The 144,179-nt window shown below is 43.7% G+C and overlaps 1 protein-coding gene across 6 annotated transcripts; it reads left to right on the forward strand.

Annotated features, from left to right (window-relative positions):
- Positions 1-19,949: 19,949 nt before the first annotated feature.
- LOC147448671 (uncharacterized) lies at positions 19,950-84,598 on the forward strand. 6 transcript variants are annotated; one of them, XM_086521213.1, is made up of 10 exons: positions 20,204-20,276; positions 80,914-80,979; positions 81,313-81,408; positions 81,492-82,311; positions 82,404-82,470; positions 82,564-82,664; positions 82,761-82,805; positions 82,909-83,409; positions 83,499-83,601; positions 84,104-84,598. In XM_086521213.1, exons 4-10 carry the CDS (start codon positions 82,240-82,242, stop codon positions 84,184-84,186), a joined length of 972 nt encoding a protein of 323 aa, XP_086377339.1. In that variant the 5' UTR covers positions 20,204-20,276; positions 80,914-80,979; positions 81,313-81,408; positions 81,492-82,239; the 3' UTR covers positions 84,187-84,598. The 6 variants fall into 6 exon arrangements, with proteins under 6 accessions (XP_086377336.1, XP_086377338.1, XP_086377337.1 ...); XM_086521212.1 differs by having other exon boundaries at positions 20,194-20,276; positions 80,914-81,408; XM_086521214.1 differs by having other exon boundaries at positions 81,313-82,311.
- The last annotated feature ends 59,581 nt before the right edge of the window (positions 84,599-144,179 follow it).

A 144,179-nucleotide genomic window follows, 5' to 3' on the forward strand; every position in this document is an offset into this window, starting at 1 on the left:
CCTAGTGATGCTTTTAGGATTCATTAGAACTCTTATTGAGTTGTGCTACACTTTGTACCATGCGCATGAGATGCCTAACTCAAGGCTATAAAACTCCCATCTCTCTTGTTATGTTTACTTATGCTACCTTAATCCCCAAATCTACTTTCTTGACTCCTTTCATGGCTTAACACTCAATAAAACAAAACAAAATTAAATTAAAAGAATGTGTGATATGTGTCAAAAAACAAGTGAAAATTAGTAGTTAGGACATGTGGCTTGTATGGTGTCATAGGATCAATTTGCATTGGTGCTAGGGTGGCATCCGAGTTGTCTCATTCACTAACGTCATTTTTTGTTTACATATTACAAAAATCTACAAAGTGCACATGATGGCCTTGATGTTGATACCTTCCCAATTTCCTCGTGTTCCTACAATCTTGAAACTTTATGATTTGATACGAATAAAAAATTGATCGCTTTAAACCTTGCAAGATGGAGAGATGAATTGATTATGAGACGATGAGAGTCATCTAGTGTTATAATATTGTCTATCCTCCATATTTGAATGTTGTATGTAGCTAGCATTAGCATGTGTATGGGATAGCATGGGCTTTGTAATGGTTTATTACTCTGTTGTTGTCTTGTTTTATAAATGGCTAACTAATTGTGAGATTGATGTTTGTGTAGATTGGAATCTTGGAAGTTGATAAATTGGTTGTAGAGTCAAGATTCTCAATTCAATAATTATAATTTTATATTTGGTCAGCAAAGCAAACAATGTCTCATTTTTGTATGGTCACAATTTGGAAACAATTCCCCCATAAGGTGGAACCCAAACCCTTATGGTTTCATGCAAAATTTGTAAAAAGAGAGGCCTCGATTCTTGGAACAAGTATTATTTGTCAATAAATATTAAATACCCAAGATGCAAAATGTGCCATGCAGTCAAAGGTCCACTAATAAGAACCCCCCTTTTACCATACATACTGAGGACCCTCGAGGCATTTTTTCCCTCACTAGGAGATTTTTTTCCTTGTGAATGGTATATACTCCCATCACTTTATCTTTACATTGCACACTAAGTAATAATACTCTTTGTTGTGTGTCTTCAACTTCTACCCTATTTCCAACAATGGGTATCAGAGTAGGTTGTGTCCTCCCAGGCATAGTCGTCAACATTGCTAGCACATGCCTGCTCACTTTCTACTTTGGGTGAGCTTTGGTGAGTGTTAGTAGGTCAAAAAATACTTTGGGTCAGTTGTAGAGCTAAGTCTGCTCAGATTTTTCATTCGAGCTCATTTCGACCTCCGTTTCCACTACAAAAAGTACTACACATGCAATTTTATCCTTTTGTGCAAAATTTTTATGAGTGCCATTTTTTTCATAGTAGGTCCCTTACAATCTTCTTTGGATTGTGCTCTTTTCGGGCAGTTTTCACATCAGGGTGCAGGCACTCGCCATGGCTGACAACATCACGTATTTGTTTAAGATGTTTGTTGTTGAGGATCAATTGGATGGGGAAAATTACCCAATGTTGGCTTACATGATGCAACATATTCTTTTGTTAAAGGGCATTTGGAATGTTGTGCAAGGAATTGATGTACGTCCTGGTTCTGTGGATACAGGCGATGTTGAGGATGTTGCAGGTTTTGGTGGTATGGTTGCTATTGCCAGATCTATTTTGCCTATTGCTGAGTAGTCTTGTTGGGATGTAAGACATGCACAAGCTCATGCATTGATTGTGTTATCTATAAATCTCACTATTACCTCTCACATTCGTTCAACTAAATCTACAAAACTGGTTTGGGATCCTCTGGCTGCTCTTTATGCAAGCTACAATGAGGCTAAAATTGCATTGTTGCTTAAAGAACAGGAGTCAAAGATTATGCATGAGGAAGATGACATGGACACTTTCCTTGTTGGTATCAAGGATGTTAATGAGCAATTTATTTTTGAAGGCAAAGTCATTTCTGACAGTTCCCTTGTGTAGACTATTCTTGATGCTTTGCCAAATTTTTACCAGACTTTTGCTAGTACTTGGAGACTTATGACCCAAGGAAATCTTGATGCTATCAAGTTTGATGCATTATGCACATTGTTGTTGCAAGAGTCACTTTCAAGAAATAACAGGGGAAACAATGTGCAATTGAGCAGGCTTTTGTTGTTGCTCAAAGGAAAACGTGTTAACGGTAGTGTGGCCACTTCTCATGGTTCTTGTAACATTTAATGGCCTAATAAGTTATGTGTAGCGGAAATTAGCATGAACATAGTGGGCATTTCATTAGAGTAGATTCCTAATGAGAATTACAAGAGTGCTTGGGTGGAGAGAGCAACAAAAAGCATAACACCTAGTTAGATAGCATCGACAATACTTTCAAAAGAGAGAGAAATTGAGCTATTGACAACAGTTGAGGACCGGATTTTCATGGAGCCGGTCCCCCCTCCAAAAGGCTTTGTATTACGATTTCTCCCATCAAGAGAGACATTGTACAATACAATTCTTTGTGTTCCTTCAAGACTAGCTAGTGCAATGAGGATGGAAACTTCATGCACTAAGCAAAACACTTAACAAACACAACTTGAATTATCCCCGTTCTCAGACCCAAGACCTCGCACACCTTCGAAGATGGTGAGAGCTAGCAGGGTATGAGAGTAGATTGAGAGGAAGAAGGAGTATCTTACGAGAAAGATGTACATCTCCTCACATAATCACTCATATGTAGCATAGCTTAGCTTAGTAATTAGCTTGGTAGAGGAGATGAGCATGCATTGAAGCTTGGCTCTTGGTTGGATTTGCATCCACATGCCAAGAGAGTGTTGGTGTAGGCTTCTATCTCACAAGCTTGGAGTAGGTGATGAGTTCTCCATTAAAGCTTGGGAAGAGATAGTCTTCTCTTTCTTCACACATGAGCTTGTGTGAGTGTGTGTGTGATAATGCCTTGCAAAAATCAGCCCCCTCTCTCTCTTGGGCGAGCCCTCTTGCTAAATGCTCTTCCTGAAGCCTCATTGGCCCTCCCCAAGTCAAGCCAATTACAATTAAGCAGCATAATTGATAGCATTCTGACATGTGTCCCCCTTTCCCCTTTTGTGAGAGCTTTAGGTAATTAAATAATTAAACTAAACTCTCATTGGACCCCTTTGCCTCCTGGCCAATAGGAATCAGGCAAGCCATGGGGCTCCTGAATGCTCATTGGACCCCTTGGGAGACTGCCCAATAGTCTTCTAGGAGACTTAATTCTCATTGGTTTCTTTTATTAAATGTTTTTAAATTAATTAAACTAGATTTACTCTAGCTTAATTTTCATTGGTCCACTTCAAGGGTCATCCAATAGAAATTGGGCACACCTTGTGGGCATCTGGCCTAGGGAGCTGACATGTGTCCCTCATTCCCTTTGTGTAAAGGGAGCCTGTGTGTGTGTGTGTGGCTTTCTCTCTCATCCCCTACCTTTAGGGCTCACCCCCTCCCATGTAGGGATGTGCAAAGACCTTTAGGGCACACACAAAGCATCCAATTTTCCCTAGGGTTGACCTTTGGACACAACCTTTGAATTTTGGAACCTTAGCATTTTGGAAGTCTTAATGGGCTGAACCTTAGGGTCTTTTTAGCCCATTGTTGCACATGGCTCTTTTGCAGATGGCCCCCCCTTTGGATCCCTATTTTCCCTCCTTTGGATCCCTACTGTGGCCGGTCTGCTAGTTTAACCAATATTCTAGCTTTTTCTCCCCTGGCCTTCCCCACATTAAATGATCAGTTTAATATGAGAAAATCATTTAGGAGAATTAGATATTGATTATTATGACATTACCTCTCTCTTGAAATCATAGTCGTCCTCGACTATGGTGTAGAGAAGATAAAGCATGTTCATGAGTCCTTTTCTTAGCGGGTAGAGGATCCCTATGTTACCCTACGACATCATTCCACAATGGATGACTAGTCCATTTGGCGCTTGAGAGCCTGAGGGTGCCGCAAGCATGTCTGCACATTAGTCCTATCAATCTTCCATAGTAGAGTGACAAGCTCTACTTGGTGTTTGGGAGACGTTGTCTCCGCAAACTTGATCTAAGCATGCATACAACTTCATTTTTGTGCACAAATAAAGAAAAAGAGAGTCTTATAAGACAAAAATTTTGTTCATTTTTAACATTTTGTACATTTGCTTACTCTTGGGAAGCATTGTAAGCATTGACAAGGTTTAGGTTATCCTTTAATTGTATGCCTTGCATCCATCTAGCATCTTCAAAAGGATAATTCTTAAACTTAATAAGATATTGTCGGATAGTCTTACTGCCTCTTAGTACCTTGTCTTCATGTCGGAGAATGGACTCTGGCTGCAGCACCTCTTCTTGGTCCTCGATCTCCAGTGGGTCTTTAATAGTTGGTTCTTGAGGTGGCTCTCCTTTGTAAGGCTTTAATAGTCTCACATGAAAAGCATTGTGTATGAGCCAATGATTGGGCAACTTGAGTTGATAGGCCATCTCATAGATTGGCCTAAGAATCTGAAAGGGACCATAGTACCTTTTTGCTAGTTTAGCATAGTACTTTTGGTGACCCGTAGGATTCTAGCCCGTTGTGTGCCTTAATCGAGCCTTGGGAAACTTTAACAAGACCCAATCGTTTTCTTTAAAGGCTTGGGATCTTTTGTGCTTGTCAGCAGCAGCCTTTTGCCTTTGCTGTGAGATAGAGATAGCATCCTTAATCTTTTGGAAAGATTCTTGTAGGTCTCGGCTATACTCATCTGCAGCGGAGATCTTCCCATGTACCTTAAGTAGCAAGGGACTTTTTGATCTTCCCTCAATTACCTCGAAAGGTGCTTTTCCTGTGGAAGTATGTACAGAGTTATTGTAAGCATACTCCATTAAGGGTAAGTACTTCTCCCGTTGGGATCTTTGATCTACTTCCGTTACATAGGCTTTTAGTAGATCGAGAATGGTTAGGTTGGATATTTCACTTTGGCCATCAGTTTGTGGATGATAGGCCGAAGAGAAGTTTAGCCTTGTTCCTAAATTCTCAAAGAGACCCTTCCAAAAATTAATGGTCATTCTAGGATCTCTATCCGACACTATGGACATGGGCAAGCCATGGTACTTGAAAATTTGTGAAATAAAGAGGGTTGCCATTTGATGGGCTTTGATAGTCTTTTTGACAGGTATAAAATGAGCTTGTTTACTAAACCTGTCTACTATCGTCCATATTCCCGTATTCCCATGGATAGACTTAGGCAATCCAAAGATAAAATCCATGGATATGCTCTCCCATGGTGAATTAGGGATTGGCAAGGGTTGAAGCAATCCAAGTTGCTTCCCTCTATCAAATTTTGTCTTTTGGCATACCACACATTTGGAAACATACTCTTGTATGCTCACTTTCATGGTAGGCCAATAGAAATATGTTTCAATTCCCTTTAAGGTAGACTGAATCCCTCTATGCCCCGCATAAGGTGGAGCATGAGATTCATACATTACTTTCTCACGTAGTGAGTTAGTAACGCATAGTCTATTGCCATAGAGAAGATAACCATCTTGTAAAGTAAATGGTTCTCATTTCTTCCCTAATGCAAGGGCTGAAATCACATCTCTAAAATCGGGATCAATAGCATACTCATCTATCATTGAAGATAGATCATTGTGAGTTGCTATGGAAACCGCATTCACTCTCAGCCGTCTTGAGAGTGCATCAGCTACTTGATTATGCTTGCCAGCAATGTGAGCAATATGAAAATGAAATTGCGAAAGGAAATTTGCCCACCTCATTTGTTTGTCGGAGAGCTTGGTCTGTGTCATGAAGTACTTAAGACTTTGGTGATCCGTTCGCAGAATGAAAGGAGTCCCCAATAAATAGTGCTTCCATGAGTCTAAGGCATGTAGAACTGCAAGGAGTTCTTTTTTGTATATGCCTAGAGCTTGCTCAACAGGGTCGAACCTTCGACTCTCATGGCCTATGGCGTGCCCTTCTTGGAGCAAAACAGCTCCAAGGCAATCACCACAAGCATCGCATTGGACCTCAAATGGTTTTGAGAGATCCGGTAGTGTAAGCGCAGGTTGAGAGATAAGATTTTTGAAAGCATTGTTCTCCTTAGCGGACCATGTATACCTAACGCTTTTCTTTGTTAGGTCATGTAATGGTCCCGCAATTTGTGAGAACTTTTCTATGAAGCCTCTATAGTATGAACACATACCTATGAAGCTTCTTAGTTCATGCAGATTCCTTGGTTTAGGCCATCCTTTTATTACCTCTAACTTGGATGGATCCATTTGGATGCCATCTTGAGAGATAATGTGACCTAAATACTGAATCTCTTGCAAGAAAAATTCACTTTTCTTTCGATTAACATAAAGTTTATTCTCTCTTAAAACTTGAAATATTACCTGGAGGTGTTGCTTGTGTTCCTCCAATGAATTAGAGTAGATGATAATATCATCAAAGAACACTCCAGTGAACGTTCGATGAGGCCTGGACAGCTTCTCCATCAAGCGGTTGAATGTGGCTGGTGCATTGGTCAAGCCAAAAGGCATGACAATGTATTCGTAAAGACCAAATGTAGTACGAAATGCGGTCTTTACAATGTCTTGATCAACTATCCTTATTTGATGATAGCCACTTTTTAGGTCAACCCTACTGAAGTAGGTCGATCCTTGTAGCTTATCAAATAGGTCTTCTACCCGTGGAACGAGAAACCTATTCTTGATAGTGATCCTATTTAGTGCTCTATAGTCGACACACATACGATATGTGCCGTCTTTCTTTTGCACTAATAGCACAGGTGAGCAAAATGCAGATGAGCTTGGCCTAACCATACCCTTCTCAACTAACTCATGCACTTGCCGCATAATCTCCTCTTGTTGAGCTTGAGAAACTCTATAAGGAGGTTTATTAGGCGGTGAACTTCCTGGAAGAAGTTCAATTGCATGGTCATCATTACCTCGTTTAGGAGGTAGCTCACAAGGGATGTCGTCAATAAAAACATCTTGAAACCCCTTGAGAAAATTGGATAACTCTAATTCCTTTTGGTTGCTTTTATTTTCTTTTGCTAAAGCATTAGGTTCATTTTGAGAGTCTTTAACAAAAATCATGTACACGGAAATAGAGCTCTTTATTGACTTGTTGAAATCTGGTGTATGTACAATGGGGATGGTGTTACCCATTTCCTTAGCATCTATATACATGTCTTTTTCCCTGAACTTAAAGGAGATTCTCCTTTCAGGAAATTTAACATCGGCAGCCAGGCGGTCAAACCATGGTGCCCCTAGGATTATATCCTCATGCTTGAGAGGAGAGATAAAGAAGTCCTCTTTGTCCACATAGACTTGGACATGAAGCCTCAATTTCCCAATTAAGGGAGTGACTGAAGCTTCTTGCCCCTTCAAGGCACTGTCTGAAATCTCCCATCTCGTAGGATTGTATTCCTTGCTTGGTGGCCAACTCTATAGATATAAAATTGTGAGTAGAACCAGGGTCAAAGAGAATAAAAGCATCATGTTCTCTTACCTTTCCCCAAGCATGGCATAGAGGAGATCCTTTGTGGTGAGTTTGGTGAGTCTCCTCTTGTTGGATTTCAACCAAGGAAGCTCTAGGAGGATCTTGGCGGTTGTTCTTTTGGGGACAAGCGTGGTACGCATCCCCTTGTTCGCCACACTTGAAACACCGGTTATCCTTACGATAACTCTCAAGCTCTTCAGGAGAGAGTTTATTCTTACCTTTGTAAACTCCCTTCTCTTTAGCTTTGTTGGAGTTGCCCTTAGGAGACTTTTGGACATTGTCCTTCCCCTTAGGCTCATTGGAACCCTTATTTCCCGGGGGCTTATTATTTCTTTTTGCCCCCGTTTGGAAATTGATTCGAGAGGCGACCATAGTGTGGTGTATTACCGCCGATATGGTACGTGGTCTTTGGGAGTTGACATACTCCGCCATTTCTTCGGTTAAGCCCGCACAAAATTGTTGCTTTTGCTCTCCAAAATCCAACTTTTTGAAGACAATGGCTTTGAGTTGTAGGTCCCAAAACTTGTCTACATATTTGTGGATAGATTCATTGGGAGAGAGCTTTAAGCTTCGCCATTCGGTGAGTACTTTGTCTTTGGCATCGGTGGCCAAAAACTGCTTCATAATGGAAGCTCTTAAAGCTTTCCATGTTCGTGGAGCTTCACCGTCGGCTCGTAGGCTAGACCACCATTGTCTGGCGGACTTTTGAAAGTGCATAGCTACATGGCGTAGCTTAGAGGACTCCGTGAAGCCCTCATCTCCAAACGCCACATTGAATTGTTGGATAAAGGCCAAGACTTTGTCCGTAGCACCAAAGGTACCATCATAGGTAAGGAAAGAGATGCTCTTCCCTCCCTCTTTGAATTTCTTCAACTTGGTCGACCTCTTCCATGCGGCATAGGATTTCCTATGACCTCTTCTTTTTGATGGTTCAAAGGTTGCACCATCACTTTCTTCAGAAGGTGAAAAATTTGAAGAAGGTGGAGAAGAGGGTGACCTCTTTCTCGCCTTTTTCTTGTCTTGATCTTTGTCGTCTTCACCATAGCTTTCATAAGAGGAAGAGGATGAAGAAGATGGAGAAGAGGGTGTCCTCTTTCTCGCCTTTTTCTTCTCTTGCTTTTTATCATCCCTCTTTGAATTATGGCGTGGAGAAGAGTGTGATGGTCTTCTCCGCTTTGGTGGTGATGGAGAGCGTTTAGCCCGCCGTCTTCGTGGAGCCATCTCCGCCGAGGTGGCGGGAGACTCGCTTCTTTCTCGTCCCTTCGGTGGAGGCTCTTGAGTTCTCCTTTGGGAAGGAGATGCATCATCAAGAAGTAAATTCGTGAGCCCTTCATATGGATTCTCTTCTTCTTCCGGAATCGGAGAGAGACCTCTTTTGGTAGTCTCACAAGGAGGCTTCCTAGGTGTTCTCTCGTCATGGTGATGAGCTTGGAGAATCTCGTGAGCACGGAGCTGCCGTTGCACTTCACTTTGGAGAGATGGATTGCCCATGACTTGTTGAAGCCTAGAAACAAGATAGTTAACAAGCATTGAAGCATCATTAGTAGCTTGCTCATGAGCAAAATCAAAGTTATCAACATTAATTTCACTCTCTTTACTATTGTCAGCCATTCTAACAACTTTTAGGTGTAAAGTTTTTAGGTGTACTTTGGCACTTCAAGCCCTAGTTGCTACTCTTCTTTACCCCTTTAGAAAAAGCACTCAAGCTACTATACCCGCTGCTCGAATACCATTAATTGCAAGGAATAGAAGAGAGGGTCTTTTGACACCAAAACAACACCGGCTCTTGTCAAGCTTCTAATAGCTCAATAGTGGCTAAGCCGTAGGCAAGCCCCGTAGGACTCCACTATTAAGACCATAGCTCTCGACGGTGATGCCCCGTTAACTGCACGAAGGCAGGCGCACTGCAAGGCTGAAAAATCCCTATTCTACTTACTCACAGGCAATTAATAATACCAACCATTTGTAGCTAGCTTGAGGACTTCCCTTCTTGAGCAAGAAAAGAGAAACCTTGAGCTCTGATACCAATGTAACATTTAATGGCCTAATAACTTATGTGTAGCGGAAATTAGCATGAACATAGTGGGCATTTCATTAGAGTAGATTCCTAATGAGAATTACAAGAGTGCTTGGGTGGAGAGAGCAACAAAAAGCATAACACCTAGTTAGATAGCATCGACAATACTTTCAAAAGAGAGAGAGCAATTAAGCTATTGACAACAGTTGAGGACCAGATTTTCATGGAGCCGGTCCCCCCTCCCAAAAGGCTTTGTATTATGATTTCTCCCATCAAGAGAGACATTGTACAATACAATTCTTTGTGTTCCTTCAAGACTAGCTAGTGCAATGAAGATGGAAACTTCATGCACTAAGCAAAACACTTAACAAACACAACTTGAATTATCCCCGTTCTCAGACCCAAGACCTCACACACCTTCGAAGATGGTGAGAGCTAGCAGGGTATGAGAGTAGATTGAGAGGAAGAAGGAGTATCTTACGAGAAAGATGTACATCTCCTCACATAATCACTCATATGTAGCATAGCTTAGCTTAGTAATTAGCTTGGTAGAGGAGATGAGCATGCATTGAAGCTTGGCTCTTGGTTGGATTTGCATCCACATGCCAAGAGAGTGTTGATGTAGGCTTCTATCTCACAAGCTTGGAGTAGGTGATGAGTTCTCCATTAAAGCTTGGGAAGAGATAGTCTTCTCTTTCTTCACACATGAGCTTGTGTGAGTGTGTGTGTGATAATGCCTTGCAAAAATCAGCCCCCTCTCTCTCTTGGGCGAGCCCTCTTGCTAAATGCTCTTCCTGAAGCCTCATTGGCCCTCCCCAAGTCAAGCCAATTACAATTAAGCAACATAAGTGATAGCCTTCTGACATGTGTCCCCCTTTCCCCTTTTGTGAGAGCTTTAGGTAATTAAATAATTAAACTAAACTCTCGTTGGACCCCTTTGCCTCCTGGCCAATAGGAATCAGGCAAGCCATGGGGCTCCTGAATGCTCATTGGACCCCTTGGGAGACTGCCCAATAGTCTTCTAGGAGACTTAATTCTCATTGGTTTCTTTTATTAAATGTTTTTAAATTAATTAAACTAGATTTACTCTAGCTTAATTTTCATTGGTCCACTTCAAGGGTCATCCAATAGAAATTGGGCACACCTTGTGGGCATCTGGCCTAGGGAGCTGACATGTGTCCCTCATTCCCTTTGTGTAAAGGGAGCCTGTGTGTGTGTGTGTGGCTTTCTCTCTCATCCCCTACCTTTAGGGCTCACCCCCTCCCATGTAGGGATGTGCAAAGACCTTTAGGGCACACACAAAGCATCCAATTTTCCCTAGGGTTGACCTTTGGACACAACCTTTGAATTTTGGAACCTTAGCCTTTTGGAAGTCTTAATGGGCTGAACCTTAGGGTCTTTTTAGCCCATTGTTGCACATGGCTCTTTTGCAGATGGCCCCCCCTTTGGATCCCTATTTTCCCTCCTTTGGATCCCTACTGTGGCCGGTCTGCTAGTTTAACCAATATTCTAGCTTTTTCTCCCCTGGCCTTCCCCACATTAAATGATCAGTTTAATATGAGAAAATCATTTAGGAGAATTAGATATTGATTATTATGACAGTTCTTCTGCGAGTGGAAAATCACATGTTTCCGACGCTTCTGCTAGCAACACCTCATCTGGGAATTTTGGCAAAAATGGCAAAAAGAAGATGTGTTGCCATTATTATAAGGCTAATGATCACTTGATCAATTAGTGTCCTAAATTGAAGGCAAAAGAGGCCAAGAAGAAAGAGGCTAGTTCCACTACAACTGTAGCTATTGTAGAGTCTTCTGTGAAAGGAGACTGTGATGTTGATGTTGATGTAGATGTAGAATGGACTTTTAGTGCAGAGTACACTTATGATCCTTTTGTCCATGACACATGTATGTCAATTGCTATAGATTCTTGAGTGTGGTACTTTGATAGTGGTTCCAGAAAGCACATTACCTATCATCGTGACTTGTTTACCTCTCTCGAGGCTGTCCTCATGGGAGTACAGTCACTTGTGCCAACAATGCCTCTTATTCGGTCAAAAGAGTTGGAAAGCTTGTGTTGACTGTTTCAAATGGTAGTTCTTTCACAGTTGTTGATGCACTTTATGTACTTGGGATAAAAAAGAACCTTTTGTCTATATCTACACTTGCTAGACTTTGTCTTGTTGTCTGTGGATAACAGATGTACATTTCATGATCTCAGTTTTAGTGATGAAATTGTTGCATACGGTATTTTGTGTCGTGGGCTGTATAAGCTCACTTTGTATGACAAGTGTGGGCAAAATTTTGCAAATGCAGTTGTGGATTCGAAGGCTCTTTTAGATGCAAAACTTTGGCGTGCACGTTTTGGGCATCTGAATTTTTGTCAGTTTGCTACGTTTGCAAAAATTTGATATGTCTTCTTCTTTGTCGCCTCTTGAAGCACGTGTGAAGCATGTTTATGAATGCTATATTTTGGGCAAAATGCAACGTTTGAAGTTTCCAAAGGATGATTCAGTAAGGGCTACATGTAGATTGCAACTTGTGTATAATGATGTTTGTGGGCCAATGCAAACTCCGTCCTTAGGCAATTACCTTTACTTTGTGACTTTCATTGATGATTAGTCCAGAAATGCATGGGTATATCCGCTTAAAGCTAAGTCCAAAGTGTTTATGTGCTTCAAGTAATTTCTGGTTATGGCTGAAAATGTCTCTAAATGTATCATGGGCACCCTCCGTTCCGATCGAGGGGGGGAATATATGTCTCATGAATGTAATGCATTTCTAGCTAGTCGTGGGATAAAACACCAATGTACTGTGCTAGAAGAAAAAACAAGACATTTACAAAGATGTCACGATGTATGGTCAAGAGTCAAGCTTTGCCACATTCATTTTGGCTTGAGGCCATCATGTGTGCTACTTATGTACTTATTAGCTGTCCTACAAAAGCTTTCCAGTCTATGACTGCTTATGAAGCATGGAATAATAAGAAGACATCTATTGATCACATGCGTGTTTTTTGTTGTTTGGCTTATGCTTTGGCTCCACCAATGCAATGCAAAAAATTGGATGATAAGGCTATCAAATGCATTTTTGTTGGTTACAGTACTGAAAGCAAAGGTTACAGGTTATATCATTTGCAAAAAAAACGTATCTTGGTTTCATAAGATATTATGTTTGTGGACGATTGTGTACATCCCTTGTTGTCATGTACTAGAGACACTAATGTAAGCTTACATGACATTTATGATAGTTTGTTGCCTCTTTTCAATGGTGGAAATTTGAATGTAAATTCAAATAAGGAAAATGTACCATGGGAGTTTCAAAAAATGCTACAGATCAACCTATTACTGATGCATATGTACATGATGTACTTGATGTGGAAAGGGCTCATAATGAGCAAGCTAGAAGTATGCCAAAATGACTGGTGCATACTTTGCATGACAGTAAATTGGATGCACCTTTGTCTAGTCGTACTCGTTCAAGTTCTTGCGATGCATCTTAGATTGTTATGCTTTGGGTGTTTGTAGCTTATGTGATGTTGAAGGACCTCTGTCTTTTGATGAAGCACAAAATTCTAAAAATTGGATGGCTGCCATGCAATCAAAATATGATGCACTTATAGAAAATGACACATGGACTTTATGTGATTTGCCTCATGGCAAAAAAGCCATTGGTATATATGAAGTGGGTTTACAAGTTGAAGCGTAAGGCGGTGGTGAGATTGATCGCTATAAGGCTCGACTTGTTGCAAAAGGCTACGCATAGCAGAAAGGCATAGATTATGAAGAGACTTTTTCTCCCACTTGTAGTACGACTACTGTGCATTTTCTATGTGCATTAGTAGCTCATTTAGATGGATGAACATCAATAAGATATTGTTACTGCTTTCTTGAATGGTGACATATTTGAGGAAGTCTATGTAATGCAGCCTTGCAATTTTGTCATTAAAAAGGGCAATAAGATAAAGTGTGCAAATGTAAGAAAGATTTGTATGGTTTGAAGCGATCTCCTCGTGCTTGGTATGAGAAAGCTGACACTCATTTGGTTAAATGAGGCTTTCGTAACAGTCCAATCAAAAGTACTCTGTATGTAAAGTGTTGGAGAGGAGGCAAGGGGAACACACCCTGAACACACACAACTGCCTGACTATAGCCCAGGGTATACACAACGCCCCAATCCGCTAGAGTTCACATCAAAACTCACACGACTCACAAGCAATCCACTGTTTGCACATGACCATATGCACACATACATTGCAACACACCAAACAAGCCCAATCACCCCGCTTTGCACAATTCGCAGCCTTCCACACACATACAACCTCCCTCGATCTCTCTTTTCACAAAGACCTTGGTGGGTGGGGGGTGGGGGGAGGGGGGGCACCTAACAACAAATGCCCAGAAACACATGCACACTAGTAGAGAAAAGAAGGGGGAAGGGGGAGGCGACACCAAGAAAGCGGTAATGATGGCTTCACCATAAACAAATCAATCATGTACAACTTTAAGCTTCATCGACACAACTTCGACGGCCTTGGTTTGCCAAAAGACCCTCGTTGGTCGGGCAAAAGACCCTAAAAATGGACGAAAAATGTTCTTTTATAGAGCCCGATAGGCTATTTTTAGCAAGTCGTGCACAATTGGACACTTGTTTGTTCTCTTTTGGAAAGTTTTCAAGCGAACCAACACTCCTCTTTCTCTCTCTCACTTGCCTCTGCATTGCCGTGGGGAGACCCCCTTTGTTGGCATCTCTCTCTCTCTCTCTCTCTCTCTCTCTCTCTCTCTCTCTCTCTCTCTCTCTCTCTCTCTCTCTCTCTCTCTCTCTCTCTCTACATCAGAACTGCGTGGGAGGGACCCCCTCATTTGACCTTGAACTCTCCCCTGGCTTCTCTTCATATGATCGCTCCCTCCCTCAACCACTAGCGCTATCCCTTATGGTGGGGGGGACTTTTGCCTATGCCTCTTCAAAAATTTGGGGTGGCCCATGTGATCAACCCGCAGGATGGTGCAACCCTAGCCTCAATCTTTGCATGTAGGTTTTTCTCCTGCCATGTGGCACTGTCATGGCTCACAACCTTCAAGAACCCCCCCCCCCCCAAAACCCTACACTGACAGTCAGAGTGCATTGGCAATTGCGAGGAACCTAGTTTTGCATGCTCGCACAAAGCACATCGAGTTGCATTAGCACTATGTCAGGGAGAGACTCTGGGCAGGAGAGGTAAGCTTGGCTTACGTGCCAACATAGGACAACCTTGTAGATCTGTTCACAAAGGCATTTTCTCGTGAGAAGTTTGAAGCTTTCCGCAAATCTTTGGGCTTACTCCCCTTTGTGATTGATCATGCACATAGGGCATGGAACTTCCCTATACACTATGTGCCAGATGTTGTCACTAATCACTCCCAGGGGGGATTTGTTACCATACATATGTGGTAGTGATGTGTGTGAACACACTTAAGACTGTCAGGGCATTTTTTCCCTCACTAGGTTTTTTCCCTCGTGCATTATATATATGCTCATCACTCTAGGGCTAACTTATCTTTCCACTGCAGACTAGGTAATACTACTCTCTGTTGTGTGCCTTGAGCTTCTTTGTCTTCTCCAAGCTGTGTGTATTTCCCTCTTCTAAAATGTTGACATGAATAGATTGACCTCTCTTTTTTGAAGAATTAATGAATTTTTCTCCAAAATGGATTAAAAAACCCGTAATTCAAGACTTAGCTATGTGAGTGTGTTCCTTGCCTTGGGGACTTACTCTAGTGCAAATATAGGCTCTTCAAACCCAATGTAGCTAAGGGTTGGGGAGAAAATTTTCTCCCTCCCTATGTGGAAAAATGCCAATTTCCACTTTTGACCCTATGAGTGTGATTCACACCTTGAGACAAACCCTTAGTATCAATCTTAGCCAAAAACTCTATTTCTAGCAAAAGTTGAGGAGAAAATTGCAATTTTCTCCTTTCCTTGACTCCGGCTTTTGGTCACTTTTTCTAGTTTTGGTCAATTCCCAAGTGTTCCACCCTTCTTCAAGAGTACTTGTGCCAAATTTCACCCCATTTGGGCAAGTGAAGTGATCTCAAGCTCTATTTCAACACTTTTCTAGTAGAAAAGATCACGTATTGGCCTTAGACTCACTTTCTAGTGTTCAGTTTGTACCAAAGTTCACACAAGTGCTAATACACATCAATCAAAGGCATTGGTGAAGTATCATGCACATTCCTGTCCTCCAGCCTCACTTGCAAGAGAAAAGTGCGATTTTCTCTCATAAATGCTGATTGAGAGTTTTTTGAGAGTTTTGGTGATGGCTGAGCCATCACACACTATTTTTCATGCAAATCATACCCATAATCTTTCACTTTCTTGGATGCACTATCATTCCTCAAGCTTTGCTTACCTTTGGCAAAAAGATACCTTCAGTGACATGAAGAACCAATGAGATGCTGAGGAGCACTTGTCCCTTGCTTACTTACCCTACTCCTAATACAAAAGAAATCAATCGAAAATAGGTTCAAAATGCATGACCTACAACTCCCTAACTAATCTTTGATTTTTTTCCGCTTTCTTGCGTTTTTCTTGCCGAGTGAAAGCTTTACCACTCTACCTGTTGATGAAGTCTTGCTTTAAGCTCCAACCCTATCTAAAACAATGATCCTAACTTATCTAACACTTTTGTAGCGAGAAACTCACCACAACAGTCACACACGAAACAAAGACCAAGAAAACCCTAGTCTCCGTTTCTAAACTATTTGACATAAAAGTCTACTTAAGGCAACTCTGTTGGACTTGATTTTGTTCACTCTAGTCTAGGTACTCGTTCCCCATCAACGGCGCCAATGTCTGGGGTCCACAAAGGTCACACCTATCACATCTCTGAAAGAGACAGAATCAACACAAAATGTCAATCCTGGGAAGCAAGTGACTCATTTAAGGCATGGAGGCATGCCAAGATGTTGTCAATCTCTTGTCTAAATGCAACACATTCCACTATGACACTCGATGTGCACTCTATCTACCAAAATCTCTGATTCTCTGTTGTGGACCTCTCACCTAACCACATGCAAATCCTTGAGCAAATAAATTCCAACTGACTCCATACTTCATAGGCAACATACTGGGACTATAGAACATATCTAGGTCATCAGACTTGTATAACAAGTCCAAAAAAAACATGATTTTCTAATGGCAGCCTAATGCAGATTAGCTTTTCAAAATTTAGATGTACCTAATAGGTTCTCCTAAATGTCGGGAATTGCGTGCAATTGATGGAATCTCAAAACGACACTCGAATAGAGAGAAATGTCACTTGAAAGGTCGTAGATGTAGATGCTCAGTTTTCGTGCGACACTTGCAATGTAGGTATCCACATGTAGCTCTTGACAAGACAAATGCAATGGTGCCCTTGAAATTCCAATGTGACAACCGTGCGGTGTTGTGTGAGCAATTGAATTACACAGTAGAAGAGAAGACACACGATGTACGGAGGAAAACCTTATCCGTTCTTCATTCATCAAAAAAGTGATTGTCCAAAAAACCTTACAACGTACCTTTTATACCTTGGCTCTGGGTTTTATGGTACAAAGGCTAGATTTCCCATAATCGCATCAGTAATTACATTCTTGACTTCAAAACACAGTCGGTTACAGATATAGGTTGTGAGAGAGATGTCAACATCAATCGAGATTATAATTACAACTACATGTGAGATAGAATAAACGAGAATCTTTGTTGGAATCTTCGAACATGAGACCAAGCACTTGTAGAGATATCTCCAAAATTACACAAAAGTGAGAGGTAGAGATAATCATAATGTGCTCTACAAAATGTCAAAGTCGAACTCAAAGGAGACAAAGTTGATTGTCCCTTGGTATTCTTCAAATGGTTTCAGTATTTGTCTGCTTCTTGTTGTTGGTGATGGTCTTGTTCTTTGGTCGGTCTTTGTAGAAACATCTAACAAGTGGATGGCATCTATTTTTGTAACGGATGTACTTGTTGTTCTTGTAGAAATCTTTGGAAATGTGTCCTATCTTTTCTCATGTGTGGAATCATATTTCGATGTTGAGACTAGATAGAATCCTTCTCCTTTAAGATGATTATACTTCTTTTTTGTGCTTTCTTTCTTCCTCTAGTAGTAAGTTGATTACACTTTGCGAAGCAGGCAAATGTTCTTTTTCTTCAAGTATGGTGTCTACATGATCATGTTGACTGGGTAGAGATCCTTGAAGAACATCAACTTTGCCATATTCTTGCACATCACATTTCATGGAAGCAAGCTATGTAACAATGTCCCTAAGCCTATTGACAAGGCTAGCAATGTCTGAGCATTACCCTCTATGATTAATTTGCATAATTGTTTATTTATACTTACTTTGGTTTGTTTATTTTTAGCTCCAATTTTTTCCTCTAACGCATCCTAGGGTTCAGGTGCACTAGTACACTTATCCACAAAGTGAATGTAATTTGTATGCAATCTTGTGGTAATGATCCCTAAAGCCTAGTCATCCTTTGTGGCCAACTTAGTAGCAATAGAGGATGGAGATGCACAAGTTTGGGTAGGATCTAACCCGGGTTGCTTGTTTAAGAAAGCCTTCACAATTGACCAAAGGCTTTTCTTCATTAAATACCGTGTCATCTTTGCTTGCCAAATATGGAATCCTTGGTGATTGAATTTCTCAACCATGATGCCTATGGAGTGGTCTTGACAACCTTGAAAACTTTCCAAAAATTGTTAGTGTGTAAACTCCTCACCTTGGCAATATCATAACATCACACCCAAAGAGATAGCTAACGTAGACATCCATGGTTGTCTTCAACCATGCTTGGTTGCACAAAATTTATAGACAAAAGAAAGGATGAGAGTGAAAATATCCCTAACTTTACCCTTGTTGTCCTCGTTGTTGTGGGAACAAGCTCTTCGAATGAATAGCCCTCTAAAACTATGGGAACAAACCCGTATATAGAGGATAGTTTTTCGTGGGGCAGGACCCTAGGTAAACATGGCATTAAGAATGAGAGTGGGAAGCCATCCTTGTGTGGAGAGGGGACACTTGGTGCCTTGTGCTTCAAAATCGGCCACATGATCAAGGGCTTTCGTACCAAACTGCAAAGGAGGCCAAATGTATCCTCAATGAAGTCTACCCATGTGTTAAAGATGAGTACACATTGGGGACACCACTTGTCATACCCAATTTGAAATTGAGCTGCAATTTACCGCCTTCTACTCAAGAAAGGCGTCCATAAAACTCAAGAGAGCCTTTGGGCCCAAACCTTACAAGCTAAGAATAGAGTCAAACTCCCTTAGCTAAGAGCCCACATGGTCTTGATTACAAGCATGCACACACCTAAACTTAGGTGGAGGGATTATTGCTCTAATGAGCTAGGATTTCAATAATTAAGGGCTCGAGTAAAAGATGAGATCAAAAGGATTATGGTTAGTCAAACACACCCAAGTGATGATTCAATAAAAATGGAATTATTGTGCAAAGAAAATTGATGTAAAAAAAAACACGGACGAGGCAAAATCACACCTAATTTGAGAGATGATTGCCCATGAATTGATCCAATCAAGACTCATTCATTGAGCTTTAAAAGTGCTTCAAATATAAGAAAAATGGAACCGACTAATCTAGGTATTGATTAAGGGGTAGATTCTAGATACACACTAATGCTACCATAATTTTCAACTAATCAAAGCTGGATCAACTAGAACAATTTGTGGCTCGTGGGACTAGTAAGCAAGAACATTATCGCATTTGGAAATTTTAGTATTGATTAGTGAAACTAATCACTACAAGTGCTAAAAACCTCTATATGTTAGCCATGATACTCCTTCCATACGACTTGTTAGGTTATGGAGGGTTAGCAAAGTAGCATTCTGATTAGAGTAGCATACATAACAAGAGACATAAAAACTTGATTGTTGAACTAGTAGGAAGTGTGATTACAAGAGGGCTCTCTTTATAGCCTTGAGCTAGGCATCTCAAGTGGGTAGTACAACTCAAGAAGAGTCCAAATACATCCTCAAAGAACCCCTAAGAAGAGGAGATGACCCACAAGATAGGGGTTGAATTTAGAAGCTAGTACGTGCATTAAATGACCATCGAATCTCATGTAATGTGATCTATAGCATCTCATCTCACATGAATGTCATAAGGGTAGGTTCATAGGCTAAAGACCATTCTCATCATTGAGTTTCTTGGAGAGGACACACATACCCCAATTACACACACCACATGTCCTCCAAGCTTACATTGGTAGTAGTAAGGCTTGAGCCCCCAACCTTGAGCCAACCTTGAGGAGTCTTGCCAGTGGAGCTATCACCTAATGATACATATTGCACCCTTGATGGCAATGATGTGTCAAGGTGTAAGAAATTTGAACTTATTAATTTGGGTGAGAAAATCTCTGGGGCCTAACAATTTGTTGCCCTCGTTCACTGTGGCTCCTCAGCTACAAATGAAATGACATCGTTCAAAGTTTAAACGATTCGCCAGCCGGAATATTCCGAATCGTACTGTTGAACATTGAAAGGAGGCGCTTACAGATTTAGCTGAAGTTCTGGGTCAGCGAGCGGCCGCAGAAAGGAAGGAGAGAGAGAGAGAGAGAGAGAGAGAGAGAGAGAGGATCTCTTTTTCTTCACCTGCTGCAAAAGTAGCGGAGAATGAAGTCTCACTCCATTTTCGCGTGCCTACCTGGTCCGCACTGCCTGACGAGCACCAGTAGTGCTGACCAAAGCCAATTGCGGGCAGCTGGATTGGAACCTCAAGATACCTCTCCTCCACACCCACCTGCTGTTGAAGTCTTCCTTGCAGATGTAAGTGCCCACATCCTTAGCACATACTTTGTAACATTCTGTGTTCTGCTTTTTTATCAGATGGGCATTGTATTCTGGGAAATTTGATGCATGGAAAGTGTTTTCTGGATTTTCATGAACACCGTACTTAGAGCAAGTAAGCAGAGCCAATTGAACCCGGTTCTATCCAATTTTTGTCTTTTCCTGTGCTTGCCAAAACGAATGCGTGTTTTTTTCCAATGGAAATGAATATGCATTTAAACTCTTGACTTAAATAACCATGATGGTCTAAATGGTACGTAGACTTCATTATGTGTTTACCCCTATATGATGTAAATGATGGTGTGAATGGTACGTAGACTCTATTACGTGTTTACCCCTATATGCATCAGACCTTTATGACCCTTCATTATGAAGCTTTAATGGTTCTGGTTTCGCTAACTTTTACTCCAAACCGATGTAAATTGCAAATGTTGCATTTCTATATGTGCATCCAAATGACTGCTTTCAAGATATTCATTGGGAAAACCAAGAAGGCTTCAAGGATTTGCATCTACCGTAGACAAATGTTTTGGGACTTGTTCAATCTCAAATAACCATGGAGCCTTCGTAGTGCGAGAGAGAGAGAGAGAGAGAGAGAGAGAGAGAGAGAGAGAGAGAGAGAGAGAGAGAGAGAGAGAGAGAGAGAGAGAGAGAGAGGACGTAGTGGATTGATTTTCCATTGTGACAAACGGTTCCCCACCTTAAGCAACCACCGTACTTTTAACAATGGTGGTCGCTTAAGGTTTACAGAACCCCTCTCCTCTTCTGACACATTCCTGCTTCTTGAGGTGCCGCTTATCATCCATCAATATGAAGCTCGTCAGAACAACTGTCTCTACCGGGAGAAGGTTACTTGCGCGACCTCACCTCCCACACCAACCATCCTCCTCCTTGTGTTGTAGACTCCCTGACAGTTGTTCGGGCGTTTCTCCCCCCAAGCGAGCTGTGTACTAGAAAAAAGGCGTCCTTGGGTGATCTGCTGAGCAGAAAGGATCCTGCCAGAACCACTCAGTCGGGTCCCACTGCACTCGTATCAGAGGATGGCTCCCCAAGCCCTAAGCCGCCAGTGTCTAGTCTCAAGATCTGCTGGTCAGGATCTATGACACAAGTCCTCCCGGTCCCAGAGATGCCCACAAGATGGATCCTCTGAAAACAGCACTCTACAACCTGTGGCGCCTCAACTGAGACTCTGTGCAGATGACCCTCCCCTTGAACCTCAAAGAACATGTGGGGTACTGACTCCGAGCAAGCCCTAGCTGCAATGAGGACCTCCAAGCACGTGAAGGTCCCCATCCATTTGGGAGTTGCTGCCTCAAGAGGGGTATGCCACTCAGTAGGTATAGCCTATGTAATATCCTGACACATGCTCTGCGCCCCCCTCATGCCTCGTAGCTAGATGCTCTGTACCTCCTCGGGAAGGCATGAAAACTTTAGCTAGTCACTGAGAGTCTGGGCTGGACCCTCTGCCATGGGACCCCAAGACACATGAGGCCTGCTACCAACCAAGTGGCCTCTTTGTGTGCTAACCATGGGGTTCCAAACAAGAGGCTGCCTCAAGCGCTCCTCCATGCAAGTGGGCGGGTGTTGCTCCAGGCCCCTCCTCAGCTGCTTCCATGACTTGAGCAGGCTCACAGCAAATCAATCCTCCCAACTCCTGCTCAGGGGAACACGGCACATCTTTGTAAAAATCCATCTGATGGATGGGCCCCAAGGGCCATCTGCATGAGGGACACGAGCACGAATCCGATGTGGTAACAGCTCCTTCCAGGGCTCCTCCTTTGGGAGTCCTCTGACCACAAACTTTCCAAGGAGGGCTCTGCTCTGCCGTGTTGGGTCGATGATCCCCAACCTACCCTGAGAACATGGTAAGGTGATGACCTGCTAGGACACTTTGGCCTGGGCTGACTGGGTGTCGTGCCCTGACCACAAAAAATTCCTAATCAGCCTATCCAACTGGCTGATGCAGGAGCTCGAAAAGATCCAGCAAGACGTAATGTACCACATAGTAGCCAAGAGCACCTGGTTGGCCACTACAACTCTGCCAACCAGAGAGAGCCATGCTGAGCTCCAATGAAGCAGTTTCCTCTTGATGGAGAGGAGGAGGGGGGCAGTCTGCTACTCTATAGACAAATCTAAGCCAACTTGACAACCCAGATAGCGTACAGAAGTCCCTGGGGGATTCACGTGAAGCCCTCTCTCGGCGACCAATCAAGCGTAGAAAGCCACTGTCTTCCTCTAGTTAATCAGTACCCGTGTTGCACAACAAAACACCTCAAGAGCCTGCTCACACCTGTGCAGATTGGCCTCGTGGTCCTCCGAGTACAAGCTCGAGTCGTCAGCAAACTCATCATCTATCAACTCTTCTCCTCTAATAGGGAGCTCTAGACCGCGCAAACCAACCTCCTGTGAAGTTAGAAATCTGCTCATCACCTCAGCATAGAAGAGAAAGAGAAAGGGGGCAACCCTACCTGATTGAGCGTGTGAGCACGAAGCTTTCCTCTTCCCCCTTGCCAAGAGCACTTGGCTGGGTGCACACTTGTAGAGAGCTGACCCTCCTATGATCCAAATATCTGATAATCCCATCTTGCGCGAAGTGCCCTCCAAGAAGTCCCAACACCTTCTCAAAATCGAATAGTAGTATCACAAGATCCTCGCCTTGGAGACGCGCGAGGGACGAAGCCTCCCAAAAGGTAAAGATGTTGTCAAGGATATCGGTAATTGCACTCCTTGACAAATCTGTCTGGGTCTCATGAATAATGCTCTCAAGAAGCGGTTGAATCCTCAAACTCAAAGCCTTTGCTAAACTTTTGTAGGTTGAGTCGAGAATGGTGTCACAAACAGGAGCGCATAACAATATAAAATACATTTGGATAAATAGGATTTATCACTTATTACTGAAGCCAGAGGATATAGAGAGAAATAAATAGAGAGAGAGAGAGAGTGAGAAGATCGACACAGTACCGGGGACCAGAAGACGGGCTAGTCTCCCCCCGTAATAGTATCTTTATTACTGAGGAGAAGTCTATACAAGCACTTGAACCGAACGTATTACCACGTTCGTTCTAGAATAAGACTCGATGGTTCCCGGAAGCCTCAGCTTCCGATTCCTAGGGCAAAACCCTATTCCAAGGAACTTCCGTTCCTTATTCCAATTCCTCGAGAATCAAGGTTCTCGCCTATGGATCTCACCTTCCAAACTCAGGGCATGGCATCCCTGCAACTCTTTTCCAACTCTCTTTCCAGAGTCCTCTTCCCGCAGAACAACTCTGCTTTCTCAGACACGAAGTCCTTACTTGGGAATCCCAACTTCCGGATCACAACTTGAGAGACTACCTTTCTCCGATCCGTGGATCTACTTTCCAAACTCGGGTACGAAACCCTTGGGCTGATCTGGCTCTAGTTCCTCAGAGCGCTTTTCTCTTGCAGAGGCTCATACCTTCCTCTGCTCCTACTCCCTCACTAAGAGGAAGTACACCTGCAAACAAATACTCAGAGTTCATAACATGAAAATCGTTACCTTCAAAGTCTTGACGCTCGGAACGCAACTCCGTTCTCGAAAAGCAATTCCCCGGAAGAGATCTCTCCATAGAAAATCCTCTCTTCCAATCCTACACACGAAAGAGGTGTGTTCTCAGGTTCCTTCTCATAAATCAGCCCCGTCTACGACGTTTATGGGCTGAAAACAGAGAAAAACAGCAGCTTGTCGCGATGGAAACACGCTCCGTAGGCACTTCTTCGCGAGGGAACTCGCGCACTGGGTCTTGGCGACATCGGGTACACTTGGGGCAGCCATGGGCATCACCTGCAGCGTCTTCTTTACGGCTGAAATTTGCAGCAGCATCTCCTCCTTGCAAAGATTGGTCCTCCCCTTTGAGTGAGATCATGATGCTTTTATAGCTCCTAGCCACTAGCACGAATAGCTGCTCGCGTAGAGATCGCGGCCTTTTTTTTTTTTTTTTTTTTTCCAATTTTTTTTTCTGTTCTGCCCGAAAAAGAGAGAGAAAACGTTGGTTGATCTGTTGCCTTATTTATCAGATGGCTGCCCACTTATTAAATGGGCGGCCGGCGTATTTTAAAAATAGTCTGGACCTGCCCAAAAACTCAATAAAACCTTATAAGTTAAAAACAATGCTTTCACAGCACTTCCCAGGCGTCCCTGGATGCAATCACATGCACAGTTGCAATGCAAACATAGACTTCCTCGCGAGAAAGCATCTGCTTTCCCGAAAAGCAATCCCGCTTTCTCAAAAAAGCATCTGTTTTTGCTCAAAGTTTCCTCTGAACCCATCTTCATTCAAGTGCTTGCTTTTTTCCTTGTGCACAATTCTAACACAGTTCGGAATTTCCTCCCGACTATGGATATTCCCTTTCTGATGCACCCGTCACCCACCTTGTGACGCATCAGGAATACCCATCACCTAGTCCTTTCCTACCGAACTTACGGTACAATCTCCTTCACGATGCTCTATGTCACCCATCCTATGACGCATCAGAGATGTCCGTTCCCGGATGGTCGGATACTTCTTTCCGATGCTCCCTGTCACCCAACCGATGTGACGCATCAGAAGTACCCGTTCCTGGTGGCCTTACAGATATTCCTGTTCTCAGTGCTCCCGTCATTACTTTGAATGACGCACTAAGAATACTTTGTACTCGGATGTCTCCAGTGAGAAAAGCCCTCTCACTTAAAATTCCAATAATTCATGTAGAATTTTTTTTCCTTGGTGTTCCAAGCGAGAAAACCCTCTCACTTATAAATCCAATAATTCATTTAGAATTATTTTTCTGTAAGATAAAGCCAATTTAGCAATATCCCTCTCACTTATAAACAGTTGTCCTCAACTGTAGAGGTCCAACTGAACTGCCAAGGAGAAATCGGAAAAATTTTAAATCTTGCTCAATGGTGAGTTGAGCTAGTCCTTTCTCAAAAGAGAACTTAAAAATTAAATTAAAAGAAAATTCATAAATCCAATAATTCAATACTTAGCTTATCGGTTCATGTCCTTCCTCTAGTACCTCGAGGATATCCTTCACCAATCATCAAACTTACGAGCCATGTAAGAACTCGTCATTCACATCGTTCCAACAGATCGGAAGTTTTCCTTATCCGAGAATCTGTTAGCTCAATTCCACCTTCTCAATCCCGAGAAGAATAATTCCTCCTAGAAATCAATCTAGGTCTATGTCCTTGCGCATAACCTTACGCTATTAGTCCTAAGGATATTAAACCTCTTGTGTCCTCCCACATAGGGAATGCCCAAATCATGAGTATTAATCTCGATATCTTCCTTCATAAACAAAGCGTGTGATCACCTTAAAGAAGGTTCTTGTTTCGGGCCGTCGCTCAACGTAGGCGGACGGTTCCAATCCGAAGATTCCTTGTTCACGGCGCACTTCCTTTCAATCTTTCCTCCTTGCAAGCATCAATGACGCCTTGCAAAATCTCAGGCAGATAGGATTCTAGCCATAGCATTTTCTGAACATACGTTCAAACCCGGTTCACAATAGAGCGAACCCTCTTTGAATCTCAGGGATGTTCTCCCATATGTAATTCTTACCATTTTGAAACGGTTGGCGAACTATATTCTTACGAACATAATAGTTCGAATTTATTCGAGCAGCGAGTAAATGCTACTTGACCTTCTCATGGAGAAACATATACCGCAACCAAAAGTTGCTACTATAATGGTAAAAGCACTTCTCCGTAGAGAATCCTTGTACCGAACACATCTCAAATAGAGATTCTCGTGTCGGAATATCCTTGTGCATAAAAAGGCGCTCAAGAGAGTATACCAAACTCCCGTCGAGTTCCTGAAAAGGAAGTTCGTTCATCTCATTCCGTTTAGCAGAAAAAAAATTCAACTGGTAGATGACCCACCTTGGCATAGGTTTGTATCTTTGTGTGTTATCCATGTACCCAAAGGTGTACATAATTCTTAAACCGTGTTAGAGTTTTGGTGAACCTGGGAAATTACCTCCCTTCGTAAGATCCTTAGAGCGAAGACGCTCAACTTGACGATCACTTGGCTCGATCTTAGAGCAAAACCCGCTCATCAAATAATCTAGGATTTTAATCCTTGGATTCCTCAAGCACAGGCCGTAGTCGTCGCTTGTTCTTTCCCTCGTAAAGAGAGTGTTCATTCACTTGTGCAAAAAGCACTACCATATCTTCCCTTACCGGGTAGGGGGTGTAGGCTTAAAGAGTACTCAAGCTTCATGAAAGCTTTTCTTTGATTGAAAACTCAGAATGGTTCCTTCATAATTTCCTACCCGCAATAGCAGGTAATTTGTTGGAGAACTACCGGATACTAGATCAATCATGGACCTTCCGGATTGTTAAGCAAAGCAGTTCATCGTATAAACAATGTTCTGACTCAACCTTACTCTCATAAACACTCCAGAGTGATTGTCCTGGCTAGACACAACCATACCTCGTGCAAAAGAGCAAACAAGCATAATGCACTTTATGATTTCCTCAAAGATGTAACTTTGATTAAAAACCTGCCCTCTCACTTAAAGTTCAAGGGTCTTTTATTCAAGAACTCAGGAGTTAGATTTAATTCCCTTACTCCAAACTTTCTGTGCTCAATGTTTCCCGTCCCACCACGGGGATTGGATTCTATGTACACTAAGGTGTACACTTTCAACTTTGTATTGCTGACTCCACCATCTGCTACAAAGTATCTTGCAGATGGGTTTACAAATTCGGGCAAAAGTCCTTCGTTAAATTTGTTCATCTTTCCTTCCTCAGAGAAGATCAAGAATGGAGCTACCTTGGCAAGAGTGAACCACTACTTGCTTTGACTCACTCGTGTTCCTATTGGGCAAACCGATCCCAATCTTCTTGGATGCCTTCTTCAAAGCATAGAGGAAAAAAATTTGTCAAAAAATTCAGCCTTGAATTGAATCCAAGTCTTGTTGTAAGTTCCTTGCAGAGCTTTGGTATACCACCAAGTACTTGCAATCCCCTTGAGGTGTTTAATCACATGCCTCATCTTCGACGCTTTTTTAGAAATTGCCGTTTGCAAAGGCAACTTCAAACTTGTCGAATCAATGGGGTAACTTTCGGGGCATCTTCCCTTCCGTCAAAAGTATCAAACTTGACTGGAAGTGTTCCTAGGTCTAGAGACCTTCTTCATATCCTTCCCGGAATGACGGGATTTCATGGCTATAGTTCTGGATTGACGTTCATGGATATTTTTTGGATTCTGAAGAATCTTGAGCATTCCGCTCCTTGGATTCTCTAGGTTCTTGCGCATCATGCTCTTGTCGACTTCTCACAGAATCCCAAGCCTGCTTACTTCTCTCTTGGCTTGTCATGGCTTCTTCCCGTATCATCCCAGAGTCGTCCTCCTTTACAAAGAAAGAGAGGAGACCATGCTCTGATACCACTCTCACAAACGGGAGCGCATAACAATATAAAATACATTCGGATAAATAGGATTTATCACTTATTACTGAAGCCAGAGGATATAGAGAGAAATAAATAGAGAGAGAGAGAGAGAGTGAGAAGATCGACACAGTACTGGGGACCAGAAGATGGGCTGGTCCCCCCCGTAATAGTATCTTTATTACTGAGGAGAAGTCTATACAAGCACTTGAACCGAACGTATTACCACGTTCGTTCTAGAATAAGACTCGATGGTTCCCGGAAGCCTCAGCTTCCGATTCCTAGGGCAAAACCCTATTCCAAGGAACTTTCGTTCCTTATTCCAATTCCTCGAGAGTCAAGGTTCTCGCCTATGGATCTCACCTTCCAGACTCAGGTCATGGCATCCCTGCAACTCTTTTCCAACTCTCTTTCCAGAGTCCTCTTCCTGCAGAACAACTCTGCTTTCCCGGACACGAAGTCCTTACTTGGGAATCCCAACTTCCGGATCACAACTTGAGAGACTACCTTTCTCCGATCCGTGGATCTACTTTCCAAACTCGGGTACGAAACCCTTGGGCTGATCTGGCTCTAGTTCCTCAGAGCGCTTTTCTCCTGCAGAGGCTCATACCTTCCTCTGCTCCTACTCCCTCACTAAGAGGAAGTACACCTGCAAACAAATACTCAGAGTTCATAACATGAAAATCGTTACCTTCAAAGTCTCGACGCTCGAAACGCAACTCCGTTCTCGAAAAGCAATTCCCCGGAAGAGATCTCTCCATAGAAAATCCTCTCTTCCAATCCTACACACAAAAGAGGTGTGTTCTCAGGTTCCTTCTCATAAATCAGCCTCGTCTACGACGTTTATGGGCTGAAAACAGAGAAAAACAGCAGCTTGTCGCGATGGAAACACGCTCCGTAGGCACTTCTTCGCGAGGGAACTCGTGCACTGGGTCTTGGCGACATCGGGTACACTTGGGGCAGCCATGGGCATCACCTGCAACGTCTTCTTTACGGCTGAAATTTGCAGCAGCATCTCCTCCTTGCAAATATTGGTCCTCTGGTCCTCCCCTCTGAGTGAGGTCATGTGATGCTTTTATAGCTCCTAGCCACTAACACGAATAGCTGCTCGCGTAAAGGTCGCGGCCGTTTTTTTTTTCCCTTCATTTTTTTTTTCTGTTCTGCCAGAAAAAGAGAGAGAAAACGCTGGCTGATCAGTTGCCTTATTTATCAGATGGCTGCCCACTTATTAAATGGGCGGCCGACGTATTTTAAAAATAGTCTGAACCTGCCCAAAAACTCAATAAAACCTTATAAGTTAAAAACAATGCTTTCACAGCACTTCCCAGGCGTCCCTAGATGCAATCACACGCACAGTTGCAATGCAGACATAGACTTCCTCGCGGGAAAGCATCTGCTTTCCCGAAAAGCAATCCCGCTTTCTCAAAAAAGCATCCGTTTTTCCTCAAAGTTTCCTCTGAACCCATCTTCATTCAAGTGCTTGTATAGACTTCTCCTCAGTAATAAAGATACTATTACGAGGGGGGACCAGCCCATCTTCTGGTCCCGAGTATTGTGTCGATCTTCTCACTCTCTATCTCTCTCTCTATTTATTTCTCTCTATATCCTCAGGCTTCAGTAATAAGTGATAAATCCTATTTATCCGAATGTATTTTATATTGTTATGTGCTCCCGTTTGTGACAAATGGTGATGGCATAGTTACCTGGAACGGGAACGGGGAACAGGAATGGGAGGGTCTGGAACGGGACGGGAACGGGGAGGAGAAGGGGAGACTGGAACGGGAACGGGGCCGGAACGGTCCATCTAGAGTAAGGCTTGAATTACCTCCATTCAGCTTAGTCCCAAATCAACTCCTAAACAACCCCAAAACTGCCCCCAAATCTACCCTTAAACTGCACCGAATATGTTCCTTGAACAGATCCAAATATGCCCCCAAAAGCCCAAAATTTTCCCCCCAAATGCCTACTTTTGCCCGTTTCGCCCCGCATTCCGCCGTTCCGCCTTGTTCCCCCCATTCCGGAACACCGTTCCGGTTACACCCCGTTTCGGAACGGCGTTCTGTTCCCATCTCCGTTTCGGGAATGGGACTCGTCCGGAACGTCGTTTCGGAACGTTTGGGCTGTTACCCCTGTTCCCTGCTACACTGGGTGATGGGCCGCCACTGTAGAATCTCATCCAAGGAGCCACCCTCCCTGGGGATAAAGCCTTAAGGTACATCAGCCCCTCGCTCATGCTGTCAGGCATCTCACCTATGTGCAAAATGTGCTGGTGAGTGTTGCAAAGGTCCAAACCAAGCATCTCCCAATACTCCAAGAAGAAGCTGGGGGTCAAACCATTTTCCCTTGGGCAAGGCATCTCGAGTCTTTGACGCATCTCCTCAGTAACTAGGCAAGGCATCTGTGCCCAAACTTGCTCTCTGCATGCATCCCGATGCTCTCACTGTGGCTCAATGGAAAGAAACTCTTGGTAAAAGTCAGTAGCAACTGCACGCATATCCTCAGGCTCTGAAGCAACCGACCCATCCGGTCTCCTTAATTGGCTAACACTGGTGCACGCATGGCAAGGCCCCACAGTCTCAAAGAACTCCCCAATAACTTTGTTGCCCACTTGAGTCCATTGAGATGCCTACTAATGAAAGGCAAACTCATGACGTCTCTCCTCATTGATGATCAGCTCTTGTCGAGCCTGCCGAATCTGCTCCTCAAACCAAGCACTGTCTGGGTGGCGCTCTAGCCTCTTGCATCCGTTGTATGGAAGCAATGTCCCGTCTGAGGCGCTTCTCCTACTCCTTGGCTGCAGCCAAGCGAGCTACAGCCTTCTGGAGAAAGAAGCGACTAAGCTCAGCGAGTGTAGTGGCCACTCTAGTAGCAAGGGTGCCCTAAGCGCCCAAGCTCTCGCTCCAGAGTGTCACCACCTGCTCTTTGAGCTCTTTATCCAAAAGAATCCTCTCGGTTATGCGTAGCATCGCTCTCCCACTCCTCTGACTATCTGTCACAGTAAGAATCACTAGCGCATGATCTGAAAATGTGGTCCCTGCTAAAATGCAAACAGATCCTCCCATGTCACAAATGTGGTCGTTGGCGTAGAAGCAATCTATCCGAGATAGATTCATCTTACTCTGCGGTCAGAGCGAGAGAAAGATAAGCTGTCAGGGGCCGCAGAAACCTGCATGCTGCCAAACATCTGAAATCCTCAAGGTCATAGTACATACATAAGGGCTCCCAAGCAGCCAACTCAACCCCGTGCACAGTAGCATGGCTACCTCCAATCCTATCCGAGGGGTCCTCCAACATGATGAAGTCTCCCTCGACACACCACTGCTCTGCATGCGGCAACGACTCTACAATATGTGACCAAAACTCAGCTCGTGCACTAGCCACATTGGCGCATATATGTTCAAGAAGCCAATGAGGCAACCATGAACCTGCATAGTAATCCACTACGCCCTACGTGGCACAATTAATACCTCTGCCCACAATGGCGTGCTGCCATGAGTCTGCAATAGTCATACATACACCTCCCTAGATGCTTCCAAGCCCAAAAGCAGCTAACACGTAGAATCTGACCACATCGCCAAATGCGGCTCACACAGATTGTGCTCTTGCAGCATAAGAACATCAATCATACCACCCACAAGGAATCTCTGTAGCTCATTGCGCAAGCGACCCCTCTGACGTTGAAACTGGGGCCTGCCTAAACCTTGCACATTCCATGAGATAATCCTCATGGGATCAGTTAGAAAAGACCGATGCTGCAACCGTAGCCAACCTTGCTATCTTCAAGGCCGGATTGGATGGGGAGTAATCCGCATCCCAATGACCTCTAGATAGGCGCATCTGACCTCTAGGTAGGCACATTTGAAGTGCCTGGTCCACCCAGGCCCAAGCAGAGCGTGTAGTCCGTAAGGCTACATCCTCTGTCCAAGAATCCTCATGCACAAATACATAGCAAGGAGGGCTCTGAGTGTCGGCAAAACAGTTAACCACAATGTGCCTACATCCTGCTGCATCCGATGACGTCACGCTGAACTTGGCTAGAGGCCAAAGTGTCTGTATAAGATCTGTCACTCCCAAGTCCCTTGTGTGGTGTGAGAACTCTAGAGCCTGGACCTGTAACTAGTCAAGAACTAAGTGCAAGGACCACTCTGTGTGATCTCTGCCACACAGCGGGAAGGAGGAGCCGACTACTGTATCCAAAGCCTCAGTGCCTGTTGTCGGAAGTAGGCTGCCTCCAGGTCGGGGGATGGTTCGAAGTTGTAGTCAAAGAAGTCCTACCAATGGCCAATGTCGAAACTGGTCAGCCCACGAGGGATTGCAGTCTGCCGCAAAAGGAGAGGCCTGTATCAGAAGTGGCGTCCTCAAGTATTGTTGTCTCTCCCCGAGCCAGTTGGCTCGTAGCGAAAGCACTACCTAGTGAGCGGCGAGCTGGTGATGCGTGCCCAGTCCCCTATGTCGGAGGGGGAGTAAGGGATGGGTCGGGTGATGAGGCTAAGGGTGCGTCAGGGGGGGGGGGGTGTTGGCGGCGGTGAGGCTGAATTGGAGGGAGACTCCTCAGGGGGATCCTTCTACAATGGGTCGAAACGGTTCCATGTGGGAACCCAATGTTGCTAATTTGCCGGAGGTCGGCCACCAGGGAGGGCGGCGTGGCAAGTCCTCTCCTCTCGACAACGGCCGTGCACCTAGTGCAGCCATCAACTAGCGGGTCGTTGGCCTCTGACAAGGTGCCAGCCTATGTGTCCTGGGGTACCTGTTTGCTGTGCACACTGCAGTTTCAGCCTTGGGGGATTGAGCCTACGTTGCAGGTCGAGATCTCCTGCGAGAACAGGCCTTTGCTAGGTGGCCATTTGTCTGCAAATGAAGCACTAGTTCGGGAGTTCCGAATACTCCACCCACTGGCAGCCATCTCGGGAGTCTCAACTCAATCTGGTAATATCCTCGCCCGAGAAACTATGTCGATGATCTTTCCCACCTTGGCTAGGAGACGGGCCTGAAGGAGGTCACGCACCTCTCCTCTACTGGGTCTACTGCCAATAATCTTGCAGATGACAGAGGTGGCTTGGAGGTGCTCCACCTTTGTTGCAAGGCTCGCTTGCTCTACTTGCAACAGAGCAAGTCGAATGGTGGGCTCGGCGGGGTCGGGCGAGGGGGCTTCATTTGAGTGCCTCTGGGGCGAAGCTCGAGCTTCCATCTGTGTTTGCTACTACAAGTGAGGGAGAGAAGTGTTCCTACGGGGGTGAAGTTCGTCGACGAAACCAAGGAGTCGCAGAAGCATGGAGGGGGGAGAGGGGGGGTAGGCGGGTTGAATGAGCTAGATGTGTTCAGACAGCTATTCCAGGTTGGTACTTGGAACTAAAAGATGTCAAATCTTTGTTGGAAAAGAAGACTGAAACTGGACTGGAAAACACCAGAACTGAAAGGTGAAATACTGGAACTGAAAGACAAGACAAGTAAAGGAAACTGAAACTGGAATTGTATTTCAAATCTGTAGAGTACATTACAAGAGCACAAGTAGCTTTGGACATAGACTAGTATAGATTCTATAGACTCAAAAAGCTATACAAAATGAGTAATGGGTCCTATTTATAGGCTATCAGTGTCTGACTAACTGTGCACTGTCAATTACTGTGGTAACTCACTAGTTACTGCTTCTAGGAACTCCCTTCATCTGCCAATCCAACTTGGGGTTGGTTCCACCTTCTACATTCTGTTACAAAACGTGCACCACGTGTGCCAATAGAAAAGAACAGATTGAACAGACTTTTAGCACTTCAATAACAACTAAACTGAAAGAGAGATGACATGCGACATGGAGTGGAGGAATTCCACCCCAGAGAGTATTGGCCCCAATCGTTGGTGCCCCTTTCGGTATTTCTTTATATTGCATTAACACAATACAAGCCGGTACTCCACGCTCTGCACTTTCTCATAGAAGCATGCCAGAGAATGAGCCCTAGCCTCATATTTAAAGGCCCTTGGCAATTAAAAGCAGTTTACATGAAAAGCTTTCAAACTCAAAAGCATCTGGTCCAAAAGCAGATGCCCAAAAGCTGCCAGCGTGATTTACGAAAATCCGTACAACTGCCACATCAGCAGCACAAATCGCGGAAATCTGTACAATCTGCCACGTCAGCAGGCCAAGGTGAATTGCGGAAATCCGTACAATGTGCCACGTCAGCAGGCCAGTGTGAATTGCGGAAATTTTCTGCTTCTGCTTCTTCACTTAGGGTTTAGGCCCCTCGATCGGGATCTGCAAGTCGACTCCGTTCTTCAGTGCTTGACACGTCAGCAATTTGTGACACATTCCTCCTCTCCTTTCTTGAATTTTGGTATATACCAAAATTTCCAGTAGACGACTTTCAAACTGTTTTCCAATTGCCTAGTGAAGGTGTCAATAAGGTTTCTCAGTTGCTTGTTATTTCTTTTGTATTTGAACTTCAAGCTCACCTATGTCCGCATAGGACTCTAAAGGTGCCGGCTGTAGACAATCATTGTCTTATACCCATGCATCTCCAGCTTCTTCAATCGCCTCCTTGTCAGCACCCTCCATGTGAACAATAGTGGATCTCCTCACCCAATGTTTGTCCAACGAACCTTCTTCTTGTCAGGTGCCTTCTTCCTCTTAGATGGTGCATGGGATGCTTCAGAAGTAGCGGGTCCATCATTTCCCTTTTGAATCAATCTAAACAGTGCCTCTTACTCCAGCTGGTCCTTCCTAACCGTTGTCATTTCAACTTCATAGGGTCTTAGTGCATCCCAAGTCTTTGTGTCGGCATCATATAGGGTACGTCTGCCTCTTATTAGACGAGTTCTGGCCAGCTTGTGACAATAAGAGGCCGTATGCATCCATCCTTGAGACAGTGGCTAGTTATACTTGATGCGGGCTTCAAACAAAATCTCAGCCATTTCTCTGAATTGTGGTTCAGAGCTCGCCTTACTAGCCAGTTCTTTCTCTGGAATTTTACAGGCCTCAATTTCAGCTGTAGCAGCTGATTTGTAATGCGAATGAGCCGTTTGATCTGAATTTTCCACTGGCCCATTAACAACTGAAATCTACATAGCTCCGCCCTAAGCTCACCGTCCACAGTCTTGTGCTGTGCATCTTGTACTACTTGATTCCATGCCAGCCATTCTGCAGTTGCCTCTTCATACCATGTTCGGCGGAGCCCATCGGCTATTTCCAGATATTTGTTTTGATATGCTGGCTCCGAGGCAGTTCAGCTTCCTTAACTGGAACGACATAGAGCAAAGCCGGATGAAGCTGAACTGGAACGACATAGAGCAAAGCTGGAGAGTTAGGGACAACTTCTAAGAAGTTTAGCAGTGTCTGCTTTTCCTGTTGCATCATTTTCCTTGTAAGTCGAACCAGGTGAAACAGACGCTTGAGCTGTGTTTCCTGCTCTTTGAGCGACATCCTAGTCTGGAGTCCTTTGCTGCTGGCCTCGTTGCGTTCTATTAAGTCCTTGACTCTGAGATCCAATACTCCTCTAGCACTCTGCATTTGAATGAGCACATCCTTTAATTGGCGTCTGATCTCCTTCATACACTGGTATGTGGGCTTGTCGCCTAGGAGTCTTTCCACTTGAAGTCCCAGTGACCTGAGATCTACCGTGGTTAATTTTGTGGCTTTGGGATGCAGTGCTCATTGCCAATGAGGTCCATTCTGGAATTCTTTCCAACACTTGAACACATGTAGGGTGAGCTGGTAGTTGACAGAAGGTCTGGTCATGATAATTGGTTGACTTCCAGTTTGCCACCATGTGTCTGGCTCCCACATAGAGCAGCTGAAATTACTTGAGATCTGAATACAGTGAATCATCTTCCAGAAGTTGGTCAATATTTGAAGACATTTTGCTCTTCTCATACTCTTATTAAGTGCTAGCAGTTCAGTGGATCTGGTAGGGTCAGAATCAGAATCAATAATTAATAGCACAGCTTTCCCTTTATTCGAAGTTGAATCTACTTGATCCTGCTGTCCCCCAGTTTGTTGTAGTGAATGTGGATGGTCTCCTGCTGGTGGGTCATGCTGTTCTGCTGGGTTTCCTGCTGTTTGATTTGGAGGTGCATTCCCCGTTGATGTGCCTCCAGCGGATGCTCTAGTGTTATCATCATCATCATTGTCAGGCTTCTGATGTTGTTGATCTTGATCCTGTTCTGTATCATTTTCTTCCTCATAATCATCCTCCTCATATTTCTGGTTGTCGATGAACTTTGAAGTCTATGATAGCTTCATTGACCAGTGTAGTAGTGTATTGTCCTGCTTTTTCTCTGAGTTCAGCCTGGACTGTCTCAATGAAAGTGTCAAGATCAGATACATGAAGACTTAAATCCCCATTCTTATCCACAATCTGCACTAGACTGTGGTAGATGTATTTATGGGATATGGCCTCCTTTGTTACTTGATGTGTTTTGAAAAAATCCCTAAAATCCGTTCTTTTGGCTTCCAGTAGTGTATGGTAGCGATCGGCATCCCTCATAGCATCTTCCTTCGATTCTGGAATAATCCTATTTTCCTGGAGAAGGTTGTGGATTTTCTTTTCCAGTGCTTCCTTCTCCCTCCTGTGCTGCTGTTCTTGTATCTGAATAGCCAAGTTTTTGGCTGCCCAATTTGCCTTCTCTTCCCTGAGTTTCTTCAGCTCATCTTGGGCCTGCTGAAGTTCTAGTTGCAGTGTTGCACTGGTACTGGAGCTGGAGGTTTGAGCTTCCATCATTTGTCCCCCAATAGAATTGACTATTGTATTCCAGCCTGATTGAATTGCTGCCCGGCAGCCCTGAGTGATTACCTCTTAATCTGTGTTCTCCGTTTCATAAGCTGTCACTGGAAATAGATATGGCAAAGCAGATCTAACTAGTTTCTTTATCACCAATCTTCCTTGGAGAGGTGTTGTCTGTAGCCTCTGCAGTCTATCTAACTTAACAATGGCGGTGCTACTGGCCTTTGGTACCGAGCTTCTTGAAAGCCTGATTGGCCACTGCAGTTCTGGTGGCTTCAGTTTGTTGGGTAGGAGTGTTAGTGCGATCAGCCTGTGCCGTGTTTCTTGTGTGTGTTGCTCAGTGGTCTCCGTACTGGCTGGTTTCTGAGTTCTTGCTTTAAATCCCTTGATTAAATCCAATGATCTGGGCTTTTTAGCAGCAGAACCAATATCCATGTCAGTAGCTGGACGCTTTTCCCCTACCAACTCTTTGCCTTCACCTTTGTCCTTAGCAGGTTTTGATGAACTTCCTTTCTTTGTGGCCCAGTTTGTTGTGAGTCAGTTTGTGTTTCTTCATCAGAAGAATCTAAGTTGATTTTATCAGCTTTAGAAGCATCACCCTGTCCCATATTGTGTTGATATTCGTAGGTATTGCGGGTTAAGTCGCCCAGTATACGAACTGCCAGGCATACCAAGCTTTGAAGAGGCTTCTGGATTTAGCCTTGGTAGTCCGCTGCGTGACACTACTGAACAAAAACTGTGCAATATTGAAATTAGCTTCTGGGTCTAAGATTTTGGCTAATAGCATTGAAAACAGTTTCTCAGACAAATATGTAGAGTTGTTCTTCAGGCTATGGTCTCAGCAATAAACCTGTATACTGTTGTGTGTTCCAGTGCCGCCACTGAAAACCTTGAGCCCCATCTTTTCTTTTCTTCCTGGCCTGATTGTCATCTTTCAGATACTGGCTGACCTCTTCAGCAGTCGCTGGTATGGATTTTTGGTCATTAAGGAGTTTGAAAATTCGAGCTAATTCACCGGCGGTTAGTTCTAATGTGCGGCCCTGAATTACTACAGTTCTTTTTTCAGCCTTGTACGTATTGAGCACCTGCTGCGTGATTTGCCCATCGAAAGGAAGTGCTGCGGCTTCCCTAATCACCTCTAGGCCCCATAACTTGAGCAATTTTTTCTCACTTTCTCGGAACACATACTTTGCTATCTTGTTGTGGGGTATGATACCTAGTGACTCCTTAAAGGCTCTCTGTTTGAGCTTGCATCATGTCCATAGATTCCCTCGTATATTGTGACGTCTTCTTTTTGCCCATGCACGATTGAGACGTAGAGGTATTGGTTGAAGAACACTTGTTCTAGATGTCGTGAATGAGTAGTGTGGCGTGTCGGGTATGGTTATGGTTGAAGGAGTTAGGCTCTGCACAGGCGAAGCAGGTTGCTGTGGGTCGTACACACTACCTGCAGGTGGAGTAGCAAGTGGCGCCAAAGGTTGTAAGTAAAGTGTAGATGGGCGAACCCGTTGCATAGTTATACGTATTCTTGCCATGAATGCTCCACTAGCTGGTCGCCCTTCATCTCTGTGCTCTACTTGTGACGTGTCGAACATGCATTGGCTTGTCCGGTTAATCATTACTAGAGAGATTCGCTTCGGGATTTGATTCATTCTCCACTTGCAGCTGGCTGGAATTTTAAATGGTTTGTTTGTTCCGGACTGGACCGGTTGGGTCATTGGTGCTGGTTCAGGACTAGACTGGTGACTCATTGTTACTGGTATTGGTGCTACATAGAACAAATCTAGTAGTTCCCATTCAGGGTCTGGTTCTGGGTTTGGGTCTGGAACACCTTCTGTTCTTGAATAGTAGAGCTTGATCTTGGCCCCGTTATACACTCTTGGAAACAGTAGACCAGATAAATCCCTGAGTCTCATTGTTCCATTTGAAAATACCCAATCCATCTCATAGGGTCCTGACCATGCTATTTTCAGATTTGGTTTCTTTGGTCCCAATTTGGACTGGTAGAGTAGAACTAGGTCCGCTCTCTGGAATTCTCTAACCTTGATTCTACTGTCATGCCAATTCTTTCTCCTTTGTTGTACCACTTCTTGTTCCAGCATAGCCCTTTGTCGGATCTCATCTAGGCGTAACAGATCATCGAGTCGTTGCTTCAGGTTCTTGTTGAAATCCATCCCATATTCAACCGCCAGTCTTAAACTTGGAATCACAAATTCCATAGGTACAGCTGCTTCTGTGCTATAAACTAGTTTAAATGGAGTCATGCCCGTCGTGGCTTTGTAAGTAGTTTGGTAGGTCCATAATGCTGTCTGAAGTCTGGTATCCCAATGGTGTGGCTCCTTCTGAACAATCTTTGTAAGAATAGTCTTGATAGTTTTATTACTGCTTTCAGTCTGACCATTGCATCTTGGATAATATGGAGTTGACTTCCTATGTTTGACTGAAAACATTCCCATGAGAATCTCCATCGTATCATTAATGAAATGAGTGTCTTGGTCTGACACTATCTCAATGGGACAACCATATTTGCACATGATACTCATTAAGGATTGAAGCAGTTGACTTAGCAGTGTTGTCTGGTAGAGCTTTTGCCTCCACCCATTTGCTGACATAGCAGGTAGCCATAATGATGTACTTATTCTTTCTGGGAGTGATCTTTTTCAATGGTCCCATGAAATCAAGTCCCCATTTCATAAAGATTCCTAATATAATAATTGGAGTTAGTAGTGTCATGTCAACTGTTGTGGGTCTACCCATCCTCGGACAGATATCACAAGTCTTACAAAATACTCTTGTTGGGATGCGGGCTTTTCCTGCATCTCTTGTGTGAACAATCTCTTCCACCTAGAAAAGTCATGTGTCAACAACGGTTGTGAAGAACCTCTTACAACTCATGTGTAAAGACTAGCCACTTGTATTTATGCATATGCAACCACATTTTTTACCCAATGTGTCAAAAGGATGTCTCTTTGTATATGCCTATATAAAGGCACATTATATTGAATAAAAGTAAGTCTATCATTTTGCAACTATACTCTATTGTACTGTGTGTCCAATATCAAGACCTAAGCTAACTCTTTTCTAACTATGCTTATACAATGAATGGCACACTAACCTATCCACCATAACCCAACAGTTCTAACATCAGCGATCATTGATTTCTACCATAATCCTGCTTGAAGGATTTTCTTATATGTGATGTCAACTGAAAAATGTCCTCCAGCATCACCATTATGTGCTTCAGTGATGACTTGCATGCGTCCTTTTAAAGGTACACGACGCCGAGCACTCCGACAATTCCCAATCTGTAAAGCGCTTCTGCAATAATGACGAATTTTAGACTTCGAATGATCAATGCCTTTTTCTTATTCTGAGGCCACTCTTCTGGGAATTTGCCCATTCTGGGTCTGGTTCTTCCTCATCTGTGCTTTGAAATAGTTCAACGTCTACTGGTTCATCTCTCAAGGATGTTTCAGAGTACCCTTCAATGCTTCTTGAAAGAAAGTCAGCTCCACAATGTGACTTTCTTGGTTTGTGGAAAATCTTGTATTCAAATTCCATTAAGAACATCATCCATTTAATCAATCTTCTTTGTATGGTCACTTTATTCATCAGAAACAATAAAGCCTGATGATCCACATACAAGTGAAATAGCTTACCTAGTAGGTAAAGTCTGAACTTAGTTGCACTAAACACCATTTCAAGTGCCTCTCTTTCCGTTGTTGAATATCCTTGTTTGGTTGAACTGAACCTGCGATTGGCGAAGTAGACTGGGTAGTCAGTCTTCCCATTAGGCTGAGCATTTATAGCCCCCATCCCCATTCCTGAAGCATCAACATGTACATGAAAGATAATATCCTAGTTGGGTTGGCAAAGAACTGGCTTCCTGCTAATCGCGTCTTTCAAGCATTGAAAGCTTTTCTCACATTCTTCAGTCCAGATGTACTTAATTCCTGTCTTTGTGAGCTCATAAAGGGGTAAGGCTTTAGCTACAAACATATTAACAAATCTTCGATAAAAATTTATGTACCCGAAGAATGAACTCAATTCTGAAACCATAGTTGGCGCTCTGGTTTGCTGAATACTCTTAATCTTCTCCTCAGTCATCTCGATGCCATTTCTCAAAACAATGTGTCTCAGTAATTGTCCTTTCCAGACCGTGAACACAGATTTGAATGGGTTTAAGCAGATTCTTTTCTTCCTGCACCTTTCAAAAACCATCTCCAAAAATAATATGTGCATCTCTTCAGTGGAAAACACAGTGAAATCATCCACGAAGATGGCTAAAAATTTATGCAGAAACTCACTGAAGATTTCATCATGCACCTCTAAAATGTAACTGGAGGATTACAACGTCCGAAAGGCATTACTAGATACATAAATGCTTCCCACTTAGTTATGAATGTTGTTTTTGCTCTGCTTCTGGTGCAATCTTCAGTTGGTTATAGCCACTATAACCATCCATAAAGCTATACATGTCGTGGCGTGCAATTTCGTCGAGCATCATGTTTGTAAATGGTAGTGGAAAGGGGTCTGTAATGGTTTGGGCATTAAGTTTCCTATGGTCGACACAGACTCTGAGCTTGCCGTTCTTCTTTGGGACTACCACTATAGGAAATAACCCATCGCTACTGGCTACCTCTGTAATGAATCCTGCCTTAAGAAAATTATCAATCTCCTCTTTGAGTCTCTTTGTATAATTGGGATTCATTTTGTATCTCCGCAGTCTTACGTATGGCATCAGGTTTTAGTGGTATGTGGTGTTGGCATACTTTTGGATCTACTCCCTTCAGATCCGTATGTTCCCAAGCAAATATGTCTTTATACTTCTAGAACAATGCTTTGGCTTTTTTCTTGATCTCCAGTTTCAGATGTTTGTTGATCTTAATCATTCTTGGTTCTTCCTCTGAGCCGAGATTCCATTCTTCACGTTCTTGATCGTCTGGGAGTAGCCAATTTGGTCCACCTCCTTTTCTCTTAGCCAATGATTCAGCTTCTTTGTCTGTCCTGCATGCGGTTGGAGCTGCCTTGGAGTCTCTCGAATGGATCAGCTCTAGCCAAAGATCTCGAACTGTCTCTGCTGGTGGTACAGGGCGAGCCTCAAAGATGCTGAAGCAGCGGGTCTGCCAAATGAACCAGAGTGTTAGGCCGCAGACGAGCTCCCAACACTCCTCTCTCTCACTGCACCACTCCTGTGGAGTAAGCTCTGTAGCAGGCTGGAGTGTAGGTCGACCCCCCTGCATCACTATCATCTTACTGGTGGATGATAGCTCAAACTGTAGTGCCGGGCCCGTGAGAGTGGACCAAGCAGCCGCCCCCCAAGTGTACTACCATGTTGTGAAAAGAGCAAACATGGTAAAGAGCTGGTGGTGGAAATAGGGTTGAGAGAAACGCGCACAGCTTGGAGAAGACGAAGGAAGCTCAAGGCACACAAGAGAGAGTGTATTACTTAGTGTGCAATGGAAAGATAGATAGCCCTAGAGTGATGGGCGTATATACAATGCTTGGGGGAAAAAACCTCCTAAAGAGGGAAAACATGCCCCGACGGTCCTAGTGTGTTCACACACATCACTACCACATGTATATGGTAACAAATCCCCCCTGGAGTGATGCAGTGAACGAGAGCTGGCACATGAGTAAAGGGAAGTGCCATGCCTTGAGGACATGATCGGTCCACAAAGGGGAGTAAGTCCAAAGCTTTGCGGAAAGCTTCAAGCTTCTCACGAGACAATGCCTTTGTGAAAAGATCTGCAAGGTTGTCCTGTGTTGGCACATAAGCCAACCTGATCTCTCCTGCTGAGAGCCTCTCCCTAACATAGTGATAATGCACCTCAATGTGCTTTGTGCGAGCATGAAAAACTGGGTTCCTCGCAACTGTCAATGCGCTCTGACTGTCAGTGTAGATAGTGTTGGCAGTGTCTTGTCCAACACCCAAATCAGCCATAAGGCATCTAAGCCATACACACTCAACCGTAGGTGTGAAGACTGCCCCGTACTCAGCCTCACAACTCGAAGTGGCCACAGTAGGTTGCTTCTTGCTCAACCATGATATACATGAACTGCCAAGCATGAAACAAAATCCACTTGTGGACACTCGCGTGTCAAAACAACCAGCCCAATCTGAGTCCGAAAAAGCATGTAAGTCTAGCGGCAATGATCCCCCCTTGGGATAAAACAAGCCAAGATGTAAAGTGCCACTAAGGTAGCGAAAAATCCTCTTGACAGCCTGCCAATGCTTAGACCTAGGGCTATGCATAAATCTGCGGACTGTGAGACTGCGAACTGAATATCCGGTCTCGTGTTGCATACATAAATGAGGCAGCCAACAGCAGTTTGGTAAAGAGTGACATCAGCAGGATCGCCAGCATCATGTAGACTCAACTTCAAACCTGTTTCCTTGGGAGTGGCAATAGGTTTGCAATCCTCAAGTCCAAACTTACATAGCAATGTCTCTTTGTAACTTTTCTGACACAAGGCAATACCACCATCACAGTGCTTAAACTGTATACCCAAATAATGATGCAACAGCCCCAAATCTTTCATCTTGAAAGTAGCATTCAAATCAGCCTTAAATTCAGCAATATGTCTCTCATTGTCCAGTGATCAGCAAATCATCGACATAAAGAACCACAATGAAAAGTACATCACCCTCTCGCTTTACATACAATGTGCTTTCTGTTGGACTGTTACGAAAGCCTCGTTTGACCAAATGAGTGTCAGCTTTCTCATACCAAGCACTAGGAGATTGCTTCAACCCATATAAAGCCTTCTTACATCTGCACACTTTGTCCTCTTGTGCTTTTATGACAAAACCGCGAGGCTGCGTTACATAAACTTCCTCAAATATGTCACCATTCAAGAAAGCAGTAACAATGTCTGATTGATGTACATCCCAACCAAAATGAGCTGCCAATGCACATAGAAAACGCACAGTAGTCATACGACAATTGGGAGCAAAAGTCTCTTCATAATCTATGCCTTTTTGCTGTGCATAACCGTTTGCAACAAGTCGATCCTTATGGCGATCGATCTCACCATCCGGCTTGCGTTTCAACTTGTAAACCCACTTCATATCAATGGCCTTTTTGCTAGGAGGCAAATCACATAAAGTGTCACCATCATGTGACTACTATCTATCCTTTTTGTTGATTTCTTTCTTATTATTTATTTATTTTCACTTTTTGGAAACACCCCTCTAGAAATCTAACTGCCCTGCATTGCATAGCTAGTGTGGAACTGTTCAGAGGGAGTCCAGGTTTGAGGGCAAGAGAGCACTAAGGTTGGACAAGGACTATGGTTAGCCAAAGTGGGGTCATTGACTAGCCAAAGTGGAATCCTTTGCTACATAAGCTACATTTCAGTTCTTGGTGTGGCTGCAGTGTACAAAGAGGGTCAGATGACCTAGAAAGATACAATGGTAGCATCTCCTAAAATTTAGGGAACTGCTATTTTGGACCTGAAAATGTGTTCGCGTCATTAGCTCTGGAATGACAAAAGGAACATTTTATTGCTCTGCTGCAAAGTCAACTGATGCACCAATTGAGATATTTTTAGCCGGGAATGCCCAAAGTCGGAAAGTGTGCCATGTGGCACTCCGTGAGCATTCTGCTACTCCTGGCCAGAGAGGGGGCGCCTAAAATGAGAGAGGAGACTCATTTGTAGCTTTGTCATAGGTTAAGAGCTATGGAGTGCTTCCTTTCCCTCTTATGTACAGTGCGGTGCCAGGAGTGATGCCTTGCACGCTACGCACTGCTCTCTCTCTCCCCTATGAGCAGTATGGTATGCCCCTCTAGTGGGCTTTTCATTTGACCAATGTACAGTTATGTGGGTTCATGCGCGATTGCCGAGGCAAGAGCCTCTTGCACAGGTACTGGATTAGCTAGCGGCTAACCCCCCGCAGGTACAGGTGAATTCGGAGAGGTTTCACGTGCGAAATCCCATCCGATTCAAAGGGCAAGTAGCCCTACAGGTGCGGGAGTTCAAGGACTTGATACGGATGCGACCGGCACGTGAAACGGAGCCCGAAACAGTGAATTACAGCCTGCTGTGCATTTTTGCAGGTTTAGGGTTTCGGCCCTAAACGGACCCTAATACCCTAGGAGGTTCGGGGATGCGAGGGGACCGTTGTACAGGCATTTTCGGGGCAGAAAACAGAGAATTCAGCATGTTGCAGATTCTCGCCAGGTTTTGCAAAGTGTCCGTATGTGTCGTGATACTGATTGTGAAGGGTCCTAGTATAGTTATGTTGCCAAAATCGGGCCAGAACAGATGAAATTCAGCCCAGATTGTGCGGGGCAGCTTGTAAGGAACGACAACTTTTATTCCCTCTTTTAAAGAATAAAGAAATACCGAAAGGGGCGCCTATTTAGGGGCCAATTTGGTGTCGGTCTTCTCATACAGGTGCAATCTAGCAACCTGTATCCCTTTCCCCTTTGTTGTGTCTTGAAAGTATAGGTAAAGTGGGCAACAAATTAAAATGGGTGAAAGCAAATAAAGTTTAAGTCTAAAGTTTATCGCCCTTTTTGGATTTAACAGGCTGGTTTCATGGTTCCATCGCCGGGATTAAATCACTTTTTCCCATAGAAGTGAGCCTTGGTCAGTTTGGGTTTGAAGAGACAGGGAATCATAGACCAGACACATGGAATTGCAATTATGGCTGACAGACCATATGATGTGACTGAAGAGGTTTCCTCTTCACAGGGTCAACAGACACATGAAGTGGGTGAGTCTTCAAGACCACCACAGACGGATGATGATATATTCAGGACCCAGTTGGTTACTGCTGTGACTATGTTCACACAGGTAATGCAGAACCCGAGGTTTTTAGCCTTTCTGCAACCTCCTCTTCCGTCTCAGCAAGTTGGGTCATTGGATCATATTCAAAAGCCTGTTAAGGCTCAAGCACATGTGATTCATACTGCAGAATCAATGGAAACACCTGTACACTTGACGGAGACCATGCAGTCTCCAAAACCTGTGCCTAAGGTGCAAGAACAGATGGCTGAAATGCCAGCCTTTCACCAGTTCAGCTAGCCACCTTTCAGCAGCCTATAGCTGGTTCTAATGGCCAGGGAAGCAACCTACAGGCTATGCAACAAGTCTTCCCACCACCTTCAGTACACCCTGGCTATTTTGGAGGTGGATCAGTATTCCAGAGCATGGCTGGTTATGCACCTTGAAATCAGTTTTACACGCTAGGAACAGTATTCCGGGGTGCTCAAACGATGATGCCTAACCCCATGTATGGTGTCATGGCATGCAACCAGGGTTTCAAAGCACTCAGGGCCAATTTGGGATGCCACAGGCAAATTTTGGTATGGCTGGAATTACAAATCAACAGCCAAATATGGCATCTCCAGGTCAACTTAATAGCGGCCAAGGAACACAGATGAACCCTAACAGTGTTCCCATGTTTCAGTCACTTCCATATGACAACTTAACGCCGCTGGAGAAGCCATCCGTACAAAGAAGGTGGCAAAGATGTGACATTCACGACCTTTACAGGGTTTGATGACAGGAAGAAGGCTCTCTCATTCCTCCAGCAGTTTGACAAGGCCTATGCAGGAGGAAATTTCACAGAGGCTTCAAAGGTCCGCAAGGTAGCCACCTTTTTGACAGGGAATGCGGGACAATGGTGGACAACTTTATTGCTTCAAGGGCAAGCTCCGTCCACATGGATTTACTTCAAGCTGATTTTTGCATCAGCATGGTTATCTGATGACTTTGAAGCAGATGTCATGACGGAATGGCACCAGCTTAATGCTACTACTTGCAAGAATCTGGATGACTTCAATCGGAAGTTTTGGAAAGCTCTACTTCCAGTAACTTCCTACAGGTTTGTGCCATTGACAGAACATATTGAAAAATACTGTTGTGGCCTACCGAAAGGATTGAGAAAGTACTGCACGAAGACCAAAGTCACTACTTTGACGCAGCTCATCGAGGTAGCAAACACTGGCAATGGTTTGCTCAAGGGAGAAGATTGTGAATTCAATACTGGCGTCAAGGAAGGATCAGCCAAGAAAAATTCAGCGAAGAAGTATGTTCTCAATGAGGTTCCTAGAGCGACTCAGGAGCCAGCCAAAGCATGGAAAGGCAAAGCCACGGCTGAACCAACAAAGGGACCAACAAAGAAATTTCAAAGACCTTTTCCTCACAAGTCGGAAGAGCAAAGGAAGGTCCTAAGGTCAGAGAACAAATGCTTTATTTGTGAGTAGCCTAGCCACATTGCTCAGAATTGTCCTCAAAAGAAAAGGCCAGCTGATTCTGAAGACAAGGAGGACAGGAAAGGAAAGAGGCCCATGGCTGGTATAGTGCCAGATATGGTGGGCGACAAGCCAAATTCAGTTGCAAGTGAGCTTTGCAGAGCATGGGAAAGGTCAGGGATCAAACAATGCTTATCTTCTTTGATCAAGGTGCCAAAGCCAACTTCAGTTCCCCAGAATTGGCTTCAAAGTTGGGAATCAAACCTGAAGAAATGGGGTATACAGCAGAGGCAGGTTTGGCATGTCTTGGCCATACAGAGGTTGTGACACCCATCATCGGAAAGTTGCGTCTACATATCCAGTCCTATGTAGATGCTGAAGAATTTTACATCATGCCATTGGATAAAAGTGATGTGTTGTTAGACATTCCTTGGTTGTTTCGTGTACAGGGAATCATGGATGCCTACAACAAAAAGATCACTGTACAGAGCAAGGGAAAGACTCACATTTTGGATGTAAAGCTTAAAGGGGAGTCTATTCCCACTGTATCAGCTTCTGCTATTACTTCTGTAATGAAAAAGCATCTTTCTGCGCACTTGATTTTTGCACGTGAAGTGTCAACTTGTGATGAATCAAATTTATCTGTGCTAGATAAAGAAAGGTCAATGTTTTTACAACAGTATAGTGACTATTTTCCCGATTCATTACCGTCTCAATTACCTCTAGAGAGACCCGAGGACCATGCGATAGATTTGGTGCCAGGCAGTAGCCCACCAAATAGGCCTCCGTACAGGGTTAGTGCGGCTCAGCGGAAAGAGATAATGAGCCAAGTATAGGAGCTATTAGAAAAGGGGCTGATTCAGCCCAGTTCATCTCCATTCTGTTCTCCAGTGCTGTTGGTGCAGAAAAAGGATGGCTCATGGCGTATGTGCATCGACTACCGTGCACTGAACAAGAATACCATCAAGAATAGGTTCCCTATACCTAGAATTGATGATATTCTAGACAAATTAGAAGGAGCAGCTATGTTTACCAGGATAGATCTAAAGAGTGGGTACCATTAGATCCGCATTAGATCAGAGGATGTGTACAAGACTGCTTTTAGAACGACGTTTGGCCTTTATGAATTTTTAGTGATGCTGTTGGTCTCACAAATGCTCCTGCTACGTTCAATAGGATGATGGATAGAATTTTCCGTCCACAACAGCAATTTGTTGGTACATTCTTTGACGACATGATAGTCTACTCAAAGAATGAAGAGGAGCATAGGCATCACTTGGCCATTGTGTTCAAAGAGCTACGCAGCCATAGGTTGCTCATCAATGCAAAGAAAAGTGATTTTTTTATGGAAGAGATTCACTTTCTGGGACACATTGTCTCAAAGGATGTGTCACAATGGATCCCGCTAAAGTTGAAGCGATCAAGTCATGGCCAGATTTAAAGATAGTGCACGATGTCCGAAGCTTCTTGGGACTATGCTCCTATTACAGAAGGTTTATCCGAAATTTCGCTGAGATTGCTTCATAGTTACATGCTCTTCAGAAGAAGGCAGTCACCTTCAGATGGACACAAAAAGAGATTTCAGCTTTTAATCTCTTAAAGGAAAAGATGACTTCAAATCTAGTCATTGTGTTGCCAGATCTTAGGAAATCATTTGTGGTCCAGTGTGACGCCTGCGGTAGTAGCATTGGTGCAGTGCTAATGCAAGAAGGCAGGGTAGTAGCCTATGAGAGTAGAATCTTGCAAGGGCCAGATAAGACTATGCAAGTCTATGAAAAAGAACTGCAGGCCGTGATTCATTGGCTCTTAAGTCGGAAACACTACCTGCTAGGTGCAGATTTCGTTGTCCAAACGGATCATCAGACCTTGCGATACTTCTTGACACAGGCCAAGTTATCTGAGAAGCATATGCGATGGGCGAATATCTTGTCCATGTTCCATTTTCAGATTGTGCATGTGGAAGGCAAGAAGAATGTTGTGGCTGATGCCTTGTCAAGGAAGCCACAAATTTCAGCTGTGTCAGTTCCTTATCATCATGAGCTTGATGATATGAGGGAACAATATGCAAATGATGAAGATTTTGCAAGGGTCTTCCAGCAGCTATTGGATGGACAACGTCATGAACACTATCTTTTCAAAGATGGCTTTATGATGATGCATGGCAGATTGTGTCACAAAGCCATTGTGACGCAAAGTTATGGAAGAGAGTCATGTCCCACCGTATGCAGGGCATCGTGGTATCGATGCTACAGTTAAAGCGGTTGAGACATTCTTCTGCTGGCCTACATTGAGAAGAGATGTGGATGCCTTTGTGCGAGAATGCCTAATATGCCAGAAGGTCAAGTTTGACAGGCAAAAGGCACCAGGGTTATTGCAACCACTGTCTCTTCCAGATAAACCATGGGAAAGTATTGCTATGGATTTTATCTTTGATCTTCCGAGAATGCAGACAGGAAATGATGGTATTTGGACCATCATTGCAGATTCAGCAAGCAGGCTCATTTTATTCCTGTCAGGAAGAAGATAAAGCCAGATCAGATGGCACGCTTGTTTATGAGCAATATTTTCAAGTATCATGGCATGCCACAGCATGACAAGTTTGTTCTGGAGAGGCTTGTTTGAGAATATGGGCACAACGCTCAAATTCTGTTCGTCATTTCATCCTCAAACAGATGGGCAGTCAGAAGAGGCAAATTCTACTGTCCTAGATCTGTTGAAGTGCTATGTGTCAGAGCATAAAGGAAAGTGGGAGCAGTATTTGCCATTGGTGGAGTATGCATACAATAATACAGTGCATTCATCAACTGGCAAGGCACCTTTTGAGATAGTTGAAGGTGGCAAGAAAGTTCCTCCCATACTGCATACAAGGGACAAGATATTTGAAGCAGATAAGTATGTTCAGGACATGGATGAAATGTACAAGAAGGTCAAAGTGGCCTTAGAAAAGACTCAGGCAAAGCAAAAGAAAGCAGTTGATCGTCACCGTCGTGAAGTGGTATTTTCACTTGGTGATTGGGTGCTTCTGCGCTTTGAAAAGGCAAGGTTAAAGAAGATGAAGGGCAAGGAAAGACTGTTTCCAAAGCTCAGCATGTGTTACTATGGGCCTTTTCAAGTATGCGACATAATCAATGATGTTGCATATAGGCTGAAATTGCCTGAGAGTTGGAAGATTCACAATGCGTTTCATGTGAGTCTTCTCAGACCCTATGTGGGTGATGTGCCAGAAGATATGCTAGCTGAAGATCAGCCGGAAGTCGAGGAACTTGACGAGATCTTGGTCCCGGAACAGATTTTGGCACATAAAGAAAGAAAAGTGAAAGGCAAGGTTGCTAGGCGTTACTTGGTGAAGTTCAGAAAGTATCTACCAATGGATGCTAAGTGGATGGAAGAAGGTGAACTTGCAGAGTCACCAACTGTGTTATCACTTTACCTTGAAGCCTTCGATTTGCAACCTACCTTGACCCCTTGAGTTTCAGAGTTGCATCGATTGTCAATGTGACAATGGCTTCTGAAAGAAATGATGTACATGTTATTTAAAGTGAGCTCAAATGAAACATGAATGTGAGCTGTACAGATTGTCAGTCTAGCAATTGCTCTTATGGAATGTCCAAAAGTTTGGTTAGTGCTATAGAAGTGAGTATTTCTTGTCAGTTTGTCAAGGATACAGCAATTGCTTCTATTAAAGGGTACATGTGTAAGTGCAATTTTAAACTGTCGGTTTGGGTATGCTCGAAAGTGTTAACTGGATCCAACGTGTACTAAAAGACAGTGGCAAAATGCGTAGCTACCATTTTGTCATTGGAAAGTTATTGACTCAAAGCAATGGCAGAGTGTGAAGCTACCACTATGTCATTGGGACGGGGTTCACACGCAGGCAATACATGTGTCAACGAGGTGTTGAATACACCAGGGTTGACAATGAGCATGTATGTATCGTACATGTGTCGACAGGTGTGCGCACACTCGAGTGTTGACTGTGAGCATGTACAACATAGATGCAAACGAGGACGTTTGAGATTTGAAGAGGGGGGTATGTCACCAGCATGTGACCACTATCTATCCTTTTTGTTGATTTCTTTCTTATTATTTATTTATTTTCACTTTTTGGAAACACCCCTCTAGCAATCTAACTGCCATGCATTGCATAGCTAGTGTGGAACTGTTCAGAGGGAGTCCAGGCCTGAGGGCAAGAGAGCACTAAGGTTGGACAAGGACTATGGTTAGCCAAAGTGGGGTCATTGACTAGCCAAAGTGGAATCCTTTGCTACATAAGCTACATTTCAGTTCTTGATGTGGCTGCAGTGTACAAAGAGGGTTAGATAACCTAGAAAGATACAATGGCAGCATCTCCTAAAATTTAGGGAACTGCTATTTTGGACCTGAAAATGTGTTCGCGTCATTAGCTCTGGAATGACAAGAGGAACATTTTATTGCTCTGCTGCAAAGTCAACTGATGCACCAGTTGAGATATTTTTAGCCGGGAATGCCCAAAGTCGGAAAGTGTGCCATGTGGCACTCCGTGAGCATTCTGCTACTCCCGGCGAGAGAGGGGGCGCCTAAAATGAGAGAGGAGACTCATTTGCAGCTTTGTCACAGGTTAAGAGCTATGGAGTGCTTCTTTTCCCTCTTATGTACAGTGCGGTGCCAGGAGTGATGCCCTGCACGCTACGCATTGCTCTCTCTCTCTCCCCTATGAGTAGTATGTTATGCCCCTCTAGTGGACTTTTCATTGACCAATGTACAGTTATGTGGGTTCATGCGCGATTGCCGAGGCAAGAGCCTCTTGCACAGGTACTGGATTAGCTAATGGCTAATCCCCTGTAGGTACAGGCGAATTCGGAGAGGTTTCACGTGCGAAACCCCGTCCGATTCAAAGGGCAAGTAGCCCTACAGGTGCGGGAGTTCGAGGACTTGCTACAGATGCGACCGGCACGCGAAATGGAGCCCGAAACAGTGAATTACAGCCTGCTGTGTATTTTTGCAGGTTTAGGGTGCCGGCCCTAAACGGACCCTAATACCCCCAGGAGGTTTGGGGACATGAGGGGACCGCTGTACAAGCATTTTCAGGGCAAAAAATAGAGAATTCAACATGCTGCAGATTCTTGCCAGGTTTTGCAAAGTGTCCGTATGCGTCGGGAAAGTCATCCAATGCGTGGGGATACTGACTGTGAAGGGTCCTAGTACAGTTATGCTGCCGAAATCGGGCCAAAACAGATGAAATTCAGCCTAGATTGTGCGAGGCAGCTTGTAGGGAACCACAGCTTGAGGGAATAAAAGTTGTGGTTCCCTACAAGCTGCCCCGCACAATCTGGGTTGAATTTCATCTGTTTTGGCCCGGTTTCATAAGTCCATGTGTCATTTTCTATAAGTGCATCATATTCTGATTGCATGGCAACCATCCAATTTTCTGAATTGTGTGCTTCATCAAAAGACAGAGGTTCCTCAACATCATATCAGCTAGACACAGCCAAAGCATAACAATCTGATGCATAAGATGCATGGCGAGCCTGAACGAGTACGACTAGACAAAGGTGCATCCAATTTACTGTCACGCAAAGTGTGCACCAACCATTTTGGCATACCTCTAGCCTGCTCATTTTCAGCCCTTTCCTCATCAAGTACATCATGTACATCTTCATCAGTAATAGGCTGATCTGTAACATTTTCAAAAACCCCCATAGGATGTACATTTGCCTCATTGGAACTTACATTCGTATTTCCACCACTAAAAAGAGGCAACAAAAGTGTCATAAATGTCTTGTGAGCTTACATTACTATCTCTAGTACATGACAGCAAGGGGGCTGAACAGAATCTTCCACAAACACTACATCCGTGAAACCAGAATACGTTTTGTTTGCGGATGATACAACCTGTAACCTTTGCTTTCAGCACTATAACCAACAAAAATACATTCGACAGCCTTATCATCCAATTTTCAGTGCTGTGTTTGTGGCACCAAAGCATATGCCAAATAGCCAAAAGCACGCATGTGCTCAATAGAAGGCTTTCTATCATGCCATGCTTCATATGGAGTAATAGACTGCAAAGCTTTCGTAGGACACCTGTTTAGTACATAAGTGGCACACATGATGGCCTCAAGCCAAAAAGAATGCGGCAAAGCTTGACTTTTGACCATACATCGTGCCATTTCCGTAAGTGACCTGTTTTTCTCTCAGCAACACCATTTGCTGAGGTGTATAAGGCACTGTACATTGGTGTTTTATCCCACGACTAGCCAGAAATGCATTGAATTCATGAGACATATACTCCCCCCCTCGATTGGAACGGAAAGTGCCCATAGTACATTTCGAGGCATTTTCAGCCATAGCCAGAAATTGTTTGAAGCACATAAAAACTTCGGACTTCGCTTTAAGCGGAAATACCCATGCATGCTTGGAGTAATCATCAATGAAAGTCACGAAGTAAAGGTAATTGCCCAAGGACGGAGTTTGCATGGGCCCACAAACATCACTATGCACAAGCTGCAACCTGCATGTGGCCCGAACTGAACCATCCTTTGGAAACTTAGAACGTTGCATCTTACCCAAAATACAGCCTTCACAAACATGTTTGACAAGTGCTTCAAGAGGCGGCAAAGAAGCAAACCATATCAGATTTCTGCAAATGCAGCAAACTGACAAAATTCAGATGACCAAAACGTGCCAAAGTTTTGCATCTGAAATAGCCCTTGAATCTGCAAACAGTATTTGCAAAATTTTGTCCACACTTGCCATACAAAGTGAGCTTATACAGCCTACGGCACAAAAGGCCAGATGCAACAATTTCATCACCAAAACTCAGATCATGAACTGTACATCTGTCATCCACAAATTTGACTACAAGTCCAAGTCTAGCAAGTGCGGATATAGACAAGAGATTCTTCTTGATCCCAGGTACATAAAGTGTATCAACAAGTGTGAAGGAACTGCCATTTGCAGCAGTAAGCACAATCTTTCCAACTCCCTGAACCGGATAAGAGGCATTGTTGGCGCAAGTGACTGAATTCCCACGAGGGACATACTCGAGAGAGGTGAACAATTCACGATGTGAGGTAATGTGCTTTGTAGCACCACTTCGAAATACCATACATGTAAATCTGTAGCAACTAACAAGCATGCGTCATGGATAGTAGGATTGTAAGTGCACTCTGCGCTAAAAGCCCATTCTGCATCAACATCAACAACACAGTCTCCTTTCATAGAAGACTCAACAATGGCTGCATTTGTAGTGGAACCAGCATTTACAGTGGAACCACCCTCTTTCTTCTTAGCCTCTTGGGCCTTCAACTTAGGACACGACTCGATAAAGTGATCATTAGCTTTACAATAATGGCAACGCATCTTCTTTTTGCCCTAATCACCAGAATTTCCATACGATTTGTTTCCAGCAGAAGCATTAGGAACAGAAGTTTTGCCACTCGCAGCAGAACCATAAGAAGTGGCTGCATTGCTGTTACCACCCTTTCTTTGAGAAGCAATAAAAGCCTGTTCAACTGCACGCTGTCTAGTCCTGTTTTTTCTGGAAAGTGACTCTTGCAACATCAATGTGCATAATGCATTAAACTTGACAACTTATGGATTTCCTTGGGTCATAAGTCTCCAAGTACTAGCAAAAGTCTAGTAAGAATCTGGTAAGGCATCAAGGACAGTCTGCACAAGGGAACTGTCTGAAATGACTTCACCTGCAAAAATAAGTTGCTCATTGATATCCTTGACACCAGCAAGAAAAGTGTCCATATCATCTTCCTCATGCATAATCTTCGACTCGAGCTCTTTACGCAACAAAGCAATTTTAGCCTCATTGCGGCTTGCATAAAGACCTGCTAGAATATCCCAAGCCTGTTTTGCAGATTTTGCTGAACAGATGTGAGGAACAATGGTGCGCTTCACAGACAACACAATCAATGCATGAGCCTGCGCATCCTTTACATCCCAAGGAGCTTGTTCTGCCGTAGGCAAAACAACTCTAATAGCAGTAATCCTTGCAGCAAGACCTGCAACATCCTCAACATCGCATACATCCTCAGAACCAGGACGTACATCAATGCCCTGCACAATATTCCAGACACCCTTTGACACAAGAATGTGTTGCATTATATAAGCCCACATAGGGTAATTGTCCCCATCCAACCTATCCTCAGCAGCAAACATCTTGAAGACATCTGTGTTGTTGTCAGCTATGGTAAATGCTGCACCTGATGTGAAAACTGCCCGTAAATAGGAGAAACGGAGCGGGAACAACATGTGCTATATAGCACAAACCGTAGAAGACTGTAAGGCACCTGTTATGCAGAAAATGGCACTGACAGAAATTCTGCAGAAAATGACGAAATTGCCAGTGTATGCCTGCCTGTAGTGGAAATGGAGGCCGAAATGAGCTCGAATAAAAAATCTGAGCAGACTGAGCTCTACGAGATCTCTCGAAATGTTTGTCGACCTACGAGCGCTCGCCAAACCTCACTATAATCGGAGAAAGCGAGCAGGCGTGTGCTGGAGCAGCTGGCGACTAAGCGCGGGAGGACGTAACCTGCTCTGATACCAATTGTTGGAATTAGGGTTGCAGAGAAACGCACACAACTTGGAGAAGACAAAGGAAGCGCAAGGCACACAATAGAGAGTGTGTTACTTCGTGTGCAATGGAAAGATAGATAGCCCTAGAGTGATGGGCGTATATACAATGCTCGGGGGAAAAAACCTCCTAAAGAGGGAAAAAATGCCCCGGCGGTCCTAGTGTGTTCACACACATCACTACCACATGTATGTGGTAACAGCTGGCATCAGCCGAAGGACACGAAGCCAAACCTGCTGTGCCATAGGACAGTCCCAAAGACAATGACGTTGACTCTCCACTGGATGGTCACAAGCTACGCATGCTGTCAAGAGACCACTATGTACAAGCCAGCTCCCCACTGTTGTAGCTCGATGTGCAACCAGCCACTGGAACAAAGTGACTCGCCGCGGCTGTCTGGCGTCCCACAACCTCGCCTAAAAAGCTGACAAGAACTCAGTTGTGAGACCCTCCTCCTACCAATGAGGTGCTGCAGTAGGATGAGCCTCTCTCCGTGCTGTCAGTATGTGACGTCCCAGTCGAACATTGTATTGAAAGAAAGGGACACTTGAATGGTCGGCTGAGGTGAAAGGGTCCCTCCAAAACCTCTCTCGAGGATCCCACTGCACTCGTGCTAGTGGACAGCTCTCCCAAGCCCACAGTCTCCAGTGGCCAGTCTCAAGAGCCGTTGGGTCAGGATCTATGACACAAGTCCTCCCACAGATGTCCACAACTCGGATCCTCTGAAAACAACACTCTGCCACCTGTGGGACCTCTATTGAAACTCGATGTAAACGACCCTCACCCTGTAGCTCGAAAAACAGGGAGGGTAGAGTCTCTGAGCAAGCCCGAACTGCGATGAGGACCTCCAGTCGCGTGAAGGCCCCCATCCATCTGGGTGCTGTTGACTCGAGAGGTGTGAGCCACTCAGCTGGTACTGCCTCTGTGATGTCGTGACAGATGCTCTGCACCCCTCTCATGCCATGTAGTTGGATGCTCAGAAGCTCCTCTGACAAGCCTGATAACTGTAGCTAGTCACCTAAAGTGCGTGTTGGACCCTCTACCATGGGACCCCAAGAAACATGAGGCCTACTACCAACCAAGTGGCCTCTCTGAGTGCTAACCATCGGGTTCCATACTAGGGGCTGTCTCAGGCACTCCTCCGTGCAAGTAGGCTGATGTCGCTCCAGGCCTCTCCGCAACTGCTCCCAGGAGCGGAGCAGACTCATAGCAAACGGTCCTTCAGTCTCCTGCTCAGGCCAACTCTGCGCATGTTTGTGAAAATCCACCTAGTCGAAGGTCTCCAAGGGCCTCCAGCCTGGGGCACTCTAGCACAAGCCGCTGAAGCAAAAACTCCTTCCAGGGCTCCTTCCTTGGAAGCAATCCTTTGACAACAAACTTCCCAAGAAGGGCTCTGCTTTGTTGTGCTGGGTCTATGATCCCCAACCCCCCTTGAGAGCAAGGTAGAGTGATGACCTGCCAGGCCACTTTGGCCCGGGCTATCTAAGTGTCGCGCCCTGACCAAAGGAAATTCCAGATCAGCCTCTCTACTTGGCTGATGCAGGAACTCGAAAAGATCCAACAAGAAGTGATGTACCACATAGTAGGCAACAACACCTGGTTGGCCACTACAACTCTGCCTGCCAGAGAAAGTTACATCCTGCTGCGTCTGGAGGTGTCACTGAAAACTTGGCCAACGGCCACAGAGTCTGAACCAAGTCTGTAACCCCTAGGTCTCCCATGTGATGAGAGAACTCGAGGGCCTGTGCCTGCAGCCACTCCAACACTGAGTCTAAAGGCCACTCATATGGGTCCCTGCTGCATAGGAGAAAAGAGAAGCCAACCGCTGAGTCCAAGGCCTCTATCCCTCTAGCTGCAAGGAACAGTACATGAACTCTTAAGCAAGTTGCCTCAAAGTCTGTTGAGGGGTCACTGAGAAACCGTGTAGAGTGGTAGGCAAAGAAATTCCAACGACATCGAATGTCGAAGCTCGTCAGACCACGAGAGTCGAATCGGTTCCTTGTGGGAACCCACTGCTGCTGAGCTAGATTCTAGGGATCACTTTGAGTGGCAGGCTAGCGTGGTGACCCCTGTCGACGTCAACCAGGAACCTGTTGCCAACCCTCCTCCGCTTGAGCCACAAGCTCGGAGGGTAGCTCTGCCTGCGTACCCTGTGACTTCGTCTGCTGCTGCTGGCTAGCCCTTGAAGGTTGGGGCTGAGCCTGTGGTGTAGGTCGGGGTCTCCTCCGTGGACAGGCCTTCGCAAGATGGCCCATCTGACGATAAATAAAACACTGATTCGGGTGGCCCAAATACTCCACGCTCTAACGGAACTAACCTCCACTCACCCGAGGTAGTAGGATGACCTTCGGGAGAGTGTGGGTGTCCCGAACCACATCACGTACTGTGGGGATGCCAGCCACCTTGGCAGCCACAGAGGCTGCCATGCGAGGTGTCTCCAGGATAGTCCCAATCGCTGAGCCTATCCTGGAAAGGAGCGGAAGGTACTCCATCCTCAGGCCGGACAAGCAAACTAAAATGGGCAGGTCTGCCTCCTCGACAAGAACGTCGTTAGCTGGGTCGAAACCGGTGTGTCATTATCGAAAGTGTGCTCGAACTGCTCGGATGGCCAGGGGGCTCATCGCAATGACCTTGGACGCCATGTTGGGAATCTCAAACTCTATCTAGTAGTAGCCACGTCCGAGAAGCTGAACATCGAGGATCTTGCCCACCTCTGGGAGAAGGGGGGCCTGAAGGAGATCGCACACTTCCCCTCTGCTTGGTCTAGTGCCGAGAATCTTGCAGATAACAGAGGTGGCCTGAAGGCGCGCCACCTCTACCTCTAAGCTCGCTTGCTCTGTCGGCGAGAGAGCAAGTCGGATGGTGGGTTCTGCGTGGTTGGGCGAGGAGGCTGTAGTGGAGTCCCTCTGTGGCAGAGCAGAATCCTCCATTTGTGTCGAAGGAAGTTGAAGGCGTCGAAGCGAGCGAAGTGAGTCGGTGCCGCTGTGAACCAGCTCTGACAGAGACTCGAGGTGGGGGGGATGGCACAAGCAGGAGGATCGGGGGAGAGGGAGCGTGATGGCGGGCAGGGGCAGCGCGGGCGCGAGGGAGGGGCAACGGACAGGAGGGGAGGGGGTAGCGTGGCGGGCAAGGCAGTGCGGGCGCGAGGGAGGGGCAGTAGGACAGGGGGGGAGGGGGCAGCGTGGCGAGGTGAGGTGAGGAGGAGGACAGCGGGCGAAGGAAGGGGGTAGCGTGCCGAGGGGGAAGCATTGTTAGGGGGGAGGGCTGGCTGTGGCGATGGCGAGACAGGGTAGGCGAAGCGCGCGAGGAAGCAGCAACAGCAAGTAGCGATCGGATTGAAGTCATCTAGTACCTTTTCTTTACCCTTAGCCTTCCACACTTTCCTCTGCTGTTCCCACTTTCTGGCCCCAGTAGTTTGGCTATCTTCTTCAGTAGGGATTCCTTCAATCACTACCCCTCTGCTTCTTGTGACTACTCTTACAGATATTGGCTTTGGCGATTTCTGGTCAGCTACCTCTGGTTTTGGTAACTCTGGACACTGAGTTGCAAAATGACCATATTTTTCCACAAGTATAGCAGTTCATGTTTCTCTTGGAAAAATCTCCCCTGCCTCTACCCCTTCCAATTCCATTTGATAGCGTCCTCTTCCTCCTCCAGTGCTTGTAGTAGCTTCATTTTCCCTAGTACCTCTAGCTCCATCTGCCTTAGGCGTTTGTGGATTCGTAAGGACAATTATTGACAAGTCCTTTCCTTTCTTAAAGTGATGAATTCGAATTCCACAATTGTTCCAGACATACCCAAAGCATAGAAACAGGGGACGGGGGGACGCGGCCCTTTTATGCGGGGACGGGACGGGGGACGCCGAGACGCAGACGGGGACCCGTTTTTGGGACGCGGAGACGTCCCTCACAGGGGATGGGGCAGGGGACGGGTCCTGGGACGCGGGTCCCCGGTGACCAACTCGGATGGGACGCGGGCAGGGGACGGGGCTGCAGCCATTCAAATTTCAAAAAAGTTTTTAAGTGCCCACTTTTTGAAGAGGGGGGGGGGGGTTTCAAATTCAAAAGCACCCTTTTGGGGGGAATTTCAAATTTCAAAATCCCACTTTTGAGGGGCCTTTCAAATTTCAAATTCAAAGTTCAAACCCCCATTTTGGAGGGAGCTCTTTCTACTTAAGAGCACCCACTTCCAAGCCTCAAGGCTCATAGCCTCATAGTATCTACTATCATACCCAAGCCTCAAGGCTCAAGGCCACTTCCTTGAAGACTTGAAGTTCCCATTGAAGTTCCTCTCTCTCTCTCCCATCAAGCTTTCTCTTACTCCTCTTTCCTTCTCTTCAACCCTTCTCTAATATCTATCATCAATGGCATCTCAAGATGGATCCCAAGCTTCTCTAAGCCCTCCTATGTATGCTAAACTGTACTTATCCACTCTTCACTTGTATATCATTATGTTTTGCCCCTTGGCGAGGATGATTGATGCTTGATCACCACACCAATGGTGTACTGTGTCGCGCACGCCGCACGCCCTTTGTTATATTTTGGTGTTATGTAATATGAATGCAAAAACCACTTTTTCTTTGCAATCTTGTGCTCATAAGTGTTCACTATTGTCTCCGTATTAAATTTGCAAAGAATTAGTGTTTTTTAAAGTGCGTCCCCCATCCCCTGTTTTGCCACGTCCTCGTCCCCGGGACCCGCCATGTCCCCGAGACCCGTCCCCGTCCCCATGTGACTATGACCCAAAGGCTTTGCAATATGTGCATTGGGAACACTCACTTGACATATGGTCCTTTGACCTGCACTAAGAACACCATATTTCTGTTTTCCTCACTGAGGTTCTTGTTTTGGCTATCTCAACAATTTGCTTAGATATTTCTTCAATCTTTCTGGTCCAGTTTTACTCTTTTTCTCTGGCGCACTTTCAGAAGAACTGGAGCTGGATCTGGTTTCCTAACCTCCTTTAGTAGAGGATTCATCGCCACTGGACTGTCTTCTTCTATGCCCCTTTTCCTTTTTCGCATGTTGTTCCAACTTTAGTGCTCTTTGTACCAGGTCATTGAATTTCCTTGTTGGTGTTGGTACTTCTTGCTCTCGTAGCTTTCTACTCTTAAAACCATTTAGGAACCAAGCTCTCATTCTTTTTTCTGAGGGAGGTTCTTGCAGTTGTCCGATCAGTTCTTTTAACTTTTCCACAACTTTTGACTGATAGCTTGCTTTGTTTGATCTTATCTAGCTCGCATCTTCATCTCCCCTATGTCTGAGTATTCTAGTTTAAAGGCTTTAATGAGCTTGTGATATGATCTGAGTTGACAGGCTGGGTAATGGTAATACCATTTCTTAACTGCGTCTTTCAGTGTTAGTGGAAAATATTCTCCCCATTCATCTTCGTATATGTCTTTTAGTTCAGCATACCACTCAAAAGCTTGTATGTGAACATCCGGATCATCCTTCTTTTCTCCTTTGAATATAGAAAAGGAAATTTTTAAATCAATCGAGTGTTACTTGGTCTTGCTGATTCTGGTTTTACCTATTGGCTTCTTTTTGTCGTGATGATCAATGTCAGCCTCATAGTCCTCTGATTCCATCTCTGTCACTGTCTCTTCAATTGCTTTCTCGGTTCTCTTGTGTGTTGAGTGATGAGTTCTTCGGCTTCTATCACTCTCATCAGTGTGTCGTTGACTTTGTTGGGTCTAAAGGCCCTCTTATAGCCTCTCTTACTCATTTATTCATTCTTTTATACTTGGGTGTGTTCACACCCAAAGGCCATTTAAATGGACACAAGTTTGTACCCTTAATAATAAAACATAGGGCTTTTAGTTGTGTGCCCAAGAAACACAATTGAAATCGTACGCACTCTCTCCCTCTCTCTCTGCAACAACGCTCGCACTCTCTCTCTGCTCGTGTGGTCTGCTACACCCATCGCAAGCCCCTCTAGCACTTCAAACTGGTATCAGAGCGAAGTTCCCTACTTCCGCGCGCATTCCTTCGCGAGAAATCTTCATTTTCACTCTCCTGCGTAGTATTCGCTCTCTAAAAACAGAAAGCGCAGGTGTTTTCTCTCTCCTCCCCGGACTCAGGGAAGACAATACCTCAGCCCACAAGTGCTTATATGATGAAAGCAGGTTGAAAACAGGTCATTTCGGGCTGTTTCTCTTTAAAAACAGGTTTTTTCTGTTAATTACAGCAAGCACAAGTGTTACAAGTACATTTGGGACACTTTGGGCAACACCAATCCACCCAGAGAATTGGGTATTTTTCCCTATTTGCTGAAATTTCAGTAAATTTCAGCAAATTGTCACTTTAAACTTGGGGGTTTTGCACATTAGTGCAAGATTATTCAAGTCTACGCTTACAGGTGTAATTATAGGAGAAATTCTCGGAGATTCGAGTTGAGAAATTGAGGGCTTTTGCTTGATTTTCCAGAAATTTCAGCAAATTGTGCAGTAACTTTTGGGGCTTTTGCAAATGCGATGCAATTCTGGACATTTTGTGTCTTGTATTGCAATTTGTGGTACAATTGAACAGAGTTTGAGACCTCTCTCACATATACAGGAGGTTTATGTGACAATAAACACATGTATTTACTTGTGGATGCTTCCCATTGAGTCTATGTGTTGCTGAAAATACATTTTGCAGCAGCTTTTACCTTAGTTGCAGGTTTGAGGTTGTTGCAAATGCACTTTGGTTTTACTGCTGAAGTGGGAGCATTCATGCACAGGATGTATGCTTCATGTGTGTACTGAAATTTCAGTATTTACTACTAAAATTTATCTCTTTAACTGTTGTACACTTTGGATAAAGTGTTTGTAACCCAGTGTTACGTTTCCTTGCACTTCTATAGTGTTCTCTGAGCCTGTAAGAGGCTAAAATTGCAACTTGCAGCCTGCTGTTATAAAATCACAGCAATGAATTTTTGGTCTATTTTGCATCAAAATGGCTTCCAATGCATCTACAAGTAGCAGTGAGTCAAAGTCTTTGATGGAAATCAAAAGATTTGATGGCACTGGCTTTGATTTGTGGAAGGAAAGAATGCAAGGCATTCTATTCCTTAAAGATTGTGAAGATGCATTGCTCGCAGCAAAACCTGAAAACTTGTCAGATGCAGATTGGGCAAAGCTGAACAATAAGGCTATTGCTTATATCAAAATGGTTGTGTCAGATGATGTGCTTACTGATATTAAGCGTCTTGACACTGCACATGCTATTTGGCAGAAGTTGACTAGTACGTATGAGAATAAAACTCCCGTGAATCAAGTTCATCTCATGCGGAAACTTGTAAACATGGAATTGGATGAGGCAAAGCCTGCATCTGAGCATTTGAATGCGTTTACAGGTGTTTTGAGTCAACTTTAGGATTCAGGGCTGCAACCATTCGATGACAAGTTGAAAGCTATCTTTCTTTTGATGACTTTGCCCGACAGTTGAGAAGCGCTTGTTGTGTCATTGTCAAACAATGCTGCTTTAACCTATGATGGTGTAAGAGGCTCCATTCTCAATGAGGAGATTAGGAGGAAAGCCAGTGGTGAAGGTAGTGGCACAGCTTATCATGTAAGGGGCAGGTCAGAGAAAAGGAACAATGTAGCTAACAGGGGCAAGAGTAGAAGTAAGAGCAAGGGAAAATCTCAAGATATAACTTGCTATCAATGTGGATGCAAAGGGCATAAAAAGCCTAATTGCAGATTTTACAAGCAAGAGCTTGAGAGGAAGAAGCAGCAGCAGGGTAAGAAGAAGAAGGATGCAAAAGATGCTAAAGGTGATGATGACACCTCCTCTTCTTCCAAGGATGTTGGCAAGGCCAATGTGGCCTCCAGTGTGGTCATAGAGGAAATTGTTGATGTGGACGAAGCACTTGTCGTAGCTTCGAGTGTCTTTGATGATGTTGTAGCTATGGCAAGTGATATGTATATCACGAAGCCAGATCTTATTGACGCTTTGCTTTCAACACATGATGGGCTGTCCCAGTCTTGGATAGTAGAAAACGGTGCCTCATTTCATGTAACTCCTTCTTTGGAGTCTTTTGCCACATACACTGCAGGTAACTTGGGTAAAGTTTACTTGGGTAATAACTATGCATGTGACATTGAGGGTGTTGGCACCATTCACTTGACTTTGGAAAATGGTCAAGAACTTGTTTTGCATGATGTTAGGTATGTGCCTGGCATTAAGAAGAGTCTGCTATGAGTTGGGCAGCTGGATGTAAAGGGCTACTTCACTACTTTTGGTGGTGGCTCTTGGAAAATACAAAAGGGTTCTATGTTGATTGTGAAGGGCAGCAAAAGGGGAACTTTATACTATTTGCATTGCAAGGCCTTACCTGGCAAGTTTGTTGCTATGGCTAAAGTTCATTCTCCAATGGAACTTTGGCATAAGAGACTTGGCCATATGAGTGAAAAAGGACTACAGGTTCTCTCCTCTCTTGGGAGATTTGATGTAAAAGGTCCTTGCCTTGAATTTTGTAAAGATTGTGTCTATGGTAAACAAGTGAAGTTCTCTTATTCGTTTGGTGTCTCTAAAAAGTTGCATGCTCTTGATTTAATACATTCAGATGTTTGCACTATGCCTGTGAGCTCAGATGGTGGTGCACGCTATTTTGTATCTTTCATTGATGATTTCAATAGAAAGACTTGGGTGTATGTACTTAAAAGCAAGAGTGATGTTTTTGATGCTTTTAAAAGATTTTATGCTTTTGTGACCACACAAAAGGGTCTCAAGTTAAAGGCCATAAGAACAGATAATGGGGGAGAGTATGTATCACGTGAATTTAATGTTTTTTGTGAGATGCATGGTATTAAAAGGGAGTTAACAGCCCCTTATAATCCATCATCTAATGGCGTGGCTGAGAGATATAATCGCACAATTTGTGAGAGGATACGTTGCATGTTGTCTACAGCTAATCTTCCGCAAGAATTTTGGGGAGAGGTTTTGAAAACTGTAGTTCATGTATGCAACTGTTCTCCAAATCGTGCTTTGGACAATGGCATCCCCGAAGAGGTTTGGTCTGGCAAACCTGCTTCATATGACCATTTGCGTGTTTTTGGATGCGAGGCATTTGTACATATGCCTGTAGATTAGAGGACTAAGCTAGACATGAAATCCATCAGAGGCATCTTCATAGGTTATGGAGATGAGGGTGAGATGGGTTTCAGAGTATGGCTACCTGATTACAGGAAGGTTGTACGCAGCCGAGATGTAGTATTTAATGAGGCTAAATTGCTCCAAAATGCTACACAAGTAGACCATGATAAAAAGAGGGTCAAATTTCATAATGACCAGCCAGCCATAAAGCCTTCCTTGGCTGAAAATATGGTGCCTATTGATGCTGAAAATGAGCAGCAACCATTTGTGCAACAGCCCGAAGAGAATGGACAACAAATAGATGCACAAAATGGGGTAGAACACAATGACCAGCAGGCTGAAAATGATTTACAACAGGGTATAAATGCTGAAAATCAGCCGCTAAATGATAACAGAATCATTCCTGAGGATGTAGACCCTTTACCGGCAAACGTAGATCATTGGGTGAGGAGATCTACACGTCAGAGACGTCAACCAGAGAGGTTTCAGCCATCTTTGGATCATGTTTTGTTGACTGATGAGGGAGAGCCTCTTACATACAAAGAGGCCCAGTCTTGTGACGACAAAAGTAAGTGGGAGCTTGCTATGAAATCTGAGATGCAATCACTGTATGCAAATAATACATGGGAGCTTGTGCATTTGCCCAAAGGTAGGAAAGCTATTCCTAACAAGTGGGTTTATAAGATTAAATGTGTTGATGACAAACCCAAATACAAAGCGCGTTTAGTTGCCAAGGGTTATGCACAGAAGAAAGGCATTGACTTCCAAGAAATCTTCTCACTTGTAGTGAAGATGTCTACTCTCAGTGTGTTGTTTGCTCTATGTGCTATCTTGGATTTGGAGCTTGATCAAATGGATGTGATCATTGCTTTCTTACATGGTGACTTGGATGAGGAGCTGTATATGCTCCAACCTGAGGGCTTTGTTATTCCAGGGAAAGAGCATTTGGTATGCAAACTAAAACACAGCTTGTATGGGCTGAAACAAGCTCCTAGACAGTGATACAAAAAGTTTGATACTTTTATGCTCAATCATGGTTTCAAACGCAGTCAAGCAGATCACTGTCTTTACACTAAAAAGGCTCCTGATGGTAGTCTTATTGTGCTAGTCCTATATGTGGATGACATGTTGATTGCTGGCAAGCATAAGGAGACTTTGAATGCTTTGAAAAAGGAGCTGAATTCAGCTTTCTCGATGAAAGATTTGGGTGCAGCTGAACATATTTTGGGTATGCGTATTAGGAGGGATAGAAAGAAGCGTCTTTTATTCCTTTCTCAAGACAAGTATATCAAGAAAGTACTTGAGAGATTTAATATGGCTGATGCTAAGCCTCTTGGTGTGCCCTTACCTACGCACACAAAGCTTAGCAAGCTAGATTGCCCAAAAGATGATATAGCTGCTCATGCTATGAAAGGCATTCCTTATGCTTTAGCTTGTGGTTCATTGATGTATGCCATGGTTGCTACACGACTAGACATTGCTTATGCAGTGGGAGTTGTTAGCAGGTTCATGTCTAATCCTGGCAAACCACATTGGGAGGCAGTGAAGAGCATATTCAGGTACTTAAAAGGTACACTGGACACATGTATATGTTATGGCAAGGGTACACTATCATTGCAGGGATTCTGTGATTCGGACATGGCAGGTGATCTTGACACTAGAAAGTCTACCAGTGGGTACTTGCTGGAGGTGCCATTTCATGGTGTTCAAGGTTATATAAGATTGTGGCACTGAGCACTACAGAGGTTGAATATATTTCAGCCACAGAGGCTTCTAAGGAAGCTATTTGGCTTGGCAGGTTGGTCAGAGACTTTGGTCTTCCTGCATATGCTCCAGTGCTTGGTTGTGATAGTCAGAGTGCTGTATGCCTGGCTAAGAATGCCATGTTCCATGCTCGTACCAAACACATTGATGTGCGGTACCATTTATACGACAGGTATTGGATAACGGCCTTGTCACACTGACAAAGGTCAAGACATAGGATAACCCTGCAAATGTTCTCACTAAGTGTCTTGCTAAGACACAACATCAGCATTGCTTACACTTAGTGGAAGTTACTTAAAGGTACCACATCGGGCCTTTAAGTGGGAGGTTGTTGGGTCTAAAGGCCCTCTTATAGCCTCTCTTACTCATTTATTCATTCTTTTATACTTGGGTGTGTTCACACCCAAAGGCCATTTAAATGGTCACAAGTTTGTACCCTTAATAATAAAACATAGGGCTTTTAGTTGTGTGCCCAAGAAACACAATTGAAATGGTACGCACTCTCTCCCTCTCTCTCTCCAACAGCGCTCGCACTATCTCTCTCTGCTCGTGTGGTTTGCTACACCCATCGCTAGCCCCTCTAGCACTTCAGACTTTTGGATCCTTGAGTCCGATTCCGTCTAGCCGCTCTTTCAGCTCGTCGACGCTTGGAATGACTGGAATGCTGTGAATCCCTTGATTCCTCAATAGTACCCCCCCCTGGAGCGACCTTAGTTTCATTCCCAGGTTGTGGATCGGTTTCAGAGCAGACTTCAATCTCTTCTGGAATTAGACTGACCCTTTCTTGATTTTTCGTAAAGCTAGTTGCTGGCCTATGACCTCTGGTGCTTGTTTTGGGTGCCATTGTGGACATACAATTGTCACAAAGTGATGATGTGGCTGCCCGCTATGTGCAAACCCTACAATCAAAAACCCTAAATCTGTGGAAACCCTAACCCTGAAATGGAAAAGCTGATGTGGCTGGCCGTACAACAGTCCCGGAATTTGCGGGGAACTTGCCACGTGGCAGCAGTACGGAATCCCGTGATTTGCAGCGCAGGTTGCGGAGATTTAGGGCAGCTTTTGGCTTGCTTTTTTCCTACGCCTTTTGGAGAGAGAGAGAGAGAGAGAGAAATGAAAATGAAATGAAATGTTATATTAACGTCTTCAAAAGGCCAAAATGACCTATGAGACCAATCAGTTACAAAATAGTGAATCTAATACCATGTCTGGGTACAAAAGAACTAGAAAAGAACTAGAAGTGGAACAAAATACTACTACTACTACTACAATCTAAAACTACGTGGGTGTAGCAGCTGATACAATAGGTACCCGGTAAACTGGATGTAACAGTGTGTGAAACAAAGATGGAAGAAATGGTGAGGATCCATCCTCATCTGCACTCTGGATGTCGAGAGAGTATGGCTCGAATCTTCTGTTGTAGTCTCCGTCGATGCTGTGTAGCTCCTCTCCTCAGTCGCGGTCGTCTGTATCTCTGTAGCTCCAATGCTCGGTCGATGAGAGTGCCAGTAGTGGTCGAATGAGTGTGGGACGAGCTCTGCAGTGGTGGCTGCTCCTCTGGCTGTCCCATATCTAATGAAAAGAAATCTGTAATGTGTCTCTGGGACTGCCTCTCTCTAGCTCTCCCCAGTAAAGTGTCTCTACACCTGTGTAACTCAAGTAGATATAGTCCAAGACATCTCTGATCCTCATAACTCATGACCCTAGATAGAGGACCAAAACCCTCTCTGAATAAGCAGTGGAAACGCCCCCGTATCTCATAGAACACTGTGCAATGACATATGTAGTGCAACTCTGTCTCTGGCTCTCTCTGGCATAATCGGCATATCCTGCTGTCTGCTGGTATCCCTCTGAATCTACCAGTCTCAATCTCGAGCTGATGTGAGGATGTGCGTATCTGACCAATGGCACAACGCAAACCATGAGACATATGTGTGTCCATGTAGCTGGGTCGAATCACAAACCCATCTCCTGTGAGGTGGTATCAGAGCACGGCCTATTTCTCTTCTTATGGGAAATCCGATCCCAATTTATTTTTTTCCACGGCACCTATGGCTTCAGGCAAAGATCAGTCGACTCCCTCTGCATCCGGAGATGCGGGAAGGGATCACAACAAAGATTCTGGCAAGGAGTATGGCCCGCCTCGGCCTACACAGGCGGAGCGTCGAGAGATGGAGCGTCATCAATTGATCGGCGATGCAACAAAGATGATGCTTAATTTTGCGAAGGACCCAAAATTTGCAAAATATATGAGCGAGACTTCTTTTCAAGAAGTGCATGCGCAGTGGCAGAAAACCACAACACCACCCCCGAAACCCGCTCTCAAGAAACCTTCTGCTCACAAGAAGTATTCAGAGAAGGATTTAGAAGAGGTGGTTGATGCACGGATTGCTCAGCTTTTTGACGCGCAAAACAAAGCTAAAAAGCATGGCAAAAAGCAGAAGAAAGGCACTGACTTCCCGGGTTATTTGGGTCGTCAGTCGCGACATTTGAAAAGGCAAAGAAACTGAAGAAGCGTGTTCGATTTGAAGGAGTACCCAGTTCTTCTTCTTCTTCTTCTTCTGACAATTCTTCTAGCTCATCTGACTCGAGTGAAGAAGACCGCAAAGGCAAAAAGCGAAGCAAGAAACAACACTTCGGAAAGGCAAGAAAAAAGGCAAAGAAGCCTAAATCTCGCCTAGTGAGTGAGAGTTCTACAGAGGACTCGTCTACAGACAGTTCAGGCTCTGACGACGACAACAACTTTTATGCAAAGAAGAAGAATTTTTATAAAGCCAACCAATATGACTTTTGGGAAGACAAAAGCAAGAAATCCGAGAGTTTAAGGAAGGTGGACAGTCAATTAAATTTGACACATTTTCGGAATATAGAGATGCTTCGAAGGCTTTGTCTTTTTTACAGCAGTTTGACATCGCTTTCGCGGGAGAACGTTACTCAAAGCACTCTAAGATTCGGAGAGCTGCCTCTTACTTTAAGGGGAATGTTCGAACTTGGTGGTCCACGCTTCTATTAAACAAGATTGCGCCAATTAAATGGCTGAAATTCAAGAGGCTTTTTATTTCTTCTTGGTTGACTCGAGAGTATGAATGGGATATCCGAACTGCTTGGAACCATTTTCGGATGACCAAGAAAGATACAGTCGACGCTTATTGCGAGAGATTCTGGAGCTCTTTTCTACCCGCCTCTTCATTTAAGAAGATCTCGTTCAAGGAGCAGATTGAGCGGTTTACCTTGGGTCTTCCTACAGAGATCCGAGATCACTGCTTGGAAAAGAAGTGAGCTTCTATTCAGGAGTTGATGAGTCATGCGAAACGGGGTTTTGCCATTCACTCTGGCAGTCTGACTTACCCCACCGATGAGATCATGACACAAAGAGCTGAACAGACTTCGACAAATGAAAGTAGAAAGAGAAAGAGCAACTCAGAAAAGAAAGATGCATGACCCAAGCTTACTCCTCAGGAGCAGGCTCGCTTCATCAGGGAAGGGAAGTGCTTTGGATGCGGGGAAACTGGACACATCTCCGCGAAGTGCCCTAAAAAGGCACAGAAAGAACAGGACGACGAAAGGCCTGAGAGTTCGAGAGCAATTGAGGAACGTGGAAGAATAGGCAAGATGAAAACAGGACTGGTTCCAGATTGCGTGGGTACCGATCCCAGCACGATGGACGAGAATACAGAACTTTGCCGAGCTTGGGGCAACGAGCTTGGGGCAAAGTGAAAGACCAAGAGGCCCTGATCTTCTTTGATGGAGGAGCCAAGGCCAACTTCATTTCACCGGAATTGGCGGCGCGGCTCGAGATCACTCCCGATCGGATGGGATCACTTGCGGAGGCAGTTCTAGCGGCACCTGGCAGGGACGTAGCCATTACACCTGTCATTGGCAAACTTCGGTTGCATTGTCAGGGGTATTTGGGGCATGAGGACTTTTACATAATGCCTTTGGAAGGTTGTGGTGTTCTCTTGGGAATTCCCTAGTACCACAAGAACAACTCCGTGGTCGACTATCAGGCGAGGAAAGCGACATTAACTACAGAGAAGGGCATAACCATTGTACTTGACATTAAACTGAAGGGCGAGTCTGTCCCTATTGTATCGGCTTCGGCTATTTCTAAATTAATGAAATCCAGTCTGTTTGTTTAGTCGATCTTTATGAAAGAGTTGAGTGATAAGGATAGGACAAATATGTCTAAACTTGATAAAGGACGCCAAGATTTTCTCCACTCTCATGCCGATTGCTTCTTAGAGGGCCTGCCAGGCAAGTTACCACCTGCTCGTCGTGAAGATCATACTATTGATCTGATTCCTGGAAGCACACCACCGAACCGGCCACCTTACCATGTGAGCCGAGCACAGAATGAAGAGATTATGAACCAAGTGAAAGACCTCTTGGAAAAGGGTCTTGTCCAGCCAAGTACTTCACCACATTGCTCTCCAATGTTTTGGTTTTGAAGAAAGACGGATCTTGGAGAATGTGCATCGATTATAGAGCTCCCAACAAAATCACCATCAAGAACAGATTTTCAATTCCTAGGATCGATGATATACTCGACAGATTACAAGGATCCTCCTTCTTTAGGAGGATTGATTTGAAGAGTGGATATCATCATATCAGAATCGCGCTGAGAGACATTTACAAGATAGCATTTCGGACGACTTTTGGGTTATTTGAGTTTTTGGTGATGCCTTTTGGCTTAACCAATGCTCCTGCGACATTTAACCGGATGATGGACAGGATTTTTCGAGAGTACAGGCTATCTGTTGGCACTTTCTTTGACGATATCATTGTTTTCTCCAAGAATAAGGCAGAACATAGAGATCATCTACTTCAGGTCTTTCAGGCATTACGAGATCACAAGTTAGTAATTAATGCAAAGAAAAGTGAATTTTTCCTATCAGAGATACACTTTTTGGGACACATTGTGTCAGTAGCAGCAGGAGTGCAAATCCGGCCAAGATAGAGACTATCCATGATTGGCCCGATTTGAAGAATGTCCATGAAGTTAGAAGCTTCTTGGGAATGTGTTCGTACTACAGGCGGTTTATTTGAAAGTTTGCAGAGGTTGCTTCCCCTTTGCATATGTTGACACAGAAAGGAGTCCCTTTCTCGTGGGGACCCACAGAGGTGACTGCCTTTCAGACATTGAAAGAGAAATTGACTACGGGACCAGTTTTGACTTTTCCGGACTTGCAGAAGTCATTTGAAGTATATTGTGATGCTTGTGGTCGTAGTCTCGGTGCGGTCTTAATGCAAGAAGGCCATGTCATTTACGAGAGCCGATTGTTCTCAAGGCCGGAAATGACAGCACAGATTTATGAGAAAGAGCTTTTGGCGATTATCCATGCTCTTACTCAGTGGCGGCATTACCTACTCAGAGCGGATTTTACTGTCTTTACAGACCATCAAAGTTTGCGCTACTTCTTGTCACAGAAGCAACTATCAGAAAAGCAGATGCGGTGGGCGAACATCTTGTCACAGTTTCACTTCCAGATTGTCCATGTTCAGGGACAGAAGAATGTGGTGGCAGATGCTTTGTCTCGGAAGTCGTTGGTTCTAGCTATTTCCGCGATACATCATAGGAGCTTCGAGGATATGGTTGACAAGTATGCCACAGATACAGATTTTGTAGACATTTTCACACGAATACGGGATGGAGAGACAGTAGCGGGATATTGCTGTCTCTTTGAGATGCTCCTAACATGACGCATCTTGGATTTTTTGTTGTAGTTCCCGTTGGAAAAGCAACTTCAAACTATCTGATGAAAGACAGTGCTTTGGAGATATCACTCCGTCTTGTGTACTTGTCAAACTTCGGGATGGCTACTTGATGATAACACTACGCCATCTCTCTCTCTGCTCGCCAAATTTAGCCGCAAGGCCTCCCTATCACTAGCGCTACCTAGTTGCCCTATTCTAGCCGTCTCCTGCACCCCAGCTATTCTTGCCAGGTGCAGGAGCCTATAAAAGCAACCCACTTCCTCTCTCAATTTCTAAGATGTGCCAGCGCCAGCAACAAGAGTTTACTCGGCGGAGAATGTGCAAGCAATCAGGCGAAGCCAATGTAGAGGGATTCGCTTTTTCGTACTCAGAGCGACATGTACCAATCACGAATTTGCCATACGAGTTGTTTTGTGTTTGTGCTTTTGCAAGTACTCCATCACGGAGAAGGAGCAAAGCAGGCCTCGGCCTATGCTCTGAGATTCTGTAATCGGGATTGGTATGAGCTCCACGCTTTGGAAGCCGACGGAAAACAAATTGAGAGTTCGTCTTTCACGAATTGCCCACAAGGGAAGGAATTAACCATCGAGTCTGGTGAATTAGAATGGAGGGGTTACTCCAGTTCTTGTGCTTGTAAAAAGATTCTCTTTAAGGGGGGGGACCAGCCCAACTTCTGGTCCCAAATATTGTGTCGATCTCCTCCCTCGACTCTTTTAGTTGAAAGTTGATTTATTTTGAGCTTGTTAATTATTCGTGTGTGCTCCCATTTGTGGCAGTGGTATCAGAGCTCGGACCCCTCTCTTTCTCTGCAAAGGAGGACGATTCCGGGATGGAATGGGAAGAACCATGACGAGCCACGAAAGAACCGCTGAAGACGAACTTCAGCAAGTACGAGCTCAACTCGCGGAATGGTGGCAACTTATTTCGTTGCCGGCTGTCCAGAAGGTTTTGGACGGAATCAAGAAGCCGCAAGGAATGGATGCCAATGGGTGTCAGGGAAATCTCTTGCTAGAGGTAGCAACCCGCAGGATGATAATGCTGAAAGAGGTCCCGAAGCACACAAGGGATCTCCGGATCAAGACAAACGGCCTTCCAAGAGCAAGGGCCAGGAAAAATAACTTTCTTTGCTTAACGAAAGCAAGGATGTCTCTATCTCTTCTTCATCATACTCTCTTGACTATACTACTACTTCTACTTCTCATATAGTATCTAAATCTTCTCCAAAGAAGAAAATTCCTACTACTTCCCTACATAACACTAAAGAAAAGCCCCAGTTCAAGAAGGATAACCGCAGACATCACCGCAAGATGCAGGTTTTCAAATTCGATGACAAGGATGTGAAGTTTGACAAGTACACAAGACGGAGTGATATCTCCAAAGCACTGTCTTTCATCAAATAGTTTGAAGTTGCTTTTCCAACGGGAACTACAACAAAAAATCCAAGATGCGTCATGTTAGGAGCATCTCAAAGAGACAGCAAGCAACTGGTGGTTAGCCAAGATTCTGGAAGGTACACGAGTTAGAACGTGGGCTCAATTCAAAGCTGAATTTTATGAACAATTTGTTCCGCCTGACTTCGAGAAGGACATTCGGAAGGAATGGGACTGGCTCCTACAGAAGGAACATGAGAAAGTCACGGCTTATGTTGACAAGTCTTGGTCGGTTCTTCTAAAAGTTACTCCTTTCATGAAGATTTTCGACGAGGAAAAGATGCGAAAGTTCGAAGCATGCATTCAACCATGGCTTCTGAAGAGCATGAAGGTGTACCCACATGACACCCTTCAGCGGATGATGGAATCGGCAATCATTGCTAAGGATCTACATTCCATTGGTACCCGTGGACGGAAGGAACATAGCACGTAGTGTGCAAGACAAAGAGCAGTTTATGATGACCATGGCAAAAAGCGTCCCCCAGAGGACCCGGATCAGCCTAAGAAGCCAGAGGGTGCAGGAAAACGGCTCAAGCATCTCACGCCGAACCAAGTACAGACCTTCAAAGAGAAAGGAAGGTGTTTCTACTGTGGTGAGAAAGGACACATGAAGCCCGATTGCCCTGCTGGGCAACAACGGCAAGAACAAACATCTTCGAAGAAGGAACCCGCTCCACCGAGCTTGAATTCCATTCCTGATGTGCAAGGGAATAAAGAAACCGAAAAAGAGCTCCCTCCCTCCATTGCATCCCTCTCTCAAGCTCCATCCCTCCATCAGACATCCCTCCATGGCACAAGCGTCCGCATCACATGAAGGTCCCTCGGTTGTTACGAGGGGCAAGAAGGATGAGCCTTCATGGTGGGATGCGGTGCATTCCTAAGTCTTGGGCAAAGACGGCCAATGTGTCTACATCCTGCGGAGTCTGGAGGTGTCACTAAGAACTTGGCCAACGGCCACAAAGTCTGTACCAGTTCTGTAACCCCCAAGTCTCTCGTGTGGTGAGAGAACTGGAGGGCTAGTGCTTGCAACCACTCCCATCACTGAGTCCAGAGTCCACTCAGACTGGTCCCTGCCACAAAAGGGAAAAGAGAAGCTAACCGCTGTGTCCAGGGCCACTATCCTTATATCTGCAAGAAACAATACATGAACTCTAAAACAAGCTGCCTCAAATTTTGGTGAAGGGTCTCCAAGAAACCGTGTGAAGTCATAGGTGAAGAAGAGGTTTGCAAGAAAGGCTGTCCCGCTCTCGCCAAGTGACTCGTGGCAAAAGCGCTGCCAAGAGATCTCCTAGCAGTCGAGGAAGGTCCTGCCCCATGGGAGGGCTGCGGGATAGGAAGAGAGGAGATGTGGAAGCAGGGGGGCGGGGAGCGGCGGAGGGAAAGGGGGGAGGCGGGGGGGAGGGGCTGTCGAAGGTGAGGCTAAGGTGGAGGGTGGAGTTGGGACCTCGTCTTGCTGAAGAGGGTTGAAACGGTTCCCTGTGGGAACCCACTACTGCTAGCCTGGAGCCTGGTGACCACTCGGAGGGCAAGGCTGACGTGGTGGCCCTTGTCGACGCCGACCGCGAACTTGTTGTCAGCCCTCCTCTGCCTGAGCCCCAGGCTTGAAGGGTGAGTCTGCCTGAGTACCCTGTGACTCTGTATGCTGCTGCTAGCCAGCCCTAGGAGGCTGGGGCTGAGCCTGAGGTGAAGATCAGGGGGGTCTCAAACTCTATCTGGTGGTAGCAACACCCGAGAAGCTGAACGTCCAGGATCTTGCCCACCTTTTAACAAATGTGGGCCTGGAGGAGAACACGCACCTCTCCTCTGCTAGGTTGGGTGCTGACGATCTTGCAGATGATGGAGGCGGCTTGGAGGCTCTCCACCTCTGCGGCTAGGCTCGCTTGCTCGATCGGCGAGAGAGCAAGTCAAATGTTGGGCTTTGCAGGGTTGAGCGAGGGGGCTTCTAGAGAGTTCCTCTGGGGCGGAGCATGAGCCTCCATCTGAAGGTCAAGCCATCAAAGCCAAGGCGTCAGTAGAAACCCAAGCCGTCGGCCGGGCGGCAGGGGGGGGGGAGCGCAACGTGAGGGTCGGGGGGGACGCGTCGGCAATGGGCAGCGCGAAGGGGGTGGGTGAGCGATGGTGAGAGGGGGGACATAGCAGTAGCGAGCGCTTTGAGGTCCAAAATCAAAGCCCTATGAGTTTCTATTTTACACAACACAAGATTGTGTATACATAAGGTTTGTGCAAATGCAAAGGGTTTTGTGCAAAATGTGTGTGCAAATGCATGGTGTGGGATTTTACAATCTTCAAAATTGAATATTACATACATTTCAAGCTCTTTGGTGTGCAGACTAGTTCGGTGTTGAAAGCTCTGCGAGAAGATCCTCTTTAAGGGGAAAATAAAACTTTCTTCCTCTTGCGCCATTTGAAGGGGCTTTAGGCCCGACCCTTTGTGAGAACAAACAATCTCTCCTCTCATTCTATGGGAAACCCTTAGTTTGAGCCTTTGAATATTTTGAGCCTTTGGGGCAACTTGGCCGTAGGAACTAAGGCCAAAGGAGGGTATGACATGGCTCATGGCGAGGTTCAAGTTAATAGGTGACGAGCAGAGTTGGTAGGGCACGAGGAGCTTATGTGGGATAGCACAGGCCCGATGGCCTGCAAACGGGTGCAACGCTAGTGTTTGTAGAGTGTCGAGCTCCGATGGCTAACCATAAGCAAGGGTTGAGAATGGAGGTGGAGCCGATGAGGGCTATGCCAATGGGCTGCTGCAATGGATATGGCGGTTGATGGCAACAAGGTGTAACTCTGTAGCAGGGCGCTGGTAGATGGAGGAAGCCCCTCCGAAGCCTCTAAAAGTTCTCCGTACAACTTGCGCCTCTATTACCTTGTATCCCGACACAAACTCCCTTCAAGGTTGGGCACAAACGGCATAGGGCCCCAGGGGCTCCGAGCTTAGGGCAGCAACAAGGCACGGGAGAAGGTTTCGAAGGAGGTGTAGTGTGAGGCAGCTGGGGAAGCTACGAGGTAGCACCCAAGGCTTGTGAACATCAGCAACAGTACATGGTTGATTGGTGCCGAGTGATGATGATGCAAGTAGGGACGTCGTGTTGAGGATCTACTCTCTTTAAGGCTCCTCAGCCGGCGTCAGTAAGTTGGTAAGAACCTTCTGTTAGGGTTTAGGCCCCTCGGTCAGGATCTGCAAGTTGCCTAGGGTTAGGATCAGGGAGTCATCTTCAGTATTCTTCTATTAGGGTTTAGGCCCCTCGGTCAGGATTTTTACAAGTTGGCTAGGGTTAGGATCAGGGAGTCGTCTTCAGTGGCTGACATGTCAGTAGTCTGTGAAATACACCCCTCTTGAAAGAAGAGTAATCGTCCATGATTAAACTTGCAAAACTCAATCAAGTTAGCTCAAAATCCGAGGGTCAAGCAACTTTTTCATTCCGCATTGGAACTCTTGATATTCTAGTGTAGCAACGTTAGCCATCACACCTAGACCGCGTTGATCTTGAAAGGGATGTCTCGATGCACTAGTATTACATACCCAGGCAATCTCGCCCAATATGGAAAAATTTATGGTTGACACATCACAAAACAACATAGATGATTACAAATGCAAGTACATGACATAGAGACATAAACTCGCCTATGAACACTCCCCTTGAGTACCGAGGTCCCAAGCCTTGAGAAATTCAACGACCCCCCCTCGAATGCTCCCCTTGTAACTGAAGTCTGGGCCATGAGATTCAAAGGCCTTATACAACTCCCCAGACCACAACCCGTGTCGCTTGGAGGTTCCAAATACACAGACCGCAACTTGCATTGTTGAGAGGTTCTACATGAATACTCCTCCCAAGAAAAGCCCGAGCCATGAGATATTTAGACATCTTGAAGCACATTCTTCTATTCAATGCTCCTCCCACACCAATGCCCAAGCCATGAGTTATCCGACATACAAAACCGAGTTGAAACTATTATCAAAACTAGAATCAAGCAATACCCAATCGGCACCAAGGCAAGTACTTTCAAATAAAGCTCAAAGTATTCAAATACAAAGCAAAACTAAAATCATTCTGGGTTTGTCTCAATCAGTCGAACTGTAAGGACGAATGGCTTGTCTTTCTGCACCAAAGTGATGGTACAGTTCCAGATCTGGATGGTAGCATCGTTTGATCGTGCCAAGGCATGCCCAAAAGAGCATTGCAATGCCCTAACTTCATGATGTGAAATTCTGCCTTGCCATGGTACCCTTGGATGGTGACAGGAAGATCACCAATGAGTGGTACAACCTTTTGAGTTTTGTGACAAGCTCGAGCAAACTAATCATACTCAAAGTCCATTTGCTTCAAGAATTCTAAATGGATGAAATTCTCGGTTGCTCCTGGGTCGAAGAAGATAAGTGCCTTGAAGCCATTAGTCTTCCATATGTTTTGCATAATTCTTTGAAACCATCAAGAGAGATGCCATAAATGTTGGGAACAAGTCCCGCCGCAATTTTAGCTTTCTTAGCAAGAGGTTGCTCTGGAGGCTTATCCCCTTTTGTAGGATATTCATAGGAGTTGTGTCCCGTCTGGAAACATTCAAAGCATTTGCCTTCTTGCAATAGATTTTATCGTTGGCGACGTGTCAAACGAGGTCTTGCTGATTGGGTTGAATTGTCTCGAGAATCTTGAGAATTTTTGCATTTTTGTCAGTCAATCTTCCGTAGCAAACTTCAATTGTACTTTCATAAGTTTGTAACCGACCGCAGCATGGTCTGCTCGCATGCATTTTAGCACTAGCTTACTGGAGGTGTATTCACATGCCCAACTCGGAAGGTACTACACCCATCTAATGAAAAGCTAGGGTTCTAGGTAAAAATACACTGGATTCGGAAATATAGCCTCTCTCGAGGCTGCAGAAAGTGACATGTGACCATGTGGCTCCTTTTTTGGCATGCGATATCTGGCTCTTATATCCTGCTTGCACTTTCGGGTCTAATGGTGGGATGTGGGTCCCGGCCCCCGGGGATTTGTGGCCTCGGGCGTTGTCATTGCTTCCCTCACGGTGAGTCCTTGGTGCCAGCTCCTATAGCACATGGTGCTCGATGTTTGGCGGAGTGACGGTCTGTTTCTATTGACTTTTCTTCACCACCAAACTAACCCTTGATCTATGAAGCATCAGGAGGAAGAGTGCCAGATATTTTGATAAGGAATATCCATGAAAACAAAAACATCCCAAGCTTGTCTAAATCTGACTTCAAACAAAGGCATTGATTAGGAAGCACTAAATTGACATGTTGACCTTCGTTTGCTAAATGCAGGAAACTTGGTGATAATAATAAGTATCTCCTTGATGTCCTTATCAAAACTTTATGCTTTCTGTCATCTTATGAGTTAAAATGTTGCATAAGGTTAAACTCAACTTTTCATATCCACATGCTTTATTTTTTGGGAGCTTTTGAGTCATATCCTTTTTGTGCTAGCATCTATAAAAGAAGACTTTCTTACTGACCAGCCTGAAAACGCACAGTGCATGCAACTAGGGTGGAGCACCTTGTGTCCTTACTTTTGACAACTGCCATGTTAACAAGACAAACACCTAAAGCGAAGTTGATAGCATTGCTTCACTTCAGTTGTAATTTGCAGTTGTTTACCAGTCCTGAGTTGCAGATTTTTTTTTATTTTTATCTTTTTTCCAAAAGAGAAAATCTTTCTATTAAAATCACCTCAAGGGCACAGACCCCAAGGTAGAATTACATCAGAATAATACAGAGAGAACACCATAAATGGTATCACCAAAAAATAAAAACCTAGGGAAATCTAAGATACAAGATTGCATCAAATCAAGGCTAGATATGGGGGTTAAGTCTTGAAGACCTCGCAGGCGTCTTCAAAGACTCAGCAGACTTCTTAGCACTTTCTACCAAAGAAGGAAAATGCCGCTCATAAGCTGAATTTATGCCTTCGGAACTGCTACTGATATCCAAATCATTGCCCTGAGGATCAACTGGCGGATCGTGAAAAGCTGGTGAAGAAGTAGTATCCGAGGAGAGAGGAGAAACATTTTCTCTTCTTCTATACACAAGCTTTGGAGCCTCTATTCTCCTAGCTCGTCGTCTTCTTTTCTTCCCTTCCTTCCTCCTAGCTTTCTCTGCTTCACTTCTTCTCCTTACCAAGTGATCTTCCAATCCCCCATTCACATGAAGTGCCTCTTGTTTTGAAGCTTGCTGCCTTTGATCAGGAGAAATCCTGCGTCGAGTACAATCTCAAGCAACATGGCCCTTTTTGCCACAAACAAAGCAGTGACCAGGAAGACCAATGAAGAAAACCCTCTGTAAAATTTCTCCCCCATGAATGGTCGGGAGCGAAATAAATTGCGGAGGGTTCTTTGCCAAGGATGGGAAGAGCACCATCCTTATGGAGATTGTGCGATCCTCATCATCAGGAATCACAGCATCTCCAACCACAAAACCCATACATCTCCCAATTTCATTAACATGCGGAGCAAATTCTGGAAGAAGTCCTGGGAATCTAGCTGTAACTGCAGTTCCACCTACAAGTCCATTCCCTGTGTCCATTTGGCAAGAAAGCCTATGGCAAAATGAAAGTCCATAGGGCCCTGTGCTAAGACCTCCATGGCTTGACTTTCAAACTCGAACTGCACCCTGAAGAAGCCTCTCCCGAGAGGGGAGACATTCACAATCTTAAAATTGACGTGAAGAAGTGAAGCTTGAAAATAGTCCTTCAATAGCCTTGCTGAACAGGACTCCAAGCTTACGGTAGATTCGTGAATGGCGCGCAAGGTGTCAGAAGAAAGATGAATACCTATTGCAGAAGCGGAAGGGGGGGGTCGGAGGGCCTCATAAGGGTCTCCTGAAAAGGTTCCTCGAAGAGGAACGTCCGCCCCTGCAGCATCCATCTCCTTCCCGACATAGCTCTCCATATCAATCCTTTTGTAGCTGTGGGGCGGGGGGGGGGGAGGGATAGGCGACTAGGAGGGGAGGGCAAGGGTAAGGAGGCGAGCAGATAGGGATGGACGAGGGAGGGATGGGAGGCGAGCTGGGAAGGGGGGGGGGGGGGCGAGCTGGGAGGATGAGGCGAGGGAGCAGGTGGGGATGGCGATGGAAGCTACAGGATATCAGCGCGCCTTCCTGAGTTGCAGATTGCGAAGTACACGTATACATAGATTGGATACAGCTTGATTAACTTGCTCCTACCTAGCATGCACGTAAGACATACTTTCCCTTGTGAATAACACCTATGCACAAGATGAGGCCCTTCTACGGTAGGTGTTCTTAAGGACAAAAATTGTAAAACATATTAGACTTGACCTTGTGTAGGGGAATTTTTTGCATTTGTGATCAACAGAAGGGTAGAGACTGCTGCTGAAAAAAGATTTTTTTCCTCCTTCACACGACTGTTGCTTAGTAGAGGGTTATGAAGGTTCTGAGAAACTTCTGTGAAAATAGCTATTCCTGTCCTTTGTGAGCACTCTAGAAAGCAGTATTATTATTGCCAGTGCAGATGTGTGTCCCTAATTACTCTGGAGGGTGAACCAAACTGGTGCTTTTGAGGACTCCAGTTTCAACCTGCATCTGCATGTTGGCTCTGCTGTGCTTGAATTTTGTTCTCAGCTGTTTGTACTGTGCTGAACGGTCTGTAAGTTTGAAGCACATTTTGCTTTTAAAATGAAGATCACGAGATGTTTTATTAAGGAGGTAGCTCAAACATGTTGACAGTTGTTGAGTATTTGGTTCTGATTTCTAGTTGAACTGCTAAGTTCTGCCTTCTGCAGGTGGTAAAATCAAAGCCCTTCACAACGGATCCTGTCAATTTACAGGGTGGATTAGTGCTGCTGAAGGTATTTATTTGCTTGTGTGTATCAAGATAAAGTTGTGTAGCGACCATCAGCATAGTTCGGTGTGCTCACTAAATTATTTAAATAGAAGATCTCAATCTTTCTGTGCCCTTGTAATCTTAGAACAAGGTCTGTATAGAGAACTGTTCGAGTATCAAGTTCTGTCTTCAAATAAGACCCTAAACATTTGAGTGCAGGCTTGGAAATTTCCAAACGTGAGTGCCGGTCTTAATGGGCTGCTCACATACCCAGAAGAGGGGTTTTTTGTTGCAAGATACTGCTGGGTACTTGATATCTTGATTGCTGCTAACATGCATGTTTACAATTGCTGATTAGGCTGAGAAACTCATGAATGATGATGAGTTTTTAAACTTCTCTTAATGGCGACTGATATTCTAGACGGCAATTTAGTGCAAGAGGCTCTCTGAACAGGTGAACAAAAGGATCGTTCAATTCATGCTGTGTACTGAGTTCCTCCTTAAATGGCCCGAATGAGATGGAATCCTGTCTTGCAGGGATGTTGGGGAATGGTTTTTGAAGCCTTTTTGACCTTCCTGAATTTCTACCAAAGCAAAGATGTTGTTTTTTGTTTTGAATGTGTTATGCTGGTTCTAGTGGTTTGTACCTAGTGGCACTTGTGCTTCAGTCGTGGCAGGTAGAATTTCTTTTTATACTTGAGTCAGCAAGGCAAAGGTAACATGACCTTAGGCCTGAAAGAAAAAGGCCCCTATACATATTGCTTAGAAAAAGTAAGCCCAAGCACTCGTGAGATGAGAAAGGTTTTATCTAGACTCTAACTTCATAAGAAGATATGATGGTTCATAACTTGCAACATAGGGGCAGCAGAGGAGTTCGTCAAGTTTTCTTGAGGTGGTGGGCTCGTACTACTACAATCCTCACGCATCACATGGTATTAATCTAGGAAAGTTTACTTTTGAAACGATACCATGGCGAAGTAAGTATTATGTAGCTTCCAAAAATCTAATTGATAGTCACACTGGTATGAAACTAGGAAAGACACAAGATGTGAGGTCTATGTTCTGATGTCTCACAATCAATTTATATTGATTTTAATGAGCACAATCTTATGTATGCAGGCATTTTGTTTCATAATGTCCTAAGTTTGGAGCACCCACTTTGCATATGGGTAAAGGATCCAATGAGCTACTACCCAGTGCTCCACTTGGGTTCTCCCTCTTTGCATTCCGATTATAATTTGCTCCAACTACTCACTACCTAGTCACAAAAATCTAGACTCTACCTATGTTTTTCCATGCAGCTTCAGAGTCAGGCCTATGTCTACATGCCTCTTGTAGTCTGCAGCCTAATGACAAGGTTTGGCTAGTGGCCATCATGTCAAACATGAACATGGATGTCAAAAAGCTAATTCAGGCACTTCAGATGCTTTGTATTGTTTATGCATGCAGGGCCGAGTCCATTCTACCGACATACTTGGCTTTGGAAGTACTGATCTTGTTCCTGGAAAATATGAGGGTAAGAGATAGAGGTTGCAAAGGTAATAAATTTTGAGTGATTTTTCATTAATATAACAGAGTCCCAATATCTTTTATGCTGGTTTCTTGGCAGGGGGTTTAAAATTGTGGGAGTGTGCCATTGACTTGGTGAACATCTTACAAGGGGAAATTAAAGATGGTAGACTATCATTTAGAGGAAAGCGAGTATTAGAGGTTAGCGTTTCTTGCTTTTGAGCTACATTTGTGGTGTAGTTTTGCATCGGTTTTAATTTTTGGTTTGATTTGGTTATTGCTTGGCAATGCAAGCAGCTGGGATGTGGCCATGGGCTGCCAGGAATATACGCGTGTCTCAAGGTGCTCCAAATTTTTGTTGCCTTTGTTTTATGAAGTTTTAAGTTGAAGCAGATATATATCGTTGAATTTTGCTCAAATATCAATTCTGGCAACGATGTTGCAGGGGGCATCGCTGGTCCATTTTCAGGATTTTAATGTAGAGGTTCTGCGTAGCTTGACGATCCCAAATGTGAATGCTAATCTTGAGATGGCCCGGTCACGACAAAGTTACGGCAGTGACTCAGGTCAACCTCCAACAAAGGCAAAGCAGCTGTCTCCAGATGTACACTTCTATGCAGGAGACTGGGAAGATATGAGCAATTTTTTGTCGGTTGTGTGGTCGGAACCTGATGAGCAGGCAGTTGAGGATATGGGTAAAGGTGATCTCTTAGAAGGCGACTCCTTGCAAGAGAATTTGATTCAAGACACATCAGGCAAGCATGATAATAGTAAGCCCAGCAAAAAGTTCATAAAAAAACATACAAGAAAATTATCAGGTAGCCGGGCTTGCGAGAAGGGCACAGACGATGCTGGTATTCTTGAAGGGGGTTATGACATTATCCTGATGTCGGAAACAGTTTATTCAATGTCTTCGTTACCGAGACTGCTGGCACTGATCAAGAAGGTCTGTCAGGATCTGTATTCACAGAAGGGTGATGAGACCAAAGCTTCAACTGGCATATACTAACATCTTTTTTTCTTTTTGGTGTGTAGTGCCTTCGGCCACCATATGGTGTGATATACCTAGCTGGCAAGAAGCATTACTTCGGTGTTGGAGGTGGAACTCGTCCGTTCAAAAACATGGTCGAGGAGGATGGTAAGGTTTTGTTTTGGGTCTTCAGTCATTCATGCATCAATGGTGGGAGTCTTTACGAACATTATGAAAATTCTTGTGAGGCTGCCGCTTGTATTTGAAAAGATAGCTTTAAAGTTGTTTATGTATTAATTCTGTGAGTCTACACCACTTGCTACTGGAATTCTTGCAAGCCTGCTGTATGGCACGAAAGTCATATCGCACACTGTTTGTCAGAATTGCATGACCAAGGACTTGACGGATAGCTCTCTTCAAGCTCTATATGTTTATGCTATGATCTGTACATGAAGAATGCCGACAGTTGTGATGAGTGATTTTGTTCCCATAGGCTTCTTTGCTTTCACATGTTGTGTTAGTGCTCTGTATGCTAGAAAGGCATTTTTTATTGGACTCGTCACTTTTCTATGGGCTTCTTAATGATGGGTTCTGGTTGACCTTTACGTTGGAGCCTTCTAACTGCCAATCTTGTCGCTAAGCTGTTTGAGGTTTGTATCACTTTTTGCAGGTTGTATGGGTGCGCATCTTGTTGCGGAGTTTGCAGATGGATCATCCAATGTCAGGGAAATTTGGAAGTTTTTCTATAGGTGATCTTCTTTAAGTGATTGTGGCAAAGATCACCCCATTTTTGTAAACTTCCATGATTTTTACAGATAGAGCTTGGCCAGAATTATGTTTTGAACAACTCTTATCAATGTCATACCCTTGATTGTGGGGTATCCTTATACAGCACCAATGTTCCTCATCCGACACTTAGTAACCCCTGATGTACAAAAGAGCTCGTGTAATCTTGAAGCCAATGATTCTTGTTTTCTGAGCAGCACCATGGTCACCATCACCATAAGCTTTTGTAATGACAAAGCAGTTTCGTCTCAGGTTTTGAAGTTCTTCATGCTAACTAGTGCAGGTTTCATATAATCCGGAATCAATTTTGCCATTGAAATGTGCAAATGGACTTACAAACCACATGATACATAGTAATTTGACCACAACATTTTGGCAATGTGCTGAACATTTCAGATATAATTTGTAATCACCTTCACAGTAAGAAAATAGTGTTTAATTTTTGCATTCTGATACTTCACATACTACTATTTATTGAATAGGTTTTCTCTAATGATTTGTTCCTTATGGTCAAGTCCCATTTACGTCTCCAGAGCTGCAACAACCATTCAGAATGTAGGCATTTGTATTAATGTGCGCTCATGCTTGTGTGCGTGTGCGTGCGCGCGTGTGTGTGTGTGGAGAGAGAGAGAGAGAGAGAGAGAGAGAGAGAGAGAGAGAGAGAGAGAGATTTTTAATGTCGTAGGAAACTATCCCAAGAGACCTTAAAGATCTATCCGATGAACAGAGTTGAACTCAAGACCTGTTATTCAAGAGGGAAATGGCATAACCAATCTACCACACTTGGGTGATAAAAGGTTATACCATTTTGCTCTTTTTATTAGCACACATACACACCCCCACACACACACACTCGAGAAGAAGAGAATTTTAATGTCGTATGCAACTATCCCAAGAGATCTTAAAGATCTATCTGATGAACATAGTTGAACGAGAGAGAGAGAGAGAGAGAGAGAGAGAGAGAGAGAGAGAGAGAGAGAGAGAGAGAGAGAGAGAGAGAGAGAATGAAATGAAATGATATATTAATGTCATCAAAAGCCCAAAATGACCTATGAGACCAATCTGTTACAAACTGGTGAGTCTGATACCATGTCTGGGTAGAGATAATGTGAGGGGTATGTGTGATCAATGATACAATGGATGCCCAATACAAGAGGGTGATATAATGGGTGATGAATCCATTTTCATATGTATTCTGGATCTTGAGATAGTATGGCTCAAATCCTCTACTATAGTCTCCGTCGATGTTGTGAAGCTCTATCCTCAGTCGTGGGCATCTCGATCTCCCTAGCTCCATTGCTCGGTCAATGAGAGTATCGTGTGCGCACGTGTGTGTGTGTGTGTGTGTGAGAGAGAGAGAGAGAGAGAGAGAGAGAGAGTCCGCAACTGTCTTTGGGTCTGCCCTCATATGATTTGGCATGGACTTGGTTATCTGTTAAATGGGTCTTCACAAAGGTTGTGTCCTGGTGTGTAGTATGTTGGTTGTTACATTTTTCGGGTTGTCACTTCATGACAAGGGGAGGACCCTGTTATTCTTGTCGACGACAGGTCTTGGTTACAATTGAGGTACCTTGGACATGCTGTCAGACACTATTCATGTTTGTTTCTTCCTCTGTGGTTGTTATAGTCTTATGGAATATGCATGTTTTCAGTAGTGATCAGAGACATTATTTCCACATTGTAAAAAAAATAAAATAAAAAATAAAAGGCCAACACATCATACGGCCCATAGGGGAGGTGCTTATCTCTCCCAAATATTAGCCATGAAACATGGTTAGGCAAAGGCCGCGTACCATCAGGCAAGAGCCATGCGTAGGCATCACCATGGCCACCTAATTGATGCACCACATGTACTCGGAATAATGGAGAGAACTTGTAGCAACAAGCTACCTCGGGTAACCACCTTAGGAGGATGCACTCCAGCGTTCAAGGGCAACAACCCTAGCAACGTGAACACCATGTGAGCACAAGGTGTCCCACTAGAGGGGACCCAATGGAGGATTTGAACCCATATAAACCGTAGGTTGAGAAGCCAAAGCCTTATCATTAGACCAACTCTTTGGGGACATTGTTTGTCGAGACTTGCGCAAATCTACCTATTTGCATTGGTATAGAGGGAGCCCCCCCCAAAACAAAAATGGATCCTTTGGTAGAGGCCGAGTATAAAAACAATGAACACTTCTACTTAACTCTCAAAAGCAATAGGATGGTCAACCTACAACATCGATGTGTGACCTACTAACATAAAAAACAACTAAAAAGCTTGGGCGATCACTTGTAGATTTGTAACAAAGCACATGAGTTCAACAGAAGGGGTTACGTGGCACCATTTTTTACACATTTTTAAGATAGTAAACGATGAAATACAGAAATTGAATAGGCAAAGCGTGTGTTATATTCATGAAAAATCTATAGCCAGACTTTGAACACATTTGATATGGAATGTTTAAATATAGTGAACCACTAAGCCAGAAACAAGGGCAGTGTGCAATAAAATGTATGTCAACATCGCTTTACCCTACATGGGGCATTCTATGTGGTTTTATCTATGTCCATGAACGGATGCCAAGACCGTGTAAGTGATTAGCAAGCTTTTGGACAAAATTTCCATGGGATTTGAACGTGATCCTAAAAGAACAATGTGTATCGATGACTCTCCTTACAAAAGATATATTTCACCTGCCAAAAATTGCATTTTCCCACCATAGTTTGATGTTGAGAAGATCTAGAAAGGATATGAAGTGCCCGTGCCAACTATTTAGACCTTTTGTCACCAAATATAAATTTTGACAAGCTTGAAAGTACTCTCAAAGAGACAAAATGTCTTTTAGACCACTAAAAGGTATCTTAAGAGTGATCAAAATGAAACTATAGGACATAACAAGCAAATAATTATTCTCTCTAGGTTTGAGAGAGATGTTTGTATGTGCCCTAAAATGGGCGGAACAAGAAGGAATGGTAAGATGACGATTAAAGCTCGGCATGTGGCGTCAACTACAATGTCCCCCTTCGTCGTTGAGCGCTGCCACCATCGCTCTACTGTCTTTTTTGCTCTCGATTTCTCACTTGAAGGCGAAGCGAGGGTGGTGATTAACAATCGCTCTTTGATGTCTTTTTGACAAGGCACTGAATTTATTGTATTACTCGCAGGATTTGGAAGGATTGTTAAAAGCTTTATTTCAAATTCTTTACATTTTGGATGCCGAAATCAATATAACAACACAAATGGCTTGGGCAATCGAAATAATTTGGTAACACAGTGAATTTGACCAGTGTTCACAGCAAGTTGGGCAAATCGTCAACGTGATTTTTGACAAAGGCTTCAATTTTGTTTCGGCATCAACACTATCTACTGGCCACCTCCAACAAAGTACGACTCTATAAGCCGTGAGAGTTTCTTCACCATTCAAGCAAAAAACACAAGAGCTTGTGTCCATGAGATTTTTCAAGGGTTATGAGTTCCATTTTCTTTATGTTTCTAATGGCCTATAAAGGCATTTGTTTGAGCTCTTTTGCAAGCCATTCAGGCGAATAAGGTCATGTAATGCGAGCGAACTCTCTCAGCAAGGGTTGCAATGAGTACTGTGTCCAGGCTTGCTTTAGGGAACACTATGAGCTAGGCCAAGGCCCCACTTGAGCTCAAATTCCATAGGTGCAACTCTCGAGGAGGGTGAAAGCCCTTAAAGTTCTAGTTTCAATTTCACTTCGAGGATGCAATCATTTGCATTTTGTTTTTTTTTTGTGAATTCACCTTATCGTAATCTGAATGCAAGTTTGAGCATTGCTTACTGCCCAAGGGGTGTGTCTCCGCTTGTCAGGCATAGTTTGATTGTCATTACAACAAGGCTATTATTCGACTTGGCAACCTCCACTAATCTGCATGAATATGCGAGCAGGCATGATTGTTAACTTTTCGATTGTCATGCATATCAATTAGCCACCACAGGTATGCTTGAAGTGTTTGCAAACTTTAGTTTATGTATGATGAAGCCTATTCTCCATACGGAGGAAGAGCTAATGTTCGACTTTGTGAATGATCGTACCCAAGGGGTAATTCCCATTGACAAGCCAATTATCAGAGGCAGTAATATTTTACTGGATGGAATTCCAAAAAAGTATAGGTTATCTGAAACAGAGTTTCACAGGGCAAAGTGCGAGAAACTCTGCTTCAATTGCTTGGGAGCACACCATCCATAGGAAAGGCATAACGATGATTCAAACAAGGTGATAGCCAAGTTAAACTTAATTGTGCACTTTTTTAATCTTGTAGAATTACTTTACCATATCAACTTGACAAGAAAATGTTGCTTCGGTCAAGTAGAGTTTGGCAGTTTGATACCTTTCATAGCTAAGCTTCGAGCTATCTCTTTTAAAACTAGGGAATCTCATGATTTTCAATAGGTTGCATGATTCGGCATGACCGTTCCTCTATGCAAGATATGTTGGGTATGCTAGCCCGATAATGGTGTCTAGCATGTGGGAAACTCCCTTATAACATGCAGGTGTAAGAGTTAGTTGCAAGTCAAGTTTGCATGGACTCTTTTGGTTTTATATACATTGTAAGGTTTACAAAGCAAAAATAATAATATACTATCATAGCGTGAGTTTTTTGGCAATTCTCTGTCTCTCTCTCTCTCTCTCTCTCTCTCTCTCTCTCTCTCTCTCTCTCTCTCTCGTTTTTGCTACACATGCACGCCATGCCTCAAAGGCTTCACCCCCCTTTGGCCACAACCCAACACTTAGTATCAGAGCGAGGTGGTCTCGACTTGAATCAACACAGCGCAGGAGCAGCCGCTTACAACAAGAGGCAGAAGCGTGTCGACCTGTTGCAAACTGAGCAAAACAGGCATCAAGCTGAACGCCCTGGCTTGAGAAGCAAAATACGACACTGCATCACCTCCTAGTTCGGCCTTCCTAGCTCGCTGCAAGCAAAACCACGTCTCGTTCTGTTTCATCTGCAACAAGCTCGCCATCGTTTTCTTTTTCAGCCGTTTCACACTCAAATAAACCTTTAAGATTTGGTCTTTTGCCTTCAATCAAGAGGGTCTTCACACCTCTTACAATTGTCAAGCTTGTGAAACCGACAGATTTTAGCATCTGACAGTAAGTGTACTAAAAGCATATCAAGGCTTAACACTAGTTTGGTACCAAAGCAGGACACTTTAAGTGCCCTTTTTAAACAAATTTAAATTAAATGCTACTTGCATTAAACGGTTTATTTAAGAAAACCCTCTTGATATGCTTAAATAAATATATGTTTCTGATGTATTTGTGAGTTTTAGAAAGTAATACATTGCTTGGCCTTTCCATTGAGCACTCAAGATGGCAAGTAGAAGGGCTTTGGTATGCAACAATTATTGGATCATTTTAAATATTCAAAACTGCATAAGAGAAAACTTTCATATTTTCATTCTTGAGATATAAGCATTCAAAACCTCAAATAATATCAAACTTTCCAAGTAGATCAACTAAATATATCAAAGTATGTGGTACATATACAATTGGGGTGTCTAAAACTTTGGTTTCAATGTTATTATGGAGAACTCAAGATTTTCAAGAGTTTTTGCACGATAAAGAATTCAAGATATAGTTCAAGCAACGAGATTTAATTGAGTTAGGGAGCCCAAAAAATACGTAGTTTCTTGGTTTAAACATATAAAGTCATTTGTAGTTGTCAAATTGCACTAGAACAGTACCAATTTCATGAGGGGACCTTTGGAAGACCAAAATTATGCTCTTATTCAGCACGTGTGCAAGTATGAAATTATGTCTATAACTTGCATGTGACTTGAAAACTTATCTTTGGAGTTCATTCCGTTGTTTTGTTACGCTAAGTGCTAACACTTGGCTTTTATAAACATAAAAAAGGCCATCTCTACAAAAAGATATAATAATTTTATGATTTTTTTTGCAAAACAACGTGAAATTTTACTAAAATTTATGTCTTAGAGCTTACCAGAATTCTCTCCATACAGATTGTATTTTGATATGGAGAAAAATTCAGTGTTTCCTCTACTTCCTCGCATCAAGCATTTCTTCAAATGTAAGTCCATGGCCGCCCTAGCATCATGGCATGAGGAGAATAAATCTTCGGATGGTGTGCTACGAATTCTTGCAGATTGTTCTTTCCCTCATAACTAATCTATGGTACAAGCAAGGTGTAAAAAACTTCTTTCTAGCTTGACAAATAAATTGCAAAAACTTGGTAGAAAAACATGACACTTAAGTGTCCAATCATAGAACTAGTGTTAATGACAAGAACGCTCGCAGTAATAAGCAAAATTTCAGCATCTTCAAAAGTTGATTCAAAGACCACTAAAGCCATGCGACCGCTTTTCATCAATGACAACAAGGTTCGAACATACACAACTACCCAAAGCTTCACATCGGATAAGTATGCCATATATGGACCAACTTAGTGGCTTTTCTTGTCAATCGAATACAGAAGCAATGAGGCAAAGTGATGTTGAACATGAAGATCTACCCCAAACACTCGGTACCTCAACACAGATTTTCTAAACCTTGTTTTTCTTTGCTCAGTGTCATAGATTGTCAAAACAATCATACAAAGCTTTTGTGTTAGCCTTTAATTTGTCAGTTATCGCCATGCAGTCAATTTTTGTATGGATTATAGACATTTCCATAAAAATATAATGGTAAGAGCACCCTTTGTTGTTTGGTCGGGTTCTGGTATATCTCACACTGATGGTTGTTTTGAGGTACTCATGGTTTCAGGTGATTGGACTATGCCATGGTCTGTATCAAGTCCATTTGTCAGTGGTTTGGGCTTGAGGGGCGGTTGTTGGGTAATGGTGTCTAGCATGTGGGAAACTCCCTTATAGCATGCAGGTGTAAGGGTCAGTTGCAAGTCAAGTTTGCATGGACTCTTTTGGCTTTATATGCATTGTAAGGTTTACAAAGCTAAAATAATAATATACTATCATAGCGTGAGTTTTTTGGCAATTCTGTGTCGAGCTCTCTCTCTCTCTCTCTCTCTCTCTCTCTCTCGCTCTCTCTCTCTCTCTCTCTCTCTCTCTCTCCCTCTTGTTTCTATTGCACCTGCACGCCATGCCTCAAAGGCTTCACCCCCCTTAGGCCACAACCCAACAAGATCGACAATGTCGATTTTCTCTTGTTTCCATATTTGTCAACAAGAGCACTTTTAGCTATAAGCACTCATGTTGCGTTTTGTCTCATTTTTCAATGAGGCTTCTCTTCAAGGCATATTGCTTGTCAGTTTCCACAGTTTGGAATGTGCTATTAGCATACGAACTTGGGAAAGCTTGACAATATGTCTACCTTTATTCGAGTTCCATAAGAACCAAGCCCCGAGGGTATACAAGGTACATCTGACAGCTCTAATTTTCTTAGCATACATGGCTACGAGCCACATTCCAGCAAAGACAACCACTCTCATATGGGCGACAAGGCTAGCCAATTTTAAGTTCCTCTTGTGTAAGTTTATCTTGGTTTCTTATGTCTCATCTTTAAATTGGACATGATTTTTTGCATGTGCAAAGCTAGTGCTTTGACAGTTATAATGAGAAGCAAGGCTTCCATTTCATGTTCGGCAATAAGAAGATATAACCTCACTACTATGGTATGCAATGATCAAATGTGATGTATCCATGCGAGTACACATCATGCAAGGCATGTATGGCATCTACTCACATTGTGGTGACAGTCATTGAAGCCAAGGGCTTATCACACTATTTTTTTGATATGCATGCATGACATGCCAGTCTTGTGGACTCATTCCACTCAAGCATGATTTATGCTTCCGCTATACAATCAGCTATTGGGTCTAGAAAAATTAAGGCTGGTAGATTAGCTTGTGATCATTGTATATATTAACAACGGCGAGCACTTTAGAGGAATGGATCTATGCACAAGATGCAACTAATATATATGACACTTTACTCTGATAGCAAGTAGGCATGGCTTACTTATCAAGCAGCTAATTCATGCAACGACGTGAATAATCTAAGAGCGCCTCAAAGTAGGGGATCTCTTATTTTTAAAACCCAAGGAAATTTAGTAGGAATACATTTTTGTGGGGTGTTAGACATGTTTCTCTTCTGTTCAGAATGAGAGAAGATTATTTCAAGATCCAGTTGTGAATAAGATTCCAACTTGCAAAGATCTGTTGCTTAGTTGCAACATTGATTGTACCTAGGAGTATGATCCAGCTAATACACAATCACTCCATAGGTGGGGAGGATCATCGCTTGATCTCATCACAGTTGTACTTTCAAGGAAAGAAGTTTGCAATCTACCAAGGGGTAGTGAAAAAGTTCAACTTCCCAAGTTAATTCCAAGCACTGTTAGACACGGTAGACTACTAGTTGCTAGTTTGAGCATTTTTCAAACAAAGTCCAACCAAGGGGTAAAGCATTCAAGATTTTAACCAAGGGGTTTGGATTGCAAAGGCAACACCCAGGGCTACCATTCCAATACTAGTTGATTTTAACTAATCTTTCAATTCATGTTGCTAGGCCTTTTCAAATGGGAGATTTGGTCATGTGCATTTGACTATGAGTAAGTGAACACTATGTTCAATCTTCAGGTACGCATGTGATTTGGTTTCATTCCGTTTTTTAACATGCTTTGCTTAAATTTTTTAAGTAGGATATGTTAGCTTAAATGATTCCATCCATTTTTCTCCAGAGACATGAAAAAGTCATGTAGGAGCAAAGTATTTTGGGTCGTAGTGTACGAAATACATTTTTGCATTATGCAATTATGGATCTATCGATAGGGTTTTGTTTGGCACATGTTGTCACAAGAGGAGCAAGATGGTCCAGGAACTCAAGCAGTTTGGTTTAGCTAGTGTGGAGCACGAATAACGAGGGTCCCTCTCACTGATGTCCCTGGTGCTCACGGTAGGGAAGTTGTATGGTTAGCTCATCTAGTGGGAGACCTTGATATTTATCAAACTCCAATGCTACATTGTGATAGTCAAAGTGCTACTGCATTGGCAAAGAACATCGTGTTTCACTCCAAGTCAAAACACATAGAGGTCAGGTATCATGTGATATGGCACATATTGGCTCTCAAGTGCATTGACATAATCAAGGTCCATATGGATGACAACCCTACAGATGCTCTCACAATGAGGCTTGCCTCAAAAAGGTTTGAACATTTCATTAACATGATGGGTGTAGATTGAAGCCACTCGAATGCTTCACGGTTGTATAGAATGTACATACATAGGCACGGGCCACGTTTATTAGAGGATAAGACATCGAGTCTTGCTCTGGCCAATTACAGTTATCTCCACACACAAGTACATCTTATACTTGAAGGATGTTCTCTTTTTGGACATCCTTAATTGAGACATATTCCACATGTGGAGAATATGAGTCTCTGGGTCTGACACTAGCGCCCGTTATTTCAATTATGTGTCGCGAAAAAAGTCCCTAGGTGCTGGTCAAATTCGTTTACTAGAACATTTTGAGCATATTGTATCAGGAACAATTTTTGTGGCAAAAAATTATCGGATACTTAGTAAGACTTGTTAAGGTTACAAGTATTGTTAAACAAATTTAATAGATGGTTGTTTATACACGTAACAAAGTTCCGTTATGTTACTAAACTAGTTTGTTTGGTACCTAGATGTGATAGATTTTCACATTCTATTATGGTCCAACTTTGTTAGCATGGTTTTTACGTGGAAATTATTTACTTCTTTTCCCATTCACCGTGATCATAACATTAGCCATAAGCATTGGCAAGTATGTTCATGTTTATGCTTTGTTTTTGTTGAATGCATGCACACTAGGTGTTATGGGTCCTAGTGTTTAGCAAAGGAGGCTGATTTGGAGCGGCATGCACATTCATGACATTAGTAGCTTCTAAAGACTTTCGCACTCTATGTGCAATATCTCTATGAGATTAATTGTAGATCTATCAATCACCAATAGAGGTCATGGCTCGATTTGGGTGCTTATAGATCAGTTCACTAAATTTAACCAAGATGGTTGTTATTAACACTGCTGATTAATGAGCATTGTTGCAAAGAATTGTGAACCGTGTTTACTAGTCATTTTGGCGGACTATTTGTAAATGGTGGGAAAATACATCTCAATATTTCTAGTCATTTAGAGAGGATAGGTAGATTACAAGTGTTAATCTTGTGCTAAAGGATATGCTAAGCACATACATTATCACTTAGTACTCCTACTGGAAAGTTTATTTCTCTCGTTGGATTTTGCTTACCATGACACAAAGAATGTTGCGAGGTTAAGTTTAGTCTCTTCATGTTTACATCAGGCTCTCAACCTCAATTGGCAGTTAAGGTGGGATTGTTTAATGATGGAGATGGGTAACAAGTCAAGGACTTATACTTTGTTGATGAGTTACCTCAGCCACTTACTTTCATGGAAAGTGAAAAGAGGTACTTTTTGGGGTACATCTTTTTTGTGATAAATTGATTAGCATGCTTAAGTGAGTTCTAAATGGACTCTACACGCTATGTTGGATATGAGCCGATTACACAAGATGGTTGCAAAGGGACAACAATGCGGAAAATCAAGACGCTCTTCATGATCTCATTGAGCCTCCTACTGTACCGTACTCCTATTGAAAGGACAGTTGGATCCATGAAGGATGCCACTGCCAAAAACATTAGTGTTCTTTATGATGCTATCACCATTTTTGTTTTTGAGGGTGAAAACGCTTCTCCAAGGGGGGAGTAATGTAATGCCAAGGGCAAACCCAGGGGGATCAGGGACCCAGGCCCAAGGGCCGACTGCTAGGTGTGGACAGGGGATTCTAAATCTGACAGCCAAGGGACTATATAAAGGGTGGTAGGGTGGAGAATCCTCATGGCAATTCCCTGGGCTTTACAAAGAAGCTCTCATAAGAAGAAGGAATTGGCAAGATGGTGAAAATCTTGAAAATGACTAGAGCAGTACGAGAACTACACGAGTAAGAGGGCATACAAAAGGAGACCAAGAATGAGGGGATATAGATAAGAGTGTTTATCCACATCACTCATTCAAGCTCCAAAAATATGAGGCCATCCAAAAATCGGAGAAATGAAGGCTGACTTGGACCATAAGCTAGCATGCATGAATTATTTTCTAGTCTTAAACTTCTAGAGCTATTTTGTAACGTCTTCTCTCTATCTGTGTGTGCATATGCACATAGCTTGATGGTAGCATAGGTGTATATAGGCTTTCCAAATCTCTTTTGGATATCTATTCTCCTCTCTCATCTATGATTCATGTTTCATCACTCCCTCATCTATCATGGCATGGCAAAGAAGATGGTTCTCATAAATAACAAAAGATTCCTTTTGTAAACCATATAATCTTGATTGTGTATTCTTTGTATATACCCATTCAGAGGGGGTGCCTCCTGATGTATATACCCATTCAAAGGGGGTGCAAGAAGAACCTCCACAAGTGCAAGATATTCAAGGAGTTCTTCCTTGTATTTTTCTCATGAGTTAGAAGAGGAAGAAATTTCTATTCTTTGATAGATGATGAAGATTTACAGGGCTCTATGAGTTTAGTGAAGGGTACTGTGAATGAAGATTAGAAGTTAAAGTTGTTTCTCATGATCAAGATGGAATCCCAAGAAAATATGTCTCTAATACAGATATAGATTGTTCAAAGGTTTGTGATGACCATGAAGTCAAAGGGGGTGATGATGCTAAATCGCAGTGGATATTAAAAGGGGTGCATGGACGATGTATTGGATATGGCTGGGTTTGGATGCTCTCTCTTCTAATGTTGATGCCAGTAATGTTATGGATGCCAGTACAAGGGAGTCAATGTACTATTGCTAGTAACTCTCACTCATAGGGCGAGTAGTTATGATGAGCACAATCTAGATTTATACTCTCAAATGCAATAGGGCATCCCCTTTGCATAGAGCAGTCCCAATGGCCTCATTACTGGCATCTATCTCCAAGAAAAAGGGCTCATTCGGATCAACTACAGTTGATATAGGTACAACTGCTATAGCCACCTTAAGCTTTTCAAACATTTTTCGGTTAGGATTTCCTCCAACTTATACTTTTACTTTTTGACCTCAAGTGGTCCGTCAACGGGACTGCAATCTACATGTAGTCCTTCACATATTGTCGGTAAAACCTCAACATACCAAGAAAAATATGTAGCTCTTTGAGATTTCTTGGTTCTCACCACCTGAGAATAGCTTCCACTTTTTCAAGCTCCATCCATGTTGGTGCAGCCAAAGTTGGTCGAAGTTGGGAGGTGGTCTATGCCAGGCAGACGCAGCAGTGGAGTGCAATGTAGAAGGCTAGGACACGTGCCAAGGCCCTTGGCAGCCAAAGGGTAGCGGGAATGTCTGCTTAAAGCGGCTTTTTAAGCCAAAAGTGCTGCGAGAGGGACCAAATGGGATGGCATATGAAGGTGTCCAAAACGCCAAATTAGTTTCCTAAAATGTAGTATTCATTGTGCTCTAGAAGCCGGTCCAGACGGCTCGTCAAACGGAGCCTCGGTGTGCAAGATACTGAAGTTTAAAGCTGGAGTGTGTAGTAGATCCTCGACGGACAGGGCAGTTGGGGACAGGTGGCCCGGGATTATGTCAGTATATACATGTGTAGTGCTCGAGTTGTGGAGCATACTTGTCTTCTCGGATTGCGAATTGGAGCTCTGGATAGCAAGTTATGGCCATTAGAAGATTTTCTAGGGGTTGGGTCTGAGCCCACTTGGCCGCATTGAAGGGTGTGCCATCTGGCATCTTTTGGGCCTCGCCAAAGTTCTCAGTGATAGTCTGCGTCATGTGAGGCTAGCACAAACTGACGGTTCGTCAATCGGGTTCCTGGTCCGCAAGATACCGTAGGTCAAAGTTGGGGACTGTCCTTTGAGGGGTGATTACAGATGATTTTCTTGTGTTTTGTCGGCCTTGTTGGGCGGGCCTGGGAAAGTCTAGAGGCAACGAGAATTGCGTAGATCCAAGCCGGCAATGTGAAATTTTGGCAGGGTCTTACGGCTCGGGTAACCGGCCTGGGAGCAGCAAGTTACACTTGTTTGAAAAGTGGTAAAAAACAGAGGAGATTTTCCAAAGCTTGAAGGAAGGTTTAAAGTATGTTCAAAGGGGGAGCCCTGTAGGGATGACACGTGGCCGGCATAAGCCCATATGCAAAGGCGAAGGCATAATCAACATGCTACATAGGGTGGGGCATGACCCCTATCGAAAGCACACAAGAGGGAGAGAGAGGACTCCCAGCGAGGTCGAGGCCATGGCGTTCCAGTGTTTGGGCGCTGCAGGCAGCCCGTGGGTGCTGCGCGGGGCGGAAATGCGGCGGTTTTGGCCTGGCGGGGCGGCACGCGCCCGCGTGCGAGAGGAAAGGTGGCCCGCTGATGACGTGGTAGTCCCACGACTAGGGGGAAATTCCCGCGGCCTTGAGGCCCCCAAGACTTTTGAAGAGAACCCCCCCCCAACCAATAGCGACCTCGCTATTGCTAGTGAAAGGGGAGGGTCCCATAGAACTGGTAGTGAGCATAAAGAGAGAGGGAGAGTTCGAGAGCTACTAGAGACAAGGGCAAGGACAAGGGCAAGGAGCCCACTTCAAGGGCCATCCGCAAAGCAAAGGACAAACCAAAGCTAAGGGCAAGGTTGAAGCCAAGCCAAATGGAAGGGCAAAAATGAAGGCCAAGGCCAAAAGGGGGCAAAAGAGGAGTCGGATAGAGAGAGAGAGAGAGAGAGAGAGAGAGAGAGAGAGAGAGAGAGAGAGAGAGAGAGTCAAAGTCAAGCCAATAGAGTAGTGTAAGGTTAAGCCTACAAAGGGGTAAAAAAATGAAAGATAAAAATAAAAAATAAAAAGCCAAGGGGCAATAGCGACATCACTAATGCCCCCCCCCCCCCCCCCCCCCCCCCCCCCCCCCAAGTGCAAAAGAGAGAAGAAGAGAGTAAATAGAGCAAGGCGGTTCCCCTTTCCCAAAAATGCCCATTCAAGGTGCCAGGTGGACCATTTAAATTGTAAATTCCCAAATTGAAGGACCCCCCTATAAAAGTCAAATTTGGATCAAATTAAGGGTTTTTTCCTGGCTTTTTTGAATGCCATTTGAAGCCTGCAAAGTGGAGTTCTCTAGTAAGCTAGCCCCTTTGTAACTTTTTCTTGAAAATGGCTATGGTGATGGCAGTAGAAGTCAGTGTACATGTTTTTTGAAGTGCAATCAAGCCATCATTGCCTCCTCTTGCTGTTGTTTCCCCTTCCCCCCTTCTCTTTCTCCTTCTTTCATGTTTCCCCTCAGTGCCGGCTGTGTGGATGTGTGTACGCCCCCAGACCGATGGTGTTTTGAGTGAGAGAGTGAGATTGAGTGGCTGTGTGTGTGTAAGGGTGGAGACAGGCCATGGTAGCATGTGTGCCTTGTGTGGTGGATTTGTGGAGTGTGTGAACAGTGGAAATTGAGCAGGCGGTGGTCTGCTAGTGTAAAGTATTTGTTTGAAGGTGTTTTTCGAGAGGATAGGGGTGTTGTGAATACCCTGAGCTATAGAGAGGCACTTGTGTTTGCGCCGGGTGTGTTCCCCCATTCCCCCTCTCCATCTTCTGGTGGCCCCACGGAGGAGCACACTGATTGCTCCTAGTTAATAAAAAAGAAGCGGTTTTTCGCGTTGGAAGTCATGGCAGCTAGAAGCTATGGACCGATTTTCACAGGAGAAGAGAGCCCTGACGAGTGGATGTCAGATTTTGAGCTGTATATGCTATCATTGCGTATGCCAATGAGGATAGCAAAATGCATACTTTTCCTTTGGTGATGCGTGGTAGAGCTAAAGCATGGTACAAAGCGTTAGAAGGCGAGCTGAAGCAAGCATGGCCGGCTCTACGGGCGAGGTTTCTTCATGATTTTCGCAAGGAGACTTCCCCAATCGAGATGGATGCAAAGTTGAAGGCGCTTAAGCAAGATGTAATTGCTTTTGGTCAACTATCAAATTTAAGAAGGCAGTGGTCTACAAGTGTTAGCACTAGGCTGCCAAGAGTTAAGGGGAATGTGCAAGCGGGGCAAAACATGGCTTTGAGGGTAGGTAGCCCCACAGATGTTCTTTCGCTTGTGGATGCGATTATAGAGAAGAGGATGCAGGTACAAGCCTACATAGACGGTGAAGCACAGGTTTGTGTTATGACGGAAGCAGCCATGAAAGAGACGGGAGTCAAGGCAGTAGTCAAGTCATATGTGCGCATAAGGATGGCCAACCATACCAAAGCTAGGTGTTTGGGTGTGGCATAGGATGTGAAGGTCAAGGTGATGGGCATAGAATGCCTGATAGACTTTTTCGTGATGAAAGCGGGGGATAGGTCTTATCCGATCATTTTGGGTAGGCCATGGCTTTTGGCAATAGGTGCAAAGCAGGATTGGGAGAGCAAAGTGTTCACTTTGCCTGACAAAGAGAAAGGCAAATAAATAGTGCTTGATTTGAAGACCAAGGAGAGCAGTTCTTGTTTGATGGCAGTTAAAGATGAGGGCGACACAACGAGCTATGAGTACGAGACACAGACGGGCTATAATGAAGGCTATACTAGCATAGAGGAAGAGCAGAGCGAGGATGACATGTTGAAGATAGATGCAGACTTATTCAGAGTCACTATAGACGACTCCCCACCTAAAGAAGAAGGTATGCAGCCTCAAGCTCATGGTTTAAGCATAGAGGAGGTTTCAAGCATGATAAGTGAAGACTTAACCAAGGGTGAAAAGGAAGGTTATATTCAACTGTGTGAGTCCTATCCAAATTTATTTGCGACGAAGTACATGCATTTGCAAGGTGCAAAAGGGGTGGAACACAAGATTGTTCTTAAGGAGGGGCATAAGCCTAAAGCACAGAAGCTGAGAAGACTAGGGGAAATCCAAAAGGAGGCCCTTTGGCAGGAGATCAATAAGTTACTGGATGCTGGCATCATATATCCTGTGAAAGAGTCAGACTGGGTCTCGTGAGTGGTCATAACCCCTAAGAAGAATGGGAAATGGAGAGTGTGTGTCGACTACAAGCCATTGAATGCCGCAACCAAGAGGAATCACTATCCCTTGCCGTTTCAAGATGAAATCCCAAACCAGGTGGTGAGGCGCTCCGGAGCGGGCAACAAGAAGAGTGGCCTCTAAGCACCCTTCTAGGCTCCCGTGCTGCTCAATTGGGTTGGGGTTGGAAAAAAAAACAAACACACACACAAACCCGCAACCTAACCCTACACAAATTTGGGGCACCACCTAGTTTTAAATGCGAACTAGAACGCGTAGAGAGAGAGAGAGAGAGAGAGAGAGAGAGAGAGAGAGAGAGAGAGAGAGAGAGAGAGAGAGAGAGAGAGAGAGAGAGAGAGAGAGAGAGAGATAGTGCTCGGGCTGCTTTGAAATGTATCGGCAGTGATCAAGCAAACACAATTATATATGTAAGAAAAAGAGAGAAGGGGGAGGGGGTGATTGTTGCACTAATACCTTCTTACAAATCTGTCATGACCAATGAAACTGAGATTAGTATTTGTTCAACATAGCTTGAGTAAATTACACCACAACACATCACATCACAAGAAAAGCCACCCCAATCACTGTCTTAAATCCAGGGGAGTCCTCTCCACCCTGTCGCCCTCTTACAGTATGAAACTGAGATTAGTATTTGTTCAACATAGCTTGAGTAAATTACACCACAACACATCACATCACAAGAAAAGCCACCCCAATCACTGTCTTAAATCCAGGGGAGTCCTCTCCACCCTGTCGCCCTCTTACAGTATGTGGGATTTATGGCTAAATTGATGACAACACCCAGAGACAAGCTATCAAGAACTTTAAAAAAAACACCAAGACACTTACACATCATCGTTGTCCATTAATTCATGTTGGAAGAGAGACAAAGTATCCAAGCTTACTCCAAATCCACCCTCCTTGATTCAACAAATGTTGGGCTCACACTAGTAGGAGAAAGGATAGATTTCCTACTCTCAATTGAATGATCACTCTCTCTTACAATGGCATAGAGTTCCCTTGCTAATCACCCCTAATACAACACATGCATATGCATAAGACAATGAGCTTCCACTCAAGAGCTCCTTCTAGAGAGGTTGAGCTTGGATTCTCAAGCTATAGCATAGTGCTCTTGCTTATGGCTCCCCCCTTTTTGTGCTAGCTACACCCTCCTTTTATAGCAATTTTGAGGGCAAGGGTTACTCCTCTAACCATGGTTGGGTTAGATTTTTAGCACTTATCTAATTTCTTTTGCTTGGAATTATCAAGAAGTTGGTGTGGATAGATGAAGAAGAGAGAGAGGAGAGAAGTGGAGGTGATAGGACTTTTCATAGTAGGTTAGTGTTAGTAAATTAGTAGAGTTAGTATTTTTATTGATTTACAAATGGAATTGGATATTTACAATGGGAGTATCCATGTAGGATACAAATAAGGAAGAAAAAACTCTTAATAGGTAAGAAAACATGGATTTCTTACCATGTTGATGCTCCAAGTGTCTTGAGTAGAGTCAATTTTGATGCTTGTTAACGGTCCACTAGCTTTGACGGTACGTTTTTTCTCCACTCTTGACCTTCCTTGAGAGCCAAGGTAAGTGAACATGAGTAATCAATCACTATGATGCTGTCTTTCAAGAGAAGAGGCTGAATTTTGTGGTTTTTTGATAGATATGGGTAATATGGATGAGGAAAAATGAGACTAGGTGGTCAATTTTGGAATGGAAGTGTGTGTAGGAGACATGAGTTCACCATGTTTTCTCTTATTCTTCAAGGTTGAGAAGAAGGTGAGTAGGGTGCAGAGAGGAGTGGTGAGAGAGGTGGGGATGATGAGTGGAGAAGTGTGTGTGAAAGAGGAAAATGATAAAGTGGAAGAGGGAGTGTGGCTGCATAGCATGGGCAAACTGGGGTCCACCAATAAAATCATAGCTCACAGCTCGTAGCTCAAAAAAATATGAACAAATTTGAGGTAAAATTTCAGCTCACGAGCTACAACTTTTGTTTGTAACACCTTTTCAAATTCGGAGAGCATGTGATCTTTAAAAATTCAGCAAAACCGACTGTTTTTTCCACTGCACAAAGTCCTTGTGAGGTCCTTCTTTGGATGATTCTTTTGAATACCTCCAAGAGTGAGCTCCCCATGGTGCATGCATGCATTCCACATACCCTTGACCTTATTTGGTAGGTCTATAATTGAAGATATTATTGAGATCATGATATAAGTGAATAGTACAACTAAGAAAATCAAATATTGAGGGATCTAAAAAAATATGTATATGTCAAATATAAATAATATAGGTGGAAAAAATATAAAGGGGTCAAAATAAATCTCTCTCATTATAAGTCTACCATAAAAAGATGAATATTTTTGGTGGTCTAATTTATGAGAGTAATAGAGAATAGATGTAGGAAGGAAAAAATCACAATAGTGAAAAAATATACACATAAATAGAACTAGTTTTTTTGGATTTTTGTTGGGATGGAGTTACACCAAAAATAAGAGAAGCTTGCATGAAATTATTTTTATATAGAATAAAGAGTATGCAAAATGGTAAGAAAAAATATGGTAATGGTGAGTCAATGTATATAGCATAAATAACACACCATAGGTATAAATATTTAAATAAATACAAAAATAATTATGAAAAATCCTTTTATTTAGGCCCTATATACAATGAAAATATTTACACACAAATGGGCCATAATATATTTTATTTTTTTGATTTTATTTATTTTTTTGGCTCAACTAGCCCAGTGACTAGCTAGCCGAGGGTTTTTAAGAAAATATGGAGAAAGTCCCTAACTCACACACGCCTATGTACAGTGAAATGGTAGGGATAACCAAAATGTTTGAGTGATTTGATAGGGTGAGGTAGCTTACTATGGAAATTATGGAAAGCCGAAAAACGGCTATCATTAGCCCTCCCCCAGGATGATGGTATATTCATGTACCATCATAGAGCATCTTTTCCAAAGAGAGTTCTTCAGAGTCCTTGACGAGATCTTCATTGTTTGGCCCCTTAGAATTTTGGTTTGAGTTACACTTATGCTTCACGGAACAATACCTACATGAGATAGCTGCCTTTTGACAGATCTTTGGTAGATCCTTTGGTAGAAGGTGACTCAAATAAGGCTTCAAGCGATACCCGTTTACCTTCCTTGAGTGCTCTTTCCCATTCAAGTCCATAAGTTGATAGTAACTTGAATTGAAAGCCTTCTTGACTATGTATGGCCCCTGCCATCTAGTTTCAAACTTGGCATCAAAACGATTATCGAGTCGATTGTCATACCTTAGCACAAGATCTCCTTCATCGATGCCTTTGTCCTTAAGTTTCTTGTCAAGCTTCTCCTTCGCCTGCGTAGCTTTCCTCTTGTAGCACTCGTATGCTGCTTCTCTTTTCCACTCAAGCTCAGCTAAGGTAAGAAGTCGATCCATCCATGCTTCTTGATCATCTTGTGCTGCTTTTCCATGAAGTCGCATTGTTGGAATGTTGAGCTCAATTGGTTGTAAAGCCTCTTGACCATAGACCAAATGAAATGGTGTAAACTCCGTGGCTTCCCTATATGTGGTTCAATACGCCCACAAGGCACCATCCAAGAAGTCATCCCACAACTTTGTCTTGTTTCTCACTATCTTTCTAATGATGCCTGCAATGACACCATTAGCTTTTTCTACTAGACCATTGGATTGGGGATAGTAGGGTGTACTATGACGATGTAGAATGTGAAGTTCTTCGCAGGCTTCTATAAGCAAGCCCTTTCTAAACCCTGGACCATTATCAGAAATAATCTCCAAAGGTGTGCCAAATCTACAACAAATATGAGTGTAGACAAATTTGCTCACTGTCCTCTCATTTACCTTTGCCACACTTTGTGCTTCTACCCATCTCGTCATGTAGTCTATGGCCACTAGAATGTAAAGTTTACCATTTTTTGTCCTAGGGAGAGGACCCATAGCATCAATGCCCCACTTTTCAAAGGGTCCATTTGCAAGCACGATTTGCCTTGGACCATAAACCAATCTTCTATTCCCATTTACCTGACAATTGTGACAACTTTTACACCAATGTTGGACATCCACATGAAAACTTGGCCAAATATACCCCGCAAGCAAAATCTTCTTCACAATTAACTCTTGGGCAAAATGACCACCACATGCCTCTTCATGCAAACCTTTTAGAATGGTTGGAATCTCCTTGATAGTTGGTACTCTTCTGCACACTTGATCCTTCCCTCTTTGATAGAGGGATCCTTCTAGGAAGAGATACGTGCTTGCCTTATTCATGAGTCTCCTCTTCTGAGCCTTCATGAAGTCTTGTGGAAACTCACCCTCCAAAATGTAGCTAATAATGGGAGTCAATGACTCCAATCCCTGGTATCTCGGTTGCTTGACAGTTGCTGCCACCATGATGACCTGCACTTCTTTCTCAACACATGTAACTACTTGCTGTGCAAGTAAATCGGCATCTTCATTCTGTTTCCTAGGAATATGATATAGTTGCACTTCTTCAAATTGATTAAACAATCTACGAATGGCATGAACTTTTGTCCTTAGGCTTTCATTCTTGCATGCCCAAATGCCTAAAATTTGCTTCACAATGAGAAGTGCATACCATGAGACGTTGTATACCTTGGCCAATGCATATCAAAAAACCATGAAGTAGTGTGTCGTATTCTGCTTCATTGTTGCTAGTTGAACCTGGTAGATTGACCTTCTCTTTCATGACCACCTCTCCACTTGGGTTGAGTAATACTAGCCCTCCCCCTGCTTTTCCTGTGGCTCGTCGAAAAGCTCCATCAAAGAACAAGGTAAAAGCATTAGGAATACTTTTAGGTGGTGGCAATGGTAGGGTCTTTACTTCAGGCACCTTAATCTCCTTCTCATGTACCCTATAAGTAAGGATCCCTGCCAATTGTGCACGCACACTATCTTCTACCTTGAAAGAGTATTGGAACTCTTGCAACTCCATAATCCATTTTGAGATCCTGGTGCTAAGATTCATTTGAGATGACACCCAAGGAAATAAATTTTCTGCAGTGAGAATTACAAAAGGTTTTGGTAGCAAGTAGGATCTAAACTTTCTCACCGCAAACATGAGAGACAGCATCATGAGTTCTGCCTCCGTGTAGCCTCTCTCTAAAGCATTCATGACCCTACTAGTAAAGTAGATGGGTCACATCCTGGTACTGTGGGGATCTTGTTGTAGCAAAACCGCTCCAATTGTTTCTTTCCCAACACTAGAGCTAACAAAGAATGTGTACTCCCAACAAAGAGGCATGAGTGTTGGTAGCTCTGACAAAATGACTTTAATGTTACAAAAGTACTCTTCAAGCTCATAAGACCATGCAAATTCTACTTGTTGTGTCAACTTTTGCAAAGGATGAAGCAATTTCGAAGCTAAGTGAGTAAAGCGTGACATATACTTCACCTTTTGAATGAATGAGATGACCTCTTTGAGATTCTTGGGTGATGGGAGCTCAATAACAGCCTTTGCCTTTGAAGGATCCACCTCAATGCCTTTATAGGAAACCTTGTGACCAAGCAAGATCACTTCATCCTCACCTATGTGACACTTGTCGGGGTTGAGTTGACCTCCCATGTCGTAGAGCTTCTTTAAACCTTCTTCTACCCTTTGTAGATGCAATGATTTTGAGCTATAAATGCAGAAATCATCAATGAACACCCTGATTGACTTTCCAAAGAATGCTTGAAACACCATGTTCATAAAACGTTGGAAAGTTGCAGGAGCATTTGTCAGGCCAAACGGCATAACTCTAAAAGCATAACAACCCCAAGGAGTGATGAAGGTTGTTTTTAACTGATATTCCAATGCGATACCTATTTGAAAGTAACCTGAGTAGCCATCACACACAGTGTACTTCTCATGACCAGCTACCTCATTTAGTATCTCATCCTGAAATGGGAGGGAAAAGTGATCTCTTTTCGTTGCCTCATTGAGTGGACGGTAATCCACACACACCCTCCACTTGCCGTTTTTCTTAGGAGTGACAACAATGGGAGAGACCCACTCTGAATTCTCCATTGGATAAATGAAACCTGCTGCTAGAAGCTTTCTTACCTCCTTGAGTAAAGCCTGCTCATTGATGACTCCTAGCCTTCGTAGATTCTGAGCCTTAGGTGTGGCCTCTGGCTTCAACTCAATTTTGTGTTGAACAGCATCTACTCCACACACATCGGTGTAGTCTTTAGGCAAAAGCCTAGGAAATTTCCTTAGCACACATTTGAACTCCTCTCTTTCGTCCTTTGTAAGTGTTGTAGACAACATACCTTCTAACATTCCTTCATCTTGCACATTTTGGTTCTCTTGGGAACCTACCTCTTCCAAACCTGGGCAAGAGGTCTCTTGGTTGTTTGGATTAAACCTTACCCCCATGACTTCGATGGAAGACTCCTCTTCAATAATGCTGCCGCTACTTTCTTCTTCTGAAGTGTTATCGGTCCAATCTTCTTCCGTCTCACTTTGAGATGATTCTTCATGGAGCTCCTCTTGGCGTTGCTCCTTCATGTCAAAGACAACCTTCTTATGATTGTCATTCGTGCAAATTAACTTTCCACTCTCCCAATCTTGCAAAGCTCGCATTTTCATTAGCCATGGTCTTCCTAGGATAAATGGGTAACCATTTCCTTTGGTAGACATGACATAGAAATCCGCTGCCTTCTTAATGCCAAAGGCCTCCACAAAAACATTTTTACAAATGCCTATGCACCTAGCTTTGCTATTGTTTGCCATCTTGACTTTAATTTCAGGTGTCTCATGGATGTGCATGCCTAGTTTTTGCATGAGTCCCTCTGTCATGATGCAAATTTGTGCACCCCCATCCACTAGACCTTTCCTAACCAATCTTCCTTTGATGTAACAGTCTAGCACAGGTGTAATATCCTCACTCATTTCAGCATGTGCAATTTTTACAACAGGCACACTCTCTTTTACCTTTCTCCTAGTGCTAACTGCCTTTGTTAAATCCCTCCTAACTTGTGGGCATAATGCAAGAAACTGAGGCCATGAGATATCAGGACCCTTACCTCTCATGTCTTCCAATAGGTTGTATGGAGCCATACCATGTCCAAGAGGGAAGTCTTGGAGATTGATACGACGTCGAGTCCTCTTAGTTTCCTTGGTCTCCTTTGCCTTCTTTTCTCGTCCATGATCACTTTGTGACGTGACTCCTTCTTTCTCCTTCCCTTTTCCACGGCCACGCTTAATACCATTTTCTTCCATGTCAACCTATTTTGAGTTTGTCACCTCTACCACATGCACATTTGGGTCTGGCAAAGGTGGAACTCCTTCCACTCCTTGTGGAGGTGGTCTTGCTCCATTTGGCCTTTGTAGAAGCCGTGGTTGCTGACTAGTTCCTTCACCTACATTCATCACTGGGTGATTCAAGTTAGGTCTCCCTGGCTCCCCACGGGGCCAAGGACAATTATACATCCCATGTCCAGATTCTCTGCAATTCCAACATTGCAAGACTCTCCTAGGTCGTGGATCTCGCTCTTCAGACTTCTTTGCTTGTCCCTTTGGACCTACAGCTTGTGCAAGGTGAATTGACAAGCTGCTTAAAGATTCATTTAACTTCTCAATCACTTCCGCTGTTACCTCAGGAAGCTCCCTAGATGTTGATGCTTGTGACTTACCTTTGGGTCTAAGACCTTCTATTGGAACCTCCCCCCTTAAGCACTTGAGTTTCCTATATTTCTCAGTAGCCCTAGTTTCAGCTGCATCAAAGGTAGCAGGTGCACCCGCCTCAACTTTTATCTTAAGGTCAGGAAAGAGTCCAGCTATGAACCTCTCCTTCTTTAGGAACTCTGCACCATCACCAGGGTTAGCAACATTTCTCGCCCATACAGCCCAAAGACGTAGAAACTCTTGCTTGTACAAGTAGTAGTCATCTAGGTCTTTTTGCTTATGAGAAACAATGTCTTGCCATAGTTTTTGAGTGTTCTGGGAATCAAAGAAGTATCTCTTGAAATGATTCACAACTTCCGTGTAATTTCCTTTAACTTCCTCAGGCAACGAGTCAAACCAAGTGCTAGCATCTTTCCTAAGGACCACTTCAAACATCCTAAGCATTCTTGATCAGTTACTATCCTCTTGATACAACAAGACATCTTGAAATTTGCTAAAAATAATTCTACATCCTCTCCAGGCTCTCCAAAGAAAAGAGGATATCCAGACATTTGGCGTTGGGCCTCCATTTAATTAGTTTTAAGGTGACAACACGTTTTTGTTTGTTTTTTTTTTTTTTTAAAGATTTACACAGTAATATTTTCTAAATTGCAATCTGTTCTACAACAAAATAAAAATATTCACATCAAATGACCTATGATAATCAATAAGAGGTAGGATGACAGGGTTTGGTGACGCGAGAATTTCTCCTACTCTTTGGGCACCAAACATGAACACCATACATTGTTGAAAATGGATTTTTCTACTAATTGCAATGTTTACTCTAATGTGTGGAGTGAAATGGAAGGGGAAAACCTCTATTCCTGGGTCATTATCCATGGTCTATGCATGCCTTAATTCTTAAAACAAAACAAAAATATAGACGTCCAGACTAAGGTCGTACCTAATGAGAGGAAAAATAAAAGGATTCACTAAAGCGTTTATCTCGGCCAACCTAAGCGAACCTAAAATCGTGCGAATTACACGTTGAAATTGCAACTTAGTACTAACAATTATGTGTACCTTTTTCCTTGCAATGGGAATGAAGGGATCATACAAATTCTCGTGATTCATGCAAGCTACTTGATTATGCTAAAGGTTGAGCCTACACAAAACATACACAAGCCGTCCTCTGTGGGGGCACCAATTTGAGGCGGTCCGGGGCGAGCAACAATAAGAGTGGCCTCTAAGCACCCTTCTAGGCTCCCGTGCTGCTCAATTGGGTTGGGGTTGGAAAAAACAGCAAACACACACACAAACCCGCAACCTAACCCTACACATATTTGGGACACCACCTAGTTTTGGATGCGAACTAGAACGCACAGAGAGAGAGAGAGAGAGAGAGAGAGAGAGAGAGAGAGAGAGAGAGAGAGAGAGAGAGAGAGAGAGAGAGAGAGAGAGAGTACTCGGGCTGCTTTGAAATGTATCGGCAGTGATCAAGCAAACACAATTATATATGTAAGAAAAAGAGGGAAGGGGGAGGGGGTGATTGTTGCACTAATACCTTCTTACAAATCTGTCATGACCAATGAAAGTGAGATTAGTATTTGTTCAACATAGCTTGAGTAAATTACACCAAAACACATCACAAGAAAAGCCACCCCAATCACTGTCTTAAAGCCAGGGGAGTCCTCTCCACCCTGTCGCCCTCTTACAATATGTGGGATTTATGGATAAATTGATGACAACACCCAGAGACAAGCTATCAAGAACTTAAAAAAAAACACCAAGACACTTACACATTATCGTTGTCCATTACTTCACGTTGGAAGAGAGACAAAGTATCCAAGCTTACTCCAAATCCACCCTCCTTGATTCAACAAATGTTGGGCTCACACTAGTAGGAGAAAGGATAGATTTCCTACTCTCAATTGAATGATCACTCTCTCTTACAATGGCATAGAGTTCCCTTGCTAATCACCCCTAATACAACACATGCATATGCATAAGACAATGAGCTTCCACTCAAGAGCTCCTTCTAAAGAGGTTGAGCTTGGATTCTCAAGTTATAGCATAGTGCTCTTGCTTATGGCTCCCCCCTTTTTGTGCTAGCTACACCCTCCTTTTATAGCAATTTTGAGGGCAAGGGTTACTCCTCTAACCATGGTTGGATTAGATTTTGAGCACTTATCTAATTTCTTTTGCTTGGAATTATCAAGAAGTTGGTGTGGATAGATGAAGAAGAGAGAGAGGAGAGAAGTGGAGGTGATAGGACTTTTCATACTAGGTTAGTGTTAGTAAATCAGTAGAGTTAGTATTTTTATTGATTTACAAATGGAATTGGATATTTACAATGGGAGTATCCATGTAGGATACAAATAAAGAAGAAAAAACTCTTAATAGGTAAGAAAACATGGGTTTCTTACAATGTTGATGCTCCAAGTGTCTTGAGTAGAGTCAATTTTGACGCTTGTTGACAGTCCACTAGCTTTGACGGTACGTTTTTTCTCCACTCTTGACCTTCCTTGAGAGCCAAGGTAAGTGAACATGAGTAATCAATCACCATGATGTTGTCTTTCAAGAGAAGAGGCTGAATTTTGTGGTTTTTTGATAGATATGGGTAATATGGATGAGGAAAAATGAGACTAGGTGGTCAATTTTGGAATGGAAGTGTGTGTAGTAGACATGAGTTCACCATGTTTTCTCTTATTCTTCAAGGTTGAGAAGAAGGTGAGTAGGGTGCAGAGAGGAGTGGTGAGAGAGGTTGGGATGACGAGTGGAGAAGTGTGTGTGAAAGAGAAAAATGATAAAGTGGAAGAGGGAGTGTGGCTACATAGCATGGGCAAGCTGGGGTCCACCAATAAAATCATAGCTCACAGCTCGTAGCTCAAAAAAATATGAACAAATTTGAGGTAAAAGTTCAGCTCACGAGCTACAACTTTTGTTTGTATCACCTTTTCAAATTCGGGGAGCATGTGATCTTTAAAAATTCAGCAAAACCGACTGTTTTTTCCACTGCACAAAGTCCTTGTGAGGTCCTTCTTTGGATGATTCTTTTGAATACCTCCAAGAGTGAGCTCCCCATGGTGCATGCATGCATTCCACATACCCTTGACCTTATTTGGTAGGTCTATAATTGAAGATATTATTGAGATCATGATATAAGTGAATAGTACAACTAAAAAAATCAAATATTGAGGGATCTAAAAAAATATGTATATGTCAAATATAAATAATATAGGTGGAAAAAATATAAAGGGGTCAAAATAAATCTCTCTCATTATAAGTCTACCATAAAAAGATGAATATTTTTGGTGGTCTAATTTATGAGAGTAATAGAGAATAGATGTAGGAAGGAAAAAATCACAATAGTGAAAAAATATACACATAAATAGAATTAGTTTTTTTGGATTTTTGTTGGGATGGAGTTACACCAAAAATAAGAGAAGTTTGCATGAAATTATTTTTATATAGAATAAAGAGTATGCAAAATGGTAAGAAAAAATATGGTAATGGTGAGTCAATGTACATAGCATAAATAACACACCATAGGTATAAATATTTAAATAAATACAAAAATACTTATGAAAAATACTTTTATTTAGGCCCTATATACAATGAAATATTTACACACAAATGGGCCATAATATTATTTTTTTTTAATGATTTTATTTATTTTTTTGGCTCAACTAGCCCAGTGACTAGCTAGCTGAGGGTTTTTAAGAAAATATGGAGAAAGTCCCTAACTCACACACGCCTATGTACAGTGAAATGGTAGGGATAAACAAAATGTTTGAGTGATTTGATAGGATGAGGTAGCTTACTATGGAAATTATGGAAAGCCGAAAAACGGCTATCAGTGGCTGGGCATGAGGATACTCGATTATGGATGGCTTTTCGGGGTATTTTTAAATAGGGATTGCACTTGAAGGCCAGCTGAAGACCACATTCATATCTCCATGGGGTTGTTTCACTTACCGCCCGCAGGATGCCATTTGGATTGGTGAATGCTTATGCCACCTTCCAAGATTGGATGAACATGGTATTTTGTCCATACCTGGTCTGTTTTATTAGGGTCTTCATGGATGATATTGGCTGCTACAGTTCAAGATTGGAGCACATATTGAAGCTCCAGTTATGATTTCAAAGGCTCGATGAAGAAGGATGTCAGTTAAACCCCAAGAAGTGCAGTCTAGCACAGCCTCAAGCACAGCTGTTAGGTCATGTGGTGTCGCAAAACTGTATAGAGGCTGATCCCGAGAAGGTGAAGGCATTAGTTGATGGAGCCACCATCAGATGCTCAAGGTTTGGCTATATTTGTTTATAAGTTGTATCACGTTTCTTTTGGATGCTGTCGTAATACGTGCATCCTCTTCAAAATAGGCCTCAGCAGGTGCATGGTTATGAGTGGGATGGGGAAGCTCAGGAGGCTTTTGATAGAGTCAAGGAGATTTTTTGTCAGTTTCCCGCGGTGTGTCCTCCCAATCGAGAGGATGACTTCTATGTGTTTATGATAGTGGGCACAGTTGCTATTGGAGTGGTTCTATTGCAAAAGGTAGGGAGAAGATACAAGCCAATATACTTTGAGAGCAGGGTAATTATCCCAGGAGAGGCTACCTACACCGAAGCAGAGCAATGGGTGATGGCTTTGGTCTTCGCTTGCAGGAAGTTCAAATTCCATTTGATAGTGCGTAAGTTTTTTTTGTTGACGGCTAATAATCTATTGCCAGAGGTAGTGCTACATTTGAAGCCAGCAAGGAGGATTATGAAGTGGGTGTTGGAGCTACAAGAGTTCGAGTTCGAGTTCAAGGTAGATCACACGAGTCGGTCTCACCTGGCAGACATCCTTGTCAACAAGGCCATCGATTTTCCGGCCTATCCAAGAGTGGTACGAGATGAACCTAAGGAGGAACCCGACTTGGAAGATGATTTTACAATGTGGTTTGACGGAGCGTATCGAAGGGTAGTACAGAAGGTAGGAGGAGGTGTGGTGATACACGACCCACACGACAAAGCTATATTTTTGAAGGCGTATGATCTGGAGGATGTCCACACCAATAAGGAGGTAGAGTATCTCACTCTGCATTTGGGTTTAGAGCAGTGCATAGAATTCGGCATTTCAAGGTTGATAGTGAAGGGAGATGTGTTGCTAGTCATCAAGCAACTATTAGGCCAATTGCAGGTAAAGCGTGATTCTTTGAAGCATTGGTTTTTTTCCATCAAGAAGATGTTGAAGTCTTTTGAAGAAGTCCAATTAAAGCATGTGAGAAGAGAGCAGAATCAAGAGGCGGATCAGCTAGCAAGTAGCAAAGTACAGGTGCATGTTGCAGGTCTATATGTGGCCCCAGCCACTTATGCAGGTAGGGAGACTCTAAAGGAGATTGAAGGCTTTTTGAGTACAGGGCAATGTTCAGAGGGTTTGTCCAAGCTACAAAGAAGAGTGTGGTGCAAAAGTCCCGCAAATTCACACTGGTAGGTGAAGATCTCATGAACTGTCATAATAATCAATATCTAATTCTCCTAAATGATTTTCTCACGTTAAACTGATCATTTAATATGGGGAAGTGCCAAGGGAGAAAAAGCTAGAATATTGGTTAAGCTAGCAGACCGGCCATAGTAGGGATCCAAAGGAGGGAAAATAGGGATCCCAAGGGAGGGCCATCTGCAAAAGAGCCATGTGCAACAATGGGATAAAAAGACCCTAAGGTTCAGCCCATTAAGACTTCCAAAATGCTAAGGTTCCAAAAATCAAAGGTTGTGTCCAAAGGTCAACCATAGGGGAATTGGATGCTTTGTGTGTAGTCATTGGCTAGCCCTCGGGAGGTCTAATGGGAGGATAGCAAGAGCAATTAGCAAGAGGGCTCGCCCAAGAGAGAGAGAGGCGGCTGATTTTTGCAAGGCATTATCACACACACACTCTCACACAGTCTATGTGAGAACCAAGAAAAATACTATCTCTTCCCAAGCTTTAATGGAGAGCTCATCACCTACTCCAAGCTTGTGAGATAGAAGCTTACATCAACACACTCTTGGCATGTGGATGCAAATCCAACAAAGAGCCAAGCTTCAATGCATGCTCATCTCCTCTACCATGCTAATTACTAAGCTAAGCTATGCTAATATGAGTGATTATGTGTGGCGATGTACATCTTTCTCGTAAGATACTCCTTCTTCCTCTCAATCTACTCTCATACCCTGCTAGCTCTCACCATCTTCGAAGGTGTGTGAGGTCTTGGGTCTGAGACCGAGGATAATTGATGTTGTGTTTGCTAAGTGTTTTGCTTAGTGCATGAAGATTTCATCTTCTTGCACTAGCTGGTCTTGAAGGAACACAAAGAATTGTATTGTACAAAGTCTCTCTTGATGGGAGAAACCATAATAGAAAGCCTTTTGGAGGGGGGTCCAGCTCCATGCAAATCCGGTCCTCAACTGTTGTCAATAGCTTAATTTCTCTCTCTTTTGAAAGTATTGTTCATGCTATCTAACTAGGTGTTATGCTTTTTGTTGCACTCTCCACCCAAGCACTCTTGTAATTCTCATTAGGAATCTATTCTAATGAAATGCCCACTATGTTCATGCTAATTTCCGCTACACACAAGTTTTTTAGGCCATTAAATGTTACATTGGTATCAGAGCACAAGGTTTCTCTTTTCTTGCTCAAGAAGGGAGGTCCTCAAGCTAGCTATAAATGGTTGGTATTATTAATTGCCTATGAGTAAGTAGAATAGGGAATTTTCAGCCTTGTAGTGCGCCTACCTTCGTGCAGTTAACGGGGCATCACCGTCGAGAGCTATGGTCTTAATAGTGGAGTCCTACGGGGCTTGCCTACGGCTTAACCACTATTGAGCTATTAGAAGCTTGACAGGAGCCGGTGCTATTTTGGTGTTGAAAGACCCTCTCTTCTATTCCTTGCAATTAATGGTATTCGAGCCATGGGTACAGTAGCTTGAGTTATTTTTCTAAAGGGGTAAAGAGGAGTAGCAACTAGGGCTTGAAGTGCCAAAGTACACCTAAAAAGTTTACACCTAAAAGTTGTTAGAATGGCTAACAATAGTAAAGAGAGTGAAATTAATGTTGATAACTTTGATTTTGCTAATGAGCAAGCTACTAATGATGCTCCGATGCTTGTTAACTATCTTGTTTCTAGGCTTCAACAAGCCATGGGTAATCCATTTCTCCAAAGTGAAGTGCAACGGCAGCTCCGTGCTCACGGGATTCTCCAAGCTCATCACCATGACGAGAGAACACCTAGAAGCCTCCTTGTGAGACTCCCAAAAGAAGTCTCTCTCCGATTCGGGAAGAAGAAGAGAATCCATACGAAGGGCTCAAGAATTTACTTCTTGATGATGCATCTCCTTCCCAAAGGAGAACTCAAGAGCCTCCACCGAAGGAACGAGAAAGAAGTCAGTCTCCCGCCACCTCGGCGGAGATGGCTCCACGAAGACGGCGGGCTAAATGCTCTCCATCACCACCAAAGCGGAGAAGACCATCACACTCTTCTCCACACCATAATTCAAAGAGGGATGATAAAAAGCAAGAGAAGAAAAAGGCGAGAAAGAGGACACCCTCTTCTCCATCTTCTTCATCCTCTTCCTCTTATGAAAGTGATGGGTGAAGACGACGAAGATCAAGACAAGAAAAAGCCAAGAAAGAGGTCACCCTCTTCTCCACCTTCTTCAAATTCTTCACCTTCTGAAGAAAGTGATGGTGCAACCTTTGAACCATCAAAAAGAAGAGTCCATAGGAAATCCTATGCTGCATGGAAGAGGTCATCCAAGATGAAGAAGTTCAAAGAGGGAAGGAAGAGCATCTCTTTCCTTACCTATGATGGCACCTTTGGTGATACGGACAAAGTCTTGGCCTTTATCCAACAGTTGGATGCGGCGTTTGGAGATGAGGGCTTCACAGAGTCCTCTAAGCTACGCCATGTAGCTATGCACTTTCAAAAGTCTGTCAGGCAATGGTGGTCTAGCCTACGAGCCAACGGTGAAGCTCCACGAACATGGAAAGCTTTAAGAGCTTCCATTATGAAGCAGTTTTTGGCCACCGATGCCAAAGACAAAGTACTCATCGAATGGCGAAGCTTAAAGCTCTCTCCCTATGAATCCATCTACAAATATGTAGACAAGTTTTGGGACCTACAACTCAAAGCCACTGTCTTCAAAAAGTTGGATTTTGGAGAGCAAAAGCAACAATTTTGTGCGGGCCTAACCGAAGAAATGGCAGAGTATGTCAACTCCCAAATGCCACGTACCATATCGGCAGTAATACACCATACTATGGTGGCCTCTCGAATCAATTTCCAAACGGGGGCTAAAAGAAATAATAAGCCCACAGAAAACAAGGGTTCCAACTAGCCTAAGGGGAAGGACAATGTCCAAAAGTCTCCTAAGGGCAACTCCAACAAAGCTAAAGAGAAGGGAGTTTACAAAGGTAAAAACAAACTCTCTCCTAAAGAGCTTGAGAGATATCGCAAGGATAACCGGTCAACTGCTGTGAACGAGGGCATGCGTATCGTGCTTGTCCCCAAAAGAACAACCGCCTAGATCCTCCTAGAGCTTCCTTGGTTGAAATCCAAGAGGAGGAGACTCACCAAACTCATCACAAAGGATCTCCTCTATGCCATGCTTGGGGAAAGGTAAGAGAATATGATGCTTTTATTCTCTTTGACCCTGGTTCTACTCACAATTTTATATCTATAGAGTTGGCCACCAAGCTAGGCATACAAGCTTACGAGATGGGAGATGTCCTACCCGCAGACAATGCTTTTAAGGGGCAAGAAGCGTCAGTCACTCCCTTAATCGGGAAATTGAGGCTTCAAGTCCAAAGCTATGTGGACAAAGAGGACTTCTTTATCTCTCCTCTCAAGCATGAGGATGTAATCCTAGGGGCACCATGGTTTGATCGCCTGGCTGCCAATGTTAAATTCTCTGAAAGGAGAATCTCCTTTAAGTTTAGGGAAAAAGACATGTATATAGATGCTAAGGAAATGGGTAACACTATCCCCATTGTACATACACCAGCTTTCAACAAGTCAATAAAGAGCTCTATTTCCGTGTACATGATTTTTGTTAAAGATTCTCAAAATGAACCTAATGCTTTAGCAAAAGAAAATAAAAGCAATCAAAAGGAATTAGAGTTATCCAATTTTCTCAAGGGGTTTCAAGATGTTTTTATTGACGACATCCCTTGTGAGCTACCTCTTAAACGAGGTAATGATGACCATGCAATTGAACTTCTTCGAGGAATTTACCGCATAACAAACCTCCTTATAGAGTTTCTCAAGCTCAACAAGAAAAGATTATGCGGCAAGTGCATGAGTTAGTTGAGAAGGGCATGGTTAAGCCTAGCTCATCTCCATTTTGATCACCTGTGCTATTAGTGCAAAAGAAAGACGGCACATATCGTATGTGTGTCGACTATAGAGCACTAAATAAGATCACTATCAAGAATAGGTTTCCCGTTCCACGGGTGGAAGACCTATTTGATAAGCTACAAGGATCGACCTACTTCAATAGGATTGATCTAAAAAGTGGCTATCATCAAATAAGGATAGTTGATCAAGACATTGTAAAGACCGCATTTCGCACCACATTTGGTCTTTACAAATACATTGGTCATGTCTTTTGGCTTGACCAATGCACCAACCACATTCAACCGCTTGATGGAGAAGATGTTCAGGCCTCATCGAACCTTCACTAGAGTGTTCTTTGATGATATTATCATCTACTCTAATTCATTAGACGAACACAAGCAACACCTCCAGGTAATATTTCAAGTTTTAAGAGAGAATAAACTTTATGTTAGTCAAAAGAAAAGTGTATTTTTCTTGCAAGAGATTCAGTATTTAGGTCATATTATCTCTCAAGATGGCATCCAAATGGATCCATCAAAGTTAGAGGTAATAAAAGGATGGCCTAAACCAAAGAATCTTCATGAACTAAGAACCTTTATAGGTATGTGTGCATACTATAGACGCTTCATAGAAAAGTTCTCACAAATTGCGGGACCATTACATGACCTAACAAAGAAAAGCGTTAGGTACACATGGTATGCTAAGGAGAACAATGCTTTCAAAAATCTTAAAGAAAAGCTTATCTCTCAACCTGTGCTTACACTACCGGATCTCTCAAAACCATTTGAGGTCCAATGTGATGCTTGTGGTGATTGCCTTGGAGCTGTTTTGCTTCAAGAAGGGCACGCCATAGGCTATGAGAGTCGAAGGCTCGACCCTATTGAGCAAACTCTAGGCATATATGAAAAGGAACTCCTTGCAGTTCTACATGCCTTAGACTCATGGAAGCACTATTTATTGGGAACTCCTTTCATTTTGCGAACGGATCACCAAAGTCTTAAGTACTTCATGACGCAGACCAAGCTCTCCGACAAACAAATGAGGTGGGCAAATTTCCTTTCGCAATTTCATTTTCATATTGCTCACATTGCTGGCAAGCATAATCAAGTAGCTGATGCACTCTCAAGACGGCCGAGAGTGAATGCAGTTTCCGTAGCAACTCACAATGATCTATCTTCAATGATACATGAGTATGCTATTGATCCCGATTTTAGAGGTGTGATTTCAGCCTTTGCATTAGGGAATAAAGAAGAACCATTTACTTTACAAGATGGTTATCTTCTCTACGGCAATAGACTATGTGTTACTAACTCATTACGTGAGAAAGTAATGTATGAATCACATGCTCCACCTTATGCGGGGCATAGAGGGATTCAGTCTACCTTAAAGGGAATTGAAACATATTTCTATGGGCCTACCATGAAAGTGAACATACAAGAGTGTGTTTCTAAATGTGTGGTATACCAAAAGACAAAATTTGATAGAGGGAAGCAACTTGGATTGCTTCAACCCTTGCCAATCCCTAATTCACCATGGGAGAGCATATCCATGGATTTTATCTTTGGATTGCCTAAGTCTATGGGAATACGGGAATATGGACGATAGTAGACAGGTTCAGTAAACAAGCTCATTTTATACCTGTCAAAAACACTATCAAAGCCCATCAAATGGAAACCCTCTTCATTTCACAAATTTTCAAGTACCATGGCTTGCCAATGTCCATAGTATCGGATAGAGATCCTAGAATGACCAGTAATTTCTGGAAGAGTCTCTTTGAGAATTTAGGGAGAGAATTTAGGGACAAAACTAAACTTCTCTTCGGCCTATCATCCACAAACGGATGGCCAAAGTGAAATAGCTAACCTAACAATTCTCGATCTACTAAAAGCCTATGTAACGGAAGTAGATCAAAGATCCCAATGGAAGAAGTACTTACCCTTAGTGGAGTATGCTTACAATAACACTGTACATACTTCCACGGGAAAAGAACCTTTTGAGGTAATTGAGGGAAGATCAAAAAGTCCCTTGCTACTTAAGGTACATGGGAAGATCTTCGCTGCAGATGAGTATAGCCGAGACCTACAAGAATCTTTTCAAAAGATTAAGGATGCTATCTCTATCTCACAGCAAAGGCAAAAGGCTGTTGCTGACAAGCACAGAAGAGCCCAAGCCTTTAAAGAAAATGCTTGGGTCTTATTAAAGTTTCCCAAGACTCGATTAAGCCACACGACGGGCAAGAATCCTATGGGACACCAAAAGTACTATGCTAAACTAGCAAAAAGGTACTATGGTCCCTTCCAAAATCTTAGACCAATCAATGAGATGGCCTATCAACTCAAGTTGCCCAATAATTGGCTCATACACAATGCTTTCCATGTGAGCCTATTAAAGCCTTACAAAGGAGAGCCACCTCAAGAACCAACTATTGAAGACCCACCGGAGATCGAGGACCAAGAGGAGGTGTTGTAGCCCGAGTCCATTCTCCGACATGAAGACAAGGTATTAAGAGGTGGTAAGACTATCCGACGGTATCTTATTAAGTTTAAGAATTATCCTTTTGAAGATGCTAGATGGATCCAAGGCATACAATTAAAGGATAACCTAAACCTTTTCAATGCTTACAATGCTTCCCAAGAGTAAGCAAATGTACAAAATGTTAAAAATGAACAAAGTTTTTGTCTTATAAGACTCTCTTTTCTTTATTGTGCACAAAAATGAAGTAGTATGCATGCTTAGATCAAGTTTGCGGAGACGACGTCTCCCAAACACCAAGTAAGCTTGTCACTCTACTATGGAAGACTGATAGGACTAATGTGCAGACATGCTTGCGGCGGCCTCATGCTCTCAAGCGCCAAATGGACTAGTCATCCATTGTGGAATGATGTCATAGGGTAACATAGGGATCCTCTACCCGCTAAGAAAAGGACTCATGAATATGCTTTATCTTCTCTACACCATAGTTGAGGATGACTATGATTTCAAGAGAGAGTTAATGTCATAATAATCAATATCTAATTCTCCTAAATGATTTTCTCATGTTAAACTGATCATTTAATATGGGGAAGTGCCAGGGGAGAAAAAGCTAGAATATTGGTTAAGCTAGCTGACTGGCCATAATAAAGATCCAAAGGAGGGAAAATAGGGATCCCAAGGGGGGGCCATCTGCAAAAGAGCCATGTGCAACAATGGGATAAAAAGACCCTAAGGTTCAGCCCATTAAGACTTCCAAAATGCTAAGGTTCCAAAAATTAAAGGTTGTGTCCAAAGGTCAACCATAGGGGAATTGGATGCTTTGTGTGTGTCCAAAAAATTCTTTGCACATCCCTACATAGGAGGGGGCGAGCCTAGCATGTAGGGGATGAGAGAGAAAGCCACACACACACACAAGCTCCCTTTACACAAAGGGAATGAGGGACACATGTCAGCTCCCTAGGCCAGATGCCCACAAGGTGTACCCAATTCCTATTGGATGGCCTTGGAGGTGGACCAATGAGAATTAGGCTAGAGTAAATCTAGTTTAATTAATTTAAAAACGCTTAATGAAAGAACCAATGAGAATTAGGTCCTCTAGAAGACTATTGGACAGTCTCCCAAGGGGTCCAATGAGCATTCAGCAGCCCAATGGCTTACCTGATTCCTATTGGCCAGAAGGCAAAGGGGTCCTATGAGAGTTTAGTTGAATTATAAAATTACCTAAAGCTCTCACAAAAGGGGAAAGGGGGACACATGTCAGAAGGCTATCACTTATGCTGCTTTATAGTCATTGGCTAGCCCTCGGGAGGTCCAATGGGAGGATAGCAAGAGCAATTAGCAAGAGGGCTCACCCAAGAGAGAGAGGGGGCTGATTTTTGCAAGGCATTATCACACACACACTCTCACACAATCTATGTGAGAAGCAAGAAAAATACTATCTCTTCCCAAGCTTTAATGGAGAGCTCATCACCTACTCCAAGCTTGTGAGATAGAAGCCTACATCGACACACTCTTGGCATGTGGATGCAAATCCAACCAAGAGCCAAGCTTCAATGCATGCTCATCTCCTCTACCATGCTAATTACTAAGCTAAGCTATGCTAATATGAGTGATTATGTGTGGAGATGTACATCTTTCTCGTAAGATACTCCTTCTTCCTCTCAATCTACTCTCATACCCTGCTAGCTCTCACCATCTTCGAAGGTGTGTGAGGTCTTGGGTCTGAGACCGGGGATAATTGATGTTGTGTTTGCTAAGTGTTTTGCTTAGTGCATGAAGCTTTCATCTTCATTGCACTAGCTAGTCTTGAAGGAACACAAAGAATTGTATTGTACAAAGTCTCTCTTGATGGGGAAACCATAATACAAAGCCTTTTGGAGGGGGGACCGGCTCCATGCAAATCCGGTCCTCAACTGTTTTCAATAGCTTAATTTCTCTCTCTTTTGTTCATGCTATCTAACTAGGTGTTATGCTTTTTGTTGCTCTATCCACCCATAGGGCAAAGACCAGGTTCTGTTTCGAGTGCTTAGAACAGGCTTTTGGTGGCCTTCCAGAGTGAAATACGTGCATTACTGGTGCAAGACGTGCCACGAGTGTCAAACTATAGTTGAAAGACGACTGGTAGAGAGTCACAAGGCGCCATCATCGCACAAAGTGCTTTCGAGAAGTGGGGTCTAGATTCTACAGGCCCTCTCCCAAAGTCTACTAGCGGTAAGAAGTACGTGGTGGTAGACATTGACTACCTTACAAGGTGGGTCGAGGCCAAAGTGGTGAAGGAAGTAAATGCTAATGTGGTGGCTCAATTTGTGTTTGATAACATTTTTTTCCATTTTGTTCTTCCACTGGTGTTAGTTTCTGATAGGGGTCAGGGGTTTAGAAGCAAACTCATGAGCGCATCAGTTAAAAAACTAAAGATTTAGCATCGATTTTCCTTGCCCTATCACCCCCAATGCAATGGTCTAGTCGAGAGTGTTATTGGGCAAATTGTCAAGATGTTAACAAAGTACGTGTATAAGCAGGAAGCTGAGTGGGAAGCAAATCTAGAGAAGTGTCTGTGGGGGTGTAGAACGTCCTATAAAGTGGCTACCAACTTCACTCCATTCGAACTAGTCTATGGTAAGGAGGTTGTGTTGCCAGTGCATGCACAGCTAGGTGCTTTGAAGGGTACGTTGTGTGTCAATGCTACTCAACAAGGGGTTCTACAAGATCGGATAGCCAGTTTGGAGGCTTTGCAGATGGACAGAGAGGCAGCGACAGACTACTATGTGAAGCAGAGGGAGAAGCGGGTTGCCAAGTTCAATCAAAACCTGCCGGACAAGAAGATAGAGGAAGGAGACCTGGTCATGAAGTACGAAAGCTACCTGGATTTCACATTCCAAAAGAAGTTCAAGAAGAAGTGGACAAGTCCATATAAAGTGCGGAAGGCCTTTCCGAATGGGACGTATCAACTAGTAAGAGCAAATGGCAAGCTTCTTAGGAACAGGGTGAATGGTGTGCGGCTCAAATTGTATTTCGAGAGGGATTTAGTGCCTGAAGTGCAGCAAATTATAGTCAAGGGGGGTGGGCAACCCACCTAGAGCATGCAGTGTGTGAGAGAAAGGACATAAAGCTTTTGTACATAGCCTCTATATACAGTCATGGTTTTGCGAGTGCTTTTAATCATCAGTTTGGTCTGTTAGTTTCAAAGTTTTGTACATATGCTTTTGTTCGAACATAAATGTTCGACGAGGGGGCTGGATGATGGTGCAGCCAAAGTTGGTTGAAGCTAGGAGGTGGTCTATGCCAGGCAGAGGCAGCAGTCGAGTGTAGTGCAGAAGGCTAGGACAGGTGCCAAGGCCCTTGGCAGCCAAAGGGTAGCGGGAATGTATGCTTAAAGCGGCTTTTTAGGCCAAAAGTGCTGCGAGAGGGTCCAGATGGGATGGCAGATGAAGGTGTCCAAAATGCCAAATCAGTGTCCTAAAATGTAGTGTTCAGTGTGCTCTAGAAGCCGGTCAAGACGGCTCGTCAAACGGACCCCTGGTGTGCAAGATGCTGAAGTTTAAAGCTGGAGTGTGTAGCAGATCCTCGACGGACAGGGCAGCTGGGGAGAGGTGGCCCGGGCTGATTTCAGTATATACATGTGTAATGCTCGAGTTGTGGAGCATACCTATCTTCTCAGATTGCGAATTGGAGCTCTGGATAGCAAGTTATGGCCGTCATAAGATTTTTCGAGGGCTTGGTCTGCTGAGCCCATTTGGCCGCATTGAAGGGTGTGCCATCTGGCATCTTTTGGGCCTCGCCAAAGTTCTCGATGATAGTGTGGATCATGTGAGGCTAGCACAAATTGACGGTTCGCCAATCGGGTTCCTGGTCCGCAAGATACCGCGGGTCAAAGTTGGGGACTCTCCTTTGAGGGGTGATTACAGATGATTTTTTTGTGTTTTGTCGGCCTTCTTGGGTGGGCCTGGGAAATTCTAGAGGCAACGAGGATTGCGTAGATCCAAGCCGGCAATGTGAACTTTCGGCAGGGTCTTACGGCTCGGGTAATCGGCCTAGGAGCAGCAAGTTACACTTGCTTGAAAAGTGGTAAAAAACAGAGGAGATTTTCCAAAGCTTGAAGGAAGGTTTAAAGTATGTTCAAAGGGGGAGCCCTATAGGGTTGACACGTGGCCGACATAAGCCCATATGCAAAGGCAAAGGCATAATCAGCATGCTAGATAGGGTGGGGCATGACCCCTATCGAAAGCACACAAGAGGGAGAGAGAGGACTCCCAGCGAGGTCGAGGCCATGGCGTTCCAGTGTTTGGGCGCTGCAGCCGACCCGTGGGCGCTGCGCAGGGTGGACACACGGTGCTTTTGGCCGGGCGGGGCGGCACGGTGGCGCCGAGAGGAAAGGTGGCCAGTTGATGATGTGGTAGTCCTGTGACTAGGGGGCAATTCCAGCGGCCTTGGGGCCCCCGAGACTTTTGAAGAGAACCCCCCCCCCCCCCCCCCCCCCCCCCCCCCCCCCCCCCCCCCCCCCCCACCCAATAGCGACCTCGCTATTGCTAGTGAAAGGGGAGAGTCCCATAGAACTGGTAGTGAGCATAAAGAGAGTGGGAGAGTCCGAGAGCTACTAGAGACAAGGGCAAGGAGCCCACTTCAAGGGCCGTCCGGGCAAAGCAAAGGACAAACCAAAGCTAAGGGCAAGGTTGAAGCCAAGCCAAATGGAAGGGCAAAAATGAAGGCCGAGGCCAAAAGGGGGCAAAAGAGGAGTCGGATAGAGAGAGAGAGAGAGAGAGAGAGAGAGAGAGAGAGAGAGAGAGAGAGAGAGAGAGAGAGAGTCAAAGTCAAGCCAATAGATTAGTGTAAGGTTAAGCCCACAAAGGGGTAAAAAAATGAAAGATAAAAATAAAAAATAAAAAGCCAAGGGGCAATAGCGACATCGCTAATGCCCCCCAAGTGCAAAAAAGAGAAGAAGAGAGCAAATAGAGCAAGGCGGTTCCCCTTTCCCAAAAATGCCAATTCAAGGTGCCAGGTGGACCAACTAAAGTGTAAATTCCCAAATTGAAGAACCCCCCTATAAAAGTCAAAATTGGATCAAATTAACGGATTTTTCCTGGCTTTTTTAGATGCCGTTTGAAGCCTGCAAAGTGGAGTTCTCTAGCAAGCTAGCCCCTTTGTACGTTTTGCTTGAAAATGGCCATGGTGATGGCAGTGGAAGTCATTGTACATGTTTTTTGAAGTGCAATCAAGCCATCGTTGCCTCCTCTTGCTGTTGTTTCCCCTTCCCCCCTTCTCTTTCTCCTGCTTTCATGTTTCCCCCCGGTGCCAGCTGTGTGGATGTGTGTACCCCCCCCGGACTGACGGTGTTTTGAGTGAGAGAGTGAGATTGAGTGGATGTGTGTGTGTGTGTGTGTGTGTGTGTGTGTGTGTGTGTGTGTGTGTGTGTGTGTGTGTGTGTGTGTGTGTGTGTGTGTGTGTGTGTAAGGGTGGAGATAGGCCATGGTAGCAGGTGTGCCTTGTGTGGTGGATTTGTGGAGTGTGTGAACAGTGGAAATTGAGCAGGCGGTGGTCTGCTAGTGTAAAGTATTTCTTTGAAGGTGTTTTCCAAGAGGATAGGGGTGTTATGAATACCCTGAGCTGTAGAGAGGCACTTGTGTTTGTGCTGGGTGTGTTCCCCCATTCCCCCTCTCCAACGTTCTCTTTGCGATTATAATGTGACTAAGATAATGAAACATGCTGAAAGAAATCACATTTGCTTTACTTTGCAAATAAGTTATGATATCATTTAGGAAAACTACTAAAAAAATTTATAAGTACAAACTCAAAATACTATCTACAAGCATTATGAATATCATTAGTGCATTGGCTAGCCCAAATGGCATTACAAAGAAATCAAATGTCCAAAATGGGTCCTAAATATTGCCTTCGCAAAATCTTCTAGTCTAGTTCTCACATGATCTTAGGTCTATCTTTGAGAAATACTTTTGACCCAAAGAGTTGATCGAACAAATTATCCATATGCGGCAAGTTCTTAATCATTATTTGATTAACAGTTTTATAATATATGCACATCTGTATGAATCCATCCTTATTCTTTAACAAAAGAATAGGTGATACCCACAAACTAGAAGTAGGCCTAATAAAGCCTTTGTTCTAGTATTCCATCAATTGTTTCTCCACCTCCCGCACCTCAGAGTGGCTTAATCTATAACAGGAAAGTTTTGGTGCTCCAGAAGGGGAAGCTCCCTCATGAAGTCCCTTGTGTAGCAATCAAATTGAAGAGAGAGAAAAGGAAGCATGTACACTTAATAGCAAGGCAATGTAACATAGAAAATAGCTGAAATAAATCAAGAAATAGGAAAAAACATTCCAAAATGTGAAGATTATAATATTCTATGTGAGGTAACATCTTGTTTTTACAGGGTTGGCAGTATGCATATGTGGACCCATTGCAAAGGACTTTGATAGCCGTAAAGGTACTGAAAGACAATTACAAAAGGCTATCATACTCCCACCACTAGAAGCTATTCCTCCATTAAGGAAGCTGTTCAAAATTGATCCCCCCTCCATTACAAGCAAGTTCTCTTTCTTCTTCCACTGAGATAGAACCATGGCTTCTTCTTCCTCTTCTTCCCACCCTAAAATCTCTAGCGGTTGATGCACTCTCTCCCCAGCTAGCCTCACCATTAGTATTTTAAGGAGGCCAAGCAACAGTATCTACTCTATTTCCATCTCAAACTCTATCAATACAAATAGTAAATGGCAAGGGTAGACAATATGCAAAGGTTCTTGGGTTCTCATGTAGCCAAGAACGAGGAAAAGATCCTCTACAACAAATCTATTTTGTTCCACATGGAACGCATGAGTGCTAGATTTCTAAGTGGAGTTTGGCAAGAAGAGAGTGAAGGAGGTTTAAGTTCAACATGTCTACACTCACTCTGATGTGATTGCAAATGGTGGAAATGTCTCAATGGTGCATCACCCACGATGCAACTGTAAAGTGCTTTATTAGCCTTCCTTTTAGAACTTTTTGCTCTCTTACGTTTGGCTATTGCACTTGCAAATGTCTATCCTTCTTTGTTACAAGGAATGGGAGACAATGGAGTGTATTGTAGGGCTCATATCTATAATCCACGCTCACATTGGTGTTTTATAGTATGGTGGAAGATCTAGCAAGAGCCTTGCAAATGAGGGCATTTTATTCTATGACCACTTCTACTAGCTGAACCAGGGAAATAAAAAAGGTGTTTTGGTTAAGTTCCCTCTATCTACCAATTGGAACTCCATGGACTAGCTAGTCTTAGACACAACATTGTGACTGAAGCTCTTCAGAGTAAACTGTTTAGGGATGTGCAGAGGTCCCTCTAAAACTTTGTACCTAGAAAATTGGTGAAGATTGCTAATTTTTGTCCTATTAGTTATTTGTTGAGCTTTTTCTTATCTACCACATACATGTCGCGAAGACTATGCTAGTATGTCCTTTTGTGACAAGCTTCTTGATGAAGGGTGGTATTGACGAGAGCAAAGCGAACCCCAAACCCAGACGGCCTCTAAAACACCGGGGACCGAATGGCGCGCCTCGAGCCTGTCATGGTAAAGCAAACAGGGGGCACCACCTAGCTTCAGCGGCTAGGACGCAAACAACACACCACCATAACAAAGTTTTCATCCAAGAGAGATGGATGCTTGGGAGTAATGATGAAGAGGAAAGGGAATGAGATCAAGTGAGAGAGAGAGAGAGAGAGAGAGAGAGAGAGAGAGAGAGTGAGGGAGGGGGTATAGCGGCTTAGTACTTAGGCACCACAAAAGGATGGCAAATCCGCACACCCTTCACACATACACAAGCTCACTCCAAACACAAAACTAGGTGGCGATTCCGCACACCTCACATGGGAAAAACATTTCAAGAAAACATACTCACAAAACCTCAAGCTTTATTTAGAGAATAAGGCGATGAAATGGGGATCATAGGGTAGGGGAATGAGAAGGGAGAGCGTGGTAGAGCACATGGCGGATAGGTGGGAGTTGATGGCGAAGACTCGCACGAGGGTTATGGCCATCATCCTTCATTTAGTTTCCCTTCATCTTCCATAGCCCAAGGGTGTAGAGGTCATGCTCAAGACGAGCATGGTGATTGCGGTGATGGTGATGGTGTGGGTGTGTGTGTGTGCACTAGGCACACACAGTGCATAGTGTACTCTTTGGTGATGGTGTGTGTGTGTAGTGTGATGGTGACCCCTCTTTATATAGGGGAGGAGGGGGGAGAAATTATAGAATTTAGAAATGAAGAAATCATTATCTACATAGGCCATGTGATTGTGGGCCCCACTTGTCTGGCTGTGTGTCTATGTGCCAGAACAGCAGTCTCATGAGAGAGAGACTAAGAGAGAGAGATGGGTTGATGAAAAAAAGTGAGAGGTGACATGGAGAATAAAGTAATTACAAGAGGGGAGAGAGGGGAGTGTGTTCAGAGGTGAATCTGTGTGCAGATGTGTGTGAACACAAGAAAAATCAGGTAACCACCGGGTGGGGATGGGTCTATGGGTACCTTTTTCAGTGAAACTGAGTGTGTGTGAGTGTGGGGGAGGTTATTTAGCTACAAGACAAGATACATGGCACCCTTTAGAGAGAGAGGGGGGTATTTGGGTCATGGGATATGATAGGAGAGAGAAAGAGGGGGTGGGGTATACTATTTTGGAAGATAGGGTAAGTTGCATGTGAGTTAGGGTGCATTATTGGTGAGTTATAATGCATTATTGGTGAGAGGTGGGGTAGCTTGAGGGGAGAGAGAAAGGAGAAAGGACAAGGGGAAGAGAGTAGGGGTTGACCTTTTGAGTGGAGGAGAGGAAAAGGGACACACGGCGGGGCAACAGTGAAGAAAAGGGAGGCAAGGTGGGGATGGGCTACCCCGCAGGCATGAGGTGGCCTATTTTACCTTTCTTATATATTTACATAATCATACTTTTTTTTTTTTAAACTTTTCCCAATGCCTTTTATCACTCCCTCCCTAAGAGGGGGTTTTCATGGGGTGGGGACGAGAGAAGAGGGGTATGGGAGCTTGGCTTGTGAAAAGCCCCCATCATTAGCCCTCCCCTTTTGGCTAGAGGCATTCATGTCTCTAGCTCATCTGTTTGATCATTATCGTCGGAGGTGGTGGCTGATGGTGTGTCCTCATCTGGAATGTCAATTGGTGGAGCCTGGTCAAATCGAAGAAAATAAGGTTTAAGTCGCCAACCATTTACCCTGGTTTTATGAAGTTTTCCATCAGCCTCCATAAGCTGGTAGCTTCCATTGGCATACTTTTTCCTGATGATGAAAGGGCCTTCCCATCGGAGCAGGAGTTTCTTATCCTTGCGCGTGTCGAAGCGATTGTCGTAGCGGAGCACCAACATTCCTTTCTTCAATTCTTTTTTCCGGAGATGCTCGTTAAAGCTAAGCCGTTTATGCTCTGCTTGTGCTGCATAATAATTTATTGCTTCTTCTCTGTCCAGCTGCAGCCTTTCCAAGTTGATAATGTGATCTCTCAAATGCATGTTGGGTTGTTGAAGTTGGCTTGCCATTACTCTGAGACTTTGTAGTTGCACTTCAATGGGCAAGATTGCTTCCTTACCAAATACTAGATGATACGGTGTGAATCCCAAGGATGTACGAAATGAAGTTCTGTAGGCCCATAAAGCTAGTAGTAGATACTTATCCCAGTCTCCAGGATGATTGTTTACCTGCTTGGTAATAATTTTAGAAACCATTCCATTTACCTTTTCAACTAGGCCATTACATTGAGGGTAATATGGTGAAGAGTGCCTCCTTGTAATGCCCAGTTTTTGCATTAATTCTCCTACCAAGTCTGCTCTGAAACCTGGCCCTCTATCAGAGATGATCTCTAAAGGTGTGCCAAACCTACAGCATATGTGCTCGCAGATAAATTTAGCTACCTCTACCGTTGTGATTCTAGTGGTGGCTGTAGCCTCTGCCCATCTAGTCATGTAGTCGACCCCCATGATAATGTAGAATTTTCCTGGGTTGGCCCTAGGTAATGGCCCAATGGCATCGATACCCCATTTTTCAAATGGGCCATATGAGAGAATAGGTGTCTGTGGTTCAGGCATAAGTGACCTAGTGCCGGCCTTTTGACACAACATACATGTTTTGCACCAATGGTGTACATCACGGTTGAGGCTAGGCCATATGAAGCTTGCCTGCAAGATTTTCCTACTTGTTATGTCTAGGGCAAAGTGACCACCACAAACCCCGTCGTGACAGCTAGCAATTACTCCCGTGATTTCCTGAGAGAGAGGGACCTTCCTGAGTATTTGGTCCTTACCCTTACAGTACAAATCGTCATTGATGAGTCGATATCTTGTGGCCTTCCGCGTCAGCCATTGCTTCTGTCCCTTTGTTAAATGTGATGGGCATTCCCCTGTTTCCAAAAAATGCATGATGTCAGGCAAGGCATCACTTCCTTGAAATAGAGGGAGCTTTAGTTTTATTGCTCCAACCACCACTTCCTGTAGTCTTTCACTTGCTAGGGCATCTGCTTCTTGGTTTTGAGCCCTTGGGATATGGTGTATTTGAACTTCTTCAAACTTACACAACAAGGTTTTTACACCACTTAAGTGAGTCCTTAAAGTAGGACTCTTGCATGTCCATGCTCCATTTACTTGCCTTACCAGAAGTAGAGCATCCCCAAATACATTAAGGCGTTGTACACCTTGCGAGACGCACCATTGTAGACCCTTGGTTAGTGCTGCATACTCATCTTCATTGTTAGAATGTGAATCTAACAATTGGCCCAACGAAAATACCTTTGTCCCTTTGTCATCAAAGACCACTATGCCTGCAGCTGCTTTGTCGGACACTCGCTTGTAGGCTCCATCAAAGTAGAGAGAGTATGCTCCTTCTACCATCGGTGGTACTGGAGGTAATCGGACTTCTCCTTCCTTAGATTGCTTCTCCTTCCTTTCAAAGACTTGGTAGGTCATGAGTCCCCCCAAACTTGCCCTTGTCGTGCTTTCTACCTGTACCGTGTAGTCAAACTCTTGCAGACGAACTAGCCATTTAGTAATTCTAGCAGACACATCCATGTGTTGTACAACATAGGGAAATATTTCATCCGTGGTTAGAATCACAAATTGCTTAGGCAGCAAATATGACCTAAACTTTGTAGTTGCAAATCTAAGAGCTAGGACTAAGTGTTCCACATGGGTGAAACCTTTCTCTCGTGCTGTCATCATTCGACTAGAGAAGTAGATTGGCCTCATGAAAGATGTCGTCGTATCCTTTTGGAGTAGCACAGCCCCCAATGAGTCATCACCAACACTTGAGGTGACATAGAATTTTTCATCCCACTTAGGTGGTGAGATAGTTGGCAGAGTGGCTAAGACCTCCTTTACCTTGTTGTAGTGATGTTCGCTTTCCTCGTCCCAAGTGAAAGTTGATCTTTGAGTGAGTTGTTGCAGTGGTAGAAAAAGTTGTGATAGTAGATGTATGAATCTACTTAAGTACCTCACCTTCTGTAGAACAGAGACCAGTTGACGTGCGGTCGTTGGTGAAGGTAGGGCTATGAGTGCGGACACCTTACTTGGGTCGGCGTTGATACCTTTTGCTGAAATTTCATGGCCTAGTAGAATGACTTTACTCTCCCCAATGTGGCATTTATCCACATTTAATTTCCCACCTAGGCTCTGCAACCTGGCCAAACCTTCAGGTACCTTTTCTAAATGTGAAATACGGGAGCTATATATACAAAAATCATCAATGAACACTCTTATGGATGTTCCAAAGAACGGTTGAAAAACATATGTGACATATCTTTGGAATGTGGCAGGTGCATTTGTGAGACCAAATGGCATAACCTTGTATGCAAAACAACCCCATGGTGTGATAAAAGTGGTTTTTAGCTGATTTTCCAAGGCTATGCGTATTTGAAAGTATCCAGAATAACCATCACAGACGGTATAGCATTCAAAACCCGCTACTTCATTCAGAATTTCATCCAAGAAAGGGAGAGGAAAGTGGTCTCTCTTTGTAGCTGCATTTAGTGGTTTGTAGTCAACACAGACCCTCCACTTACCATTCTTTTTTAGGCGTCACCACTACGGGTGACACCCATTCTGAGTTTTCTACAGGATAAATGAATCCCGCCTCCAGCAGTTTCCTTACCTCGGCCAAGAGTGCCTTTTCTTGTATGACCCCCAGTCGTCATAGCTTTTGCACAACTGGTTTTACCCCTTCCTTCAGCTTAATATGATGTTCCACCACTGTAATGCCTGTGATTCTTTCATAGTTGTCAATGAACAGGTTAGGAAATCCCATCAGCATTTGCAAAAAACTATCTTTCTCCTCAAGTGTTAATTCCGTAGACAACATACCCTTCAACCTACTTCCTCCTAGGCCAGGTGATTTTCTCTCCTCTTCATTGGGTTTCCCTTTTGGTGATGGATCACCACTTGTGCTTACCCTTTGTGGATCCTTCATAATGATACCCATTACATCAATGGAACTGTCACTTTCGTCGGTGGATGTGGTCTCCTCCTCAGAACTGGAAGATTCGCTAGTGGTTTCATCTGCCGATGTTTCCAGATTCATTTGCTTCTGCTTGCCAATCCTCATGTCGTAGTAGATTGTCTCCCCTTTCTTACCGGTCATGCGTAGAAGGCCAGTACCCCAGTCCTGTTTTGCCTTCATGGCCATCAACCATGACCTTCCCAAAATTAGTGGATAGCCCTCCCCCTTAGTAGGCATTACAAAAACATCTACCTCTACCTCAGTGTTGAAAGCTTTTATTTTTACGGCACTTACCACACCCACACACTTTACTTTTGCGTTGTTTGCCATCTTTGCCTTGCATGGAGAAGGCCTGTCAACCTCGAGCCCTAATCGAAGCATCATAGCTTCGCTCATTACACAGATTTTTGCACCTCCATCAATGTAGGTGTTTCCAACCCTCTTTCCTTTTATGTTTACGTCGACAATTGGAAGGATGCCATCCATGTTGCATCCCGAAATTGCTCCGGCTACCTTTGTTTTGGAGTGTCTTGTACTTACCATTTTAGACCATTGTCGCCTTACTTTAGGTACAAGATGTAGCATTTGTGGCCATGTAATCTTCAGTCCTTGCTCTGCCACATCCAATGTTAGATCATAGGGCTTAGAACTTTCCCCTAGCTGGAAGTCGGTGATGCCCAATTTCCGTCGTGGCCTGGATGGCCTCTTGCTAGTTTCTCCTCTCATGCTTTTGTCATCATCTGATTGTGTAGCTTTCTCCCTCCTAGCTCTTTTCACAGACATGGCTTCAAGTGGTTCTAAAAAGGTTACCTTCTCCTTACCCTTTTCCCTCTCCTTTGCTCTGGGTGGATCCACTACTACGGCTTTTCCTTTCTCTTCTAGCCTTATGATGTTTACAGGGTGGTGGGGCTAGTGGAAGAGGTGGGATGGATGCTTGTAGTGGTGTCTGGGGTGGACGTAGAATTTGTGTTGGTGGGGTTGGTGCTCGGGGTGGGGGTGTTCTTTCTCTAGGGGGTGACAATTGGTTCCTCCTACCTCCTCTATTATAGTTTTGTCGTGGTTTGGGACAATAGTACATACCGTGACCGTCTTCTCCGCAGTTGTAGCAATGATACTCCTTGTTTTGTCGTCGTGCTCTTCCAGGGTCTTGATCTCTTTCTTGACTCCTCCCTTGTTGTATTAAGTGGACAGACAAATTCTGCAGTTGGTCAGTAATATGGGCCAACATATCTTGTTGGTCATCTCCCACCCCAAGAGCCGGTGGTGGTGGTATGGTGGTTGTCGTAGTTGCTGGTCGATGCGATGTTCCTGCATCTGTTGACTCGGTTTCTTTGGCTTTCATTCGCAGCTTCTTGTCCTTAAGGCGAGCAATCTCAACGGCTAACTCGTACGTAGCCGGGAATCTACCTTTCACCTTCTCCTTGAGAAGCGACCATAAGCCATGCGTGAACCGATCTTTTTTTAGGAAATCGGGTGCGGCTTCCCCCTTTGCCAGTGACTCAATCCACCGTTCCCACAAATCCACAAATTTGGACTCATAGGTGGCATATTCTAAAAGACCCTCCTGCTTCAAGTCTCTCAACTTGTCCCACAACTTTTCTGAAGTGGTACCTCCCCCAAAGCGCCTCTTAAAAGCGGTTTTTAAGGGTTCCCAGTCATCCTTGGTTGCTTGTGGAAGTGCATTGTAGCATGATCTAGCTTCTAGCTTCATGAGATGCTTAAAGATTCTAACCCGAGATTCATCCGTATCTTTGTTGCTCACTACACATGCTACTTCAAAGTCATCTAGGAAGTCTGTTACCAAATCCTCCCCCTTCTTTCCTTTAAATGTTGGAAATGCTACACTTGCCATGATTACTGAGAGAGAGCTAGAAAGACACACTGCTTAACTTGCAAAAGTTTTTTTTCTTCTTTACAAGGATGTGTGTATACCCTCTTATACTAGGACATAGATTAAAACTTCAAACGGTACATTGCCTTGTACCAAAGGTAGGACAAATGGTTGATCTGATGCCAGAACCTCAAAAAATCGCTCCCCACCCAGCATGGTGTCAATGACGTGCTGGTAGTGAGCCTTCAAATCCAGTATTACCTTGATTGAGCGTACACGTGTTGGTATGTGTGATCTGTCTTGAGGTAGGTTGTACTGAGTCATGTGAAGCTTAGAGGTGCTTAGTCACTGTCCAAGCTTGTCGGAGAGGGTGGTGTTCTTTCCTGAAACAAACTCAATAGATCCCTAGTTTCTCTAGTGAGAGTGTGAGCCAATGATTCCGTTATCTGTGCTGCAGCATCAGGTGCGACTTGAAAACTGACTGTGATAATTACCTCGGTGACTTGAGTTACCCGATTCTCGAAGTAGAATAGTGTTGATTCTCTATTGTGTAGAGCTCCTTCCATTTTGTTGTTGTGGGTTGGTTGTAGGTTGCGGACATGGTTTCGACCTTCTCCTTCTTCTTCTTGGCACTTGGCCTATGTATATCCACTGGGTTTGGCGTGTTGGTTGACTCTCCCACTGCAAATCAATTACCGTTACGCCTGGCACTCGAGCTTCGATGGAGATGCGGAGTTCGTCTAGTTGTGCTTGGAGCTCTTCTTCTTCTGTCATCCAATTAGCAAATCCTGCTCGCCATTCATCCATTCACAATAGTTTAGGGGTTTCAGTCTTGTAAACTGAAGGGTTTCATGAAAAGATCCTCCGTGGGGGCACCAAATGATGAGAGCAAAGTGAACCCCGAACCCCGACGGCCTCTAAAACACCGGGGACCGAATGGCGCGCCTCGAGCCTGTCATGGTAAAGCAAACAGGGGGCACCACCTAGCTTCAGCGGCTAGGACGCAAACAACACACCACCATAGCAAAGTTTTCATCCAAGAGAGATGGATGCTTGGGAGTAATGATGAAGAGGAAAGGGAATGAGATCAAGTGAGAGAGAGAGAGAGAGAGAGAGAGAGTGAGGGAGGGGGTATAGCGGCTTAGTACTTAGGCACCACAAAAGGATGGCAAATCCACACACCCTTCACACATACACAAGCTCACTCCAAACACAAGACTAGGTGGCGATTCCGCACACCTCACATGGGCAAAACATTGCAAGAAAACATACTCACAAAACCTCAAGCTTTATTTAGAGAATAAGGCGATGAAATGAGGAGCATAGGGTAGGGGAATGAGAAGGGAGAGCGTGGTAGAGCACATGGCGGATAGGTGGGAGTTGATGGCGAAGACTCGCACGAGGGTTATGGCCATCATCCTTCATTTAGTTTCCCTTCATCTTCCATAGCCCAAGGGTGTAGAGGTCATGCTCAAGACGAGCATGGTGATTGCGGTGATGGTGATGGTGTGGGTGTGTGTGTGTGTGTGCACTAGGCACACACAGTGCATAGTGTACTCTTTGGTGATGGTGTGTGTGTGTAGTGTGATGGTGACCCCTCTTTATATAGGGGAGGAGGGGGGAGAAATTATAGAATTTAGAAATGAAGAAATCATTATCTACATAGGCCATGTGACTGTGGGCCCCACTTGTCTGGCTGTGTGTATATGTGCCAGAACAGCAGTCTCATGAGAGAGAGACTAAGAGAGAGAGATGGGTTGATGAAAAAAAGTGAGAGGTGACATGGAGAATAAAGTAATTACAAGAGGGGAGAGAGGGGAGTGTGTTTAGAGGTGAATCTGTGTGCAGATGTGTGTGAACACTAGAAAAATCAGGTAACCACCGGGTGGGGATGGGTCGGTGGGCACCTTTTTCAATGAAACTGAGTGTGTGTGAGTGTGGGGGAGGTTATTTAGCTACAAGACAAGATACATGGCACCCTTTAGAGAGAGAGGGGGGTATTTGGGTCATGGGATATGATAGGAGAGAGAAAGAGGGGGTGGGGTATACTATTTTGGAAGATAGGGTAAGTTGCATGTGAGTTAGGGTGCATTATTGGTGAGTTATAATGCATTATTGGTGAGAGGTGGGGTAGCTTGAGGGGAGAGAGAAAGGAGAAAGGACAAGGGGAAGAGAGTGGGGGTTGAGCTTTTGAGTGGAGGAGAGGAAAAGGGACACACGGCGGGGCAACAGTGAAGAAAAGGGAGGCAAGGTGGGGATGGGCTACCCCGCAGGCATGAGGTGGCCTATTTTACCTTTCTTATATATTTACATAATCATACTTTATTTTTTTCTTACTTTTTCCAATGCCTTTTATCACTCCCTCCCTAAGAGGGGGTTTTCATGGGGTGGGGACGAGAGAAGAGGGGTATGGGAGCTTGGCTTGTGAAAAGCCCCCATCAGTATGTTAAAGAGGTGGAAGGTATGTGCTTCCAGATTTCACTTGTTACTCTGGTTGCCAAGTACATGATCCGCACACAGTCACTTCTCAACTCCTTTTGGTATAAGTGCTCTCAGTTTTGTTGCAAGTTGCTATGTGCCTATAGATCAAGAGTCAATAGTCTTGGAGCGCAACGTTGTCATCAATGTGGAGGTGGTGGAAAAAGAACTCAACCTTGTGACAATGATCACGATCAGGGAGCAATCTATCCTTCATCAGCTCCGGCATGATATAGTGGAGGAGACTGTGGACAACGAGCCCTCACATTTCTATTTCTTGGTGGGTGGATGCAAAATAATGCAATGAAGGGGATAACAAATTGTATGTAAACAGCTGGGTGGCCGAGTTCAAATTGTGTCACTGTAAGTTGGATGAATTCCATTGGGCTGTAAATTTTCTATCAATTGAAATCTTATTGATGAATTCCATTATAACGTTTTTTTCAATCAAAATCTTTTATTTTAACAGTGAGATGAGTCTAATCATTTGGGAGTATCTTTATTTCAATAGTAAAATAAATTTAGATGTTTCTCTCTCTCTCTCTCCTCTCTCTCTCTCTCTCTCTCTCTCTCTCTCTCTCTCTCTCTCTCTCTCTCTCTCTCTCTCTCTCTCTCTCTCTCTCTCTCTCAGCATTGGCACCACATTGACATGTAAAAAGAACCATTCTAATGTACATATTAGCATTTTTAAGAGTATTTGAAAGTACAAATTCACAAACAGTCAATGGGCTACAATACAATCTTTGCAGATACAGGATCAAAATGTCCTCTAGGTAGAAGTCATGCTCATGCCCTTGAAATGAGGAAGGGGAGAGAGTTGTGCCCGGTGGATTTAGAAAACCCTTGTGTGGTGTGTCATATATCCACAAAATGTTTTCATCATAAAATGGCACATGGATATGAAAAAAAGGTTTGTAATAAAGGTGTACATTTGGTTTTGTCGGGTGGTAATGGCCATCAATGGCAACACACTACCTTTGGCAATACAAAAAATTAAAATATGAATGTTGGATGTTGGCCACGGTGTAAACTATGCTTATGAGGGGATCGAGGTTTCTCTGCTGCATAGAAGACCATATTGCAATGCGGAACCTTGGAAGAAGAAACTGCAAAAATTACTTGGTGCCTGGATGTACACTACCCTTGCGACTGCCTATCCAAAAATTGTGCAGCCAGATATATTCTTCATTTAGATCATATGGCTCTCAATACAGCAACACACCGTTCAGGACCAAAATAATCAATCTCTGCAAACATTTTATAAAGCAAGTAAGTAGTCAGACAATAGGATGACTTTCATATTCTTTATTAGTTATTACCAAAACAATCATGTCAACGGCTAGCAAAGGTCCATACTAGGTCTAACTGGTGTAGAGGTTGTCTTGTCCAGTGTCATGCTCCTCAAGGTTTTCCTCCTCAATCCCATGTGCTTCTACAGTCCGAGACTCTTGTGTCTCCATTGTCCAAGTGGTCCATAGCGGATGAATTGGCTTCTACTATGGTATGGTCTATGTGGGGGTCAAGCATTGTTGATTGTTGATTATGTTCGGGATCTACTGATGGAATGGTGGAGGGCTCTTCTTTGGGGATGGAGTTTCAATATGCATTTCTTTCCCAGCCTCTCCCTCAACATGATCTTCTTCCTTCTGAACCCTTCCATCAGCATCATGTATCTTTGGCTACTCGGCATTCAAATTTCCCTTCTCCTCATCATGCACCTCTTCCTTGCTAACCTCTCCCTCTACATGATTGCCCTTCTTCTCATCATGCATCTCTTTCATGTCAGCCTCTCCCTCTGCATGATCACTCTTCTCCGCATCATGCATCTCTTCCCTCTGAACCTCTCCCTCTGCATAATCATTCTTCTCCTCAGTCCTTCTTTGTGATTGGTCTTTCACATCCTCTTCCTCTTGTCCCTTCTCACCTGTCTTGACAAAATTAGAGGACTCATGGAGGTCCGTTTCTTGTGTCTCTCACCTGTAATTGTCACCTCTACTGCATGACCATCCAACAAGGTGTCTTCACCATCCAAACTTACAAGATTTTAAATAGAAAGTATATGTTGAATAAGAATGGCACGGTATCGATGCAAATACTGTATAGTGTACTTCTCCAATGCACTCTGCAAAACAAACAAAAGAGCAAAAAAAGGACCTAAGATCAATTCTTATTTCTATTCAACCACCATGTTATTGAAATGCTTTGCAAAATCTTCACCTTTGACATGAATGGCTCCAATGCAAAGAAGCTCTGCAGTATGTACTCAGCAAGGAGGATACATCTCCATCCACATGGGTTTGCATCCCTTTGGTTTGGCAACGGTAACTTCTTTAATGGCTGCCTTGTACAATTTGTAGCTACCACACAGCTTGCCATATTCATGCAATAGTCTTTTTATGCAACTGCAAACAATCAAATTTTTTATTCAACCACAACAATCACTGCATACAAACCTTATCCCACATAAAACTAAATTGAAAATCTTAATACTCACAGTCTTAATTCTGGATGGGTTCCTCAAATTGAGTTGAGAGTCCACACCACAGGTTGTCAAGCTAAATGCATATGAGGCTCCAGTGGTGGTTTCTCTCATCTGGAAAAATTATCATTGCTATTTGCAGCATAGGGCAGTGGGCAAACCACCTCTCTAATGTGCCTCATTAGGCAAGATTTGGACTCTCAAAGGGTCCCTATAAGAATGTTTGACTTTGTCTCACTTGTCCAAAGTGGGAAACATGGTGAAGTCCACAATCACTTTGTCAAAACTCTATCAACCAACATATTATTGGAAAGATCTTAGAAAGTAGGTTCTAAATCCCTAAACTTCGACAAATTTGGAATTGATTTGTAGAATTTATGGAATTCCCACTGAAACTGAAATGTGGGGAGAGATTCCATTTAGAAGACGGAGTTGTCACATCAAAAATGGAATCTTTTAGAATATAAGGAATCTGACTGTTGGAATTAGGGTTGCAGGAAAACACACACAGCTTGGAGAAGACGAAGGAAGCTCAAGGCACACAACTGAGAGTGTGTTACTTAGTGTGCAATGGAAAGATGGATAGCCCTAGAGTGATGGGCATATATACAATGCACGAGGGAAAAAACCTCCTAAAGAGGGAAAAATGCCGCGGCGGTCCTAAGTGTGTTCACACACATCACTACCTCATGTATATGGCAACAATTCCCCCCTGGAGTGATGCAGTGATCAAGAGCTGGCACATGAGTAAAGGGAAGTTCCATGCCCTGAGGACATGATCAGTCCACAAAGGGGAGTAAGCCCAAAGCTTTTCAGAAAGCTTCGAATTTCTCACAAGACAATGTCTTTGTGAAAAGATTTGCAAGGTTGTCCTGTGTTGGCACATAAGCCAAGTTGATCTCTCCTGTTGAGAACCTCTCCGTGACATAGTGGTAATGCACCTCAATGTGCTTTGTGCGAGCATGAAAAATTGGGTTCCTTGCAACTGCCAATGTGCTCTGACTTTCAGTGTAGATAGTGTTGGCAGTGTCCTGTCCAACACCCAAATCAGCCATAAGGCATCTGAGCCATACACATTCAATCATAGTTGTGAAGACTACCATGTACTTAGTTTCACAACTTGAAGTGGCCACAGTAGGTTGCTTCTTGCTCAACCATGATATACATGAAATGCCAAGCATGAAACAAAAAGCACTTGTGGACACTCGCATGTCAAAACAACCAGGCCAATTTGAGTCTGAAAAACATGTAAGTCTAGCGGCAATGATCCCCCCATGGGATAAAACAAGCCAAGATGTAAAGTGCCACTCAAGTAGCAGAAAATCCTCTTGAGAGCCTGCCAATGCTTAGAACCTGGGCTATGCATAAATCTGCTAACATGTGAGACTGCAAACTGAATATCTGGCCTCGTGTTTCATACATAAATGAGGTAGCCAATAGCAGTTTGATAAAGAGTGACATCAGTAAGATCACCAGCATCATGTAGACTCAACTTCAAACCTGTTTCCATGGGAGTGGCAATAGGTTTGCAATCCTCAAGTCCAAACTTACATAGCAATGTCTCTATGTAACTTTTTTGACACAAGTCAATACCACCATCACATTGCTTAAATTGTATGCCCAAGTAATGATGCAACATCCCCAAATCTTTCATCTTGAAAGTAGCATTCAAATCAGCCTTAAATTCAGAAATATGTGCCTCATTGGGACCAGTGATCAGCAAATCATCCACATAAAGAACAACAATGAGAAGTACATCCCCTTCACGCTTGACATACAATATGCTTTGTGTTGGACTGTTACAAAAGCCTTGTTTGACCAAATGAGTGTCAGATTTCTCATACCAAGCATGAGGAGATTTATTTAACCCATACAAAGCCTTCTTACATTTGCACACGTCCTCTTGTCCTTTCTTGACAAAACCATGAGGCTGTGTTACATAGACTTCCTAAAAAATGTCACCATTTCAAGAAAGAAGTAACAATATCGGATTGATGTACATCCCAACCAAAATGAGTTTCCAATGCACATAGAAAATGAACAGTAGTCATACGACAAGTGGGAGAATAATTTTCTTCATAATCTATGCCTTTTTGATGCGCATAGCCTTTTGCAACAGGTCGAGCCTTATGGCAATCCACCTCACCATCCGGCTTGCGTTTCAAGTTGTAAACCCATTTTGTACCAATGGACTTTTTTCCAAGAGGCAAATCACATAAAGTCCTTGTGTCATTTTCTATAAGGGCATCATATTCTGATTGCATGGCAGCCATCCAATTTTTTCAATTCTATGCTTCATCAAAAGAGAGAGGTTCCTCAACATCATGTAAGCTAGACACAGCCAAAGCATAACAATTTGATGCATAAGAGGCATGGGGTGAGAGCCTGAACGAGCACAACTAGACAAAGGTGCATTCAATTTGTTGTCACGCAAAGTGTGCACCAGCTATTTTGGCATACTTCTAGCGTGCTCATTTTCAGCCCTTTCCTCATCAAGTACACCATGTACATCTACATCAATAATAGGCTGATCTGTAACATTTTCAAAAACCCCCATAGGCTATACATTTCCTCATTGGAATATACATTCGTGTCATAAATGTCCTGTGAGCTTACATTACTATCTCTAGTACATGACAGCAAAGGCTAAACAGAATCTTCCACAAACACATCACGTGAGACCAAAATACTCTTTGTTTGTAGATGGTACAACCTGTAACCTTTGCTTTTAGCACTATAACCAACAAAAATACATTTGACAGCTTTATCATACAATTTTTTGCGATGCGCTTGTGGCCCTAAACCATAAGCCAATAAATGGATTTCTATCATGCCATGCTTCATATGGAGTCATAGACTACAACGCTGTTATAGGACACCTATTGAGTACATAAGTGGCACACTTGACATCCTTGAGCCAAAACAAATGTGATAAAGCTTGACTCTTGACCATACATCTTGCCATTTCCGTAAGAGACCTGTTTTTCCTCTTAGCAACACCATTTTGCTGAGGCGTATACGGCACTGTACATTGGTGTTTTATCCCACAACTAGCCAGAAATGCATTAAATCCATGAGACATATATTGCCCCCTCGATCGGAATGAAGGGTGCCCATAGTACATTTCGAGACATTTTGGACTTAGCTTTCAATGGATATACCCATACATGCCTGGAGTAGCCATCAATGAAAGTCACAAAGTACAAAGTAATTTCCCAAGGACAGAGTTTGCATAGGCCCTGTTAACCCTCACGGCTCACGGACACCCCATCACCTACGACGGACGTGTATTATGTATTTGGTAGAGTCAGGTACCGGGCTTGTCGGACCAATAGGAAAAGGGTAAGAGTGATCGCCGGTGAGAGGCGCACTCTAACTGGGACATTCAAGGGATTAGTTGGCTAAGCATGGGCGCCCAAGTGTGAATGGGGTGAGCTCATATAAAAGCCAACTAAACCTAAAATTCATTTATTCTCTCATTTGTGCAATAGAAGAGTGCTCTTGCTCCATCTCCATCTCCATCTTCTTCTTCTTCACCTCCTTGTGTGTATGTGTGTGTGTGTGTGTGTGTGTGTGTGTGTGTGTGTGTGTGTGTGTGTGTGAGAGAGAGAGAGAGAGAGTGTGCGATCGAGCATTGCGACAACGGCACGGCGGCGGCAAAGTGGTTGAGCGCGGCGAAGCGGCGGCTCCTTCTTCTTCGCGGCGAGGAATCCTCCACGAAGCAAGCGTAGAGCGGTGAGTGAAACACCATCGCTTTCTTTGAGCTTACTAGTTAAGCTAGTTGTGTGCTTGGAGCCGTTTGTGGCTCGCACACAGTGTTAGGCAAGTCTCTTGCTTCGACAGTGCGGCAAGGAGCGCACATTTTTGGCGCCGCTGCCAGGGAAATGCCCTACACTAAGCTCGGTTAAGCACCTTACGCTTTCTTGTTATGCAATTTCAATTGAAGGATTTGTGAAGAAGGAAGGTGTGTGGTTGTGTGGAGAAGAATTTGTGAAGAAGGAAGGTGTGTGGTTGTGTGGAGAAGATTTTTGTTACACTATACTATCTTTTTTGTTTTCTGTAAAGAAGGAGTTACAATTTTTTTGCAATGTATTGTTAGAATTAAGGTATTAGCTATGGAATGTTAGTTCTGTAAGGTTCAATGTTAGTTCTGTAAGGTTAGTTTTGTAGATCTGTTAGCTACTGTAGTACTGTGTAAACAGTGTTAGAGTGTGTGTGGCAGTATCTCTATTAGCTGTAAGTAGATAAGTTAGGTGTAGGTTAAGTGTGTGTGCGAGCGTGCGCGACGCGGCCGCGGCGACTTTTTCAAAAATTAAAAAAAATTTAAAAAAATTAAATAAAATTATTTTAAAACATTAGGCAAAATTTGGACTCACAAAGGGGCCCTTTAAGGAGTTCGACTTTACCTCTCTCTACCAAAACGGGCGCATGGATAATTTTTTGCAAACAAATTCCAAAGTTGGCGGAGGTTTAACAGTTAGAATTTCCTCTTCAAGCTCTATCTACTGATATATAGCACGCCATGAGATTCCTCATATTTTAGAAGATTCTTTTTTTTAATTCACCTATGATGTGACAACTCTGTCGGAATCTAAGTGAATCAAAAAAAGAATCTTCTAAAATATGAGGAATCTTATGGTGTGCTATATATCAGTAGATAGAGCTTGAAGAGGACATTCTAACTGTCAAACCTCCGCCAACTTTGGAGTTTGTTTGCAAAAATTTATCCATGCGCCCGTTTTGGTAGAGAGATGTAAAGTCAAACTCCTTAAAGGGCCCCTTTGTGAGTCCAAATTTTGCCTAATGAGAAGGATCGGGCTGGGGATCATTCCCCAAGCCCAAGCTCAAACCTAGACCTCAGTCCTCAGTTTTAAAATATAGTTTATACACCTTTCTATATTTAAAAACTATTTTTAGGATTTCGAGGACTATAAATACTATTTTTAGGATTTCGAGGACTTCACGTAGCCGAATAGGGAGCTGTAAAGCACGGCACATTCTTTTAGCCAAAACGCTCGTCTTGAGCTATTACACGCCATATTTTGTGGCTTGGTTACGAAAAACAACCAAGAATAACGAAAAACTTGGGTTATAAACACCTTTAAAAAAAAAAAAACTAAGTGAGCGGCCTTCACGGGCACTCACCAATGCGTTTAGAGTGTGGAGGTCACATGTACCTACACTCTGGACGAGTGTTAGAGCAGGAGCATATTGCTAGTGCCTCCATTTACGTGGGCACCCATTATTCCTCCACCCTAGGTTCTGGACCTTCGGCCGGGACTCAAGGTAGCGCGAACCAAGATCCTCATATCGTGTCTAGTGATTCTTTC

The sequence above is a fragment of the Adiantum capillus-veneris genome, chromosome 10 (genome assembly GCF_014529385.1).
Source record: "Adiantum capillus-veneris isolate H3 chromosome 10, ASM1452938v2, whole genome shotgun sequence".
In the NCBI taxonomy this organism is placed as follows: Eukaryota; Viridiplantae; Streptophyta; class Polypodiopsida; order Polypodiales; family Pteridaceae; genus Adiantum; species Adiantum capillus-veneris.

What these genes read in the sequence shown, in the direction of transcription:
- LOC147448671 (XM_086521210.1), top strand. Translation starts at nt 20,124, where the DNA reads ATGAAGTCTCACTCCATTTTCGCGTGCCTACCTGGTCCGCACTGCCTG. An exon ending in TTGAAGTCTTCCTTGCAGAT is followed by an intron (nt 20,277 to 80,913) that starts GTAAGTGCCCAC and finishes TGCCTTCTGCAG; the next exon opens with GTGGTAAAATCAAAGCCCTT. An exon ending in TGCTGGCACTGATCAAGAAG is followed by an intron (nt 83,410 to 83,498) that starts GTCTGTCAGGAT and finishes TTTGGTGTGTAG; the next exon opens with TGCCTTCGGCCACCATATGG.